The following is a 144,179-nucleotide window of genomic DNA, read 5'->3' on the forward strand; positions in this document are numbered from 1 at the left end:
ACTTCCATACACTCACTGAAAGACATATACAGCGGGTATTCGATATATGCGAATTCGCTCATATGCGACTAACCTGTATGTACCAAGTGTTCGTTTTATGCGAAAAAAATCGCTATTATGCGAGTAGCGGCGCTGGTGCGACTGGTTGGGGAGGTATGGTGGCCGACTCGCACTAGGGACAGTGGCGTAACACCCGTAGTACCGGGGTGGACGAACTCCAAGGGCCTTGGAGGTCGTGGGACGAGAGAGAGAGAGAGAGTGGCGGACTTACATGGAGGCTGCAGCCTCAGGCCCTGGGTATTCAGGGGGTCCCCGATGAGGCAATGATTAAAAAAATAAATAAATTAGTAAAAGAAACAAAACCAACAAAAATAATGTGAAAATATCTTTTTACTTTCCCAAAATTTACTGCTTTTCTCTTCGTACTATTTTCATTTTAGCTAAAATACTATAACTAATGTGTCAACACTGCAACAAACAACAGTGGCAACACTGTACTGCCACTGTGTGGGATCTATATCTTTCGCGGTTTTCAGAGTGAAATATCAGGGACAAAGTTGTGTTGTGTATATCAGCATGACCTGTAATAGCCACTGATCACTGTCAGACAGTGATAAAACCATAGCTGGGCACGATAACAGAAAACCTTATTCCCGATAACCGATAACTGATAATGGAAAACCTTATCGGCGATAACCGATATTCGTTAACTGGAAACACAAATATAGGCGATAACCGATATTCGATACCCGATATTAATCCACAATTCCGATAGCGATAAGTCCGATAGGCGAAAATGATACTATATTGATATTTCCAATAAAAAAAACATTGATGAATTCAAATTTTCATTATTTGTATTTTAGAAAACTTACAAAACCTGAAAACCAGAAGTTGACACGTACCTATGGACGGTAATACTAGAAACGCCTGAACCGTGTTGTGTTATTTGGCGTCCCCACCGTCAAATGTTGGCGCTTTTGTTTACAAACACTGGTCTCTCGTGAACTGTGCATGCTCAGACCAGCAAGCGTAGACCTGTACAGTCTCACAAAGCTTTTTAACCGTAATTAACAATTGCTTGAAGGCTGAATCAGACATACAGTACCACTTCCACCATCCCCGCTGTTTCTAGAACGACACTGTGCGAGTTGTATTTATATGTACATAGTGCCGTTTTAGATACAGCGAGATAATGGTACTATGTTTAATGTGTTAAAAGCTTTGTGAGACTCTACAGGCTACACTTACTGGTCTGAACATGCGTAGTTCTGAGACCAATATTTGTAAACAAAAGCGCCAACATTGACGATAACCAAATAACACAACACCTGCCTTCAATACCATGGCATGCTCACAAACGAATATGGAATATCAAATTTGAGGCAGTGAATAATAATTTTGGGGGCAAAGTTAAATGATTTTATATATATATATATATATATATATATATATATATATATATATATATATATATATATATATATATATATATATATATATATATATATATATATATATATATATATTGATTTTGAGTCTTGCATAAAAAAAATAACCTAGTGTTTTAATGGTGATGATCAAAGTATGAAATATCTTCACCGATGATACTGTCAGGTTCATAGCGAGGAACTTCAGTGTAAAACGCCAGACGTGATGCTATCCTTGTATAATTCCATGGTAAGACCGCACCTCGAGTATGCAGTACAGTTCTGGTCTCCTAATTACAGAAAGGACATTGATTTACTGGAAAGGATTCAACGACGCGCCACGAAAATGATACCAACCTTAAGGGCTCAACCGTACGAGGAACGACTCAAGCGATTCAATCTCTTTACATTGGAGAAAAAACGCCTACAAGGGGATATGATTCAAGTCTTCAAGTATCTGAAAAAATTCAATAACGTCGATTACTCAAATTTCTTTGAATTGCAAACCACCTCAAGAACTAGAAATAACGGTTTACCCATTCAGTCTAGTCGATGTAACACAGACATCGGAAGGAGTTTCTTTTCAAACCGAGTCATCCGTCACTGGAACAATCTTCCTTCAAGTAGTAAATGTGAATACTATCAACTCCTTCAAATATAGAATCGACCGTCACTTCGCTGCGTCGGGAGTAAACTGAATATTGAGTTGCTTTCATCTGCTTCTCAATATCGAGGTGCTTTCATCTGCTCCTCAATGTCGAGGTGCTTTCATCTGCTCCCCAGGCCCCAAGTGGCTGTCGAGCAAATTAAATCACCAAAGCGGGCAACCTCGTAATGAGCCAATAGTCTTTCTGTTGCCTGCATTTCCACGTTTCCACGTTTCCATGATATTTCATACCCGAAGTTTTTCATACAACACCGGGCGCCCGGGCCACGTGTAGGGAGGAGACAACGTTTTTTTTCTGAGTCGGAAAAAAAGTAGCGATTATCGCCAGTTTGGTTACAAAAGTAACGAAGATACCGATATATATTTAAATAAGTAGCGGATGGCCGATAACCCGATTTTGTTATCAGCGATAAAGTATCGCGATAACTTATCGCGATAACGCCCAGCTATGGATAAAACCCGGTCGTTGCCACAGACATGATTTGTGATGAGTCTTGCAGTGTTGACTTGATCTCTGAAATGAGAAACAAGGCTGGCTGATGGCCGCTCGGTGCATGGCATGGTTCATGGTGGGGTCTGTATTTTAATAACTTATGTGCTGATGGGTAAGAATCCGACTGACTGATATTATAGTGAATACGAGCAACAACATTGTGTTGTGTTTTATCAGCATTCGGCATGCTGTATAATGACGAGTGATCATTGTCGGCAGAAAGTGACAAAACCCCGGTCATTGCCACATACAAAGTGCGATGAGTTTTGCAGCGGTGTGTTGAGTGGCATGATGCGTGGCAGGATCCTGCTGTTCTAACAACTTTTGTGCTGAATAGTGATTATAAGGACTTGTTGGATCTTTGTTGTGGTATAAACCGTAGAATGCAAGGGATGCATGTTTAAAAGATAAGGAGATTGCACCTAATCCTCACCCTAATCCTAAGTCCTAACCCAAATCCTAATCCCTTCCCAACTTTTTGAGCCCCCCGCACAACCCCCGCATACTATACCACCCAAATGCGGCCTTTTGCGGATCCGTGACTTGAAAACTTGAATACGCACGATAAATATATTATGTGGCCGTGGTCCATGTGGGAGACTGATCAGCTGGCGTTGTGATGCACGACGCCAAAAGTACCACCACCAGGTGCCACCTACGAGGTGCTGTGCCTGTAAGTATGTTTCTCCGTTTACTGCGTCATGACTGACTGACGTAGTCGATTTTGATCACTTATTGCACGAATATTACATTGTTGACAACTAAAAATAGCGTAAGTGATAGTTACTATTGCCGGTTACCTTCATTACTTCATCCCGAATAGGTATGGCTGCCAGCTATATGAACTCAGTAATAATATTATAATAGGCTATAATAATAATGTTAATATGATAAGCTAAAATAATATTAGTATAATAGGCTATCTATGTAAAATATAACATTAGGATATATTAATGATATAATAGGATATAGTAATTATAATAATGTAATAGGCTACTTATATTAATTTTAATATAATAGGCTGAAATAATATAAATATAATTTGCTGTAACGATAATAATAGTAATAATACCTAATAATAATACACTAATTACTAAAGAATTATGCGCATACTACAGGTTTGACAAGTTTACCAGGAAAATGTCTTGCTATTGAAAATTGTGAGCTGTGATTACCAGCCCGCGGCCATGGCGCTGCTTCGCTTACCGGCCGCCTCCGGCAAAACTTCACGAACAAAAGTTTGTCCAGGGCCTCCAGTCAGTCTGTTACGCCATTGACTAGGGGGCGCTGCGTGCAAATGTTTTCCCACACTTTCCTCGCCTATAATTAACATTTTCCTCCCTCTGATCCTAAAGTTAATACTCAGGTAGCTAATTACCAGCCTAACTTTGGGTGTGTCTCCCCGGAAGCAATCAGCAGCCCTGGGTTGTCAGACTCGGTGAAGCTCTGCCTTGAATAAGGCACACACAGCTTCGAGTGTAATATACATGTCCTTCTTTCCCTTCAGTAAGAATCAAAATACATATGAATATACATTACGTGATATAGCAGAAAAAAAACATGCATATTTTAACTGTTGCTTTAGTGCTTTATTATTGTGAAACGATGCCGGAATAAATAGTTAGAGGGTTCGAAAACGGGTCGTGGAACATAACCCCCTATAATTAATGGGATGATAGGTTCGATATATGCGGATTCTCTTTATGCGAGCTTTTTGCAGAACGTAGCACTCGCATATAACGAACACCTGGTCTATACCCACTCTGACAGACATACAACACTCCCATTCACAAAAACATAGATATATTTACCCACATAGATAGACATAGAAATAAACACTAACATTGACACATACACCACTCCCATACACACACAAACACAGACATATACAATCACTTTGAGAAACAGACACCACTCCCCTACACCCACAGAAAGACATATACACCCACTCTGAGACCCATATAATACTCCTATAGATCCGCAGATATATGGATATACACCCGCACTGACAGACATACACAATTCCAATACACCCACAGACATATATAATCCCACATAGATAGACATACACCCAAAGACATAGACATGAACCCTCAGAGAAAGACAAACACCCACAGACATGGACATAAACCAACACAGATAGACATAAACCCACACAGGTAGACATACGCCCACAGACAGACAAAACCCATACTGATAGACATACACCCACATACATAGACATAAACCCACACAGATAGACATCAACCCACACAGGTAGACATACACCTACAGACATAGACATGAACCCTCAGAGAAAGACAAACATCCACAGACATGGACATTAACCAACACAGGTAAACATACTCCCACAGACATAGACATAAACCCACACAGAGAGACATCAACCCACACAGGTAGACATACACCTACAGACATAGACATGAACCCTCAGAGAAAGACAAACATCCACAGACATAGACATTAACCAACACAGGTAAACATACTCCCACAGACATAGACATAAACCCTAAGAGAAAACATACACCCAAAGACATAGACATAAACCCTCAGAGAAAGACATACATCCACAAACATAGACATAAACCCTCAGAGAAATGCATACACCCACAGACATAGACATAAACCCTCAGAGAAAGACAAACACCCACAGACATAGACATAAACCCTCAGAGAAAGACAAACACCCACAGACATAGACATGAACCCTCAGAGAAAGACAAACACCCACAGACATAGACATAAACCCTCAGAGAAAGACATACACCCACAGACATAGACATAAACCCTCAGAGAAAGACATACACCCACAGACATAGACATAAACCCTCAGAGAAAGACAAACACCCACAGACATAGACATAAACCCTCAGAGAAAGACATACACCCACAGACATAGACATAAACCCTCAGAGAAAGACAAACACCCACAGACATAGACATAAACCCTCAGAGAAAGACAAACACCCACAGACATAGACATAAACCCTCAGAGAAAGACAAACACCCACAGACATAGACATAAACCCTCAGAGAAAGACAAACACCCACAGACATAGACATAAACCCTCAGAGAAAGACAAACACCCACAGACATAGACATAAACCCTCAGAGAAAGACAAACACCCACAGACATAGACATAAACCCTCGGAGAAAGACAAACACCCACAGACATAGACATAAACCCTCAGAGAAAGACAAACACCCACAGACATAGACATAAACCCTCGGAGAAAGACAAACACCCACAGCCATAGATATAAACCAACAAGATAGACATAAACCCACACAGGTAAACATACACCCACAGACATAGACATTAACCCTCAGAGAAAGACAAACACCCTCAGACATAGATATAAACCAACAAAGATAGACATAAACTCACACCGGTTATCATACACCCACAGACATAGACATAAACCCACACAGTTAGACATACACCATAGCTGGGCGTTATCGCGATAAGTTATCGCTATACATTATCGCTGATAACAAAATCGGATTATCGACCATCCGCTACCTATTTAAATATATATCGGTATCTTCGTTACTTTTGTAACCAAACTAGCGATAATCGCTACTTTTTTTCCGCCTCTCAGAAAAAAACGTTGTCTCCTCCCTACTGCGCATGCGTGGCCCGGTGTTGTATGATAAAACTTCGGGGTATGAAATATCTTCGGTGATGAGATTTCATACTTAGATCATGAAAATTAAAACACTAGGTTATTTTTTTATGCTACTCAAAAATCAATATATCATAAAGAAAAATCATTTAACTTTGCCCCAAAAATGATTATTCACTGCCTCAAATTTGATATTCCATATTCGTTTGTGACCATGCCATGGTATTGAAGGCATCCGGTGTTGTGTTATTTGGTGTCCCATCGTCAAAAGCTGGCGCTTTTGTTTACAAACACTGGTCTCTCGTGAACTGCGCATGCTCAGACCAAAAAGTGTAGACCTCTACAGTCTCACAATGCTCTTTTAACCCATTAAGAGTTGCTGGAAAGCTGAATCAAACATACAGTACCACCATCGTCGCTGTTTCTAGAACGACGTACACTCTGTACATATAAATACAACTCGTACAGAGTGCCGTTCTAGTAACAGCGAGGACGGTGGTAGTGGTTCTTGTATTACCGTCCATATGTACGTGTCAACGTGTGGTTTTAAGGTTCTGTAAGTTTCCTAAAATACAGATAATGAAAATTTTAAATCATCAATGTTGTTCTATCTGAAATATCAATATAGTATCGTTTTCGCCTATCGGAATTGTGGATTTATATCGGGTATCGGTTATCGGTTATCGCCTATATTTTTGTTTCTAGTTAACGAATATCGGTTATCGCCGATAAGGTTTTTCATTATCAGTTATCGGTTATCGGGAATAAGGTTTTCTGTTATCGTGCCCAGCTATGACATACACCCACAGACAGACAGAACCCACACAGATAGACATAAACCCACACAGATAGACATACACCCACAGACAGCCAAACCCCACACAGATAGACATACACCCACAGACAGACAGAACCCACACAGATAGACATAAACCCACACAGATAGACATACACCCTGGTGATCTCCTAGCCTTCTTAACTAACTCTTGGTCATCCTCTCTTAGCCGTTTCGGTGAAACTTTTGCTATTGCGCTGGACATATCAAAAGCTTTTGATAGGGTCTGGCACAAATCTTTGCTTTCTAAACTACCCTCCTACGGTTTCTATCCTTCTCTCTGTACCTTTATCTCCAGTTTCCTTTCTGATCGTTCTATTTCTGCCGTGGTAGACGGTCACTGTTCTTCCCCTAAATCTATTAACAGTGGTGTCCCACAGGGTTCTGTCCTATCTCCCACTCTTTTTCTGTTGTTCATTGATGATCTTCTTTCCAAAACGAACTGTCCTATCCATTCCTACGCCGATGATTCCACTCTGCATTATTCAACTTCTTTTAACAGAAGACCCACCCTTCAGGAACTTAACGACTCAAGGCTGGAGGCTGCAGAACGCTTAGCCTCAGACCTTACTATTATTTCCGATTGGGGCAAGAAGAACCTGGTGTCCTTCAACGCCTCAAAAACACAGTTTCTCCACCTATCCACTCGACACAATCTTCCAAACAACTATCCCCTAGTCTTTGACAACACCCAGCTATCACCTTCCTCAACACTAAACATTCTCGGTCTATCCTTAGCTCAAAATCTCAACTGGAAACTTCATATCTCATCTCTTACTAAATCAGCTTCCTCGAGGCTGGGCGTTCTGTAAAGTCTCCGCCAATTCTTATCCCCTGCACAGTTGGTGTCCATATATAGGGGCCTTGTCCGCCCTCGTATGGAGTATGCATCTCATGTGTGGGGGGGCTCCACTCACACAGCTCTTCTGGACAGAGTGGAGGCTAAGGCTCTTCGTCTCATCAGCTCTCCTCCTCATACTGATAGTCTTCTACCTCTTAAATTCCGCCGCAATGGTGCCTCTCTTTCTATCTTCTATCGATATTTCCACGCTGACTGCTCTTCTGAGCTTGCTAACTGCATGCCTCCCCCCCTCCCGCGGCCCCGCTGCACTCGACTTTCTACTCATGCTCATCCCTATACTGTCCAAACCCCTTATGCAAGAGTTAACCAGCATCTTCACTCTTTCCTCCCTCACGCTGGTAAACTCTGGAACAATCTTCCTTCATCTGTATTTCCTCCTGCCTACGACTTGAACTCTTTCAAGAGGAGGGTATCAAGACACCTCTCCTCCCGTATTTGATCTTACTTTCCGCCCCTTCTATTATTTCATTTTTAGGAGCAGCGAGTAGCGGGCTTTTTTTTTATTATTGTTTTCTATTTTTGTGTGCCCTTGAGCTGCCTCCTTTGTTGTAAAAAAAAAAAAAAAAAAAAACCCAGACAGCCAAAACCCACACAGATAGACATAAACCCACACAGATAGACATACACCTACAGACAGACAAAACCCACACAGATAGACAAAACCCACACAGACAGACAAAACCCACACAGATAACAAAACCCACACAGACAGACAAAACCCACACAGATAACAAAACCCACACAGATAGACAAAACCCACACAGATAGACAAAACCCACACAGATAGACAAAACCCACACAGATAGACAAAACCCACACAGATAGACAAAACCCACACAGATAGACAAAACCCACACATACAGACAAAACCCACACAGATAGACAAAACCCACACAGACAGACAAAACCCACAGAGACAGACAAAACCCACACAGATAGACAAAACCCACACAGACAGACAAAACCCACACAGACAGACAAAACCCACACAGATAGACAAAACCCACACAGATAGACAAAACCCACACAGACAGACAAAACCCACACAGACAGACAAAACCCACACAGATAGACATAAACCCACACAGATAGACATACACCCACAGACAGACAAAACCCACACAGATAGACATAAACCCACACAGATAGACATACACCCACAGACAGACAAAACCCACACAGATAGACAAAACCCACACAGACAGACAAAACCCACACAGATAGACATAAACCCACACAGATAGACATACACCCACAGACAGACAAAACCCACACAGACAGACAAAACCCACACAGACAGACAAAACCCACACAGATAGACATAAACCCACACAGATAGACATACACCCACAGACAGACAAAACCCACACAGATAGACATAAACCCACACAGATAGACATACACCCACAGACAGACAAAACCCACACAGACAGACAAAATCCACCCAGATAGATATAAACCCACACAGATAGACATACACCCACACAGATAGACATACATCCACAGACAGACAAAACCCACACAGATAGACATAAACCCACACAGATAGACATACACCTACAGACAAAACCCACACATACAGACATACACCACTCCCATACATACACCCACAGTAACAGACATACACAAATCCCATGCATACGGCCACAGACAGACATATACACTAACATAAGACACATACACACACCATAGTACACACACACAGGCGAAGAAATTCACATATACATCCTTTTTAATATCTCAGACAGGTGTTGAGAGAGAGAGAGAGAGAGAGAGAGGGGCAAGGATTGAAACCGTACGAGGGGAATTAGACTGTTATTGACTGACTGGTTGGGTATGACCTGTGTGGAATAGAAAGTAAAGGAGAGGGATTAAGATAGTAGAGGATGGAGAGCGGAAAGGAGGAGGAGGGAGGTAGAAAAGGGCGTCTGACTGTCTCGCAAACTGGCTGGCTGGCTTGGATTGGTTATTATAGGACAATTTGAATGATGTAAATGGGTCATCCTTTTAGAGTTTTTGTTTACGTTTTCAAGGACTATGGATGGGAGGATGAAGGCCTTTTCCGATGATTTTCAAGGCAATAGGAGTAAGAGGACTGACTGATTCTGGGGGCTAGGTCATATTAGACGAGCTGATGGCTATAAATGGGCCTTCCCTGGAGAATGTTTTTGTTTACGCTCTCATAAAGACTGTGGATGGGAAGCTAAAGCCCTTCTCTAGTGATTTTTAAAGCAATAAGAGGGACGAGACTAGGTGTTTGGGGGTTTGGTTATAATGGACGAGGTGATAGTTTAAATGGGCCTTCCCTTGATTCAGTTGTTGTTTACAGTTTCGAAGTACTGTGGATGGGAAGGTGAAGGACTTTTTTGGTTATTTTGAAGGCAATGAGAAAGACAAGACTGACTGACTTTTAGCGTTGGTTATATTAGACAAGTTTAATGCTCTAAATGGACCTTCCTTTAATGCAGTTTTTGTTGACGCTTTTCAAGTAGGTACTGTGGATGGGAAAATGAAGGCTTGTTCTGGTTATATTGAAGGAAATGAGGAACAAGACTGATTTGCTGGCAAGCTAAATTTGTTTTTGTTGCATGAACCAGGATCTCAGGGCCATAAAAGGACCATGTTTTGAGAGCTGATATAACCAAACTGCTACGCTTCTAAGGACGGTGTAGAGGTGGACGGACGTCGTGGAGAAATTAGGAGAGAGGAGAGAGATAAAGAGCCCTGTGACTTCCTGACTAACCGGCTGCCGTGGTTTGGTTATTTGGACAGGGTGAAACCAATGATGGGACGGGTTTTGAGGGCGCCTACCCACGCTGTTACGCTTCCATAAGATATTGAAGAAGAAGGTGGAAGTCTCGTTTGATGATTCTGTGATTATTGGCGTGGATGGGAGATATGGCGGGGAGGGAGGGAGGGAGCGAGGGGGAGAGGGAGCGCGGGAGGGAGGGAGAAGGCGGCGGGTTGAGAGGACACAGTTCGATGAATCGGTCAGTGGCGGTGAACATGAGTAGACCAAGACCAAAATAAGACCACAGACCAACATCGAGACCAGACTTAAGGAGAAGAAAAAGGTAGAGTGAATGTGAGAGGGAAGTTTTCTCTTTACTTTGCCTCCGTTTAGAAATTTTAATCATATTCCACTCGCTCGTCCAATACATCTATGTAATGTTATCGCCTTAATTTCACGTCCGCTCAGACTATACAACTGTGTTCGTTATCGCACAGTTATATTATCAAGGAGACTCAGGATGTCACGTAGTTTTTTTTTCAACAAGGACTTGAAAAAATATTAAAACAGGGGGAGGAGGAGGAGGATATGAAGAGGATTAAGAGAAGGAGGAGGAGGAGGAGGAGGAGAATAAGTAAAGGTATAGGTAAAACGAAAGGGAAAAAGAAAGGGAAAGGGAAGCGTTAAGGCAACGAGAAAGGGAAAGTGAAAGGAAGAGGAGGAGGAGGAGGAGGAGAATAAGTAAAGGTATAGGTAAAACGAAAGGGAGAAAGAAAGGGAAGCGTTAAGGCAACGAGAAAGGGAAAGTGAAAGGAAGAGGAGGAGGAGGAGGAGGAGGAGGAGAATAGACCTCTTCCTTACCACAAACCCTTCTGCTTATTCTGTCAAACTGTTCTCTCCGTTGGGCTCCTCCGATCACAATCTTATTTCTGCATCCTGTCCTATCGCTCCTGTACACCCTCTGGACCCACCGAAGAGGCGATGCTTCTGGCATTTTGCTTCAGCTCGGTGGGACGACCTGAAGATGTACTTTTCCGATTTCCCGTGGAATGATTATTGCTTCCAGGATAGAGACCCCTCTGTGTGTGCCCAGCGCATTACAGAGGTGATTGTCTCTGGAATGGACGCATACATTCCACGTTCTCTACTCCTCACGCTAAAAAGCCTTGGTTTAATCACGCTTGTTTTAGTGCTGTCAATGATAGAGAGGTAGCTCACAAAAGGTACCAGAGCCTTCAAACTAATGCTAATTATGAACTTTACATTTCTGCCCGAAATCGTGCCAAATCTATTCTCCGACTAACCAAAAATTCTTTCATTAATAGAAAATGCCAAAACCTTCCTTTCTCTAACTCTTCCCGTGACTTCTGGCATCTAGCCAAAAGAATCTCCTCCAACTTCACTGCTACATCTTTCCCTCCACTCCTCAGTCCTGACGGCAACACTGCCGTCTCATCTATCTCTAAGGCTGAACTCTTCTCTCAAACTTTTTCTAAAAACTCCACTCTGGACGATTCTGGGCATATTCCTCCTTTATGCCTGTTATAAAGATTCTTCAAAATGATGTTTTCTATGCCCTCTCTGGCCTCAATCCTCAGAAGGCTGATGGACCTGATGGAGTGTCTCCTATTGTCCTTAAAAACTGTGCCTCCGTGCTGTCACCCTGCCTGGTCAAACTCTTTCGCCTCTGCCTGTCAACATCTACCTTCCTTTCTTGCTGGAAGTATGCCTTCATACAGCCTGTGCCTAAGAAGGGTGACCGCTCCAATCCCTCAAACTACCGTCCTATAGCTTTACTTTCTTGTCTATCTAAAGCTTTTGAATCAATCCTTAACCGGAAGATTCAAAAGCACCTTTCCACTTCTGACCTTCTATCTGATCGCCAGTATGGGTTCCGCAAGGGGCGTTCTACTGGTGATCTCCTAGCCTTCTTAACTGACTCTTGGTCACCCTCTCTTAGCCGTTTCGGTGAAACTTTTGCTATTGCGCTGGACATATCAAAAGCTTTTGATAGGGTCTGGCACAAATCTTTGCTTTCAAAACTACCCTCCTACGGTTTCTATCCTTCTCTCTGTACCTTTATCTCCAGTTTCCTTTCTGACCGTTCTATTTCTGCCGTGGTAGACGGTCACTGTTCTTCCCCTAAATCTATTAACAGTGGTGTCCCACAGGGTTCTGTCCTATCTCCCACTCTTTTTCTGTTGTTCATTGATGATATTCTTTCCAAAACGAACGGGCCTATCCATTCCTACGCCGATGATTCCACTCTGCATTACTCAACTTCTTTTAATAGAAGACCCACCCTACAGGAACTTAACGGCTCAAGGCTGGAGGCTGCAGAACGCTTAGCCTCCGACCTTACTATTATTTCCGATTGGGGCAAGAAGAACCTGGTGTCCTTCAACGCCTCAAAAATGCAGTTTCTCCACCTATCCACTCGACACAATCTTCCAAACAACTATCCCCTATTCTTTGACAACACCCAGCTATCACCTTCCTCAACACTAAACATCCTCGGTCTATCCTTAACTCAAAATCTCAACTGGCTGGAGTAGGTAGGAAGACACCTACCGAACGGGCGCAAGCCACTCCCGGTGAGGTATATATGGGAGGTGAGAAGGGAGCTGAAGCCCTCCAAAGACCCTTCCCATGTCCTCACTAACCGTTTCCCTATTGTCTCACCAACACCGGAGAGTAGTTCAGCATGCTCTCTAAAGACAGATCCTCTCTTTATCCACACCACACTACATTCACACAACATATACACCTTTTCCCAAAATCAAAATTTCAAAATGGCGCACATACACCAAGCCTCGGAGTCCCCGACTGGGGGGGGGGACCACAAATTCCCCCAGGGAGGACTCCCCTTCTGGCTGCCGACCCGAGAGGTGTCTTGATAACTCCTCGAACCTCTTTCTTCTCAATTTCTGCAACATTCGCGGTCTTCGCTCTAATTTTCATTCTGTGGAACATCATCTCTCCTCCTCTAAACCTCACCTTCTCTTCCTTACCGAAACACAGGTTCTGAGGCTACTGACAGCAATCTCTACTCTGTTCCCTCCTACTATCTCTATCCTAAATTTCAATCCAAAGCTGGATGTTGCGCCTACGTGCGCAACGACATCACTTGCTCTCGTGCCCACGACCTTGACTCTTCTGAATTTTCCACCATCTGGTTAAGACTTCACTGTCATTCTATTACTAAATACATCTGTGCTGTTTATCTCACCTAACTCTACCAACTATGTAAAATTCTTTGACTATTTGAATTCTAAAGTGGAGCACATCTTGACCCACTCTCCCTTCGCTGAAATCTCCATCCTAGGAGATTTCAATGTTCACCAGCTTTGGCTTTCATCCTCTTTCACTGACCATCCTGGTGAACAAGCCTACAACTTTGCTATCCTCAACGACCTAGAGCAGTTGGTCCAGCACCCTACACGTATTCCCGACCGTCTTGGAGATCGGCCCAACATTCTAGACCTCTTCCTTACCTCAAACCCTTCTGCTTATTCTGTCAAACTGTTCTCTCCGTTGGGCTCCTCCGATCACAATCTTATTTCTGCATCCTGTCCTATCGCTCCTGTACACCCTCTGGACCCACCGAAGAGGCGATGCTTCTGGCATTTTGCTTCAGCTCGGTGGGACGACCTGAGGATGTACTTTTCCAATTTCCCGTGGAATGATTATTGCTTCCTGGATAGAGACCCTCTGTGTGTGCTCAGCGCATCACAGAGGTGATTATCTCTGGAATCGCGGCATACATTCCTCGTTCTGTCTCTACTCCTCACGCAAAAAAGCCTTGGTTTAATCACGCTTGTTCTCGTGCTGTCAATGATAGAGAGGTAGCTCACAAAAGGTACCAGAGCCTTCAAACTAATGCTAATTATGAATTTTACATTTCTGCCCGAAATCGTGCCAAATCTATTCTCCGACTAACCAAAATTCTTTCATTAATAGAAAATGTCAAAACCTTGCTTTCTAACTCTTCCCGTGACTTCTGGCATCTAGCCAAAACATCTCCTCCAACTTCACTTCTTCATCTTTCCTCCACTCCTCAGTCCTGACAGCAACACTGCCGTCTCATCTATCTCTAAGGCTGAACTCTTCTCTCAAACTTTTTCTAAAAACTCCACTCTGGACGATTCTGGGCATATTCCTCCTACTCATCCCCCCTCTGACTCCTTTATGCCTGTTATACAGATTCTTCAAAATGATGTTTTCTAAGCCCTCTCTGGCCTCAATCCTCAGAAGGCTTATGGACCTGATGGAGTGCCTCCTATTGTCCTTAAAAACTGTGCCTCCGTGCTGTCACCCTGCCTGGTCAAACTCTTTCGCCTCTGCCTGTCAACATCTACCTTTCCTTCTTGCTGGAAGTATGCCTTCATACAGCCTGTACCTAAGAAGGGTGACCGCTCCAATCCCTCAGACTACCGTCCTATTGCTTTACTTTCTTGTCTATCTAAAGCTTTTGAATCAATCCTTAACCGGAAGATTTAAAAGCACCTTTCCACTTCTGACCTTCTATCTGATCGCCAGTATGGGTTCCGCAAGGGGCGTTCTAATGGTGATCTCCTAGCCTTCTTAACTGACTCTTGGTCATCCTCTCTTAGCCGTTTCGGTGAGACTTTTGCTATTGCGCTGGACATATCAAAAGCTTTTGATAGGGTCTGGCACAAATCTTTGCTTTCCAAACTACCCTCCTACGGTTTCTATCCTTCTCTCTGTACCTTTATCTCCAGTTTCCTTTCTGACCGTTCTATTTCTGCCGTGGTAGACGGTCACTGTTCTTCTCCTAAATCTATTAACAGTGGTGTCCCACAGGGTTCCGTCCTATCTCCCACTCTTTTTCTGTTGTTCATTGATGATCTTCTTTCCAAAACGAACTGTCCTATCCATTCCTACGCCGATGATTCCACTCTGCATTATTCAACTTCTTTTAATAGAAGACCCACCCTTCAGGAACTTAACGACTCAAGGCTGGAGACTGCAGAACGCTTAGCCTCAGACCTTACTATTATTTCCGATTGGGGCAAGAAGAACCTGGTGTCCTTCAACGCCTCAAAAACACAGTTTCTCCACCTATCCACTCGACACAATCTTCCAAACAACTATCCACTATTCTTTGACAACACCCAGCTATCACCTTCCTCAACACTAAACATTCTCGGTCTATCCTTAACTCAAAATCTCAACTGGAAACTTCATATCTCATCTCTTACTAAATCAGCTTCCTCGAGGCTGGGCGTTTTGTACCGTCTCCGCCAGTTCTTCTCCCCTGCACAGTTGCTGTCCATATACAGGGGCCTTGTCCGCCCTCGTATGGAGTATGCATCTCATGTGGGGGGCTCCCTCACACAGCTCTTCTGGACAGAGTGGAGGCTAAGGCTCTTCGTCTCATCAGCTCTCCTCCTCATACTGATAGTCTTCTACCTCTTAAATTCCGCCGCAATGTTGCCTCTCTTTCTATCTTCTATCGATATTTCCACGCTGACTGCTCTTCTGAACTTGCTAACTGCATGCCTCCCCCCCTCCCGCGGCCCCGCTGCACTCGACTTTCTACTCATGCTCATCCCTATACTGTCCAAACCCCTTATGCAAGAGTTAACCAGCATCTTCACTCTTTCATCCCTCACGCTGGTAAACTCTGGAACAATCTTCCTTCATCTGTATTTCCTCCTGCCTACGACTTAAACTCTTTCAAGAGGAGGGTATCAGGACACCTCTCCTCCCAGCAGACCTATCTTTCGGCCACCTCTTTGGATTCTTATTAGGAGCAGTGAGTAGCAGGCTTTTTTTTTATTAATGTTTGCTTTTTGTGTGCCCTTGAACTGTCTCCTTTGCTGTAAAAAAAAAAAAAAAAAAAAAAAACTGGAAACTCTGGAACAATCTTCCTTCATCTGTATTTCCTCCTGCCTACGACTTAAACTCTTTCAAGAGGAGGGTATCAGGACACCTCTCCTCCCGAAACTGACCTATCTTTCGGCCACCTCTTTGGATTCTTTTTAGGAGCAGTGAGTAGCGGGCTTTTTTTTTTTTTATTAATGTTTGCTTTTTGTGTGCCCTTGAACTGTCTCCTTTGCTGTAAAAAAAAAAAAAAAAAAAAAAAAACTGGAAACTTCATATCTCATCTCTTACTAAATCATCTTCCTCGAGGCTGGGCGTTCTGTACCGTCTCCGCCAGTTCTTCTCCCCTGCACAGTTGCTGTCCATATACAGGGGCCTTGTCCGCCCTCGTATGGAGTATGGATCTCATGTGTGGGGGGGCTCCACTCACACAGCTCTTCTGGACAGAGTGGAGGCTAAGGCTCTTCGTCTCATCAGCTCTCCTCCTCATACTGATAGTCTTCTACCTCTTAAATTCCGCCGCAATGTTGCCTCTCTTTCTATCTTCTATCGATATTTCCACGCTGACTGCTCTTCTGAACTTGCTAACTGCATGCCTCCCCCCCTCCCGCGGCCTCGCTGCACTCGACTTTCTACTCATGCTCATCCCTATACTGTCCAACCCCTTATGCAAGAGTTAACCAGCATCTTCACTCTTTCATCTCTCACGCTGGTAAACTCTGGAACAATCTTCCTTCATCTGTATTTCCTCCTGCCTACGACTTGGACTCTTTCAAGAGGAGGGTATCAGGACACCTCTCCTCCCGTATTTGATCTTGCTTTCGGCCACCTCTATTGTTTCTTTTTTAGGAGCAGCGAGTAGCGGGCTTTTTTTTTTTATTATTTTCTTTTTTTGTGTGCCCTTGAGCTGCCTCCTTTGTTGTAAAAAAAAAAAAAAAAAAAAAAAAAAAAAACTTGGTCCGAGTTCCACCGCAAGCCGCAGCCAATTTTCAACCATCGCCGTGTTGGGGGAAGATTTTACAAACGCTGTTCAGATCTTCAATCAACCGTAACTTTAACGACATCGATTAAGTAGAGCACCGGGGGGCAGAAAGGCCCAAGGAAGTCTTACAACACCGCAGCCATTAAAAATATCATTCGACTGCTCCACTAATGGGCTGGGTCGCCCAAGATACCCCTGCTTACCACCTCTACAGGCAGCACTAAAAATAATAATAATGAACAGAAGAAGAACAATGCTAATTATGACTATAATAATTATTATAAATATAATATTATAATAACAATAATACTAATATTAATAGGTATAGTTAGACAAATTGAAAATAAGACACTAATCGAATCGCTTTAAACTTACAACTTTGTAAAAACTATCGTTGAAGTTTTTAATGCTCTCCAATCCCTTTAAAACTAATAAAAGTCCAGGAGCAGACAATATACACCCTATACTATATTCTCCTTTCTCACATCTTTATTCAGTTATGTCCTTCAAACAAGGCATCATTACTTTGGGTAAGAAGATAGCTAAGTAACACCGATTATTAAGAATAGAGACAAAAAAGTAGCGGATTTTTACAGGCTTATCAGTATACATCAGTAGTGAGTAAGCTACACGAGAGCATACTTGTGAGTTACCTTGAATGCCACTCACTACTTTTAAGGATTCACAACATGGCTTCCGTAACAAAAGATCTTGCTTATCGAACCTACTGACCTTATATAACGACCTCTTTTCTTTCACTGGACGTAGTCTATTTTGATTTTTAAAAATTATTTTATAAAGTTCCACACCATACATTACTGTAGGAAATCCAGTTACGAGGTTGAAGGTAAAGTTAGCAATGGGTCGCTAATTGGCGGGCAACAGACAGCGAAAACTGGTGACTGATGGTGTTGACTCAAGAGTGGCACCTGTCACTAGCGGTGTCTCTTAGAGTTCAATCCTTGGCCCAGTGCTATTTATAGTTTACATCAACGACTCAAGAATCTCATCAGTAAATTTGCAGACGACACAAAGATTGGTAATTCGACCCCTCAAACAGACAGACAAAGCATCCAAGAAGATTTGCATTATATTTCAGCTTGGTTTGATAGGTGGAAGATGCTCCTCAATATTCTTCAAGTTCGAACACAAACTAAGAGGTCCGACTACGAAATGCGTGGCGTGAAACTCAAAATCGTTCAGTGTGTCAGGGACCTGGGTGCCAAAATCGCGTCAAACCTTCAAATTTACACAGCGATGCATTGATACAGCAAATAAAGCGAACAGAATCCTGGTCTTCTGGAGAAACATCGTCCCCGAGGAAAATTGATCGTATATTTCAAAATACTCAAGGGTTTTACGAATGTGGACAAATCCAAATTAGTTGTGATCGGTGACATGTTTCGAGCGAGAAAAAATGTCACAAAGCAACCGTAAGCAACTATATTCAGACTGCACCAAAGCTTTCTTCACCAACGTTATGGCGCAGGAATGGATTGAGCTCCACCTTAAGTGCTCCAGTGCAACACGATTGACTCATCAGGAAACAACCTCAATATTCACTAAAACTGAAATGCAAACTCTTGGTGACATTTGACATATGAGTTCACTTAGGCAGGACAGACCACCTAGTCTGGATCATAGGGTCTGTGTGGTCTAAATATCTATGTAAATCTATATGAAAGCAGTGAGGAATGACTAAACACCACGGTTCGAATACTGGCAGGGTAAATTTAGAAAAAAAAGTAATACTAATGATAATAATAATGTAAAGACTAACTATAATGAAGAGATAATAGGAGTGTGGTCGCAAGCACGGTGTATTCCTGTCCCAGCGAATACAAAGGTAGAGGAACGGGCTGTTGATCATTTTTTTTTAATATATCAATTGCATTGGACTGAATCAATGAAGATGGGAGCTTATTCCGTTATCCCACAACAATAATGGTGAAGAAAAAAAAACGGTGCAATCTAAAATTGTTTTGTGAGCTCGTCGCAATTTTTTCCTCTCATTCGCGACGACGTGCCATTAAGTATACAACGGGGATTCATTTAGATTAAAAAAAACCGTTAAGTATTTTGAAATAACCGATTGGGTTTCCTCGCAATCAACGTTTCTTTGGAGAGAACAAATGAAGCCCTTGATGCCTCTCCTTGTGTGGCTTGGTGCGTTGGGAAGGGGTCACCTTCTTTCCATGCGTCGAACATGCAGCGCCAGAGAAGTAATAAGAAGGGTCAATGGTTATTAAATGAATGCTACATGGTCTTCTTTTCTCTAATCATGCTGTCGCGAACCTTACCTACAAATTAAAGTTTCCCTTATAGCCTGTAATTACCTAGTAGTTTTTCTCTCCTTTCTCAAAACTCAGTGTAACTTTTGCCATCCTCCAACCAGGGGTAGGCGGTGGCTGAGTGGTAGCGTGTTGGGCCCACATTCACCGCGTGATGGACGACGCGGTTCGAATCTCCACGCTACCACCTGGGATTTTTCAGTCACCGCCGAGTGGCTTAAAACTACCCACATGCGGTCCTGAAGACCACCCATCAACCCGGTATCTAGCGGAAACCGTCCAAGTGAATCAAGAAAGAGTTCCCGGCGGGGGGGGGGGGTGAGGCGGTAGCTGAGTGGTTAGCGTGCCGGCCCCGTATTCCGCGCGGTGTGTTTGATAAGGGGTCGCATGCGCCGCTAACCACCAGGGATTTTCAGTCACCGCCGAGAGGCCTAAGACTACTAACATGCTGGCCTAAAGACCACCCATCAGCGGACTCTAGAAGAAGCTGTACAGCGCAAGTAAAATCAAGAATGAGCTCCGGGGGCAGCATGAGCCAATAATAATGGCGACACTATAAATAATTGCCTGCGCCATGACGGGCTCGGGCCGACCATCAGGCCCCGCTGTAATAGCCTACCGGCGCTATAGGCCACCTGTATACAATAGAAAAAAAAGCATTAGCCAAGAGAAGATGGCTCCACTATAAACTTTTCCCTGCGCCATGACGGGCTGGGGCCGACTACCATCCGGGCCCTCAAGAGAGCCTACCGTCACTATACGTAGGCGTACACGTAAAAAAAAAAAGTAGGCATAATGGTCCATATGTTCATACACTTTCGGCACTCACATCAACTATTTCCAAAGGCCACAAAGGAGGTTAATCGGGTTCTCATTAATGTTTCACGCTCATGGTGTCGTATTATCAACAGGCTCAAAAAACCTACTTATGGAAATACGTATAACCTCTACGAAGGCTTTATGAAATGTGGGAGTGTGAGCCCCGGGAAGTTTGGGAGTGTGGGCCTGAGCCATTTCAAAAGGACATTCAATTAAGATATGGGATGACAGTTTATTCTTTGCTTTTCTAAATAGCTCAGAATACATGTCCTGCACGCGTACATGTGATCCGAGAGAGAGAGAGAGAGAGAGAGAGAGAGAGAGAATCAGTGGGTATTAGGCTATGTCTGCTAGGCTATATAAAAACGTGAAAACAAACTAAAAGAACTATAAAATAACAACACATAATACTACTACTACTATTACTACTACTACTACTACTACTACTACTACTGCTACGAAGAAGAAGAAGAAGAAGAAGAAGAAAAGAAAACTACGAATAAGTAAAAGAAGATGATGAAGAAGAAGAAGAAAACTACGAAGTAAAAGATGAGAAGAAAAAGAAAAAGAAGTGGAAAAGGAGATGTAGAAGGAGACGAAAAGCAAAATGGAGAAACCAAGCAAGAAAACAAGAGAGATGAGGAGGAAGGGACGAAGCAGGCAACCACAGCACAACACAGCCCCGTGCTCACCTTCTTTATCACTCCCTCCCGTCAGCTCATCTTCCAGTGTGCTCTCCCTCCCACCGCACCTTCACTAGGGTTTTCACTCTCTGCTCCTTCCCCTGGGGCGACGTGAAGGCCCCAGGAACGCCACCACGAGGGAAAATATGACACGAGACTCGGACCCGACACTCACCACTCAGCCTTCCCGCGTGCACTAGCGAAGGTGACGTCACGCAGGGTTGCCCATTCATAGGTCCCCGGGGTTGCCAGACGCTTCCACCCCTCGTATCTATATTTCTTAAATTATATATATATGAATATTAATGTATATATATATATATATATATATATATATATATATATATATATATATATATATATATATATATATATATATATATATATATATATATATATATATATATAAAAATCGCACATCGCTTATATGCGATGGAAGCAGTAGAATAAAAAAGCAAGATTGTATCAAATAGTCTTGTCAGATCATGCGCGAACGAACTCTTTCAGGTTTCAAGAGACATGTGGTTCTGTAAGTGCAAATTAATGATAGTTTAATATTTCATTGCACAGCACACATGGGTAATATTCGAAAAAGCATAAAAAATACGCAATTTGAGTCTAGGTTATATCAAATACTACGGATGTGATTTACATTCAATAAGCAATAAAAATACCTTTTCTTTACACATACAGAGCAAGTTGCCTTGATAAGTAGTCGCGGACAAAAGTCCTGCGTCGCTTCCAACCCCTGCGTGAGTCCGAGACACCTGAGTTTCGAAAAAACGTGTGCCATCTCTTGGATTGGTGCTCCGTTTGTTCGAACCTCAGGTGTCTCAGACTCACGCTGGGGTTGGAAGCCACGCAGGACTTTGTCCTGACTTCTAATAGTAAATTATAAGTATCAAAAGCCTATTGTTTGTAGGCGTTCGATCTGACTGGAGCAGTGGTTCTTATCCTGGGGGGCGTCAGTAATTTCCAGCAGGGGTGGTGCGAGCCCTAGGAAATGTAGTGCAGCTGACTTGCCTGATGGGCGAGCCTCCCATAACTCACTCTGCGAGGGGGGTACCTCTTTGGCCGACTGGTTAAGGAGCTCTCCCGTCTCGCTGGTCGTGGGTTCGATCCCCAGCGCCGGCAAAATCTTTCTTTGTCAGGATTAATTTATCGTGTGTTTCGTTACACTCTGTGGTCGTGTGGGAGTGTAGTTAAGGAGGATTTCAATGTGAAAAAAAAAATAGATTTTTTTTTATTCGATAATCAAAGGCTAATATAATTGTACTTTAATTTTGCGTATAATTTATAGGCGCATCGAAGCATTTAAAGGTCCAAAATCAGCCTGGCATTTAATTAAAGCGCCGACCAGCTGTCACGTCGCTTTAACTTAGAGCAAAATCTTGAATTCAGGTAATTTTGCGTGAATACTTAGACACTTAAGTTTCCCCCCTCTTCATTTACGTTTTATCTAATACATGTCTCGTTGAGAGAACGTGAAATGACCCGAAGAAGAAGAAGAAAAAGAACTCAGATACTCCCAGAATACCAGCCGACAGCTTTGTTTATAAATCTTGTAAGCTGTTTTTACCTGTTTCCGTATTGTTTACTTGCTTTTTTGAGGATGGGAAGGAGAAAGAAGAGCCTTATTAGACTTCAGAAAGGAAAATTGCTTTTCCGAAAATCCCAGTGGTGAGGTACGATTAGTACCGGCAAAGGCTTACTAGTTAAGAAACTCTGTATGCCATTGATTTATTTACATATGATAAGGGATGCATAGAAGTACTTCCATACAAAAAATCATAATTGTAGGGTAAAAAGAAGTGGAGTTATTATAAAAATAGAAAACTTTTTCTTCTGCCGTCCTGAAAAAAAATAGTTTTTTCAAATCAAAAATGGTATTTTGTCTTTATTTATAAGCCGATTTTCATGAAACAAAGTTTATTTAAAAAATCACGAAGTTTGCAACAGCGTACAAGGGGCCTTTTTTATTTATTTATTTTTATTTTATTATTATTTTTATTTCATTTTTTTTGTCAGAAAAAAATCCATGACCTATATTAAAAATCTGTGCCTTGTACGTTATTAGAAATGCATTGAAATACAACATGTTAAAAAACAATGATAATAAATGAGATAATGGAAGAGAAATATAAATAATAAGACTAAGAGTAAAATGGGGGTGTAAAAATCCTCCTTAAGAGAAAATTCTGGCGTTTCACTGGGGCAAAGCGGTGGCATCCTCGCCTGGTATTCTGTTGTCACCCCGAGTGGGTAACAGGTAGAGTGATGGCCCATGCTCTCCGAAGTTCATAGAAAATGGAAAATCTCAACACACAAAAATTAATCTAAATAAGAATAGGGAGCCGTGTAGTGCAGCTGACTTGCCTGATGGGCGAGCCTCCCATAACTCACTCTGCAAAGTGTGTGTGTGTGTGTGGGGGGGGTTCTCTTTAGCCAACTGGTTAAGGAGTGGCTCTCACGTCTCGCTGGTCGTCGCGGGTTCGATCCCTGGCGCCGGCAAACCTTTCCTTGTCTGGATTAATTTTTCGTGGGTTTCGTTACACGCAGACGTCGTGTTGGAGTATAGAAATGAGAAAAAATTATGGCGTTTCAGGAAAACTAGGAATTTCTTTAATTATGTTTGTTATTCTCTTACTAACATGAACGTTGGCTAATATTGAGAGGTTTATGAAGCCCATTGGGGGGGGGGGGGGTGGCGAGGTCACGTCCTGGACCTGTATACTGCTCGTTGGTGACTGGTGAGTCCCGTTCTCTCTCATTCTTCTGCACACGTCCGTGGCAATAACTCCCCCTCTCTCATATTTATTCAGTTAAGGCTGTTGAAGTATGTTTTATCTTAGCTGTTATATTTACTTTTCAAATAGTAAGCAACCATAAGATTCATCAAATAATTCGCAATGAGTGCAAAGAAGCGGAAGTATCTTGACGAATATATTCGATTTGGATTCGAGTCCCTCCAAAAGGGTGACACAGGTCCCCCAGTGTGTGATATGTTACAGACTGAGCGATGATGGAATGAGGCCCTCACGCTTGGAACGTCACTTGAGGACAACACATCCTGCTCTAGCTGACAAGCCCAAGGCATAATTTGAAACACAGACACTCCATGAAGCAAGGACGGCAGTGGGGCATTTCGGCAACAAACATCAAAGGTTGTTGAGGCTTCCTATGAGATCGCCTTGTTGATTGCAAAGAGCAAGAAGAGCCATAACATCGGAGGCTCTTAATCTCACTAATGACTAGGTAATTCATACTCAATTAAAAGACTAAAGACACTTTTTTTTCATTTTTCTTTGAAATCTGGAAGGAAATTTTATTCATAGATGTAAGGGGGGCGTGGAGGGATGGACCAATTCCTAGGCGGCGTGGTACTAAAAAGGTGAAGAACCACTGGACTAGACTGTTTGGTACAAGCTTGTCTTTCGTGTGCTTGTATGGTATATGGTATATTACTCTTAGGGGAGGCGGTGGTCGAGTGGTCAGTCTGCGGGCGTGGTGAGCCCATGGACCAAGGTTCGAGTCAAGCCGAAACACGCTGATTTTTCAATCATCGCCGAGTGGCGGAAGATCACCAATCATGCTGCCCAGCAGATCTTCAAGCTACCCTAACTCAGCGACTTCGACCAAGAGGAGCACCGGGGGGCAGCATGGGCCAGGCAGAAGTCACAGATCACGGCAGCCACTTTATATAAAATTCGCGGGCGCCACTAACATGGTTGGGTTGCCCAAGAAGCCCCTCAAAAAAAGTCTACAGGCAGCGCCTAAATATACGTATATATTTACATATATTATCGATGCCAATTCGTATGTTTGGGATTTATATATAGAGTGAGAGCTATCTGAATACATAAGCATTCATATATATTACTGAAAAAACAGTTGGATATTTATCAAAAGTAGCCAACGATATCGGACACGTTGATTCATATCCTGCCACGAGCTGGCAATACGCGTGTGCCACATCCATAAAAAGTACGGGACCCTCTTCATCCCGAAAAAAAATGTTTTGCTTGTAAATTCAAACAAACATATATATATATATATATATATATATATATATATATATATATATATATATATATATATATATATATATATATATATATATATATATATATATATATATGAAGGTTAATTGCCAAATTTGACCCATATTTGCAGGTGTTATTAACGTAAAGCCTAAAATATCAAACTGAACTGAGTATGCCTCCTTTGTTGTAAAAAAAAAATGAGTATGGGCTACACTTTTAAGTAATATTAAATACATAATGGCTGTTACTGAAATATACCACTCAAGGGCAGGATTTGGCTGACGAGCCGCCAGTTCAATAGTCTTGTTAGGCTGCTGAAGATGCTGCTCTGCCAGAATAATCTTTGTCTGGTCAAATCGGGGGGAGCTGCTGCCCCCCAGCTCCCCCGGCACGTACGCCTATGGCCACATCTACCTTCGTGAGTGGACTGATGGAGCAAAGCCGGGTATAAAAATAAAATATTACAAATCTGTTGAGGGTGATAAAGTAATAAAAAGCATAAATTCCAAAATATAAAACTAGCATAAAAAAACGATGAAAGCGATGAAAGCAACAACAAAGAAGCATAAAGCTGAAATCTTTTAAATATAAGATTACTTGATGGAAGCGAGACACTAAAACCAGGAAGATGAATAATATAAAAAAAGCCGTAAAGTGATAAACAGGTAGAACAAATGATAACATATAAATGATAAATGCACAAAATTATCGATACCGTAACATAAAGCACTAATTGTTGTGTTCAGTTTATGAATGAAGGACATTATAGGGTTGACTATTTCATTTAGGCAAAAAACATAGTGCGTTATGCATGTACAGACTATTATTGCTTCTAACGTATATGGGAAACCGATTGTCAGCAAGTAAAAATAAATACCACTGATGATTATAATATGCCGAGTGTCAAGACAGCTTACGTATTGTTTTATACTTGGGTGATGATTATAATTGGTTCGCCGTGTCTTGGCGCCGCAACATCTGGGTCATACAGTATGGAGCCGGATCTATTTCAAAATGGCTTATGTTTTAAAACTATATAAAACAAGTAAAATAAATAAATAAATAAATAAAAACCTGATAAAAAAACACCAATAAAATACAAAACCGCTTAAAAATAAAAACTATAAAAATATAATACAAGATAAAAACAACGATAGAAAGTCAATTAAACCTACAGGAGGTTGAGGACGCCAGCTTCCTGTAGGAAGCCATAAACGTTATGTCCCGAGGAGAGTGCCTTCTCCCCAGCACCAGAGAGAAACTCCCATCTCCGCCCCGACACCGGGGAGGTACCGCTCGCAGGTCTACCAGACTGGGGCACTCGACCAGCAAGTGCCGAACAGTCAGGGGAACCAAACAGTCATCACAGTAGGGCTGAACTCCCCGGGACATGAAGAAGCCATGTGTGTATCGAGTGTGACCCACCCTAAGGCGGGCCAGGACAGTCTCCTTCTTACGGCTTCTTATATGGGAGTACGACCAGGGACGCACAGCCCTGGTTGTGACTTCTCCCAGCTTTCTCGTGGCAATGACCGCCGCCCACCTGCGCTGCCACACACGGATCGCACGGTGGAATACAGGTCCCTAATAGGAAGAGCGCACTGTGAGGGAGGGCGAGAAGCAGCGGCCCGCGCCACCTCATCGGCCGCCTCATTACCACCCACAGAGACGTGGTCAGGTACCCAACAGAAGGTCACCTGATGCCCACGCCTTTTTGCTAGAACTAGGCAGCTAAAAATATTTAACACAATAGGGTGGGTGCTCTTAAAATCTTCTATTGACGACAGGGCTTCCTGTGAGTCAGAGTAGACAGTAAATATATTGACAGGCAAAGTGAAGATGGTGCGAATTGCTAAAAGAATGGCAGATAGTTCTGCGGTAAAAATTGAGGCTAGGGCAGGTAATATTCCAGAACGGGAAAAGTCTGGGAAGACAGCTCCAAATCCAACGCCAGCATCGGATTTGGAGCCGTCGGTGTATACTGGTACATAAGTGGCGTGACTAGCTGTGTGGGACAGGAAAATCTGTCGAGCAGTTGCCGTAGAGATGTTTGCTTTGTTAAAGGTGAAGTAGCGGTAGAAATGTGTGTTTGGGAACTCCCACGGTGTGATGGGGGGTACCTGATAAACTGCTATTTGGAAGTATGGTAGTGAGCGGTCTCCAATGACATTCCGGACACGGAAACCAAAGGGGCGAGGTAGGAGAGGTTTGTTTCTATAAAGTCTCTACATTGGTGTCTATGGCAACGGTGTATGCAGGGTTATTTGGTTGGTGTTGTAATCTGTACCAGTACTTAATAAGGAGTCCGTCTCTATGTAAGTCCAAGGGTGGCACTCCCGCGTCAACTAAAAGACTCGATATGGGGAATGATCTAAAAGCGACTGTTGACAATCAGATTGCAGCGTGATGGACTGCGTCAAGTGTGCGGAGGCGGGCGGTTGTTGCCGATGTGTATACTTCGCAGCCGTAGGACAGTCTCGACCCGATGAGTGCCTGGTAAAGGCGTAGGAATATTGTGCGGTCAGAGCCCCATGAAATGCATGACAGGACACGAAAGAGATCGAGCGATCTCATGCACTTACTTTTTAAGTCTTTTAGGTGTGGAAGCCATGTGAGGCGCCTGTCGAAAGCGAGTCCCAATAGCCTGTGTTCTTCTGCAACAGGGAGACGTGAGCCGCACATGATGAGATCAGGGTCTGGATGGTGGCCTCTCAGGCGGCATAAGTGCATGGCATGATATTCTTGGCCTATTAATAATAATAATAAAGGACAGTCAGTGTGCAACTCACCAAGCCTCCTCCCTTTCGGGTTAGTCGATAAACGGGGTACCCGGGAACATCTGGGAAGGTAAACTTTGGGTTGGCGGTGGCTGAGTAGTTAGTGTGCGGGCCCCGTATTCAACGCGCAATGGACGACGTCGATTCGAATCCCTACGCTACCAACTGGGATTTTTCAGTCACCGCCGAGTGGCCTAAGACTACCCACATGCTGTCCAGAAGACCACCCATCAACCCGGCCTCTAGAGGAACCGTCCAAGTGAATCAACAAGGAGTTCCAGGTGGCAGCATGAGCCAAGCATAACTGGCGCCACTATAAAAAACGCCTGCGCCATGACGGGCTTGGGCCGACCACCAGGACCCTGAAGAAAGCCTACCGGCGCTACAGGCGAAGACGTAGGAAAAAAACCCTGTGGTAAACCGGATGTCACACCTGCCTTGTGTCCCGGGGTGATGGGATCTTATAAACCACAGACTTGAGGGCCAATATGTCGGAGATGAAAACCGTGGCAACGCGCAAATAGCGAAATCCTCCATTTTATTTTTATCCCTTTAAAAAATGTCTAGAGTAATAATAACGGTAATAGCAGCAGCAGAAAGAACAGTAGTAGTAGTAGTAGTAGTAGTAGTAGTACTGGTGGCAGTAGTAGTGGTGGTGGTAGTAGTAGTAGTAGTAATAGTAGTAGTAGTAGTAGTAGTAGCAATAGTAGTAGCAATAGTAGTAGTAGTAGTAGTAGTAGTAGTAGTAGTAGTAGTAGTAGTAGTAAAAGTTGTTGTAGTATTTGTAGGAGAAATTACCATTGTCTATTTTTTTAAATATTTGTTTACACACACCCCCAAAAAATGCACCGTTTTTGTTTTTCTCTCTATATGAAGAGGCAAAAGGTGGTCTGGTTAACTCACACACACACACACACACACACATACACACACACTGCAATGGTCGTGTCTTATTTTCACAACCTCTTGTCCAATTAACACTGAAAATTGCTCTCTCTCTCTCTCTCTCTCTCTCTCTCTCTCTCTCTCTCTCTCTCTCTCTCTCTCTCTCTCTCTCTCTCTCTCTCCTTCCCCCTTCTCTATCTTCTCTCTATCTACTTCCTCCCTTCGTCCTTCCCTCCCTCTCTCGTTGTCCCCCCCCCCTCTCTCTCTCTCTCTCTCTCCTTATCGGCCGAACCTGGATCACTATAAGATTTAATTTCCTTCAACGCGGAGGAAAATATTATACCCAGAGCTTATCCTTTCCTCCCCCTCCCTTGCCTCCCTGTCCTCTCCCTCCCCTCACAAGACGCCATATTGCCTCCTCCTCCTTTACTATAGCCACGCTAGATTAGGCTAAAGGTACGTTATAAGGTGTCAATAAAAAAATAATAATAATAAGTATTTGAGACTCAATTTACATATTTCGAGTTGATGTTTTTTAAGAGGTGAAAATTTGTCGGTACCTATCACGTTTATTATTATTATTTTTTTTTTTTTTATAATGTGTAGTTGGAGTTCGCATACTGTATATATTTTCTGATTTTTTATTTTTTTATTATTTTTTTTTTTTGGTAACACGTGAATGTGTTTTTGGAGTTGGCATCTGTATTTTCTTTTTTTTTTCATATTTTCTGGTTTGGTATTACGGTTTTTGTTAATCTGCTGCGTATGTTTTATATGGGACGTACACCCCCCCAAATAAGTATCGTTATACATCTAGTATGATACAAACTGACACCAAGGACGAATCCATTGATAACAGGCTACTCATGTTGGTATCCCTGCGTGTGGGTTCACTTGCCTGAATCATGTGAGCGGGACTCGAGCTGGCACAGTAACGCTTCACGAAACGCAGGTGGAGCCTTGCCAACCCTGCCGAGACTACCGGGTTGCTCAGTGTGAAAAAGTTGGAAAGTTTCGTTTAGTCGGCGCAACATCTGTGGTCATATGCCGGAGAGAGACAGAAGGGGATAAAGTTGGAAAGTTTCGTTTAGTCGGCGCAACATGTGTGGTCATATGCCGGAGAGACAGATGGGGAAGTAATTATAGCAGAAGAGAACAGATCCCAAGAGACGGGATACAACCCACGATTAATACCTGGTACCCGTTCACTGCTGGGTGGACAGGGGCGTAGGGTATCGAAAAAGCCACCCAATTTTTTCCACTCCGCCCGGGAACCGAACCCGAACTCTCTTGGTTGTGAGCCGAGTGTGCTAACCACTGCACCACGAAGCCCCTGCTCAGTGTGAAACTCGTCGAACCCCACAGTGACGATACTTTTTTGTTTGTGTATAGTGTGCCGGTAAAACTGGAGAATTAACGATACGTGACACCATGGGCCTTATTCTTAACCCGTCCGCTGCGATTGGCACGGATTTGGCCTTCTCTGGTAGCCTGGTAAAATATAGTCCCAGGTCTTTCTCTGCCTCTGTGGTGGTTAGTGGAGTGTTTCCCATGTGGTATTGGTGTGCTGGATATCCCTTCACTGGTAGCCTGGTAACATACACTCCCAGGTCTTTCTCTGCCTTTGTGGTGGTTAGTGGAGTGTTTCCCATGTGGTATTGGCGCGCTGGATATCCCTTCCCATGGTGCAGAACTTTACATTTCTCTTCATTGAATTGTAACAGCCACTTTTTGCTCCATTCCAGTAGCTTGGTGGTGTCTGACTGTAGGAAATCCGCATTCAAGGAGTTAAACTTATTGACGGCCAAGCGTGCCCAATCGATAAGGCTTAAGAGTTGTGAATATTTCTTTTGGTAGTTTCATGACCCTGGTGGTAGTTCAACAAAGCTTCTATCTGTGCCATGGACGTGAAAATGCACTAACGAAAACCCAACTAAGAATTTCGTAAGAGTTGTAAATATTTCCATTAGTAGTTCCATGACCCTGGTGGTAGTTAGACAAAACTTCTGTGCTATGAAGGTGAAATAGCACTCATGAGAACCCGAATAAGGCTCTCGTAAGAGTTGTGGGCATTTCTGTTTGTAATTTCATGACCCTGATGGTAGTGTGACAAAGTTTATGTACCATGAATCTGAAAAAAACAGCACTCGCGAGAACCCGACTGTTGACAGACTGGGCTAATCACATTGACGTGATCTTCTTGATGTAAATAAAACCCACACTGGCAGAAGATATTTTCATCACCAAAGCTGACAAGAGTAACACTGTAGTTATCCTCAACAAGAATGACTATATTACCAAAATGAACAACCTTCTGAGTGATACCAGCATCTACAAAAAACCTAGGTCATTACCCCTAAAGATGTTAACCTCAGCATTTAGTAGAAAGTGAGAGAACTGCTACACAATGTACCCAATATTGATGCCAATAGCTTTGTTCAAATTAACCAAAAATTGCCATACATCTGCAGCTTACCCAAAACTCACAAAGATAATATTCCCCTTCGCCCGATTATCTCACAATGTGGTTCGTTCGCATACAAACTTCCTAAATTTCTTGCCAACAAATTATCACCCCTCGTCGGCACAATATCTGGGGCTCATGTGAAGAATTACACAGATTTCATCAACAAAAATAATGAATTGAATCTTTTCTCCGGAAAACTGGTAAGCTTTGATGTAGATTCCCTTTTCACAAAAGTTCCTATCGACGATGTACTGGAGTTTTTGTCACGAAAATTGCCACATTGACCTGGGTATGCCTGTTGACGCATTCATTGAACTCGTAAAATTATGTGTAAGTTCTAACGCTTTCTCTTTTGTTGATGAATTTTACTTGCAGCGCATGGTCAGTGGAGCGGTCAGGCATCGCGGAGGATGCTACAATTGCGGTGAACATAACCATAACCAGTCTAGGTGCCGATATGACCACAGGATAAAGTGCACCTACTGTCACAATTACGGACATAAAGTAGACTGTGCCATCATCACAGTGCGTAGTCCCTAGGCGAGGAAGACACTGCCGCAGAGCATGCTAAGCAAAAGGACAGTCTTGTAATCGAACATATAAATGCAAGATCTCTCTTTGCCAATATTGCAGAGTTACGACTCGTAATAGTAAGTAGAAACATTGACATATTATGTGTTAGCGAATCTTGGCTCCTCCCTCACGCCCCGGACGACTACATTTACATCCCGGGCTACAATGTGTATAAGTGTGACAAGGACTATGGAGGAGGCGTGAGCGTGTACGTGAAGGACTGTCTCGCCACGAATGTGATCACTAGTAACGCGGACAGGCCCAGTGGAGTGGAGGACGTGTGGCTCAGTATCCAGTGCAGAAAACTACCTTGTTATTGTAGGATGTGTGTACCGACACCCTAAAGCACCCCAAGACACCTCCGACTACATAAACAACACCTTACGGGGCATGTATTTGAAAAATAAGTGTCTGTACATGCTAGGTGACCTCAATGATGACCTATTAGTGACAGGCAATAAGCTCAGTACAATAATTAGCATGAACAAACTCCACCAAATTGTTGACAAGCCTACTCGTATAACCTCACAGTCAGCAACCCTCCTGGATGTCATAGTGACCATGCATTAACGCAACACCGTGCTACATGCGGACGTAACGCCAATTATTATTGCCAACCACGACCTTATAACCGCAACGATCGACATTAATGAGCCAAAACGTGTGGCAACATTGAAGAGCTTCCGTCACATGGGTGCATACAGTAAAGACGTGCTCTGCAATGCCATGTTAGGTCACACATCAGAACTTAATAACATCTATCATACAGACGCCATTGACATTCAACTCAACATACTGATGACAGTCTTCACTCGCTGCCTCGATGAATGCGCCCCCATTATCAGTACTAAAATAAACAAGCCGTTCGCCCCGTGGATAAACACTGACATTCGGTCAGCCATGACTGCTCGCAACGCCCTTCAGGCGCGACTTAAATGTAACATACTCAAATACAGAGCTTCAGGAGTAATACAGGCAAGAACGCAATCGAGTAAAGGCTCTAATACAAAACGCTCAGCGAGACTACTATACAAAAGTTTGAAAACTGTAAAGGCAATATATCTGCAACTTGGCGTGTAATAAGAAACATCGTGCCCAGTAAAAAGAGCATCAATAATAGCTTTGGACATGACAATGACCTCGAAAAGGTTGAAAAACTAAATGAACATTTTGCTTCTGTTGGGAAGCAAACGTACGAGAGAACGCGGGGCCGTCTAAGACATGTCAATTCGGATCAAGAGGCATCACACCATAACGCAGTTCACGAACATCTTTTCCGACCTGAGCCGGTCGACACGAACACAGTAACTCTAACTATAAAACACCTCAAAAACACCAACTCCGTGAGCTCAGACGGTATATCACTCCGCCACATAAAAGACTCCCTTCACCATTTACTACCTAACAACAATAATAAACACCTCAGTTGCAACAGGAAAATTTCCCTCTGCATGGAAACACGCTACGATCACTCCCATCTTTAAAAGCGGTGACCGCAATGACATAAACAATTATCGTCCTATCTCGCTGTTGCCAATCCTATCAAAAGTCTTAGAAAAAATCGTCGCCCAACAGCTGACTGTCTTTCTCCACAGTGAACAAATTCTCTCTGTAAGTCAATACGGTTTCAGGCCCAAGCTCTCTACAGAAACAGCCCTAACCACCGTTACTAATGAGCTGTACTCTAACTGTCACTAGTCACGCTCCTAGACCTCTCCAAAGCCTTCTACAGCGAACATCATAATACACTTCTTGAAAAGCTCGCCAAAGCACAAGAAGACACCTTCTTGTTCAGCCATTATCTGAATGACAGAAGCCAAGTGGTAAAAATCAATAACACAATAGAAAAAACAGCAACTAATAATTTCGGAGTCCCTCAAGGATCAGCGTTGGGCCCAATCCCCTTTAATATTTACGTCAATGACCTCCGGGAAGCGATCACAGACTGTGAGGTTATACAGTACGCTGACGGCACACAACTGGTGCACACCGGCTCTGCAGACGCTCTTCCAGACCTTCCAGACCTCAAGGCTTACTTTAATGCTAACGGCTTAATGTTAAACTCAAATAAAACACAGTGTATATTCATTGGCACCTGACCTATCATCAGAAAAATACCTTCAGACACTAAAATTACCTTTGATAATATTTCCATTACTCCCAACACACAAGTAAAGAACCTTGGTGTCACGATAGACTGTCACATGAACTTTGATGTGCACATCCACGAAATGTATAAGAAAGTCATGGGCCATTTACTGTTCTTAAGCATAGTCAAGAACAAATTTGAAAGTGAGACCAGGAAAACAGTGGTAGAGTCCATCGCCCGCAGTGCTGTGAACTACTGCCTCCCGGTGTACGGCACCACCAACGGCACGCTGCTACGCCGAGTTCAGCAACTACAAAACTTCCCAGCTAAGATATGTGCCGGTGGAGCAAGGCGATCTGACCACGCTACTCCCTTCGTGGCTCAAAACGGACAATAAGTTTTTTTTTGTTTTTTTTTTATGTCGCCGTCCATGTGTATAAGATACAAAACAAAATGTTTCCCGAGTGGTACATGCACCTCCCCACACACAACGAAGTCACACGCCACAACTGCACAACGCGACACCAACACAGACTACACGTAACTCTCACCCGCACAGACACCGGCGGGCGCTCCCTCACCGTCTTGGGCCCCAGAGCGTGGAACGCCCAGCCCCCACACGTCACAGACTAGCACACTGTCCGGCTTCAAAAAAACGTTTGAAGGACTTCCTCTTTAACGATGGTGTAACACATTTATAAGCCAAGTCGGTCCTTAAGGCTACACTCAGATACAAGTTTCTTGATATTCTAGATTAGCTCTCTGTTAGTCTCCCAGTCTTTTTACCTCTCGTATTTTTCGTATATTATTAGTTTTCCATCGATACCTGTATATCTAGTTTGATACCTATATTTTTAGTTTTTTATACCAATGTTTCTAGTGAATGTATATCTTATGTTCTATATGTACAGAATAGCCATTTTTATGGAAATTAAAGGATTCTGATTCTAATGATTCTGATTTGGTATGGGTTCCCCTTTATCTCCAGTATTAAGTAACTTATATGTGGAATATTTTGAAACTGAGCTTTTGCCAAGCATTTCACCTCCACTATTAATTTGGTTTCGTTACGTCGATGACATTTTCTTGTTCTGGCCTTCAACCCAAAATAATTTTGACGAATCCTTTGCCCGATTAAACACCCTCGCCCTTTCCATAAAATCAAAGTTGAATGGAAAGTAAATGACAGGCTTCCATTCCTAGATATTTTCATTAAAAAAAAAAAAAAAACTAATAACACACTCAGCTTCACGGGATATTAAAAACCTACAAACTGCAACTTATTCATACATTATTTCTCCAGTCATCACCGCTCCATAAAATTGTCTGTCATTTCCTCAATGTTTCTCAGACCCTCAAGCATTTGTAGCTCACAGCACTTGCCGGAAGAAAATAATAATATATGGAGGATCTTCCGTAACCTAAAACATCCAGATTGTCTTATAAAACAAGCATACTTAAAAGCAAGAAAATCATATTTTGTGCCCAGAGCTCCCTCCCATAGGAAAAAACATTTTCTGTCCTTACCATATGTAGCTGAACTGCAAAACATTAAACCAGCGTGTCACAAACTTGGGCTTGATATAGCATGTAAATGTATACATTCAAAACCATGTTAGTCAAGAACAAAAGTATTGTGTCATCTGCAGCTGGTGTTTATAAAATCCCTTGTGAAGATAGTGAACTAGTTTATATTGGCGAAACAAGTAGAGATCTCAACACACGCATCAAAGAACACAAGTATGCTGTTAGAACAGGTAACGATAATAATGATATTCTTAAACATATGGAAAATAACAAATCATATGATTTCCTGGGAAAGTAGCAGCCATATGTTGTATAAATGTAACGATTACAAAAGACGTAAGGTTATTGAGGCAATGTGTATAAAGAAACATTACACTTTTAATTTGTGGGACGGTAATTTCAAGCTAGATCCGGTAATGAGGTCACTGGTGGAGAAGTTTCTTCCCACCCCCCTTAATCCCTCCATCTGTCAGTGGCAGCGTTGGGGCGGGGAGGTGACCTTACTTCCCTCTGTTTGACCTGACGGGTAAAGGTCTGCCCACCCCTCCCTGTCCTGCCCCTTCCATATTTACCCGTTCCTTTTTGTATACAAGAACTGTTAATCATTATACCTACTTCTGTCCTTCCTTCACACCACTGAAGATGGTTGCAGTGTCCACCGAAACTGTTTGGTAAAAATATACCTTTATCGTCTGCCAGTGTGCACGGGTTTTATTTGCGCAGACTGTTGACATTTCTATTGGTAGTTTCATGAGCCTGGTGGTAGTTTAACAAAGCTTCTGTGCCGTGAAGGTGAAAAAACACTCACGAGAACCCGACTAATCTCCTTTTCGGCCATGAGAAAGAGTTGATGTTTGAGGTGGAAGCGTCTACGAACACCGACCAATTATACAGAAGAAAAAAATAACACGTTTTATATTTTTCTCAAGATACGAAGATGCAACATGTAACCTGGTAAAGTCACACACACACACACACACACACACACACACACACACACACACACACACACACACACACACACACATACAGACTGCATTTCACTACCTCTGTACGACGTTGTGGCAAGGCAAGTGTAGTAAGTAAGAGCTGAGCGGACGTAGATTGGCTGCTGTTTGTGTCCTAGATGGTGTCATGTGAAATGTGTCCACATGTCTGGAATCCCGAAAATTAATTGGGTTTGCAACCCATGCCTTCATAAAGCATCTCTGGCTACCAAAATTGTGGAGAAATTGGATGAATTCAAGCAAGAATTATCTAAGGAAATATCAGGGTAAAGGAAGAAGTTGAGTCTCACGCTATGAGTGTGAAAGAAGAGCTTGGGGAGGTTGCTGAGGTGTTGCAGCGCGCTAATTTATGCAGAGTCAGCGGGTACAAGCTGGCCTGATGTTACCAAACGCAGGAGGAATGTTCAGGAAAATCTACTTGTTGTTAAGGCCTCTGAGCAAGATAAAAAGGCTACTGAGTTAAAAAGTGAAGTCTCCCAGGCATTACAAGGCATTCAGATTACTTATTCAAGATTCACTCATGGAGGTAATATTATAATGAACTTTGATGATGAGAACATGACGAATGAGGCAGCCCCAAAATTGGAGTCTATTGAGCAAATTAGTACCAAGAGTGTTGGTAATATGTAACCAAAGACCATGATATGCAATGTGCATAAAGAGGAGACCAAGGAAAAAAATAAAGGAGATCATCTTAGACCGCAATGAGTTCTTACACAGAATTAAGGGTGTTGAGAATTAGATTGAGCTGATTTTCAGTAAACCTGCAGCTGGCGGCACGATGCACTACATATTGAGGTGTGACCCAACTGTGAGAGAGCTGATTCACAGGAATCATGACAAGTTAAAATTAGAATGGAGAATATACACAGTGAGAGACGATGCCATGCAATTATATGTTATCACTGTCAGAGATATGGCCATCTTGAGGCCAACTGCACTGCTTAGAGAAATGGGGAAGCCCAAAAATGTTTCAAATGCTCTGGCGATCATAAATCGAAGGACTGCTCCATGGCTGAGAAGAAATGAATAAATTGTGAGGTACAAGAAGCCTGAAATCAACCACTCAGCGACTGATCAGTGTTGTGTAGTTCCAGACTGAAATTGAGAGAATTCGTAACATAACTGATCATGGCTATTAATCAGTGTTTGTACTCACAGATAAATTGTGTGTGATGAATGTTCAATGTGTTGGGAATAATCGTTGGATATCTGTGATACTATAACGATAATATCAGACATGAAAACGGAACAAATGTATAATTGTGATATTATTCGTGAAAGCAATTAAGACGTTCACTCACTCACTACGACGTTTGAGAATAAGTGCATCGAAGATTATTGTTGAGGCTAACATTGCAATTGTTGACGGCCCTCGAAAGCGCTGCATCAGCGGCGGAGCAGGGCCTGTAACCTCATCAACGGTAAACGGTTAACAAAGAGAGGTGCAGGGTGGCTTACGTCCTCACCACTCCCAGAGTCTTACTAAGGCCCCGTTCACACTGTGCCGTCTCTGTGCCACGACAACCCAGCGACTCTGGGTAGACGAGGTCTTGGGTGTGAAATGTTGATGTGAAAGGGTCGCACATGGTCAGAAAGAGGTCTAGAAACGGTCGCCGGATGTTGATTCAGTACAGTGTGAGGGGGACCTAAAAGTCGCTGGGTTGTCGTGGCCCAGAGTCGGCACAGTGTGAACGGGGCCTAAAGAAAACGTTGGGGCGCCACAGAAGACTTCGCAACCAGCTTCCTCTATTCCTCTTGGTTCTCAGACTCTCTCAAGGGGCTATTTACACTGGGCAAATTTTCCGTGGATCTTCAGTCAAACCACGATTTCCGCTAGCTTGGTTCTCCGCTAGCTTGGTTCTCCGCTAGCTTGGTTCTCCGCTAGCCTGGTTCTCCGCTAGCCTGGTTCTCATTTGTTTCTTGTTCTTGCTGATGATGATGATGGTGAGTAATACCGTCGTCCTTCAGTGAAATCTACCGTAGCTTTGGAAAATCGTGGACACGTCAGAAAACCACGGAAATATGAGAACCACGCCAGCGAAAATCGTAGTTTGACTGAAGATCCACGGAAAATTTGCCCACTGTAATAGCCCCTTTAGGCAGCTGCTGGGTGCAAGGCCGATCCATGCACTCATGTTGTCCTCCCATCACTTTCTCTGTCTTCCTCTCCTTCTGCCTCCTCGCACTGTTCCTTGTAGAATGGCTTTGGGTAAGTCCTGTTGATCTGGATACATGCCCATACCATCTCATTTTCATTCTCCGTCTGGTCCAGTGGCTTGCATCACCACACAAAAACGCTCCTCCCGGCTAGTACAGCGGATCATTGAAACCATTGTGCACTTCATAGTAAAAGCATGAAATTTGGTCTGTATATACTTTAGGATATGCTGATTAATATTAGATATGGAGGCATCGCAAAAAATGCGAATTTCCAAGATGGCCGCCAAATCAAATATGGCTGCCGGGGCGTTGGTAAAATGACCACAATGTTACATTTATCTTGATATAAACCAAGGTGAACTAGCAGCAAATGCACACAATTTGGTGCAGTGATATTATACAATGTGGCAATATATATATATATATATATATATATATATATATATATATATATATATATATATATATATATATATATATATATATATATATATATATATATATATATTCTCATTTTCAGGAGCGTGGTGCAGGTGGTTCTGGGTGTTTCTGTTCTGGTGTGATCTGTCTGAGTGTGTGTCTCTGGCTCGTTCCAACAATGAATGAACCAGAACAACTGTCAACTAGCAACGAGAGTAACAATCCAACTGATTGGAACTTGTGTATTCTCTGTCAAAACGATACATCTGAGCAATTACAATGTCCTGCCAACAGCAAAGGGAAAGGTGGGGCTGGTTGGACAACACTTGCCAACAACCTGAATCGCCTGCAGAAATGCAATTCCCTTCCATTTTCCCTTGACCTTACCAGAATTGACCAAGGGAAGGGCGTAGAGGCCAGCTTTAGAGACAACTGTGCAAAGTGGCACAAATCGTGTTCCCTTAAGTGCAATAACCAAGCCGTAGAAAGAGCTGAGAAGAAACGGAAGTCTGTTGGTGATAACACAAGCTCTCGTAAGTTCACTAGAAGAGACATATCTGCCACTATTTCACGGGTGTGTTTCCTGTGTGACACTGTGACAAAGGAAGAACTTCATAATGTCGAAACATACTCTGTTGATGAAAAGGTTAGAAAATGTGCGTTTGACGTTCAGGATGAGAAATTGATTGCAAAGCTTTCTGGTGGTGATTTGATAGCTCAGGAAGCAAAGTATCACTTGTCATGTTTGGCCCAATTGTATAGAAGGAGAGAGTCAGCTTTGAAGGAAAGTGAAGAACAAGATGGACAAACGTTTCACAGTCTTGCATTTGCTGAACTTGAACGTTTTGTTGTATTGTTGTATAACAGAACTTCAGCTAGCACAGAAGTCAATGATGTTCGGCGAGTTCTGTTTACTCAGAAAGGCCGCACGATCGAGAACATCCCACCGACACAAGCAGCCCTTACTCAGCACGTGCGAAGAGCAGTATACCAAGGTGGACATATTTGGGGCCAGGCGTTAATAGCTCGACCAGAATATCCTGATCCATCCTCATGGGGATGGGACAAGGAGCAGTCTGGCACAAGTACCGCATGGACACCATTGTGGTCGACATTGCCTCCAGCTTCTGCAACGTGTATTGAACTGTTGTGTTGCGGTTGCACAAAGGGTTGTCATGGTAGATGCAAATGCCGAAGCGCTTCCTTGAAATGCACTGATCTCTGCAAATGTGCAGGTGATTGTTCCAACTGAATGTACACCCCTGCATGAGGTGTCGGGTTGCCGTCCCGCAGGGGCAGAATGGGCTTGGGTTAACTTAAGAATATATTGATGTAAAAGTGTACCCAACCCCATTGCCATATGCCACCTCCAACTCCCAACAGTTTGGTTGAAGAGTCATTCTGGTGGGTGTTTATTCATTTGCTTTTTGTTGATTGCTTTCCCCTAACATGTTACTTCCCATTCATAAGGCATGTTAGGTTTTATATTCATTATTATTAGATTCATTTATATTCAACATTATTCAATGTCAAGCTTATGGAGCACATATTTTTGGTAAAGGAAATATTTTTTTCTTAATTATAAGTATAATTTCTCTGATATTTATCAGAAAGCATTCAAAATTCGTGTTCCATGAAAATAATCTCGATTTTCTCATGACCGCCATCTTTATTTGGCCGCCATCTTGAAAATATGCTTTTTTTCAAATGCCTCCATTTCTAAATTTCATTCCTGTTGGATGAAGAATCACCATGCAAAGTCTCTTGCTTTTACTCAAAAGTGCACAATTTGGCCATTTTGTGTGTCTCATCCGCTGTACTAGGCAGAAAGTATCATAAGGTTCCAGAAAGTATGTCCATGTGACGCTTCCTGGATTTATTATGCTCTCTGTTTCTATTTCTGCTCAAAGGGCCAATGGGACGGAGATGAGCACCGAGGTCACGCGCAGGTATAGTCTATGTCCTCAATTTTATCTTATAGCTTTGTGATGTGCTTTGGTTTTGGATTTTTTATTTATTTATTTATTTTTTTTAAGAAGGCGTGTTCCCCCTCCGTTTCCCAGATATGTTTCAGTTTGTTAAATTTTATTCGTTTTTTTTTTCAGTTTTGTCGTTTCATTTTTTTTTGATGTTTTTTTTTTTCTTATGATTTTTGTTTGTTAACTTTTATGATTTACAGTGTTATGGTGATCAGGTTTTGTAGTTTCTGATGCGGCTTCATGGTTCAGATTATCGTTTTGTCCAATTTTTGATCGGGGAATGATATGACTTGGAAGTCGATCCCTAAATCAAGAGTTAAGTCAATGGGAATTAGTCAGTAATAATGCACTTACTATCAGCTGGACCTCAACTTACTGTAGTTTTGATTTCGTTACTTCCCTCTAAAATTAAATAACTTAGGGAATCAACAGAGAGCCGAAGGGAACGAACGAAGGAGTCCTTAAGTGCCTTCCTCCAAGCTTGTGTTTCAGCAAAGCAAACTTATAACTCCGCTGAAAGTCAAAATAATGCATCAATCAAGGAAATTTTCGACTCCTTCCAGATGGTGGCCCTAGATCATGTCTGGTCTCTTTGGTGCATCGCCGTTGCCCCGCTGCTCTCTGCTGGCGGGCAACTTGTTACTGACGCTGGGAAGAAAGCTGAACTCCTCACGACACATTTAATGCAGAGCTCAGGCGTGACCGTTTGCTATTGGACCCGAACCGAGTCCCTCAGACCCAGGGAAGTGAATGCTCTCTTAACTGGAAAGATCTTGATCCTCATGTTGGCGTCGATCCTCTGGTTTGGCTCCCATTACTTGACAGATTCCAGCGTCTTCTCTGTTGCCCTAACTCTCTGTCCTTCCGCTTCTATAATCTTCCATATTATCTCGTCCTCTTTCTGCTTCTCTCATTGCTGTTTTGCTTTCACTTTCTTTTTCTCTTTCTCGACGCCTCAGGTGTTTGGGGGCAGCTGGACAGGCGGCTTATAGTGTCCGCACTCCTCCCTCTCCCTGCTTCTCCCTTTATAATAATAATAGTAATAACAAGTGCAGTTTTTAGTCTTCGAATCAGGGTCGATGTGGCTGCAAGGGAGGATGAACAGCTGGATGGGTTGGATCCCCGGGCTGGGATTCGAACCCGGGCATTTGTATTCGTAACCAGGCGTGGTAACCATTTGAAGATCGGGGATTACAGAAAATTTGGTGACCTGCACTGTACGCATGCGCAGGGAACCAAATACATCGCGGTGCATTCGACGTTACGATCTTGGATACCCGTTATCAGTGAGCAGCGGAGCTTTTTACTTGAGGAGCCTGTGGGCCTGGCGATCGGCGCGCTCTCCACCCATTTGTACGGCCTTCCTTTTGGACCGGTCGATAAATGTTTGCCTGGGGAAACTTAGGGAAGGTAGACTGTGGTAACCCGGATGTCACACTGACCTGTCTTTCATAGTAGTGGGTTTTCGCTCACCACAAGCGCTAAGGCTAATGCGACGGAGATGGGCACCGATGCAGATAGAGCGTGTGTTCTCAAATTTCCATAAGTGAGCGAGAGGACTGACTGGCTGGTTGGTTTATTCCGTGGCTGGCAAGCTAGACCGTTATTGAAGGGCTACCATCAGCAAAGTCAAGGTTCTCTTAAAATGTTCAGGTATTAATTTTTTTTTTTTTACGTCTATGCCTATTGCGCCGGTAGGCTTGCTTGAGGGGCCTGGATGGTATTCGGCACCAGCCCGTCATGGCGCAGGAAAATGTTTATAGGGGCGCCATCTTCTCTTGGCTCATGCTGCACCCCGGAACTCGTTCTTGATTCACTAGGACGGTTTCCTCTAGAGTCCGGGTTGATGGGTGGTCATCAGGACAGCATGTGGGTAATTTTAAGCCACTCGGCGGTGACTGAAAAATCCGAGGTAGTAGCGTGGGGATTCGAACTCGCGTCGTCCATCACGTGGTGAATGTGGGCCCAGCACGCTACCACTCAGCCACCGCCTACCCTAAAGATAAAGGTAAGGCTGGAAGTACAAGTTGTCGGCTGCTCTTGGCCGCGCTACACATCTCTGTATCACTGGCTCTTGACCATGTGGGGGGTGAGAACCCATTACCCCGGGACACAGAGCCAGTGCAACATCCGGGTTACCACAGTTTATCCCCAAAGGTTTCCCCAGGTACCCATTTATTGACCACCTGGAAAGGGAGGATGACAGCTAGGTGGGTTGGGTGCCCGGGCTGGGATTCGAACCCGGGCATGTGTATTCGAAGCTAGACGTGGTGACCATTTGAAGTAAGTAATTAAGAAGTATGGGAGTAAAAACAATGAGAGAGAGAGAGAGAGAGAGAGAGAGAGAGAGAGAGAGAGAGAGAGAGAGAGAGAGAGAGAGAGAGAGAGAGAGAGAGAGAGAGAGAGAGCAATATATAAGGACAATAAACACTAACTCGATCACGATGGAGTAAAGAGAGACACAGGAAAGGAGGAGTGGAGGAGTAATAAACCAGGGAGGGAGAGAGGGAGAGAAGGAGGGTCTTAACTTCCTCCGCCTTCCTCATCTCCATTATCTCGACGTTCTAATATGGAAAAAAAGATAACTTTTTTTTTTTCGTTCTTTAATTTCTGACGTTTCTTCTTATTATTTTCCTCCTCCTTCTTCATTCTTAATCATTGTTTTCTTTTTCTTAGTTTTCTTCTTCTCTTTTTCCTCTCCATCAAAATCATCTTTGCTTTCTTCTTATTATTTTTACTCACTAGCTACTACTATTACTGCTACTTTTTCTTTAAACACGACAACTACGGGCCTCTATCCATCAGAGTTGCGTTGTGAGCGGTATCTTTCCTCATAGTCTTTCACAAAGCAATTCATTGGCCCCAGCCCGCCAATGACTGTGGCCGACAACCATCTTTATTTAGTATTACAAACATTATTAAACATATTGTTCTTAAGTTAACAGAGCTTGTGGTTGATACGACTATCAACCATCGTCCCCTCAAAGTCCAGGTCGGCAATGTGGGTGGCTTTGGGTGCAGGTGACCTGGTTCCTCTCAGGCAGACCAAGGCTGATCTCAGGAGGGAGAAGGACAGCCTGCATCTCATCCAGGCGACCACACTGCTTCTCGGCTGCTGTTACTTACCCGCCAGTGTTTCGGCGAGTCTTGCGTTGAAGCTCCGCGCCCTTGGTCCCAACCCTCCCGACGTCGTGAATACTAACGGGGTGAAGGAGCCCTGCTGGTCCACATTCTGGATTCTTTCTTCATATGCTCTGTTCTTCTCTTGTTCATTTCTTCTGTGGGCTGCATCGAGGGTCATGTCTTTGTGGCAATGGGCCATGGGATCAAAGATCCTTATGTCAAAACACGCCCTTTGTCCAAGAGTCCAAAAACCTCTGGCGCTAACATCCACTCGTGCTTCGTTCGGAACATTAGCGGTGCGTCTGGCGAGGTGTTCGCCTTGCAGAGGAAGCAGCATGGGCTCGACGGTCACGTCGTGACAGACGTCCTTCAGCATCTGAGCTGTTACGTCTCTCACTTCATCATGTCTCATGCAAGCGAAGCCTCCTGTCTTGCATGTCATGGCATGGTTTTGGTTGAAGGGTGCGCCACAGTTACACATGTTTGGGAGCCTATCCACTGGCCAGCCATACCTCAGGGCAAGGGGATCTCTGAATTTTTTTGTGTTGCTACTACTACCACTACTACTACTTCTACTACTGCTACTATTAATACTACTACTATTACCACTACTACTGCGATGGTGGGTGTATTTCTGATTAGTTTCGCCGAGGGTTCTTCAGCGGAACGGAGGTGTTTTAAGTGTCATCCGGATATAGCGAGGTCACAAGAGACGCTCCGCTCACTGCTCAGCTCCGCCCACTACTCAAGAGGCCAGGTCACTATCCATTGTCCATCGTCTGCCGCCGGCGATGTTTAAGGCCTCGGTGACCTTCCTCCCTTCTTGACCCTTTACTTCTGCTGCGCCATCCTTCTACGGTGTGTTGATCATTGTTCACGTGGTCCACCAGGGCGCGGCTTTGGCGGTGAAGTCTTACGCCGATCTTATGGTCTTGTAGGGAATCGACTCATTTCAATATATCACTCTGTTTTCTTCTCATTTCCCATTATTGTTTGTATTATTAATTGTACCTTCTCTGCTTTATTTTTTTTTCAGGCTGTTGCTGCTTCTGCTTCTGCTGCAGCCACCTTGTCCCCGCTCTGGGTGTCTTAAGCCCCGTTCACACTGTGCCGACTCTGGGCCACGACTACCCACGACTCTAGGGTAAAATACCTGGCTGCTGAAAACTTCATCCCATCCTCCCACCCGATATCAAGGCACGACGGACGGTCCTTCTCTTCGGAGTTGACTCGCACATCCTGCAACACTCCCTGGCCGAAATCAAAGAGGAAGTGCAGCGCCTCAATGAATTCACCAGCAACAACATCGATTCCATCTACAAGTTCCCGAAGAACGCGCCCGTAATCAAGATCACGTTACTGGAGACTCCACCCGCCCAAAAGTGCCTGGAAGCTGGCCTCAAGATGTTCAACCTGAGAATACAGAGTCACAGCATAAAACAAGAAGAGTACATCCCGATACGGACATGCATGCGCTGTTATAAGGTGGAAGACCACAACACCAATGAATGCCCAAGACACATCAACTTCAAAATCTGTTCGGAGTGTGGCGCCGAGGGACATGTATGGCAGTCATGTAAGTCACAAGCAAAAAAGTGCTTCAACTGTGGTGGAGATCACAGGACCCTCGCAAACAAATGCCCCGTCCGGAAGGCTGCCTCAGAGAAGGTTAAAGAGGCCATGGTTGCCAAGAAAAACCAGACCTATGTCTCCGTCACCTCCAGCACTATTCAAAACCCACCGACGCCTGCACTGAACCTAGACTCGGACAAAGCAACCAAAATCATGGCATGCATTCTCCACTCACTAGTTGCTGATCTTGGCACTCCTGGCACCTACGCCAAAGAGCTGCATGACTTATTCACTGCCAACGACCTCCCGCCAATCATCATACCCAACCCCCCAGACTCGAGTAAGATCATCCGGCAGACAGTAGTCCCTCCTGCTATCCCAGCCCAAAGTGACATCTTGCCATCCTCTCATGACGACGAAGACTCTTCCTCCGCTGAGGAAGGCGCAGCCCAGGATTCAGGCAGTGAAACGGAACCGGAAACCGAATCTACCCAAAAGACTGACACTGCGACCAGCAGCAGCGGGGCCCGATCTAAATCATCTCACCCAGTCACTCGTTCGGCCTCCCACGACGCCGGCAACAAACCCCTGCCATGCCCCCCACACTCCCTCCCCCCTTGAGCGACCCCACGCGCCGCTCCCCCTCTCCCGACACGACCATAAGCAGAAGAAAGACACAAAGAAAAGGAGGCACTAAGTCACGATGACGGATCAGATAAAAGTATTACAACACAACGTTCTACACTGGAGAACAAGGAGATTCGACCTCACAAACACCTACACATCAATTGACCCTGATGTAATACTAATTAACAGCCATGGCATGAGAAATGGCGAGCCATTAAAGATACACGGCTACGTCATCCACAAGAAAAATGCACCCAACACCCCTACAGACGGCACAGCCATAGCAGTGAAGCACGGCCTCAAACACAGAATCATAGACGACTTCTTCTCCGACATTCTGGCAGCGGAAGTTCAGACCTCGACCGGAAAAATTATCATTGCAACCCTCTACCAACCGCCGGCGAGAGATTAGATCCCCGTCCCTGACTTCATATCACTCTTCCGACGACCCATACCAGTCTACATGTTGACTGACCTCAACGCCAATCATCCGATCTTGGGCTACAGGACCACCAACGTCAAGGGCCGTCAACTCCTCCACTTAACTAACAATAGGACACTCCAACATGTTGGCCCACAGTTTCCGACCTTTGTCTCACACAACATTACCCCCCCCCCCGACATTATCCTGACTAACTACAGAACCTACCACAATACCCACATTGCCCAAGGCCCAATAACTACCAGTGATCATTTCCCGATCATTTTAACTATTTCTGCACAACCCATCCTCACCCCGTGCCCCCCTGCACCAAACTTTCAGCGCGCAGACTGGGCCGGCTTCAAAGCCGACTTAGACACCAAATTCCACAACCCCGAAGCAGTTATTGACGCCACCACGGCGGCTGTTGACGAAAACATAACACACTGGTACACAACAATACACTTCTCCATGTCAACACACGTTCCCACAACACGCTTCAAAACAACACCTTGCACAAACTACAGCCATCACACCAAAACTCTCAAAATCCAATTCACAGCTATAAACAGAGAAGCTTCGGAACACGGATGGACCCCTGACCTATGCAGACTCTACAGACAAATCCAGACACGACTCCAAAACTCTCTCACGGCGGACAGCAAGAGAAGTTGGGCAGACCTCATCACAGAGACAGCCTCGCTGCACAACGAGCCCGCTGCCTTCTGGAGGAGAATAAAAAACCTAATGGGAAATGACACTATCCAAACGTCTTACCTAAAGAAACCAAACGGAGAAAAAGTACACACTCACGACGAGAAAGAGGCTGCCTTTCGAGAAATATGGGAGGACGTCTTCTCGGGCGGAGATGAAGGAGAAGGCGATCCCGAGAACAACGAGCGGATTGAAGAATACGTGCGAGACAACATCCTCAGGACGCGGCCCCAAGAACATCCTCACCAGTATCCATATAAGACTCAGGTCAACCTATAGATTTCGATTGTCTCGGGCTCATGCCGTTTTAGCTCGGAAGGCTACAATATACACGTCACGCGGAGTCACGGGCTGGGGGTTAGTGGCGAGAGATGGTGGCAGTGTACAATGGAGCAGCGCGGAGGGCACATGAGCGGAGCGCATTGGCCTCACTGAAACAATGGTGCATGTTTGCACTGTGAGAGGGTGCCGGTCAAGGAAGAAGAAGGAGCACTCTACTCTTTTACACAGGTTCCCTAAATGTGCGGTTAATCAGGAATTATGGATTAAGTTTTGCCAGCAAAGAAGAAGAATTAATCCCACCACAGCAAGAGTGTGCAGTTTGCACTTCTCAGGAGCCGATTATAAACGGAACCTAAAATATGAGCTATTGAACTTACCAGTGCCAAGACACTTACAGCAGCTACAAGAGGGCGCAGTGCCAACGTTACATCCTCCATCACATGAAGGTAAGGGACGTAATTATCAGTTCCTCTCCGACTTATGTAGCCTAACTCGATCGGGCCTTATTATAAGTGCTGATAACAACTGTGTTACTAAATGTTTTTTCCCTCCTCGACCTCTTCATCCTCCTCTTCTTCCTTCCCTCCATCCTCTTCCTCCTCCTCCTCCCCTTCCTCATCTTTCTCCTGCCCCCCATTTGAATTCTCCCTTGCAACGGTCACCTTGCATGTTGCTGTATTTTTTTTTCCTCTTTCATAAGACATCAGTTTTTCAGTGGCCGTGATTGTGTGTGCATGCAGGTACTTGTTGATTTATTATTAAAGTGCTGATAACAATTATGCTAACGAAAATGTTACTCCTCCTCCTCCTCCTCCTCCTTATCCTCTTCATCCTCCTTCCCTTCTTCTTCTTCTTCTTCTTCTTCTTCTTATTATTATTATTATTATTAATATTATAAGTGCTGATAACAACTGTGTTACTAAATGTTTTTTCCCTCCTCGACCTCTTCATCCTCCTCTTCTTCCTCCTTCTATTCTTGTTGATTTATTATATAACCTCTTGATACGGTGATGTTTTCTTGTTTAGTTCGTTCTCTTAAGTGTTAACTATGCTAATGAAAGTCTTCCTCCTCATCATCCACCTCCACCTTCAGTTCTTCCTCCCCCTCGATCCTCCTCCTTTTCTTCTTGTTGATTAATCTTTTAATTTTTAATGATACCAACTGTGCTTATGAAAATGTTCCTCCTACTCCTGATCGTCTTCATCCACCACCTCCTCCTCTTCGTCCTCCTTCTCTTCTTCTTTCTACTCCTCCTCCTCCTCCTCCTCCTTGTCTTCTTGTAGATTTATTATTTAAGCGCTGATAACAGCTATGTTAATGAAAATAAATTTCACTTGCAGCCCCTGCTTCAGCTGCTGAGTTGGATAACCCCCAGGAGGGGGTGCTCGTGGATGACTCTCACCCACAGCCCTCACAGCAGCAACATGGTCAGGAGAGTGCCGGTACGTATTCCTGTTATTTTTCATACCAATGTTAATTTCAAGGAAGATTTAAAAAAAATATTGAAGTTCAATGCATTTCGACGCCTGCTCCTAGGATCTCCCACCAGGGGATGAACACGGCAGAAGAGATTCAATCTCTCTCTATCCTGACACTCCCTCCTTGCCTGCTCTAGGTTTCTCAAGGATCCTTCACTCTCCCTGACATACTCCTGCACCCTATCCCTTCATTTCACAGGAGGTAATCTAACATTCCCTTCCTCTGTCTCACTCACATATACCCTCCTGGTCATCTTACCCTCGTCCATTCGCTCCATGTGGTCAAACCACTTTATAATGTCTTTCGTTTTCGAGGGTTGTTTCAAATGTTTCACTTCCACCACTCCACACTTCTTCCCTTCACCCACATGACACATTCCAAAACGCGTATACACACTCATAACTCATTCCATCCATTCTACTCACACCACATGCATTCCTCAAATAACTCATTTCCACTGCCTTCACTCTAGACCTCTGACTTTCATTTCAGGCCCATGTTTGCGCTTGGTTATGTGAGGTTTGGTACTATTACTGTATTTCTCAAATCCTTCTTTACCTCCATGCTCACACTTCTGCCCTTCATGATGCGTCCCAAAGACTCTACCACCTTTTTTCCTTGCAATACCCTTCCTCTTGTCCCTCCTTATGTACCACCATGTTTACATGTCACTGATCCCAGGTACTTTAAATCATTTACCTCCTCCACTTCTTCACCATTCAGTTATTTTACATTCTATTTCACATTCTGTTCACACTATATGGGCATACAAAATCCACAACCTCACTTCTACTCTGCTCATAGACCCACACCTTTCTTTTGTTGACATTTACTTTTAGCTTTCTCCTTTTTACACACTATAAAAGACACTGACCAAATTTTGTTAGTCACTTGCCTTTTCTGCAATGAGCACTGTGTCATCAGCAAATAAGATTTAATTCAGCACCCATCCTTCCTCAGCGTACATTCTTACTCCAACTTCCCCAACTTTGCCCTTCATTTCTCTCATAACACCATCTATAAGGATTTGAATTGGAATAATAACTCTGATACTATTGTTACGAATATATAGTACTTAATAAGATATAATAACAATGTAAATCTTCACTTGCAGCCCCTGGTGCTGAGTTAGATGACGACCTGGAGGGTGTACTCGTGAATGATCACCCACAGCCTTCACAGCAGCAACATGGCCAGAAGGGTGCAGGTACAAGTTCCTGTTTTTCTTCATATCAGTGATAATTTCAAGGAAGATTACAAAATTATAAGGATTTTATTTCGAATAATAACTGACGCTATTGTTATGAATAGTATCTAATAAGATAATTAGGTATTGGTAATATGGATGGTTGTATGAGGGAAATGAAAGCCAGAGTGGGTAATTTAGGAGCAAGACTGGGGGTAAATAGCGATGATTGGGCTGTGGTCGGATGTTTGTTGGAAGATGACACTATGGCTTACTGAGAGTGAAAGGGAACTTCAGAGAGTGGTGGGTGAATTCCATAGGGTGTATACTAGAAGGAAATTGACAGTAAATGTTGGGAAAATTAGTGTTGGTGTTTCAGAGAAGAGCGGTAGAGGTGGTGGAGTTCGTCGTTCCTTATAGGGTGAATCTGCCAGCCGCTGAGAGTTGTGAGATAAAGATGGGTGGAGAGACAGTGGAAGTTGTTAAAGAATTTAATTATCTGGTGTCAGTGTCAGGTAAGCCTGGAGAGATGGATGGTGAAAATAGGACAAGAGCTGTGAAGGGTAAGAGTGCTATAGGAGCATTTGGTAGGATTATGAACGGAAGGAGCGTGTCTATGGACGTTATGAGTGGCTTCAGGAATAGCATCCTTTTGCTGACATTGACATATAGATGATAAGTGTGGATATGGAATACAGAACAGCTGTCATCGATTTCCTTATTTTGTCACTCCACAGTCTATAATCCTTTAAAGTTCTCCGATTGCTCTTACAAATTCCATTACAATGCATTTTTTGACACTGAAGTGTGTGTGTGTGTGTGTGTGTGTGTGTGTGTGTGTGTGTGTGTGTGTGTGTGTGTGTGTGCATGAGAGACAAGTTACTATATTTTTTTTCAGTCGAGTATTCTTTTTTTTATAGACAGCCCTATTACTAATTTAGAATAATGTCTTCACAGGCACTCCAGGGAAGGACGCAGCTTGTGTTCCTGCAACAAGTGACTGTGGAGACATGGATTTCCATCTGTTAAAGGCCAGACAAGAAAAGACAGGTCTTCTTGCAGAATTAGCGGAGAGGGATAGCATCATTAAGTCTCAGAATGAAGAAATTGTGAAGTTAAGGGAGAAGTTGCAAAATGCTGAAAGTCAGCTAAGCGCGTACATGTCACCTTCTCAGATTGATTGTGTCTTTAGCAAGAAAGCTGTTCACCGGTGGCTGGATGAGGATATCAGCCATGCACTTTCCTTAAGAAATTTGAGCGCCAAGGCCTACAAGTTTGTGAGGAATGAATGGAAGATTCCTCTCCCATCAGTATCTACACTGAACCGCAGGACAGCCCAAGTAAATGTCGAGCCTGGCATTTTGGTGTCTGTTTTGTCACTTCTAAAAAGAGAGGCTGTGTCTATGACAGAGCGTGACCGTGTGTCAGTCCTGTCTTTTGATGAGTGTAGCGTAGCCAAAGAGTGGTCCTACGATAAAGCTACGGACACCCTGTATGGTCCCAAGAAAAATGTTCAGTGTTGTATGTTGAGAGGCCTTGTGGGATCTTGGAAACAGTTAGTCTATTATGATTTTGACCGTCCAATGACAAAGGACCTTCTATTCAGTATAATAAGTCACGTTGAAGCAGCTGGATTTCCAGTGGTGGCTACTGTAAATGATATGGGGTCCTCTAACATGGCTTTGTGGAATTCCTTGAAAGTAAGCACTGAAACCCCATATTTCACCAATCCAGCTGTCTCTAGCAGGAAGGTGCATGTGCTTGCTGATGTACCTCATTTAATGAAGTTGATGCGAAATCACTTTCTTGATGATGGATTTGTGATGCAGGATGGGAAATTGGTTGACAGCAGTTGTGTCAGGGAAGTGATTGAGCGAAGTAAGGCTGACTTGAAGACCACATACCATTTGTCTAATAAACATATAGAGGTCAGCGGTGCTCAAAGAATGAATGTGAAACTGGCAGTACAATTTCTTTCGGCCACAACATCTAAGGCCTTAGCTTACTTTGGTGAAAAGGCTTACTTTGTGGCAAAACTGGAGCGCCACAAGTGAGTTCATAGCACTTGCCAACAATTGGTTTGACTTAATGAATTCAAGAGTGTTATTTGATAAAAATAAGTACAGGTCAGCATATGGGGCAACAGAGATGCAAATAAATGTTCTAAAATTGATGATTCATGTAATCAGTAAGATGCATGTTGATGGCAAGAAACATCTCTTACCTTTCCAGAAAGGTATAATAATATCTTCCAAGTCATTGATGGAGCTACATTCCATGGTAAAAACAAATTATAACATAAATTTTGTCATGGCTTACAAACTAAACCAGGATGTCTTAGAGCACTTTTTTGCATACATGCGACAGCTGGGAGGGTGGTATGAGCATCCTTCTCCTGTCTCAGTGAAGTACCGTGTGCGGTCATACCTCATGGGGAAAAAGAGCAGCCTCATGGGGTCAAAGTATAACATTCTAGAGGAAAACAAGGAAAACAACTTGGCAAGTGCTCCCTCATGTTGTAAAGTAGAAGAGAGAGAGGAACACAATGAAACCGCCTTAGAGCAAGAACTTTGCCTATCATCAATGTCTTTCATTGCTTGTGCTAATGACATGGAGGAAGTCCCTGAGAACAACGTTGACGATGGTGAGGCTGATTTAGGTAGAACCCTGGAAAATGAGACAGAAACTCAAGGTATGGCATACGTTGGTGGGTTTATTGCCAGAAAGTTTCCACAGTACCACCTTGGTTCGAAATATCTGAAGAGTGAGAAATCAGCATGGATTGATACAGTGAGCAGGCAAAGTGACAAACTGGTAAAGCCAAATGACGAGTTCATGGGGAAATTGAAGACGCTTGGTCATCTTTTCAACTGTTATCATGGCGAAAAGACTCTTAAACCTGGGAAATCTGTGGTCAGCAAAGTAGCAAGTAGCTTAAAGGACTATGTTGAACTGCCAGAGGAAGTTATCTTATTTTATGTAAGGTGTCGAACTTTCTTTCGCATCCGTATCTTGAATAACAGCATAAGAAACAAAGTGATGCAAAGAAAAGTACGTTCAAAGATGTTCAACTTGGTAAGGTAATTAGTAAACTGTCAGAAACTGGACTGTGAACTTATTTTCATTTATGTCTTCAGATTACTTATAAGTAGGGGTAAGACATCCGGACCTTAAGCCTGGTTTTCCGAAGCGGGTGCATGAGTTATGCTCTCCAGGTAAAGGGGGGAGTTAACTCCCCCTCCCCCGTAGATCCGCCACTGTGACATAATTATGCTCTCAGATGTGGCACATTTATTTACTTACATAAAATCAATCAATCAATGTACTTAAAGTAACACTAATTAATATAATAAACAATGCCTTTTTTCACCTTTATCAATAACGATGAGAGAGAGATCACAGGGGAAAATAATGAAAAAAAGGTGGAGAATGATTGTGGGAAGGTAAAAGATGTGTCATTAAGAGAGAGAGAGAGAGAGAGAGAGAGAGAGAGAGAGAGAGAGAGAGAGAGAGAGAGAGAGAGAAATAATGTGCACATCTGATTAGTAACGAGGCATGGAAACCACACCAACCATCAGGAACAAGGAAATACTTTTGTGACATTCCAAGGCGTATACATAATTATTTCTTCGAGGGTTTCTCCCTAATGGCTAAGAACTAAAACAACTGATTCTGTTCCTTCTACCTATGTAAGGGAAGTATGATCAAGGGATTAAATCGTCCCCAAAGCAAGTAATATCGAGGGGAATCCCCTTCCAATGAAGTGATTTGTCCTGTTTCTAGGCGACAAAGACCATATAGAAACGATCGATGTTCGTGGTTGGGTAACTGGGGTTCGAACCTCCGCCACGGTGCACCATCAGGCGGAGCACACGCACCCTAACCCAAACGGCCACCACTAGCATAAAGGGAAGTATGAACCCATTTATATTGTGATAGATATAGAGACACTACTCTTAAGCCCGACACAGGAGAGGTTAGTCCCCCCTAAATATCATTAAGAGAACGCATTGGACGAAAGAAAACGAGAGGGAGTAGGGGTAGGGCGAGGAAGGGCCTCCTTGACGTCACGCGGCTCTGCTCGAAGGCTCCACCCACTGGTTGAGAAATATCTGTAGGTTGACCTGAGTCTTATATGGATATTGATCCTCACCACGCAGAATATGACACCTTTCTGGATCGCAACGCTACGGACGAAGACATTCAAAACATAATTAAGTCTTGTAAAAACACCAGCCCGGGAAGCAGTGGCATTAACAAAATGATTCTGAAACACCTCCCCAACAGTGCCATCACCAAACTCAGAACAACACTAAACACAACACTCAAAATAGGATACTTCCCCCCAAAATTCAAAGAAGCCACTCTTACTCTAATCCCTAAGTCAGGAAAATCTCCATATCAAGTGGCAAGTTACAGACCTATTTCATTATAAGAAGTCCCGGGAAAAATATTTGAAAAGTTATTGAACCACAGGCTTCGCTCATATCTGGAGGACAACCATCTACTCTACCCCTTGCAATTTGGATTCAGACAGAGCAGAGGAACAGAACACGCTCTCGCCCTTACAACAGAAACCATAGCCCAGCACAAAGGTGACAAAGGGCAGTGCCACGTTGTCAAGAGGGATATCACAAAAGCCTTCGACAAAGTCTGGCACCTAGGTTTAAAGTACAAAATCCTTCAACTCGACCTCCCTGTTGCTCTGGAAAGACTACTATGTAATTTTCTAGACGACAGAAAGGCGAGAATAAGAGTTGGAAATTACCTAGGCGACAGCTTTGCCTTGCGCTGTGGGGTCCCTCAGGGCAGTGTGCTATCCCCGACACTTTAATCAATATACACAAAAGACATTCCACCCCCTATCGTCGGCACGAACGTCATACGCCGACGACATTACACAGATATTTGGATATTAAGGCCCATCCGTTAATATGGCACAGAGAGTTGTAATACGAGGAGTCGAGGCAGTCAATACATACGAAAAACAATGAAAAATTCAGACGAATCAGTCAAAATTCACTATCCTCCGCCTCGGCTCCAGAAAAATTGAGGATCTCGTCAGCGGGCAGACACCGCACAGCTGACAGAGGCAAAATACTGGGCCTGACGATATCCAGAAGGGGGCTATGCGACCACGTCTCCCAGGGAAGACATATTGCTGCCAACACCCTTAAAAAACTTTACAGATTTGCAGACATGCCAACAAAGACCAAAACACACCTTGTGAAGACCCTAGTACTTCCCGCCCTTGACTACCCACCAGTACCAACACATGCACTCAGTAAAACACAGATCAGCAAACTCCAAGTTATACAAAACAAAGCACTAAGATTTGCCACGAATCAAAGATACCCATACACTCTAACTACAGAAGAAATACACCAATGCACGAAAACTCTACCACTCAACATCAGGCTTCACCTGAAGGCAGAAAAGATATGGGAGAGACTCTTAACACTAAACATCCCTGCACTAGATGCAATACTGCAAAATCAACAGGACAACAGAAATTACCATGCTGCGTCCCCCAGCAGTTTAAAACACCTCCAAACCTTGCCAACCCCATTATATCACTAAATAGCCTTGAGCAAAACTAGCTAGATTTCCCCCACTTAAAAGCGACGTTCAAAACCAGATACGTCACTACCACAAGCTCATGTATCATCAGGAAACACTTTAACACAATTTTCTAACAAAAGAACATACAAATAATTGAAACTACTACAAACATCTCAAGACTAAACATCCAACATCCTAGTAACTCCAAAACTCAAGCAACGGTGGTCGTCCACTAAGATCTACTTCTACTGACTTTCTCTCCCCCCTTTACCTTCCTCTAACTCCTTCCTTCCTTCACCCCCTCTCAAAAAAAAAAAAAAAAAAAAAAACTCATTCCTTCTCCAACATCTGCGAAGAGAACATCTCCTGAAGATGGCCGAAAGGCGTCTTGAGATATGGATCTACATTACCTTCAACCAGAAGAGCGCGCCACAGTGCGTGAAATAAAAAAATAAAAACTTACAAAGAGAATAATGCAAAATCTGCTGTTGACTTTAATAAAGCATATATATATATATATATATATATATATATATATATATATATATATATATATATATATATATATATATATATATATATATATATATATATATATATATATATATATATATATATATATATATATATATATGTATATATATATATATATATATATATATATATATATATATATATTTACGTCGTGGCCTATTGCGCCGGTAGGCTTCTTCCCGGTGGATCCTGATGGTCGGCCCAAGGCTTCTTCCCGGTGTGGCCTGATGGTCGGCCCAGCCCGTTCTGGCGCAGGCGAGTGTTTATAGTGGCGCCATCTTGCATTGACTCATGCTGCCCTTCCGGAGCTCATCTTTAATCCTAGAATCTAGAGTCCGGGTTGATAGGTGGTCTTCTGGACAGCATGTTTTATTAAATATATATATATATATATATATATATATATATATATATATATATATATATATATATATATATATATATATATATATATATATATATATATATATATATATATATAATCATCATTTTCTTTCAGATGTCTAATTAATAATGGCACAGGCTGCACAGCGATCAAAGCCTAAATCTGCAGTATTTAAATATTTCTCGGCTACTTCTGATGGGAAACATTTTGTTTGCCAGTGTGCAGCAAGGAATGGTAATGATGAGGAAGAAATTTGTGGTTCACGACTTAGCAGTTACTCAAGTGATGGAAAGCAAGGCCCAACCTGAGCATCAAATCTGAAACAGCATCTACAGCGATATCATCCAGAGGTGCTGAAGATTGTTACTGAAAAAGATTCTGCAAAACCGACGGTGACTAATATCAACCCTGGCCCAAGTTCAAGTAGTCAAGTCAAGGTTGCCAAATATTTCCTGGGCACAAAGGTTACTGTGTTCATGACAGCAGAAAAGTTCAAGGGCTGCACTGTTGAAATGGTGGTTAAGAATAGTGTCCCTCTTACTTTCTTCTCCACCCCAGCATTTGTTGGCTTAGACCGGGATATGCCTCATTAGTTAGGTGTTTCTCTGGCAAGGAGCAGCATTCGTAATCCAAGAACTGAGGAAGCACAAAAGCACAAAAATGAACTCAAGGAACTTTTACAGGGAAGGTTCATTTTTCTGAAGATGGATGCTTGCACACGGCATAGAGTTAATTACTTTGCAATTAACATTCAGTTCATTGATAATTAATAATCTGAATGTAGTCACACGTACACAGGCAGTCAAGGATACCAAGGCTCAACACACAAGTGACTACCTACACAAACTAGTGATGGATGTTCTGGAAGACTTCAACATCAACAAGTCTTATGAATCGCGACTGACAATGCCAGCAACATGATAAGCACCATAGAGAAGCTGAATAAAGATGAAGAGGAGAGAGAATTTGAAGAGAGTAAAGAAATTGATGAAGTAGACGAAGATGATGTTGGGATCTTAGATGAGTTTGTGGAAGCAGCTGCAAAACTTTCAACAATCCATCATATGCGCTGTGCTGTACACACACTTCAGCTGGCAATTCGTGATGGCCTAAGACAGCCATATGCAGCTAATCTTGTTGGGAGGGTGAGAAACATTGCAGTGGCTGCTAGAACACTAAAACTAGATGGTATACTGAAGCGACGTGCTGGGAAAGGGTCAATTTTGAATCAAGCTACTGCGTGGGGGAGTACTTATTTGATGATTCAGCGTGTTCTGGAACTCAATTAAGCCTTTTCTTACTGACATGGCCAACCCAAACGTGACAATGAACGTCACTGAATTAGGATGCTTGCTCGATTTTGAGTTCAATCAACCCTTCTCACTGTCTGAGGAAAACATACAACCTAGACGATAAGGCTCAGTTTTCCATCAGTCGCCACAATGCATAAAAGGCTCAGTTTCCCGTCAGACCACTGAGCTACTGGAGCGGTAAGTAAGTAAGTAAGTAAATATTTATTGCCTTTCAAATATAAGAATATTGTTATATATAAACATAACATAAAACATGGCAATGGCACAGCCTGTCAAGCCGAAGCTTCCCGACAGACATGGAATTATATTATTTTATTTAATGTTTACATTGGCACAAAACTGGTACCTAATATATTATTAACTAACGTATAGAACAATAAGAATAATTATAATAATATGTTGCTGAGAATAACAATAACATCAATTATAATAATAATAATAATAATAATAATAATAATAATAATAATAATAATAATAATGAACATTACACTTGTGAAACTAAGTTCAGACCACACACTACATTTGATTACTACTTTGACAATTATATAAATAAGTTTTCACAGATTTTTAAAAAATGGATAAATTTATATGACTGAGAAGAGTCTTAATATGTAGAGGCAATGAATTCCACATTTGGGGACCTGAGTATAATATACTGTGCTTAAAGAGAGAAGTTCTGAACTGTGGACATATGAGATTGATATCATTACCTCGAATGTTGTATGATGTGTGTACCAGTCTGAAAGGCTGACCTCCACAATACTGTGTAAGGCACTTGTAAATGCTTAACAATAAAAAAATATTTATGAATATTTGGAAAACTTATATATTATATTTCGTGTTGACTCAAACCTACTCATATAGAATATACACCTAAATTTTTTATTTTGAGCTACTGATATTTTCTTAATAAAGGACTGCCAAGTACAGGCCTAGACTGATACACAATAGGTGAGATGGGGATAACAAAGTGTGTAATAAATACTAGTGAGGGATTCAGGTGTGAGATTATTGCGGACTCTGTATAAAATACCGCACATCCTTGCTAATTCATTTGTGACAAATGAAATATGTTGTTTCCAATTCATATTCTCATCTATGTAAACACCCAAAAATTGTGTGAAATTTACTCTGTCTAATGTGTTTCCCTCTATGGTTATAGGAGGAATGTTATATTGTAATGAACGATTTTGAAAAAATATGAAATTAGTTTTTCCAATATTCAGACTCAATTCATTAATTTTAGTCCAATAATTATTTTTTTCTAGTTCTGTAACTAAATTTATATGAAGATCGTTAATGTTTACATTATCTAATAAAAGATTTGTATCGTCAGCATAAATCGTATATTTGAATTTAGAACTTACATTAACAATGTCGTTTATATAGATGAGAAAGAGTATCGGTCCTAATATTGACCCCTGCGGTACACCCTTGTTGATTGCCCTAAAAGAAGAATACGTGGCGTTGCAATATACAGCTTGTGACCTATTGGTTAAATAACTTTCAAATAGTTTTAAGGGACTACCTCTAACGCCATAGTGACTTAGCTTACTCAATAAAATTTTGTGATTCAGTGTATCGAATGCCTTAGATAAATCTAAAAATATTCCAATTAAATAATGTTTCTTTTCTAAATACTGATATACATTAGATATGAACTGTAGAATAGCTGTTTCTGTGGAACGACCTGCCCTAAACGCATGCTGGTAGTCTGTGAGTAGATTATTGTTTTCAAAAAAATTTACAAGACGGGAAGTAATAACCTTTTCAAAAACCTTGCTAAATGCTGGAAGTATTGAAATAGGTCTATAGTTTTTAATATCGGATCTACTGCCTGATTTAAGTAGTGGTACAACTTTGGCTTTTTTAAGTGCATCCGGAAATATTCCAGTTTTTAACATCAGATTCACTATGTGTGTTAATGGAATGGATATATTATTAGCTGTGCGTTTCAAAACAATTGGGGAAATATCATCAAATCCGGAGGAAGAAGTTTTAAATGCCGTAATATATTTTTCAATTTCTAAGTTTGTGGCAGGAAATAAATACATAGAAAAACTGGGAGAGTTGTGTAAATAATTTAAAAATTCATTACCTACAGTTTCTGCTGCTTGCTGACTTGCTTTCAAAAATGTTCATTAAATTTATCTGAATGTTATAACAAATTGATCGTAGCTCAATTTCACTGTTTTTACCATCTGTAGATCTACCTAATAAGTTATTTATTGACTTCCAGTGAGACTCAGGGTTGCCTTGGCTAGCTAATAGTTGGTCTTGGTGATACTTCTTCTTTGCTTCTTTTAAAAGTGATGTGTGTGTGTGTGTGTGTGTGTGTGTGTGTGTGTGTGTTTATACAGCAAAGGAGGCAGCTCAGTGGCAAAAACAAAAACATCAGTAAAAAAAAGCCCTCAAGAAGTTGCTCCAAAAAGAGAAAAATGAACAAGAGGCCAGAGGAGAGGAGAGGAGTGTAGAGGTGTCTTGATGCTCTCCTCTTGAAAGATTTCAAGTCGTAGGAAGAAGATATACATCCGAAGGCGGGCTGTTTCAGAGTTTACCAGCGGACGGACTAAAATACGAAGATGCTGATTAACTCTAGCAGGCGGGGTTTGGACAGAATAGGGATGATCTAGAGTCGATAGTCGTGTGCACCGGGTAAGGGAGGGAGGGGGTATGTAGCTGCCTGTTCAAAGGAGCAGTCAGCATGAAAATATCGATAAAAGAGACACAACATTGCGGAGGTGGATGACTGCTAGTAAAAGAAGTGAACTAAGGAGACGAAGAGAATTTGACTCCACTTTTTTTCCGAGAATGGGGTGTATGGAGCCCCCACACACATGAGATACATATTCCACACGCGTGTATCTGTGTGTGTGTGTGTGTGTGTGTGTGTGTGTGAGAGAGAGAGAGAGAGAGAGAGAGAGAGAGAGAGAGAGAGAGAGAGAAAGTGACGCAAGCGTGCAAAGCAGTGAGGGCAAGACTCGTGTTGGTTTAATAAACTAGAAGGGGGCGGGGGTATGTTTCACTTAATAATCAATGGGAGGTCAGGACTAGGGATGGATAGTTAACCAAAGAGCAGGCAGGGGAAAATTGAGGCTCGGAGCTACGGACAACGAGAGATGCCTCGGTCGAAACGGTGATTGGACATATGCCTGAAAGGGAAATAGCTCTGGAGATGGAGGGGAAAGGGAGAAATATGTATGACGTGGACGTATGAGAATTGGATTTGTTGGAGGCATGGGTGCTAGTTAAACAAATCATCTGGTACTGGGGAGTGATAATGAGGGGCAACTAACTACCGCTTAATAGTCGCTGGGAACCAAAAATGAACGGTACTTAGACTTCCCTACCTAACGACTAATTAAAAAGAAAAAAAAGGGAGCGAGAGCAAGAGCATCGACATAATCTTATACACTGTAACTGTCAAGAAAAAAAAAAAACCTTACAATTTTATATATTTACAAAAGTGTGTGTGTGTGTGTTCTGGAGATAGATAGCGAGTAAATGGTATAAAATGCATGTATAAGTGGGCGTATGGCAACTGAACTTACTAAAATAATAGATGCTAGTTAACAAATGGATAATATCTGACGCTAGGGACAGATTACGACATTCGAACTTGCCACATAATATCGGCTGTGGAGTATTTCTGGCCCTACAATGCTGCTTAACCCGCAAACTGCTGTACGCCTTCTGGGCGGCTGAGCGGTAAGCTGCTGTAAGCCTTCTGGAAGCGGGCTTTTCAAACAGGCGCCAAAAAGTTTCTGTGATTTGTATTACTTTGAAATTATTTTTATGTATTCAAATAACCTTTGATTTAATAATTTATATAACTCTAATATATATTTGGTAATTGTTTTCATATTTATAAAGAGAAACAATGGAGCCTCTATCATTTACTTTCATATTGTCGAGATTACACTCTTCTCATAAATTTTAGAATATGAGTCTTATCTATGGTAGGAGGAAGCTATAATTTAGTAGTAGAAAAGTTGTTTTCATATAAAAGAACATTATTAGAAGAGAATAAGCGAAGAAGATTATGTGAACAAGTGCTACTTTTCAAGACGTTGGTAACGCTGTCAGACGGAGTCAGGGGTGGAGCGGCGCGTGGCCAGACGCGCTCCCTCACTCGCATGCCGCCAGCCATGGATGCCGCACGCACCTCACCACGGCCTGCTAGTAAAAGGAAACTTCTTTTCCTTACGGAAGAAAATGGGGATGAGAAGAAAGAGAAGGTTGGGAATAGTACCTCAAGTACTTCTAAGTCCCCACCGATCATCACCAAGGCGCAAAAAAGCTCCAGCGCTCAGCCCAAGGCTAGCTGTTCCCGGCTTTGGCCAATCCGAGTACATCTGGTCAAGCCTGCAGAATCACTTCTAAGCCACACAAAAACACCAAAAAACTATCACCTAGCAAATTTCTTCCCATGTTATTTGATGAGGAGGAAGGCAGCAGTGAATGTGATGATGATGATGATGACTGGGAAAGAGACTCTGCCAGTGGTGGAGTGGGAAGCCCTGACGGAAGTGAGGATGAAATGGAGACCACAATTGCACCCGATAACAGTGAGGCGAATGATAATATCGAGCAGGGTGGAGATACATCTCAGCAAGACACGGCTCACTCATTCGTGTGGTCAGATGGCAGTGATTTTGTCCCTCACCGTCATCCTTTAGTAGCACTTTCTCTGGGGTGACTGATGAGTGGCCTTGTGACGACAATGCACGAGAATGTGATTATTTTCGTGCATTCTTCAATGATGCCACTATTGACCTCATTGTTACTGAGGCAAATAAGTACTATCAATATGTCACCAACATGTTTTCTTTCAAAGATCATTCCAGGGTGCACAAATGGATAGATACAACTCCACAAGAGTTATATGTTTTCCTTGCTCTGATGTTGCTAATGCCTCTCATAAGCAAACATAATATTGCAGACTACTGGAAGAATGATCCACTAATCCCAACACCTATATTTCCTAAGTTTATGTCTCGGGACAGATTTCACTTGCTAACTAGATTCCTGCATTTCGCTGACAACAACCACCCAGACAAAGAAGATATGATTTGGAAAATTAGAAACTTATTCAAAATGATTCTGGGATCTTTCAGTAAATTTTCTACCCCTTTCAAAAAGTAGTCATTGATGAGAGTCTCATATTATTCAAAGGTAGGCTGGCTTTCAAACAGTACATTCCCTCAAAACGTCATCGTTTTGGCATGAAAGTTTTGTACTATGCGACTGTGAAACGGGTATAATTCTTGATATGATAATGTACACAGGGACAAATGTTGTTGATATTCCTAATGTTAGTAGAAATGATCCTTTGGGCAAGTCAGGGGTAATAGTAAAGAAAATGATGGCACCCTACCTAGGAAAAGGACACATATTGTATACAGATAACTGGTATACGAGCCCAGCACTATTGCAGTTCCTACATGAACATGCTACTGGAGCATGTGGTACTGCAAAAGTAAATAGAAAGTTGATGCCAAAGTTTGATGGCCCAGTCTCACATTACGAAAATGCAAGTGAGAGTGATGATGAAGACGATGCAAACAAAGAAGGTAATCAGAAAAAGAAAACAAAGTCCAAACCAAAGTGTTATCAGAAAGAGAAGTCGGGAAAAATCGTAGCCATGAAGTGGACAGACAGGAAACCAGTCCATCTGCTTTCTACTGTACATAAAGGGGAAATTGTGGCCACAAACAAAGTCCACTACAAAACAAAGAAGACGATCTTGAAACCAGACATTGTGGTGGACTACACTGAGAATATGCGACTCATCGATAAGTGTGACAGTCAGCTCAGTGGAGTAGAGTGTTTGAGAAAATCATTCAAGGAGTAGAGTGTTTGAGAAAATCATTCAAGTGGTACCATAAGTTCTTTCTCCACATGGTAGATGTCACTATGCTCAATGCATATAACATTTGGCTGGTAAGAACCACAGACTCCACTGTCAGAAAACTAAAATTCAGAGAATTTGTCTGCAATGTTGCATATCAGTTACTTGAGGAGTTCGGCACTGTCACCAACAGTCGACAGGGTCACCGTGGGCACCGTGCTCCTGACAGGCCAGATCGTTTGCTTGCATCTGCTTACATCACTCGCCACCATCTCCGATACACAGATCTGAATGAAAGGACTAACAAGAAAAAACAACTCAACTGTCATGTCTGTGCCAACACATCAAGGGGTGATAAGAAACGCACAAGGGTCACGACATTGTGCAGATAATGTGATGTGCCACTGTGTCCAACAGAATGTTTTGCAGCATGGCACACAATGAAAAACTACTGAAAACATGTAGGAGATATGTAGATAATATATGTACTGATGTTGCCTATACGGAACTAGAATATTCATTATTTTATTTATTCTGAACCAAGCAAAAGAGAATATTTTTGTTTTACTTATTTATTTTCAACCGAGAGAGAGAGAGAGAGAGAGAGAGAGAGAGAGAGAGAGAGAGAGAGAGAGAGAGAGAGAGAGAGTAAAATTAAAACATATAAATAATAGGAGGCTATGTTTATAATATATATGTACGCAGTATGTATATTATTGTGGCTTATACGGATCTAGAATTTTCTTTACTTTTATTTATTTTGAACCATGCAAATGAAAATATTTTCGTTTTACTTATATATTTTTCAACAAGAGAGAGAGAGAGAGAGAGAGAGAGAGAGAGAGAGAGAGAGAGAGAGAGAGAGAGAGAGCTTGTAAATAATAGGAGGCTATATGTTTATAACCATGTCGGATCTAGAGCAAGGTTACGCATAACCATTACATCGCCATTATTAGTTGGCCTGTTTATCCAGTACTTAGTACTCACCTGATTTTTTTTTCTGTAGTTTATTCCATGTATTTCGATGGCATTTACTTTATTTGTAATAGGAAATATTCGTTTCTGAATAATGGAAAGAATTATTACTTATACGGAAACATTTTGTAAATATATATATATATATCTATATATATATATATATATATAGATATATATATATATATATATATATATATATATATATATATATATAATGAAAAATACTTGTTTCTGAATAATGGAAAGAGCTATTACTTTCACATATATATATATATATATATATATATATATATATATATATATATATATATATATATATATATATATATATATATATATATATATATATATATATATATATATATATATATATATATTCCTGCAGCACCAGGGGATGCATAGGGCTTCGCTGAATTCACGCCACCACCATCTATCTTGTGCTAGTTCTTCTAAATCACTCCAACATTCCACACCAACCTCTCGCTTCATTGTACGCACCCACGTTTCATTTGGCCTACATCTTCCTCTTCTTCCTCTCATTTCCCAGCCTGGTGTTCCCCTCACAATCTCTCCCTCTTTTTTGTAAACGTATCCTAGCCATCCTATGAGACATTATATCTCTTTGTATTAGTTCGATGTACTTACAGCGTTGACAACACTGTCCCGTGGTCGTCGCCATGGCAACGAGTCGGCTGTGTGTCTCCCCCCTGTCGCCGCACCCTACCTCACGCCCACCACCCCGCTCCCCGCCGCGGCTTCAGATACTGCCAGAAAAACATTTTTGTGATAGAAAACTCTAAGAAATATGCAGGATACAACACATTTCGAGCTACAGATATGTGTATTGTAATATTTATGACACGTTTATGTAACTTAGATATCATTTATTGAAGGTCAATCTCTCGCTGATATAGCCGCACTAGGCGACGCACTCAGAATCTCAGTCCCGCAGCTTACGGGTTAAAGTCTTCCCTGAAGCTTCGTTTTCTCTAAAGCAACTGAGAGAGAGCACTGATTACTCTTCCCTAACTGTACGATTCTTACTTCACAAAATAGTTCCTTGGGTAGCGATATAAGTGACTCGCTATGTTCACTGTGCCACTGAAGTAACATTTTAGAGTCAGTGTTTTCCGTTCCTTTCTTTCTTTTTTTTTTTTTTTTTTTTTTGGCTGCGTTCTTTTTCCTAAGTTTGTTTTTTGGTATATTTTATTTTCCCAGCTTCCTTTTTTCCCTTATCGGTTTATTTTTCTTATTTTGGTTGTCTTCATTTTTAGATTATTTTTCCTAGTTTTTCAGAATTTTCACCTTCACCTTAATTTCCTATTTTATCCATAGCCTCATCTTCATTTTCTTTTCCTAGTTTTCAGAATTTTCAATTTATTTTCCTTTTTTTTCCGAATTTTCATCTTTAGCTTACTTTCCTAGTTTTGGGTCTCTTCATTTTCAGTTTATTTTCCTAGGTTTGCCGAATTTTCACCTTCACCTTATTTTCCTATTTTATCCATAGTAACTTCATTTTCACTTTCTCTTCCTAGTTTTCAGAATTTTCATCTTCAGTTTATTTCTTCAGTTTATCCATAGTGGCATCATCTTCATTTCATTTTCCTAGTTTTTCATCCATAGCCTCATTTTCATTTTCCTAGTTTTCAGAATTTTCACTTTTAGTTTATTTTCCTATAATATTGGGTGTCATCATTTTCAGTTTATTTTCCCATTTTTTTCAGAATTTTCATCAGTTTTTTTCCTAGTTTATCCGTAGCTTCATTTTCAGTTTATTTTCCTAGCTTTCACGAATTTTCATCTTTAGTTTACTTTCCTATAGTTTTGGGTGTCTTCATTTTCAGTATATTCCTAGGTTTACCGAATTTTCACTTTCATCTAATTTTCCTAGTTTATCCATAGCCTCATCTTCATTTTCCTAGTTTATCTGTATCTTCATCTTCAGTTTATTTTCCTAGCTTTCTCCGAATTTTCACCTATTATATATTTTCCTAGTTTTTATATTGTTTTATTTTCAGTATATTTTCATAGTATTCTGAATTTTCATCCTTATTTTATTTTCCTATTTTTATCGTAGCTTTATCGTCATCATATTTTCCTATTTAGTGTGTGAGTGCGTGCGTGTGTGCTCGTTTATGGCATTATTTTTCTTTTTCAGATGCAACGCATACAAACTTTTCATCTCATAACCTTTACGGCTGAAATATTTGATGGCTATATGACGAAGAGCATTACAGACGTTGCTCTAGCATAGCGCATAGCACAATAAAACAAGGCATATTTTTTCGTCAGTGGCTTGCCTGAATGCGCGGTGAAAGAAGGCGAGAATGCACATCCATAGTGCACAAACGGCCGCAACTTTAGTCACCCGTGAACTGGCTTCAAGTGACGTCATCCCGCTGCTCCGCCCCAAACCGCCCCCTGCGCGTGCTGGTCGCAGTTTTGAAGACGAAGCGACTTGACTTAGTATATATATAGACTTTGGGGAGAAGGAGAGCAAAAAACGTACGTATGGGAACACTGCCTCAGAGCAGTGGTTCCCAACCTTTTTTCTGTTGTTTTCCCCTTCATCAACTTCAACCACCCAGATTTTCCCCCTTCATGTGGACGAGGAAATAAGTAGCCAAAACGCGAAATTTACTTGCTTAATAACACAAATTACATAATATATAATAAATAAATAGTAGCCAAACACTATTTAATAAACAACACGAATCAGTAAATCAATAGTTCTGACACCCCGTTTCCGTCGACTAATTGTTAGTAATTTATATTTCCTTCAGGTTAAATATCCTCCTGGAATCATAAAATTTCCCCCAGGGGGAAATTTCCCCCAGGGGGAAATTTCCCCCAGGTTGGGAAATGTTGCTCAAGAAGCTGTAGCTCCCCTAGACAACGGCCTGCACAATCGCGAGCCACTCTACTGCATCCCTGCAGAATACTGTCGATTTAGAGGCTGCATAGCTTCTGCGACTGTTATAAAGGGCAAAACGGCTCCTTATGCGAACACCAAGCTGCCTGTGCAGAAGTAAACATGGCTTTTCCACGATGGCCTCCCGGATCCCGATCTGACCGCTGGATTACCCCTGTGGCGGTTGTACAACGGTGTACAAAGATAGTACGCCGGAACGAGAACTACGTTCCCGGACCGTTCCCGATCCCACCCCGGAGCCCTCTCGACCCACATACGGCGGCCACGGAAAATGAGTGTATCACCACGGTTACAGCCGGTAACCCGCGACCCACCCACGACGATCACGATGAAGTTACGGAGTTGCCTATAGGTGCCTTCCCGGTATTTCACGGACATCGGCGCCAAACCGTTGTAGCATCTTGGTATTTCTGCCGATGTATAAAAAGGGGGCGTTGCCTGGAACTGGCACCAGTCCACAAGTGTTCTTCGTGAACGCAACAACATGGAAGAGAGCGACCTAGCCAAACTGAGGATATTGATGCTGCACAAGCACAACATGGAGTGTCTCGCCATAGAGAAAACTATACTGGAAATGATTCAGCTGACGAAATGAAGTCGAAAAAATAAGGATTTGGGTGAAGCCCTACCTGACGAGACACTCTCATGAAAGAACTGGCAGAGGAAGATCCAGAGCTGTACAAAAACTTTATCAGTATTGATGAAGACCTGTTCAGTGAGATTGTTGCACGTGTTGGCCCACACATTGAGAAGTAGACAACATTCTGGAGATCGCCCATTGAGCCAGGACTACGGATTGCGATCACACTTCGTTTCTTAGCAACAGGTGATTCCTACAAAAGCCTTTCGTATGCCTCCCGCGTTGCTGTGAACACTATTCACCATATTGTGCCAGAAACCTGTGAAGCTATTGTGGCAGTGTATGGAGAGGAGGTGATGCAGTTCCCGACGTGCACTGCCCAATGGAAAGAGGTCGCAGATGCCTTTTCTTCTCGCTGGGACTTTGAACACACACTCGGGGCTCTGGACGGCAAACACATACGGATCAGGTGTCCCGAATTATCCGGGTCGCACTACTTCAACTACAAAAAATATTACCCTGTTGTCCTCTTGGCACTTGTGGATGCAGACTACAAGTTCCTGTGTGTTGATGTTGGTGCCATTGGATCAGCTTCAGATGCGGGTGTTCTCCAACTCCCATTTCAGGACTAAGCTAGAAACCAACAGTCAACTTGCCAGATGCTGAACCTTTGCCTGGTGCTGACGGTGCCCCAGTCCCCTACTTTGTTGTTGGGGATGATGCCTTCCCCATACGAGAATGGATGCAGAAGCCGTACCAACAACGAGGACTGACTAATGAACAGAGGATCTACAACTACAGGCTGAGTAGAGCACGTCGTGTGGTGCGTTTGGAATACTGGCTAACAGGTTCCGTGTGTTCTTCAATCCAATTGTCTTGCAACCCAAGAACATTGAACCGGTGATTCTTGCAGCCTGTGTGTTGAATAACCTGTTACGAGTGAGACGACCTAATCAAGTGCGCAAAGAACCAGATACGCCCATGCCGGATCTGCCGTCGCTTCCACCTGGCAACCATAGCACACAAACAGGCAAGAATGTCAGGAACTACCTCACGGCAGGACGTGTGGCCTGGCAGCAAAATATGATCTAGGTAAGCTATGTTTCTGTCAGTATTCATATTCCGTCATTATGTATGTTATCCTTTCATGATTACCTTCACTTTATTATAACAGTTTATTCATTTACTCTCGCTTGGTTTCATAATTAACATTGTACTTATTAAAATCTTTCCTCAACGCATTTTATGTGTAGTGTGCTATCAATTACTTAAGTACATATTATATATTTAAGTCTGCTTTTATCTACTTTAGTTGCAAATTCTTTTATATTTACTTCCGCTCCTCTCCCCAGCTACTATTCTACCTTGTAGCGGGCGAGTCCCCGCTGAAATAGTTACCAGTGACTAAGAAAATTGAGTGCGCAGCACAGACTCCGATTTCCGTTGCTCTTCGCCGTGTGTCTTGCGGGCCATCGCGCTCCTTGTCTGTCTTGTGCGTCTTCAATGTTTGTCTGTCTTGTTACTCGTTTATCTTCTACTGTCTGTCCTCGTCCTGCAATACATTCCTTCTACACATTGTTGACTACACACTCCAACATTTTGATGTCACTTAAACTAAACAACATTCATACACACGCATATACACTCAACCACCTCTTTTATGTATCTTGTCCATGACAATGACCCGTGTATGTTTTTTGTAAATAAAGTAACCCTGACGGATATTGCCTTTCTATATCCGTGAACCAATTAGCCTTTGAACAATCGTTACCGCTAACAATTGTTGACCCTGCAGTGTTGCTATAGTTCAAGGTGGCTTTTAACCGGTACCGTTTTTAGGGCACTCTCTCCCAGAGTGGAAGACCTGGGCAGGGTAACTTGTCCATTCGTCCGCCCTCTCCTGGGGTAATAAACCTCACTCCCGCTCGGGGTTCGTGAGGTTGAGCCCCAGGTCAGGAGAAACATTACGCCCTTATGGCCTAGTTGCCACCTTCAGGGTTTGTCCCCCGCCCTCCCCCAGGCACCCTCTGTGTCCTCCTCCAGGCGCCTTCTGCGCCTCCTCCAGGCACCCTCTGTGCCCCGTCACTGTGGTTCGCTCCCTGATCCACTGAAGTCCCTAGCACGCGCCGGCGCCGATAGTACGCAGTTCGACGCTCACTGACTTTCGTGGCCCCTGGCACATCCAAGCGCCTCTCACTTCTCACGACCTGCTGTGGCCCCTGGCTTACGCCAGCGCCTAAAATACACAGTCGTTCGACGCTCCCTCGGGGTGCCGTGGCCTTCCCCCCAACCTGCTCCACACCGTTCAACTTCACCATGCCTGACGACGCCAACTCTTCCGCTGCGGAGGTGGTGTCCTTCAAAGCGCCGCCCTTCTGCTCACAGGACCCGTCCATGTGGTTCGCGATTTTGGAGTGCGGATTCAAGACTTCCAAAATTACTAAAGCCTTACTCATTCACTCACGCTGTTAGCCTCCTGCCCTCCGACGTCCTCCCACAAGTCTCCGACGTCATCGCCTCAGCCTCCAACTTCGACCATGCCTATGAAGACCTGAAGACTGCCCTACTCCAACGCCTTCAGTCTTCTGTCGCCACCCGACTCCGTGAACTTCTCTCCAAGGAAGAGCTGGATAACGAGAAACCGACAGACCTCCTACGCCGCATGAAGCAGCTGCTCGGCGACAAGTACCAGTCTTTCGACCCCGACTTGTTCAAACAGCTGTTTTACCAACGTCTGCCCCCTGCTGTCCAGCGCAGCCTCTTCAGCGTAAAGGACGACCTGAAGCCTGACGCCATCGCCAAGTTAGCAGACGAATTCATGGCGACTCTACCTGACCGCTAGCTTCTTCAGTGTCTTCCGTCGCTTCCCTGGTGACCACTCAACTTGACGAACTCATCAAACAAGTCTCCCTGCTCGCGACGACCACATCTCTTGAGGACCGGCTAGACCGCCACCGCTCGCTCCCCTACTCCTCACCGACGGCAGCGCCGGTCCCGTTCGAGGAGCCCAGGACTCTGTTGGTACCACCACAACTTCGGCGAGAAGGCCACGAGGTGTACCACCCCGTGCACTTACAAGGCGTCAAACTCCAAGGGCGAGCATTAGTGCAGCATAGTGCTCGTCACCAGCCCTCATCGCTGCTCCACCTCCACGACTGCTGTTCCAACATCAAGTCCTGATTGGCGCCGGCGCTGACGTCAGTATTATCCCAGCAACCGCCAGTCAGCGAACTCTACCTCCACTCTTGCACCTGTACGCCGCCAACGGTACCAAAATACCTGTCTACACGCGACGCACCATGCAAGTGGACCTTTACCTACGACGTTGCTTCGAATGGACCTTCTACGTCGGGAACGTCTCGCAGGCAATCCTCGGAGCAGACTTCCTAAGGCACTTCAACCTCTTAGTCGACGTCAAAGGACGGAGGTTGGTTGACCCGCTCACCTCCACCTTCTCCAATGCACAACCAGCACCAGGCGACAGCTCGCAACTCGCCATTGTTCACAAGGACCACCAGTTCGCTGCCCTGCTCAAGTCCTTCCCCACGCTGACACAGCGTGCCAGTCAAACACCACATTACGCATCATATCGAGACTACAGGACCTCCAGTACACGCCAAGACCCGTCGCTTAGCTCCTGAACGCTACCGTCAAGCCAAGGCCGAGTTCGAGTCTCTGTTGCGTCAAGGTATTGTACGGCCCAGCAGCAGCAACTGGCCATCAGCCCTCCACGTCGTCCCCAAGAAGAACGGCGACATACGTCCCTGTGGAGACTACCGTGCCCTTAACTCGCGCACTGAGATGGACAGACATCCAGGAATTCTCGTCCCAATTTGCTGGTTCCACCATCTTCTCACGTGTGGACCTCGTCAAGGCCTTTCACCAGATTCCAGTCCATCCTGATGACATACCGAAGACTGCCGTCATCACGCCCTTCGGTCTCTTTGAGTACGTCAGGATGCCGTTTGGACTCATGACCGCGGCCCAGACCTTTCAACGGTTCATCGACGAAGTTCTCCGCGACTTACCCTTCTGCTTCGCCTACATAGACGATCTACTCATCGCTAGCCCGGATGAAGCCTCTCACAAACAACACCTTCACCAAGTCCTCACCCGCTTGCAAGACTACGGAGTACATATCAACGTGGACACGTCTGAGCTCGGTGTTACTTCCCTCATCTTCCTTGGCCACACTGTTACTCCAGAGGGTATCGCCCACTCACCTCGAGGACTAAAGCCATCCAGCAGTTCCCGAAGCCGTCCACCCAGCGCCAACTAAAGGAATTCCTGGGTATGGTTAACTTCTACAACCGCTTCGTCCCACACTGCTCTCTCATGCTCCAGCCCCTCTACGCCATGGTGAAGCCCTGCAAGCGTGGCCAGGCTGTCACTCTCGCCTGACTCCGGACACTTTCGCTGCTAAGAAGGCCCTCAGCGACACAGTCATGCTGTCCTTCCCTGCCCATGACGCGTAGATCTCCATAGCAACAGACGCCTCCGACACTGGGACTGGTGCTGTCCTAGAACAGTTCGTCGACAACGCCTGGAAGCCGATTGCCTTCTTCTCCCGTAAGCTCACCAAGTCTGAAGCTAAGTACAGCGCTTACGACCGGGAACTTCGCCATCTTCAAGGCTGTCAAGAGTTTCCTCTATTTCATTGAAGGCCGTCGTTTCCACGTGTTCACCGACCACAAGCCCCTCACTACAACCTTCCTGAGGAACAAAGACTCTTATACACCACGTCAACTTCGCCACATCGCAGTTCACCACCGACATCCACTACATCAAAGGTGCAGACACCGCTCCAGCTGACGCCCTCTCCTGCTGTGACGTCCTCTTCACTCGATTACGCCGCCATAGCCGCCGATCAGTCCTGCGACGCAGAGCTGGAAAAGCTTCTGGACAACCCGGTGCTTCAAATGAAGAAAATCACACTCCCAGGCACCAAGGTCACTCTCTACGCTGACGTCTCCACGGCCACCGTCCGTCCCTATCTGCCACAGCGACACAGCTACCAGGCCTTCCGTCAGCTTTACGACCTCTCTCACCCTGGCATTCGAGCCTCGCAGCTCCTGATGACGTCCCGCTTTATCTGGGATGGGATCAACAAAGACCTCAGATTGTGGACCAAAACCTGCACCGACTGCCAAGCCTCCAAGGTGACGCGACACTCACTTCCACCCGGCACTTTCACGCCCGTCAAGGAGAGGTTCGACCACGTCCACATAGACCTTGTCGGTCCCCTGCCACCCTCCGCAGGCCATCGCTACATCCTCACCTGCGTGGATCGTTTCACACGCTGGCCCGAGGCCGACACCATCGCTGACATCAATACGGACGCCGTCGCCCACGCCTTCATCGCTACTTGGGTCTCCAGGTTCGGCTTCCTCTCAGCCTCACCTCAAAGGCCCGCTTTTTTAAACGTTCGTGTTAGCAAATAGCAACCGCAAAGCCCACGTCGCATCTTGTCTTACTAACATCGCGAACGCGTTTTTTAAACACCGAAAAGGAGACCCTACGTGGTGCTAGGCCAAGCAGACACCAACCCCACTTTCCGCACAGGTTGGCAGCTCTGAAGCGTCTCGTGTGACCAGCCAACCAATCAGCTGATCAGTGTTTACATTCCTCCTACGGTCCTACCAGAGCAGCAGATCAGTCTGGAGTTGCAGCCCACAAGAGAAACACCGACATGGCGACACCAGGCAAAGGAGCACCACTCAGCCAAGGGCAAAAGAAATTCCTGCTGGAGCTGGTGTCGGAGAAGCCTGTCCTGCAGGATAAGTCTCACGGGATGGCGGTCACCCTTGAGAAGGTCAAGGCGTGGCAAGAGATTGCTGCAGCCTTCAGCCTGAATTACCCGGCCGATCCCAAGTCGGAGAAACAACTTAAGCGAGAATGGGAATACACGAAGATGAGGTAAGAATATATTGCATGGAGAGAGGTTGTGTAGGGTGAGGCTGTGGACTGATGGTGGTGAGGGCGTGGAGACTGATGGTGGTGAGGGCGTGGAGACTGATGGTGGTGAGGGCGTGGAGAGTGACTGTGGTGAGGGCGTGGAGAGTGACTGTGGTGAGGGTTGTGATTTGTAACCGTTTTTGTAATATGTATTATCTTATTCCTTTCATAGGGCAAAGAAGAACCACAGCCACCGTGTGCGGCACATGTTTGCAACTGGTGGAGGGAAAGCCATGCCTTCACCACCTAAAGAAGACCAGCTGATCATGTCAACCCTCTCGCGGGAGCTGGAACCTGCGACCCAGCAGTGTGACACCCTGGATCCAAACATTGTGGTCGTGGATGCCTCTGAAGTTGGTAAGTTCCAGTATTTATATATATAGTACTACCACGTTGCTTTGAAGTAATTTCCTTAATACATGGTGGATTTTAATATAAATGTAACTTGTAAGGTTCTGGAAATTCAGCACATTAATATAATTAGATAGATTTACGTCTGATTATAAATTTTATCTTTTGGTCTCGTCTCCATCGGCACTTCATGGAAGAGCAGAGTAATGGCAGCCAGAGGTTCCTTCGTTTGTGAAAACCATTCTACGTATTGTGGAATATGCTCATCAACAAGACGCCTCGGAATATGACATCTTTATCTGAATCGTGGTTTAGTTTATTCCTAAGGAATATGACTTAAGCACTTATAGTCCAGCCAAATTGTCGAGTCCGTTTGGGCTCTGCCACACAGTCCCAACACATATCTCTGCCTCTCATATGTACGGTAAAGGTAGCATATGATAGGAAAAAATTGGTGTTGGGACTGTGTGGCAGAGCAGAGGGGAGAAATGGACCCGCGGGAGCCTATGTCCAAACGGACTCGACAATTTGGTTGGACTAGAATTATAATTAATTAATATCCCTTGCCACTTTTCATATGATTCAATGTGACTCGTGCATTTTATCAATAGAGTAATATCATGATAGTTACCACAGTCCAGTCTCAAGTGTAACCTTCTTTTACTGCTTTTCTGAATCATAGTTAATATTATTACTGTACATTAGTGATCTTTATCTGACTTCCGCATGCACATCAAATATGGTCAAATAACTGTTTTGTTTGTATTGCCTGAGTTGGATTGTTGCTTATCACAGCTTTGACCTAAACTCTGCACCCTTTCATGTTAAGTTCACATCAATAGCGGTGTGGCTGATCCACTATACATTGAGGACCTTCTCTTTCCCGTCAGGAGCTGTGGGGGTTAAGAGAGTGGTGTACTTAGTCTTGTGGGGGGGTTGCCAAGTTATGTAGGTATTGATATCAATCTCCATTCCAGAATTCATTGGGGAAAGTGACGAGCCTGTAACTCAGGAGCCCGATAACGCTTCCGTGCCCGAGAGCTTGCAGACACCTGGAGCTGCAGCAGCTGTCCGCTACGCCCGTCGCAAGCATCCTCCAAAAAGGCGTCAGGCAGCCTATGCAAAAATTTGTGAAACCTGTGACGGCTTAAAAGAGGAGTCACTAAAAGCTATTCGGATAGTTTGCCAGGCTGCGGAAAGTGTTATAATGGCAGCAAACAGCATCAAGGATGCCGCAGACAGCGTCAAACATGCCGCCTGCTATTTACAAGAAAAATATTAAGAATAGGCGACAGATTTTTGTATTATGGTATTAGGTTTGCAATTAAAGAGGAACATATACAAAAATAATATTTATTTGTCAGATTCCTCCAGTAAGCAAGTATTTACACATAATAACACACACACACACACACACACAATATATATATATATATATATATATATATATATATATATATATATATATATATATATATATATATATATATATATATATATATATATATATATATATATATATATATATGGTTAATCTGGAAACTACAGCAATGGGGAGAAATGTGCTGAAAGATTATCGAGTGGATGAAGGATTACTTAACAGGAAGAGAAATGAGGACGGTAAATATATAAGATAAATCAAATTGGAGGCGAGGGACCAGCGAGACGGGAGAGCCACTGCTTGACCAGTTGGCCAAAGAGGTGCCCCCCTCGCAGAGTGAGTTATGGAAGGCTCACCTATCAGGCAAGTCAGCTGCACTACACACACACACACACACACCTCAGTATTATATACAAGTTAGAACCACTGCTCAATAATCCTCCTACGCATTACCCGGCCGGTTGCTTCTTCTGGAAGAACATAGTCCTGTACTACTTCTACAGGTTCTGGCACATTTTCCAGAGCAGGCATTCCGCTGTTCACAGCAATATTATGCAGCACCGCTGCAGCAATAATTATTTTTTTTACTTGTCTCTAACGTTGTACTCAAGTGCCTTAGTACTGCAAATCGTCGTTTTCACACCCCAAAGCATCTTTCAGTTGTGGTGCGTGTGCGTACATGTGATGCATTATATATGTTTTCTTGTTCAGTTTGGGGATCCAGTGCCGGAGTCAACAAGTAAGACTTGCATGCGTACCCTGAATCTCCCAAAAGATAACCTGAGTAACCTTCATCTTCTAATTTCTGACAAAGCCTAGAATTATAAAAAATGCGGCTGTCATGGACACTTCCTGGCCAACTACTAATGACATTAGTGAAACGCATTTTTGCATCGCAAACTGCCATGACATTTAGGGCGAGGTAACCCAGGTGTGTGTGTGTGTGTGTGTGTTTATTAGGCTTACCTGGCAGCCCAGGGCCCGGGTCTTTTGCCGCACGATGTGCGTATCCAGGAAGCGCAGGAGGTTCAATATCCACTTGTCACGATCCGTATATTCCTTTACATTTGGTGTCCCTGCCCACTCTTCCCCCTGGTCAGCTTGCCGCACCTGGTCCTCATTGAACAGAACCAGGTCCGAAGTTCTTGACCTGCCGGAAAAAAGTGGAAAAACTAATTAGTTATCATATGATGATGGTATATAATAATATAATTCATTCATGTAATAATATAAATTAATTCCAACATTCCCTCTTCAGGCTAGCGAGCAATAGCGCGCTGAATTTTCTATAGAAAAAATAATACCAGCAAAGCCGGAAACATTTCCTTGCCAAACATCAGACACCAAACACATGAAACATTTCGTACACATGAGGCACACCAAACACATGAAACATTTCGTACACATGAGGCACACCAAACACATGAAACATTTCGTACACATGAGGCACACCAAACACATGAAACATTTCGTACACATGAGGCACACCAAACACATGAAACATTTCTGTACACATGAGACACTCCAAACACATGAAACATTTCGTACACATGAGGCACACCAAACACATGAAACATTTCGTACACATGAGACACTCCAATGCCCTATTTGACATAATGAATTCTCGGAGTTTGTCTACATATGGCTGGAAACGCCCTCTTCAAATTGAAAATAACAAAGATGTCATGGACTTCCTGAAAAGCATTGAACAATATTTCTTGTCCTTAACATTGCCGCCTGATAAAGTGCCCATCCTCGAATGCAAAAGGAAAGCAGGATTCATTGGATTTCTTATGTGCTGTCAAAGTCTTAAGTGCTAAATGATTCTTCCCCCGAAACCAGTTTTGAAGTTCTTGTTAACATACAAAGCGAGTCAGGATCATATGGAGCTGCTATTCAGCATGTAAGGAATGCTGCAGAGCTTTATGTAGAAGATTTCCATGCACTGATTGCTGTAAAAAACAAAGGAAACTTATCCTTTCCCTCAAAAGATGTATATACCATATGTGTTTTAGTGAAAAGATATTTAGGGAAAAGGTTTTGCAAAGTGGTAAGTCAAACCAATACATAAAACTGGCCAACTAAGCTCGTCTAGCTATAGTTATACGCGCAGTATCGGAGCTGCAAAAAATACTGTATTTTTAACTTTGAAGAGCCATATGACTGCATGTGACCCACTTCATAATCATTTAGTATTGTTGACAAAAGCAGTGGCTGAAACCTATTTACAGACAAGGTATTCCTATGCAGGAAGACAGTTTACAAAACTGTCAAAAGTAGGAACACTATGAACAAGTTAGTGCTGTTCAATGGCATATAAACATGTATGTAGTATGTATGTATGTATGTGTGGGTTTGTATGTATCTATGTAATTTTTATGTATAAATATTTCTATAGAATTGGTGATGTAATAAGTTTGTAAAATTTCGAAGTTGTTATATTTATCCTTTAAGTTTTAGAAAAATATCTTAGTATAATGAAAGGTATTTATGAAATATATACCGCATCAATAAATGAACGGTAATCAAAAACACAACCATCATAATGGATGAGACGGGGTCTGGAGGTAGTGGCCGTCAGGGACCCTGGTGGCCGTGAGCCATGGCCGTAAGTCCTCACCTGGGCCGGGTATCCCCCATCTTCTGGACGTAAATTTGACAGTTCGTCGGGCTTCACCTCAATGAATGGGATTAGTGGGCCGTGTCGACTCCACCAATTTTACCTCCATGCCGGGAATACATCTCGAAAATATAGTGTGAAAATATAGTGCGAACGGGGCTTTAAGCCCCGTTCACACTGTGCCGACTCTGGCCACGACTACCCACGACTCTAGGGTACACGAGGTCTTGGGTGATGATGTAAAAGTGTCGGGCATGTCTTGAAAGAGGTCTTGAGAAAGTTGCGCTGACGTCGTGACGGGAGTCTGGAGTCGTGAGGGTTAGCACGACATGCTGGCAACTAGTTGGCCGAATGTCCCAGACAGTCGGCAAGACACCAAGACCCCAATAAAACCTCCCCCACCTTCTTGGAGCGTGGGAAACAACTTGTCAAATGGAAAAGTTGCTGGGTTGTCGTGGCCCAGAGTCGGCACAGTGTGAACGGGGCTTTAGAATTGTGTATAAAGCTTGCTTATCAACCTTTCTAACTTACTTACCAAAATATGTAGATATTATCTTCTTTAGGAAAATTTTCTGTCAGGTGGCATTGTTTCTTTTTACAGTAGCTTATTAATTCTATGAAAAATCGGCATGGAAGAAAATATTGGTGAAATGGTGAGGTAGGGGTGGGGGGGGTCCGAAACGGCATAACTTCCTTGCCCAACCTGGAGGCTACACTATTATTATGTCCGAGTGTACATGGCAACTTTACATCCTTCATCACCATTTTAACAGAGATGTCTTTGGCTTCAAGCTTAAGAAAATGCATTAAAGAGTAGTTTTCAACTACTCTTTTATGGACTATTGCTACTCACACACTGTTGTTAATAATAAGGCAACAATATATTGATTTCATATATTTCTTACATAGAAACTGTTTATGACGTCATTGTCCAAGCCCTTAATTCCTGCGTCATGACTGGCTCGGTCTGGCTGACACATCAGCCCCTGCCCCTGTCTGCACCCCAGGAGGTGTGACCTAAAACTCTAAGGAGGGACATGGATGGTGCTTCCAAGTAAGGCGGCTGTCAAATATGAGGCCCAGATATCGCGTTGTCTCCACACAAGAAATCCGTCGGGCGCCAAGATATAGTAGATCTGGGTCAGGATGGACACCACGAAGGCGACAAAAATGCATAACGACGGTCTTTGAGGCGGAGAAACGCAAGCCGTGTGTAGTGGCCCAGTTCGAAATCCTATTAATGGCCAACTGAAGTTTACGTTCAGTCAGCGACATCCTTGCCCCTGAAAAGGAGTTACACAAGTTATCAACATAAGGGGAACTATGGACACCATCAGGAAGGACACCGGTAATACCATTTATCGCTACTGTGAAAAGTGTAACACTTAGGATACTTCAATGAGGCACGCCATCTTCCTTTGGTTGAGACTCCGAGAGTACATTCCCTATACGAACCCATAAAAGTCATCGAGATAGAAACTGTTGAATAAAAATGGGCAGGCGGCCGCGAAGACCAAACTCAAACAAACGAAGTAAGATGCCATGACACCAAACAGTGTCGTATGCCTTCTCTAAATCGAAGAATACTGTCACTTGGTGATGTCTATTTGCGAACGCTTGGCATACGGAGGACTCCAAAGACAAAAGGGCATCCGATGTTGATCGTGCAGATGCAAGACGTCAGAGATATGGAACGATAGTTAATGGGCTGGGGGCTGTCCTTTCAAGGTTTAGCGATGGGAAGGACGATGACAACACCCCAAGATGAGGGGAAATCACCGGAGATCCAAATCAAATTAAAAAGTTCGAGTAAAAATGTAAAAGCCTCATCAGTCATGTGGCGCAAGAAGGAATATGGGATATCATCCAGGCGTGGGGACGAATCATGGCATTGGGATAAGGCCATCGCAACTCAGAAGGGGAAAAAGGGGATTTTATAAGACTAAGGAAGCAAAGTTTACCCTCACAGATTCAATATGACGCCGATGTTGTGCTCTAGGTGCAGTAGGATCCTTTCTAGAAACACTAGCGAAGTGTTGTGCAAACACGTCGGCCACTATTTGAGGATCCGCAACCTTCTTCTCCCCAGCATGGGATAGGACTGGAGGAGGGGGTGCTGAAAACTTCCCTGATCTTACGAACTCAGACTAAAAACTTCAGGGAGGGAAGTGCGAATAGTGATGGAGGAGACATAAGTCTTCCAAGAATCTCGCTGAGCCTGCTTGAAAGTGCGGCGAGCACGCGCTTGTCTAAAGGGCTCCAAGCAGTGATTGTCTCGACGATGTCGTTGGAGACGAGAAAATGCAGCACGCTTTTGCCAGATAGCAGCAATACAATCCGCATTCCACCAGGGAACGGGACGCTTAGGAAAACAGCCAGAGGTCCTAGGAACAGATTGAAGGGCAGCAGAGTGCAGTATGTCAGTGAAGTAGTTTGCAGCAGCTTCTGAGTTCCCAATCTCAGCCACTGAAAGCGCGGGGGTGCCGATTTCTTTGAAGAGCTTCCAGTCCGCCTTATCTAAACGCCACCAGGAGGACGGGACTGAGGTTCAGAGTCGGTAGGCTCAATTAAAATTCGGAAGTGGTCACTACCATGTAGGTCCGGTGGAACTTTTCAATTAAAATCGAGGAGAGAGAGAGAGAGAGAGAGAGAGAGAGAGAGAGAGAGAGAGAGAGAGAGAGAGAGAGAGAGAGAGATAAATGGCAGAAAAGTGACAGTTGGGCTATGGAAGTGTCACGTATCCTGAGTTTAAAATTCCCAGCCCCGCATCGTAAATAAAAGAGGCTATTAAATCACCACGGTGGTTAAAAAAGTCATCCCACAAATAATGCCTACCATTAAAATCACCTAACACAAGGAAATGACTAGATAAGTGAGTTAAAAGGTTGTCGAGATGATTTATATTGATAGGATCATTGGGTGGCAGATAGAGGCTGCACAGTGAATAATATCTATTAATAAAAGTCTGTATAGCCACAGCCTGCAGCGGAGTGTTAAGCTGCAGGTGAATATAGGGAATGTCTGACCGTATAAAAATAGCAGTGCTACCACGGTGGCCTTGGTTGGGAATCGGGGTCGAATAAAATGCGCGATATCCAAAAGGGCTAAAATGATTAAGGTCTCCGAGCAATGTCTCTTGGAGACAAATGCCAACCGGAGAAAACCTAGAGATTAAGACACGGAGTTCCTCCCAGCAGGAGCGTAAACCTCTACAGTTCCATTCTTGAGGGAATCCCAGAGAGGGACTTCCTTCTGAGAGTCTGACCAGGTAATTTTATAAGACGATTTTTACTGGGCTCTGGAGACGTTACCAAAGAAGCTGTTCTCCGAACCGAAAAACAGGGTCGAGGTACCTCAGCCTTCGGACGGGAATGAACTTGGGCCTTTGTTATGACTGTTTTTGTGATAGTCTGGCTACCAGAATCAGGTTTCAAGTCAGTGTTAAGTTTATCACACGAACGTTCATGGTCGACTGAAACTTCAGACTCTTGAGACATCTGAGTAGTAACAAATGTACGGGAGTGGGGGTAGCCTCAGCGGGGGACTGGAAGTGGGGTTGGGGGGTCAGCGGGGAGGTCACGGAAGAGGGGGTATCTGGACCCCCCCCAACCCCCCCCTCCCATCTCTTTTACCTTTTCACCAACCCACCACCCCACCCCCCACCCCTCTCGGACTAGCGTACGGAAGCGGGAGGGTGACGGGAGTAGGGGTGCCCAGCCGGGGGGGGGGGGGGGGTGACGGGCGTAGGGGTGCCCAGCAGGGAGGGGGGGTGACGGAGAGGGGTTACTTGAAGAGTTAAGATAAGATCTTGGGCTCGAATGACCACGAGATTATAATCACGGAAAAGGTTAAAGACATTAGGTTAATGACCAGGCTCGAATATGAATTTACTCTCTAATGCAAGTCCGAAAATAAAATAAAAAATCGCCATTGAACGTAAGACTCGATAAATTATTTAAGTTTTTGCTAGGCGTATTGTATCATTATCTTCTTATTTCTCATTTCTCAACTTGTTTCTTCTTATTTCTTTCCTCAACTTATATATTTTTTTACTCCGGTTATTTGGTGCCATCTAACCCTAAACACTGCAGCACCAAGTCTTTTTTTTTCTGATTTTGCATTAATTAATGTCTTATATCTCATTTCTTAACTTCTTTCTTCTTATTTCTTTTCTCAACTTGCATTTCTTTATATTTTCTGCCTTCTCTTCAGTGTCATATGACCTTAGACGTTACCGCATCGAGTTTACCTTTTTCCGTAAAAAAGGGATCATGTGTGTGTGTGTGTGTGTGTTCCATTCCCCTCTGATTCTTGAGAAATCTGCGGCTAGCTCGAAATTTTGTGGGCCAACTTTTTTAGCCGAATATATGCTCCGAAGCGGAATTTAGTGAGGATTCTTATGGTATCTTCAAATTCCTCATACGTCTATTAGTTCACGAGTTACACCGATAAAACTGAAACTTTTTTTTTTCTCGTCAGAGTAGCCAAACAAAATAAAATCACTCAAAGTTCCTCATCTACGTTCCTTAGAAAGATTGCCATATGTTTCTATTAAGAAACTTATCCCAACAACTGCAAATTTGACGCACTTTCATCGAAAACTTTATTTTTAATCATTTTTTATTTACTTTTATGGCGCTTTTCGCGTCATCGTCCGCCAGAACCTTTTACCCTTGATGACATGAAATGCGTCATCGTGCGCGAGAGGGTTAAATAAGTCAGATTTATCTCAAATTCACTGTCTGGGCAGACAAATATTCGGAAAAGAGAAGGCAAACCAGTTTGTAGATATATATAAATATGCTGTATATTCACGTCTTTATGGATATCTTCTTGTTGATTTGGGTATAGATACTCCTGAATCCCTACAGTTTCGCTCAACTCTCCCTTCCATCATACCTTTCTCCCTCCCTCTTCTCTCTCCTCCCCCCTCCCTCCCCTTCCCTTTCCTTCCCTCGTGTTATTAAATGCGTCAGATTTATCTCAAATTCACTGTCTGGGCAGACAAATATTCGGAAAAGAGAAGGCAAACCAGTTTCTCTCTCTCTCTCTCTCTCTCTCTCTCTCTCTCTCTCTCTCTCTCTCTCTCTCTATATATATATATATATATATATATATATATATATATATATATATATATATATATATATATATATATATATATATATATATATATATATTTATATATATATATATATTTATATATATATATATATATATATATATATATATATATATATGCTGTATATTCACGTCCTTATGGATATCTTCTTGTTGATTTGGGTATAAATACTCCTGAATCCCTACAGTTTCGCTCAAACATTGTTGGAGAGCCTCCCAGGTGAACGCGTATTCCAATGGTGAACACCAGGAAAAAGGAACTCTTACACGTTCTATACTCCCAACATAACGAACCCTATGATTTAAGCTCTCAGCTACTTCTGATCTTACTCTCTAACGCCTTTGCAGCTGCTTTCTTAAACCCTCGAGGCCCGCCTTCCTGAAGTCAGGTATTAAGTGTTGTTTCTGCTGACTCTATCGTCCCATTTAATATTAAATTTAATTTCTTTATGATCACTGTTGCCTAATGAACCCCAAACCTCAATGTTGCTTATTATGTCCTCTTTATTAGTTAACAACAAATCCAAAATATACTCAGCCACCGCCTCACCATAGAAGCTTTAGGCTTACAGGATATATATGTTGTGTCAGCTTTGCCTTGAGCTTGTTAGTGAATAAGTTCATAAAATAACCAGGCTAGAATTCCGAGCGTGAATTTGTGATCTTAGCTTCAAGTAATAAATTAAGCTAATGTTTACGTAAGACTGATAAACTTAGCATGTATTATTGACAACTAAAGTATTACGTTTCCAAAATGAATACTGACTCCAGTCATACTTATTGATCATAAAGTCATTATGGTATGACAACTTCAGCACTGCTATGGAGTTATCTTGAGTTTTTTTTGTTAAGAAAAGTAATCATTAACGCATTCACAATTACTTTGATGAAGAGGCGATGGCTGCATGGTCAGCAAGAGGGAGTGGTAAGCCTGAAGATCTAGGTTCGAGTCCCACCGAAGGACGTTGACAATATTGAACAATCGCCGATTTGCGGAAGATTGCCCACATGCGCTCCAGATCTTTAGTCAACCCTAATTATAGCGACTTCGTTCGTTCAAGTGGAGCACCGGGGGGCAGCATGACCAAGCAAGAATCATATAACATGACAGCCACTATAAATAAAATTCGCCTGCGCCACTAGCGAGCTGGGGTCGCCAAGAGGACCTTCAACAGAGCCTATCGGCGCAATACACGACACCTGAATTTCCATTCGAATTCATAGGTTTTCATTGTATTGGTATTCGGATTCGGAGATATCTGAGGTACTCGTATTCGAATACTTGACTTTTGTATTCACTCCATTCCAGAAATTTCTGTGATAATAACTGTTTGGTCTCTCCTGCTGTTCGGCACTTGCTGGTCGAGTGCTGCAGACTGGGGTACCTGTGGGGTGGTTCTGTGCCTCCCGGTGCCGGTGTGGCGTTGGGAGGTTCTCTCCCTCCCTGATGCCGGGGAGAAGTTGGCCTCCCCGGGAGATGATGTCATCGGCAACTTGCAGGAGGTTGGTGTCTTGCATCTCTTGAGGGCCCGTTGCTCACGGGTGTTACTTTTATATTATTTTATAATTTTTATTATGCACCATAACTTAAAACAAAATCACATATGTGGTGCCAAATGCCCACTGTGTTGCGGGGACATATGTTGATACAGTAATCAATAAATCAATGAACTTCATTGAAAATTAGTGATTCCTTAGGTAAGCAAATAATGCACGGACATTTAAATCGGTACTGCAACTAAAAAAAAAAATTCATAAGAACATAAGAACATAAGAACGCAGGAGTCTGCAAGAGGCCGGTAGGCCTGTGCGAGGCAGCTCCTTTGACCCTAAGCTCCCGTGTATCTAACCCCACCTAGTATCGCTGTCCATGAATTTATCTAGTCTATTTTTGAATGTGACAATTGTATTGGCACTCACCACATGTCTCACTTGAATGCTACCAGTTCTTCACCAATTGCTTTCCCTTCCAGATTGTAGTCATATAGTAGGGCCTTGTTCGCACCTGTGTTGAGTATGCATGTCATTACCCTGGGGAGGGGATCCACACATTTTACGGAGAGTCTAAATCCCATTGCCCCATCAGCATATTGACTCATACTTATTATTATATTCTACCGTATTGCTGTACCTTCAATCTTTTAGCGATATCTTAAGGCTTACTATTCTGAACTTACCAACTGCATGATCCATCTATTCCGCGACCGTGCTGCACAAAACTTTCTACGCAAACCACTATTCTGTCCAAATTATTAAAGCAAGAGTTAACCAGTGTATGCATCCTTTTCACTGGTAAACTATGAAGCAGCCTACCTTTCTCGTGATATCCTCCGCCCTAGGACTTAAGCTCGTCCGTGGTGCAATGGTTAGCGTGTCTAGATACACATTAGCGGACCGGAGTTATAATCCCGGGTAATCGGCGTGCACCTCACTCATCTGTTCATCCTTCTTTCGAGGTGGTCGATAAGTGAGTACATGGGAAACCTGGGGACGGTAAACTGTGGTAACCCGGATGTCACACTGGCCCTGTGTCCCGAGGTGATGGGTTCTTGCCACCTGTTCAATGGCCAGTGCGACGGAGATGAGCACCGATGCCACGTGCAGCTATAGTGTATGGTCCAAGCTTTACCTACCTACGCCTATATGTTTTCAAGACGGGAGTATCAAGGCACCTCTGCAATCGAATGTACCCCTCTCTTTTGGCCATCCTGCTGTTTTCTGTTTTCTGAGAGTGCACTGTAATCAGCTTTTTTATGTTTATGATGTCTGATCTCTGTTAAGAGCAGGCAGGCCTAAGAGAGACCGCTGGCCATAATTACAACCCACCTATGTTGCAACGGCAGTGTCAGTCGTCAGTCACTTGGTACGCTAGCACTTGAGATGTCTAGCACGGCGCCCAACAGCTCCGCTAAGCGGCGGTATGACAACTGACTTACTGACCATGCCAGTGTCAATCGTCCGTGGAATTACATCACAGCAATCGGTTCCTAAATTGGGACCCGATTCTGAGGTGGTAGTTTTCTCAGAATGACAGGAATCGATTCTGGCAAAATATTCTGACCAGCCGTAAAGCCCCCTTTCCTCTTCGAGCAAGGTGGAAAAGTTTCTGAAGTGTGTGAGATCCAGACTTAGACCATTAATCGACGAAAGAGGTCAAAAGCCCTTTCCAGGAGGGTACTGGCTGGCGATCACTAGTTCGGCAAGTGATCAGGCCGCGAGGAAAATACACATATAAAAAGCATACATAATATCTAAGAAGAGAAGAAAAAAATGTACAAATTGAACCACCTGACCCTTAAAATCGTATTTGAGTGCACACTGGATTCACCACATACACACACACACACACACACACACTGTAAACATTAGCTGCGTGGGGCGTTGGGGACATGTTTACCACTCATTAGAATCCATTCACCATTTGCCTGGCCTCGCATAATGGAGACACACCGATGTAAACAACTCAGGAGGAGTAAACCAACACGTCCAAACAGCCCAGCAACGCAGTTTGCATAAAGTAATATAAGGTCAAAAAAGGAGTTTCGTTTAGTCGGCGCAACATCTGTGGTCATAGGCCGGAGAGAGACAAAAGGGGAAGGAATTATAGAAGAAGGGAACAGATCCCAGGCGATGGGACACAACCCCCGAATAATACCTGTTGCCCATTCACTGCTGGGTGGACAGGGGCGTATAAACAGGTCAATATATATTAAGTTAACAATAGTCAGTGTCGCCTCTGTGGTGGATAGTGAAGTGTTTCCCATGTGGTATTGGTGTGCTGGATATCCCTTCACTGGTATCCCTTCACTGGTAGCCTGATAACACACACTCCCAGGTCTTTCTCTGCCTCTGTGGTGGATAGTGGAGTGTTTCCCATGTGGTATTGGTGTGCTGGATATCCCCTCCCAAGGTGCATGACTATATTTTTCTTCATTGAATTGTAGCAGCAACTTTTTGTTCCATTCCTGTAGCTTGGTGATGTCCGCAGTAAAGGGGTTAAACTTACTATGAATATGAATGTAAGTAATAATGTTAACTTTACCATGTATGCTAATAACACAAAGTTCAGTCACTGACAAAAATCGTGAAACCTTTCATACCAAACTCTCTCAGGAAATAACCTATGTTCGGAAATAATTGACATCTATTTTGGCAACTTCTCAACTTTTTTTTATGGGATCAGTGACTTGCGGGCTTTTTTTCATTACTTTTTTTTGCCCTAGAACTGTTTCCCTTTGCTGTAAAAAATAAATGAAAAAAAAAATAATTGGATAAAGGCAAATATGTTAAAATTCAATGTAGAGAGAACGCATATTTTTTTTTTCCAGAATAATTTTTCAGCACACCGCGGCACATGTGGAAATAGGCAATGAAATTATTCACACTGCCCAGTCGACAAAATGCAGAATTTGACGAGCACGTGGACTGGAAGGAACACTCCTGCCATGAATGTCTTAGTTCATCTAATATAAGTAGAGTCTTTCATCGCAGTTGTCAAACTCGACATCGATTCAATCTTATTTTTTTTTTTATTACAGCAGAGGAGTCAGTTCAAGGGCATAACAAAGGTAACATGTTAAAAAAAGAAGCCCGCTACTTACTGCTCCTAAAAAGAGTTTAGAGGAGTGGCCGAAAGATAGGTCAATTTTGGGAGGAGAGATGTCCAGATACCCTCCTCTTGATAAGAGTTCAAGTCGTAGGCAGGAGGAAATACAGATGAAGGAAGATTGTTCCAGAGTTTACCAGCGTGAGGGATGAAAGAGTGAAGATACTGGTTAACTCTTGCGTAAGGGATTTGGACAGTATAGGGATGAGCTTGAGTAGAAAGTCGTGTGGCGAGGCCGCAGGAGGGGGGGAGGCATGCAGTTAGCAAGTTCAGAAGAGCAGTCAGCATGAAAATATCGATAGAAGTTTGAGAGGCCACAAATTTATGTATTGTATCAATAAGTTTTATCTACAGAAAGGGTGGCAGCTCAAGGGAAAAAAATTCGGCTATGTGCTGCTCTAACAAAATAATAAAAGAATGAGAGGACAGAAAAGAGGTCAATTTCGGGAGAGATAACGTAATACTCTTCTCTTGAAAGAGTTCAAGTCCTAGGCAGGAAGAAAAACAGATGGAGGTCCTCAGCTCTTGAGAAAACTGAAGCCAGAGAGAGCACGGATTCTAAATAGTAAACTTTATAAAGCAATTTTGAAGTATTAACATATAAAAAGAAACAACAAGCGACTGAGATATTTTCATCCCTACACTGAGTAGCTTGTTCATGGGTAGCTGAGAGTGCAAGGTATCTGGGCATGGGGGTGAATGGGTATCAGGGCATGGGGTGCATAGGTATCAGGGCATGTGGTTGGATAAGGACGGGTATGAGGAAGTTACCCATGAAGGAATACGCAGATCAAAGCAGTGGGTAGGAGGAAATGGGTGTGCGTGTGACCCCCTCGACCTCCGTATGCAATTATAACATTTCTTCATCAAATTTTTTCTTTTTTTTTTACCTTATTTCTGGTTTTCTTTTTTTCTTTTAATTCTTCTCCATCCTTTTCTTCTCCTTCCGTTTCTTTCTCCTCATTTTTTTATATTTTTTTACCTTATTTCTGTTTTTTTCTTTTTTATCCCTTTTCATTCTTCTTCATCCTTTTCTTGTTCCTCCCTTTCTTTCTCTTCTCCATTTTTTTTTTTACTTATTTCTGGTTTTCTTTCTTTTTTCATCCTTTTGTTGTACCTCCGTTTTTTTCTCTTCTTCCTCTGTACATGTGTTCAGGTATACATTATAACATGGACTATTTTTCTAGGGGTCCGATATGTCCTTTTCCCGACAAGTTTTCCGTCTTTTTTCCGGTTGAATCCTGTGGCAGCCTCGCCATGAGTTTGGAATATGATCCAACGTTCGTCTTCAAGCGCCCCCAAAACATGCTGCTGTTTACCACCCATGCCGGGGAACCGATCAAATTTGTAGTAGATGGAGTTGAGCTGTTCATGGAGCTCCAGGAATTGATTAAGGTTAGTATCCAGTCCCCCTTAGGTTTACTCACCTATTTTATGATTATTATTATTATTATTATATATATATATATATATATATATATATATATATATATATATATATATATATATATATATATATATATATATATATATTTTTTACATCTTCACCTGTAGCGCTGATAGGCTATCTTCAGGGGGCTGGTGGTCGGCCTAAGCCTGTCTTGGCCGCAGTCTGGCCCGGCCGAGGTGGCAGGGGTGGCAGGAGCCTCACCCATTATATGCCGCAACAGGCTCGCATGGACCCTCCCAACCAGGTCTTCCCCGTTGCCGCTCCGGGTACTCCGAACCACGACTTGAACTCATCAGTCAGCTCTACACTCCTGGAGAACGTTTTGACCAGCTCTCCAGCGCCTGAACAGGGGAATTTCTTGCCCCACATGAACCCATGAAAATATAGAGATGAAAAATAAAGATTGTTGCCTGAAGCTTGTTTATTTTTGGTGCATGTTCCTTTTCAGTAGGTTATAAGTAGAGGTATACTACATGACTAGTAGGTTAGGTAGAGTAGTTGCTGGGGAGAGGAACTGAAGTAAATATATAAGAATTTACAACTAGTTGATAAAAGCAGACAAATATACAATATGTACGTAAGTAATTGATAGCACATAAAAAGCGGTTGAAGTTCAGTTCAGACCACACACTACATTTGATTACTACTTTGACAATTATATAAATAAGTTTTCACAGATTTTTAAAAAATGGATAAATTTATATGACTGAGAAGAGTCTTAATATGTAGAGGCAATGAATTCCACATTTGGGGACCTGAGTATAATATACTGTGCTTAAAGAGAGAAGTTCTGAACTGTGGACATATGAGATTGATATAATTACCTCGAATGTTGTATGATGTGTGTACCAGTCTGAAAGGCTGACCTCCACAATACTGTGTAAGGCACTTGTAAATGCTTAACAATAAAAAAATATTTATGAATATTTGGAAAACTAAGAAAATTGTGTATTAATTATATTTCGTGTTGACTCAAACCTACTCATATAGAATATACACCTAAATTTTTTATTTTGAGCTACTGATATTTTCTTAATAAAGGACTGCCAAGTACAGGCCTAGACTGATACACAATAGGTGAGATGGGGATAACAAAGTGTGTAATAAATACTAGTGAGGGATTCAGGTGTGAGATTATTGCGGACTCTGTATAAAATACCGCACATCCTTGCTAATTCATTTGTGACAAATGAAATATGTTGTTTCCAATTCATATTCTCATCTATGTAAACACCCAAAAATTGTGTGAAATTTACTCTGTCTAATGTGTTTCCCTCTATGGTTATAGGAGGAATGTTATATTGTAATGAACGATTTTGAAAAAATATGAAATTAGTTTTTCCAATATTCAGACTCAATTCATTAATTTTAGTCCAATAATTATTTTTTTCTAGTTCTGTAACTAAATTTATATGAAGATCGTTAATGTTTACATTATCTAATAAAAGATTTGTATCGTCAGCATAAATCGTATATTTGAATTTAGAACTTACATTAACAATGTCGTTTATATAGATGAGAAAGAGTATCGGTCCTAATATTGACCCCTGCGGTACACCCTTGTTGATTGCCCTAAAAGAAGAATACGTGGCGTTGCAATATACAGCTTGTGACCTATTGGTTAAATAACTTTCAAATAGTTTTAAGGGACTACCTCTAACGCCATAGTGACTTAGCTTACTCAATAAAATTTTGTGATTCAGTGTATCGAATGCCTTAGATAAATCTAAAAATATTCCAATTAAATAATGTTTCTTTTCTAAATACTGATATACATTAGATATGAACTGTAGAATAGCTGTTTCTGTGGAACGACCTGCCCTAAACGCATGCTGGTAGTCTGTGAGTAGATTATTGTTTTCAAAAAAATTTACAAGACGGGAAGTAATAACCTTTTCAAAAACCTTGCTAAATGCTGGAAGTATTGAAATAGGTCTATAGTTTTTAATATCGGATCTACTGCCTGATTTAAGTAGTGGTACAACTTTGGCTTTTTTAAGTGCATCCGGAAATATTCCAGTTTTTAACATCAGATTCACTATGTGTGTTAATGGAATGGATATATTATTAGCTGTGCGTTTCAAAACAATTGGGGAAATATCATCAAATCCGGAGGAAGAAGTTTTAAATGCCGTAATATATTTTTCAATTTCTAAGTTTGTGGCAGGAAATAAATACATAGAAAAACTGGGAGAGTTGTGTAAATAATTTAAAAATTCATTACCTACAGTTTCTGCTGCTTGCTGACTTGCTTTCAAAAAATGTTCATTAAATTTATCTGGAATGTTATAACAAATTGATCGTAGCTCAATTTCACTGTTTTTACCATCTGTAGATCTACCTAATAAGTTATTTATTGACTTCCAGTGAGACTCAGGGTTGCCTTGGCTAGCTAATAGTTGGTCTTGGTGATACTTCTTCTTTGCTTCTTTTAAAAGTGATGTGTGTGTGTGTGTGTGTGTGTGTGTGTGTGTGTGTGTGTGTGTGTTTATACAGCAAAGGAGGCAGCTCAGTGGCAAAAACAAAAACATCAGTAAAAAAAAGCCCTCAAGAAGTTGCTCCAAAAAGAGAAAAATGAACAAGAGGCCAGAGGAGAGGAGAGGAGTGTAGAGGTGTCTTGATGCTCTCCTCTTGAAAGATTTCAAGTCGTAGGAAGAAGATATACATCCGAAGGCGGGCTGTTTCAGAGTTTACCAGCGGACGGACTAAAATACGAAGATGCTGATTAACTCTAGCAGGCGGGGTTTGGACAGAATAGGGATGATCTAGAGTCGATAGTCGTGTGCACCGGGTAAGGGAGGGAGGGGGTATGTAGCTGCCTGTTCAAAGGAGCAGTCAGCATGAAAATATCGATAAAAGAGACACAACATTGCGGAGGTGGATGACTGCTAGTAAAGAAGTGAACTAAGGAGACGAAGAGAATTTGACTCCACTTTTTTCCGAGAATGGGGTGTATGGAGCCCCCACACACATGAGATACATATTCCACACGCGTGTATCTGTGTGTGTGTGTGTGTGTGTGTGTGTGTGTGAGAGAGAGAGAGAGAGAGAGAGAGAGAGAGAGAGAGAGAGAGAGAAAGTGACGCAAGCGTGCAAAGCAGTGAGGGCAAGACTCGTGTTGGTTTAATAAACTAGAAGGGGGCGGGGGTATGTTTCACTTAATAATCAATGGGAGGTCAGGACTAGGGATGGATAGTTAACCAAAGAGCAGGCAGGGGAAAATTGAGGCTCGGAGCTACGGACAACGAGAGATGCCTCGGTCGAAACGGTGATTGGACATATGCCTGAAAGGAAATAGCTCTGGAGATGGATGGGTAAGGGAGATATATGTATGACGTGGACGTATGAGAATTGGATTTGTTGGAGGCATGGGTGCTAGTTAAACAAATCATCTGGTACTGGGGAGTGATAATGAGGGGCAACTAACTACCGCTTAATAGTCGCTGGGAACCAAAAATGAACGGTACTTAGACTTCCCTACCTAACGACTAATTAAAAAGAAAAAAAAGGGAGCGAGAGCAAGAGCATCGACATAATCTTATACACTGTAACTGTCAAGAAAAAAAAAAAAACTTACAATTTTATATATTTACAAAAGTGTGTGTGTGTGTGTTCTGGAGATAGATAGCGAGTAAATGGTATAAAATGCATGTATAAGTGGGCGTATGGCAACTGAACTTACTAAAATAATAGATGCTAGTTAACAAATGGATAATATCTGACGCTAGGGACAGATTACGACATTCGAACTTGCCACATAATATCGGCTGTGGAGTATTTCTGGCCCTACAATGCTGCTTAACCCGCAAACTGCTGTACGCCTTCTGGGCGGCTGAGCGGTAAGCTGCTGTAAGCCTTCTGGAAGCGGGCTTTTCAAACAGGCGCCAAAAAGTTTCTGTGATTTGTATTACTTTGAAATTATTTTTATGTATTCAAATAACCTTTGATTTAATAATTTATATAACTCTAATATATATTTGGTAATTGTTTTCATATTTATAAAGAGAAACAATGGAGCCTCTATCATTTACTTTCATATTGTCGAGATTACACTCTTCTCATAAATTTTAGAATATGAGTCTTATCTATGGTAGGAGGAAGCTATAATTTAGTAGTTGAAAAGTTGTTTTCATATAAAAGAACATTATTAGAAGAGAATAAGCGAAGAAGATTATGTGAACAAGTGCTACTTTTCAAGACGTTGGTAACGCTGTCAGACGGAGTCAGGGGTGGGAGCGGCGCGTGGCCAGACGCGCTCCCTCACTCGCATGCCGCCAGCCATGGATGCCGCACGCACCTCACCACGGCCTGCTAGTAAAAGGAAACTTCTTTTCCTTACGGAAGAAAATGGGGATGAGAAGAAAGAGAAGGTTGGGAATAGTACCTCAAGTACTTCTAAGTCCCCACCGATCATCACCAAGGCGCAAAAAAGCTCCAGCGCTCAGCCCAAGGCTAGCTGTTCCCGGGCTTTGGCCAATCCGAGTACATCTGGTCAAGCCTGCAGCATCACTGCTAAGCCACACAAAAACACACAAAAACTATCACCTAGCAAATTTCTTCCCATGTTATTTGATGAGGAGGAAGGCAGCAGTGAATGTGATGATGATGATGATGACTGGGAAAGAGACTCTGCCAGTGGTGGAGTGGGAAGCCCTGACGGAAGTGAGGATGAAATGGAGACCACAATTGCACCCGATAACAGTGAGGCGAATGATAATATCGAGCAGGGTGGAGATACATCTCAGCAAGACACGGCTCACTCATTCGTGTGGTCAGATGGCAGTGATTTTGTCCCTCACCGTCATCCTTTTAGTAGCACTTTCTCTGGGGTGACTGATGAGTGGCCTTGTGACGACAATGCACGAGAATGTGATTATTTTCGTGCATTCTTCAATGATGCCACTATTGACCTCATTGTTACTGAGGCAAATAAGTACTATCAATATGTCACCAACATGTTTTCTTTCAAAGATCATTCCAGGGTGCACAAATGGATAGATACAACTCCACAAGAGTTATATGTTTTCCTTGCTCTGATGTTGCTAATGCCTCTCATAAGCAAACATAATATTGCAGACTACTGGAAGAATGATCCACTAATCCCAACACCTATATTTCCTAAGTTTATGTCTCGGGACAGATTTCACTTGCTAACTAGATTCCTGCATTTCGCTGACAACAACCACCCAGACAAAGAAGATATGATTTGGAAAATTAGAAACTTATTCAAAATGATTCTGGGATCTTTCAGTAAATTTTTCTACCCCTTTCAAAAAGTAGTCATTGATGAGAGTCTCATATTATTCAAAGGTAGGCTGGCTTTCAAACAGTACATTCCCTCAAAACGTCATCGTTTTGGCATGAAAGTTTTTGTACTATGCGACTGTGAAACGGGTATAATTCTTGATATGATAATGTACACAGGGACAAATGTTGTTGATATTCCTAATGTTAGTAGAAATGATCCTTTGGGCAAGTCAGGGGTAATAGTAAAGAAAATGATGGCACCCTACCTAGGAAAAGGACACATATTGTATACAGATAACTGGTATACGAGCCCAGCACTATTGCAGTTCCTACATGAACATGCTACTGGAGCATGTGGTACTGCAAAAGTAAATAGAAAGTTGATGCCAAAGTTTGATGGCCCAGTCTCACATTACGAAAATGCAAGTGAGAGTGATGATGAAGACGATGCAAACAAAGAAGGTAATCAGAAAAAAGAAAACAAAGTCCAAACCAAAGTGTTATCAGAAAGAGAAGTCGGGAAAAATCGTAGCCATGAAGTGGACAGACAGGAAACCAGTCCATCTGCTTTCTACTGTACATAAAGGGGAAATTGTGGCCACAAACAAAGTCCACTACAAAACAAAGAAGACGATCTTGAAACCAGACATTGTGGTGGACTACACTGAGAATATGCGACTCATCGATAAGTGTGACAGTCAGCTCAGTGGAGTAGAGTGTTTGAGAAAATCATTCAAGGAGTAGAGTGTTTGAGAAAATCATTCAAGTGGTACCATAAGTTCTTTCTCCACATGGTAGATGTCACTATGCTCAATGCATATAACATTTGGCTGGTAAGAACCACAGACTCCACTGTCAGAAAACTAAAATTCAGAGAATTTGTCTGCAATGTTGCATATCAGTTACTTGAGGAGTTCGGCACTGTCACCAACAGTCGACAGGGTCACCGTGGGCACCGTGCTCCTGACAGGCCAGATCGTTTGCTTGCATCTGCTTACATCACTCGCCACCATCTCCGATACACAGATCTGAATGAAAGGACTAACAAGAAAAAACAACTCAACTGTCATGTCTGTGCCAACACATCAAGGGGTGACAAGAAACGCACAAGGGTCACGACATTGTGCAGATAATGTGATGTGCCACTGTGTCCAACAGAATGTTTTGCAGCATGGCACACAATGAAAAACTACTGAAAACATGTAGGAGATATGTAGATAATATATGTACTGATGTTGCCTATACGGAACTAGAATATTCATTATTTTATTTATTCTGAACCAAGCAAAGAGAATATTTTTGTTTTACTTATTTATTTTCAACCGAGAGAGAGAGAGAGAGAGGAGAGAGAGAGGAAAATAACACACATAAATAATAGGAGGCTATGTTTATAATATATATGTACGCAGTATGTATATTATTGTGGCTTATACGGATCTAGAATTTTCTTTACTTTTATTTATTTTGAACCATGCAAATGAAAATATTTTCGTTTTACTTATATATTTTTCAACAAGAGAAGAGAGAGAGAGAGAGCTTGTAAATAATAGGAGGCTATATGTTTATAACCATGTCGGATCTAGAGCAAGGTTACGCATAACCATTACATCGCCATTATTAGTTGGCCTGTTTATCCAGTACTTAGTACTCACCTGATTTTTTTTTTCTGTAGTTTATTCCATGTATTTCGATGGCATTTACTTTATTTGTAATAGGAAATATTCGTTTCTGAATAATGGAAAGAATTATTACTTATACGGAAACATTTTGTAAATATATATATATATATATATATATATATATATATATATATATATATATATATATATATATATATATATATATATATATATAATGAAAATACTAGTTTCTGAATAATGGAAAGAGCTATTACTTTCACAGAAACATTATATATATATATATATATATATATATATATATATATATATATATATATATATATATATATATATATATATATATATATATATATATATATATATATATTCCTGCAGCACCCAGGGGGATGCATAGGGCTTCGCTGAATTCACGCCACCACCATCTATCTTGTGCTAGTTCTTCTAAATCACTCCAACATTCCACACCAACCTCTCGCTTCATTGTACGCACCCACGTTTCATTTGGCCTACATCTTCCTCTTCTTCCTCTCATTTCCCAGCCTGGTGTTCCCCTCACAATCTCTCTCTTTTTTGTAAACGTATCCTAGCCATCCTATGAGACATTATATCTCTTTGTATTAGTTCGATGTACTTACAGCGTTGACAACACTGTCCCGTGGTCGTCGCCATGGCAACGAGTCGGCTGTGTGTATCCCCCCTGTCGCCTCCCCCTACCTCCCGCCCACCACCCCGCTCCCCGCCGCGGCTTCAGATACTGCCAGAAAAACATTTTTGTGATAGAAAACTCTAAGAAATATGCAGGATACAACACATTTCGAGCTACAGATATGTGTATTGTAATATTTATGACACGTTTATGTAACTTAGATATCATTTATTGAAGGTCAATCTCTCGCTGATATAGCCGCACTAGGCGACGCACTCAGAATCTCAGTCCCGCAGCTTACGGGTTAAAGTCTTCCCTGAAGCTTCGTTTTCTCTAAAGCAACTGAGAGAGAGCACTGATTACTCTTCCCTAACTGTACGATTCTTACTTCACAAAATAGTTCCTTGGGTAGCGATATAAGTGACTCGCTATGTTCACTGTGCCACTGAAGTAACATTTTAGAGTCAGTGTTTTCCGTTCCTTTCTTTCTTTTTTTTTTTTTTTTTTTGGCTGCGTTCTTTTTCCTAAGTTTGTTTTTTGGTATATTTTATTTTCCCAGCTTCCTTTTTTCCCTTATCGGTTTATTTTTCTTATTTTGGTTGTCTTCATTTTTAGATTATTTTTCCTAGTTTTTCAGAATTTTCACCTTCACCTTAATTTCCTATTTTATCCATAGCCTCATCTTCATTTTCTTTTCCTAGTTTTCAGAATTTTCAATTTATTTTCCTTTTTTTTCCGAATTTTCATCTTTAGCTTACTTTCCTAGTTTTGGGTCTCTTCATTTTCAGTTTATTTTCCTAGGTTTGCCGAATTTTCACCTTCACCTTATTTTCCTATTTTATCCATAGTAACTTCATTTTCACTTTCTCTTCCTAGTTTTCAGAATTTTCATCTTCAGTTTATTTCTTCAGTTTATCCATAGTGGCATCATCTTCATTTCATTTTCCTAGTTTTTCATCCATAGCCTCATTTTCATTTTCCTAGTTTTCAGAATTTTCACTTTTAGTTTATTTTCCTATAATATTGGGTGTCATCATTTTCAGTTTATTTTCCCATTTTTTTCAGAATTTTCATCAGTTTTTTTCCTAGTTTATCCGTAGCTTCATTTTCAGTTTATTTTCCTAGCTTTCACGAATTTTCATCTTTAGTTTACTTTCCTATAGTTTTGGGTGTCTTCATTTTCAGTATATTCCTAGGTTTACCGAATTTTCACTTTCATCTAATTTTCCTAGTTTATCCATAGCCTCATCTTCATTTTCCTAGTTTATCTGTATCTTCATCTTCAGTTTATTTTCCTAGCTTTCTCCGAATTTTCACCTATTATATATTTTCCTAGTTTTTATATTGTTTTATTTTCAGTATATTTTCATAGTATTCCCGAATTTTCATCCTTATTTTATTTTCCTATTTTTATCGTAGCTTTATCGTCATCATATTTTCCTATTTAGTGTGTGAGTGCGTGCGTGTGTGCTCGTTTATGGCATTATTTTTCTTTTTCAGATGCAACGCATACAAACTTTTCATCTCATAACCTTTACGGCTGAAATATTTGATGGCTATATGACGAAGAGCATTACAGACGTTGCTCTAGCATAGCGCATAGCACAATAAAACAAGGCATATTTTTTCGTCAGTGGCTTGCCTGAATGCGCGGTGAAAGAAGGCGAGAATGCACATCCATAGTGCACAAACGGCCGCAACTTTAGTCACCCGTGAACTGGCTTCAAGTGACGTCATCCCGCTGCTCCGCCCCAAACCGCCCCCTGCGCGTGCTGGTCGCAGTTTTGAAGACGAAGCGACTTGACTTAGTATATATATAGACTTTGGGGAGAAGGAGAGCAAAAAACGTACGTATGGGAACACTGCCTCAGAGCAGTGGTTCCCAACCTTTTTTCTGTTGTTTTCCCCTTCATCAACTTCAACCACCCAGATTTTCCCCCTTCATGTGGACGAGGAAATAAGTAGCCAAAACGCGAAATTTACTTGCTTAATAACACAAATTACATAATATATAATAAATAAATAGTAGCCAAACACTATTTAATAAACAACACGAATCAGTAAATCAATAGTTCTGACACCCCGTTTCCGTCGACTAATTGTTAGTAATTTATATTTCCTTCAGGTTAAATATCCTCCTGGAATCATAAAATTTCCCCCAGGGGGAAATTTCCCCCAGGTTGGGAAATGTTGCTCAAGAAGCTGTAGCTCCCCTAGACAACGGCCTGCACAATCGCGAGCCACTCTACTGCATCCCTGCAGAATACTGTCGATTTAGAGGCTGCATAGCTTCTGCGACTGTTATAAAGGGCAAAACGGCTCCTTATGCGAACACCAAGCTGCCTGTGCAGAAGTAAACATGGCTTTTCCACGATGGCCTCCCGGATCCCGATCTGACCGCTGGATTACCCCTGTGGCGGTTGTACAACGGTGTACAAAGATAGTACGCCGGAACGAGAACTACGTTCCCGGACCGTTCCCGATCCCACCCCGGAGCCCTCTCGACCCACATACGGCGGCCACGGAAAATGAGTGTATCACCACGGTTACAGCCGGTAACCCGCGACCCACCCACGACGATCACGATGAAGTTACGGAGTTGCCTATAGGTGCCTTCCCGGTATTTCACGGACATCGGCGCCAAACCGTTGTAGCATCTTGGTATTTCTGCCGATGTATAAAAAGGGGGCGTTGCCTGGAACTGGCACCAGTCCACAAGTGTTCTTCGTGAACGCAACAACATGGAAGAGAGCGACCTAGCCAAACTGAGGATATTGATGCTGCACAAGCACAACATGGAGTGTCTCGCCATAGAGAAAACTATACTGGAAATGATTCAGCTGACGAAATGAAGTCGAAAAAATAAGGATTTGGGTGAAGCCCTACCTGACGAGACACTCTCATGAAAGAACTGGCAGAGGAAGATCCAGAGCTGTACAAAAACTTTATCAGTATTGATGAAGACCTGTTCAGTGAGATTGTTGCACGTGTTGGCCCACACATTGAGAAGTAGACAACATTCTGGAGATCGCCCATTGAGCCAGGACTACGGATTGCGATCACACTTCGTTTCTTAGCAACAGGTGATTCCTACAAAAGCCTTTCGTATGCCTCCCGCGTTGCTGTGAACACTATTCACCATATTGTGCCAGAAACCTGTGAAGCTATTGTGGCAGTGTATGGAGAGGAGGTGATGCAGTTCCCGACGTGCACTGCCCAATGGAAAGAGGTCGCAGATGCCTTTTCTTCTCGCTGGGACTTTGAACACACACTCGGGGCTCTGGACGGCAAACACATACGGATCAGGTGTCCCGAATTATCCGGGTCGCACTACTTCAACTACAAAAAATATTACCCTGTTGTCCTCTTGGCACTTGTGGATGCAGACTACAAGTTCCTGTGTGTTGATGTTGGTGCCATTGGATCAGCTTCAGATGCGGGTGTGTTCTCCAACTCCCATTTCAGGACTAAGCTAGAAACCAACAGTCAACTTGCCAGATGCTGAACCTTTGCCTGGTGCTGACGGTGCCCCAGTCCCCTACTTTGTTGTTGGGGATGATGCCTTCCCCATACGAGAATGGATGCAGAAGCCGTACCAACAACGAGGACTGACTAATGAACAGAGGATCTACAACTACAGGCTGAGTAGAGCACGTCGTGTGGTGCGTTTGGAATACTGGCTAACAGGTTCCGTGTGTTCTTCAATCCAATTGTCTTGCAACCCAAGAACATTGAACCGGTGATTCTTGCAGCCTGTGTGTTGAATAACCTGTTACGAGTGAGACGACCTAATCAAGTGCGCAAAGAACCAGATACAGAGAACCCAGTAACCCATGAAGTGACATCTGGGGAATGAGATACGCCCATGCCGGATCTGCCGTCGCTTCCACCTGGCAACCATAGCACACAAACAGGCAAGAATGTCAGGAACTACCTCACGGCAGGACGTGTGGCCTGGCAGCAAAATATGATCTAGGTAAGCTATGTTTCTGTCAGTATTCATATTCCGTCATTATGTATGTTATCCTTTCATGATTACCTTCACTTTATTATAACAGTTTATTCATTTACTCTCGCTTGGTTTCATAATTAACATTGTACTTATTAAAATCTTTCCTCAACGCATTTTATGTGTAGTGTGCTATCAATTACTTAAGTACATATTATATATTTAAGTCTGCTTTTATCTACTTTAGTTGCAAATTCTTTTATATTTACTTCCGCTCCTCTCCCCAGCTACTATTCTACCTTGTAGCGGGCGAGTCCCCGCTGAAATAGTTACCAGTGACTAAGAAAATTGAGTGCGCAGCACAGACTCCGATTTCCGTTGCTCTTCGCCGTGTGTCTTGCGGGCCATCGCGCTCCTTGTCTGTCTTGTGCGTCTTCAATGTCTGTCTGTCTTGTTACTCGTTTATCTTCTACTGTCTGTCCTCGTCCTGCAATACATTCCTTCTACACATTGTTGACTACACACTCCAACATTTTGATGTCACTTAAACTAAACAACATTCATACACACGCATATACACTCAACCACCTCTTTTATGTATCTTGTCCATGACAATGACCCGTGTATGTTTTTTGTAAATAAAGTAACCCTGACGGATATTGCCTTTCTATATCCGTGAACCAATTAGCCTTTGAACAATCGTTACCGCTAACAATTGTTGACCCTGCAGTGTTGCTATAGTTCAAGGTGGCTTTTAACCGGTACCGTTTTTAGGGCACTCTCTCCCAGAGTGGAAGACCTGGGCAGGGTAACTTGTCCATTCGTCCGCCCTCTCCTGGGGTAATAAACCTCACTCCCGCTCGGGGTTCGTGAGGTTGAGCCCCAGGTCAGGAGAAACATTACGCCCTTATGGCCTAGTTGCCACCTTCAGGGTTTGTCCCCCGCCCTCCCCCAGGCACCCTCTGTGTCCTCCTCCAGGCGCCTTCTGCGCCTCCTCCAGGCACCCTCTGTGCCCCGTCACTGTGGTTCGCTCCCTGATCCACTGAAGTCCCTAGCACGCGCCGGCGCCGATAGTACGCAGTTCGACGCTCACTGACTTTCGTGGCCCCTGGCACATCCAAGCGCCTCTCACTTCTCACGACCTGCTGTGGCCCCTGGCTTACGCCAGCGCCTAAAATACACAGTCGTTCGACGCTCCCTCGGGGTGCCGTGGCCTTCCCCCCAACCTGCTCCACACCGTTCAACTTCACCATGCCTGACGACGCCAACTCTTCCGCTGCGGAGGTGGTGTCCTTCAAAGCGCCGCCCTTCTGCTCACAGGACCCGTCCATGTGGTTCGCGATTTTGGAGTGCGGATTCAAGACTTCCAAAATTACTAAAGCCTTACTCATTCACTCACGCTGTTAGCCTCCTGCCCTCCGACGTCCTCCCACAAGTCTCCGACGTCATCGCCTCAGCCTCCAACTTCGACCATGCCTATGAAGACCTGAAGACTGCCCTACTCCAACGCCTTCAGTCTTCTGTCGCCACCCGACTCCGTGAACTTCTCTCCAAGGAAGAGCTGGATAACGAGAAACCGACAGACCTCCTACGCCGCATGAAGCAGCTGCTCGGCGACAAGTACCAGTCTTTCGACCCCGACTTGTTCAAACAGCTGTTTTACCAACGTCTGCCCCCTGCTGTCCAGCGCAGCCTCTTCAGCGTAAAGGACGACCTGAAGCCTGACGCCATCGCCAAGTTAGCAGACGAATTCATGGCGACTCTACCTGGACCGCTAGCTTCTTCAGTGTCTTCCGTCGCTTCCCTGGTGACCACTCAACTTGACGAACTCATCAAACAAGTCTCCCTGCTCGCGACGACCACATCTCTTGAGGACCGGCTAGACCGCCACCGCTCTCGCTCCCCCACTCCTCACCGACGGCAGCGCCGGTCCCGTTCGAGGAGCCCAGGACTCTGTTGGTACCACCACAACTTCGGCGAGAAGGCCACGAGGTGTACCACCCCGTGCACTTACAAGGCGTCAAACTCCAAGGGCGAGCATTAGTGCAGCATAGTGCTCGTCACCAGCCCTCATCGCTGCTCCACCTCCACGACTGCTGTTCCAACATCAAGTCCTGATTGGCGCCGGCGCTGACGTCAGTATTATCCCAGCAACCGCCAGTCAGCGAACTCTACCTCCACTCTTGCACCTGTACGCCGCCAACGGTACCAAAATACCTGTCTACACGCGACGCACCATGCAAGTGGACCTTTACCTACGACGTTGCTTCGAATGGACCTTCTACGTCGGGAACGTCTCGCAGGCAATCCTCGGAGCAGACTTCCTAAGGCACTTCAACCTCTTAGTCGACGTCAAGGACGGAGGTTGGTTGACCCGCTCACCTCCACCTTCTCCAATGCACAACCAGCACCAGGCGACAGCTCGCAACTCGCCATTGTTCACAAGGACCACCAGTTCGCTGCCCTGCTCAAGTCCTTCCCCACGCTGACACAGCGTGCCAGTCAAACACCACATTACGCATCATATCGAGACTACAGGACCTCCAGTACACGCCAAGACCCGTCGCTTAGCTCCTGAACGCTACCGTCAAGCCAAGGCCGAGTTCGAGTCTCTGTTGCGTCAAGGTATTGTACGGCCCAGCAGCAGCAACTGGCCATCAGCCCTCCACGTCGTCCCCAAGAAGAACGGCGACATACGTCCCTGTGGAGACTACCGTGCCCTTAACTCGCGCACTGAGATGGACAGACATCCAGGAATTCTCGTCCCAATTTGCTGGTTCCACCATCTTCTCACGTGTGGACCTCGTCAAGGCCTTTCACCAGATTCCAGTCCATCCTGATGACATACCGAAGACTGCCGTCATCACGCCCTTCGGTCTCTTTGAGTACGTCAGGATGCCGTTTGGACTCATGACCGCGGCCCAGACCTTTCAACGGTTCATCGACGAAGTTCTCCGCGACTTACCCTTCTGCTTCGCCTACATAGACGATCTACTCATCGCTAGCCCGGATGAAGCCTCTCACAAACAACACCTTCACCAAGTCCTCACCCGCTTGCAAGACTACGGAGTACATATCAACGTGGACACGTCTGAGCTCGGTGTTACTTCCCTCATCTTCCTTGGCCACACTGTTACTCCAGAGGGTATCGCTCCACTCACCTCGAGGACTGAAGCCATCCAGCAGTTCCCGAAGCCGTCCACCCAGCGCCAACTAAAGGAATTCCTGGGTATGGTTAACTTCTACAACCGCTTCGTCCCACACTGCTCTCTCATGCTCCAGCCCCTCTACGCCATGGTGAAGCCCTGCAAGCGTGGCCAGGCTGTCACTCTCGCCTGGACTCCGGACACTTTCTCGCTGCTAAGAAGGCCCGCAGTGACACAGTCATGCTGTCCTTCCCTGCCCATGACGCGGAGATCTCCATAGTAACAGACGCCTCCGACACTGGGACTGGTGCTGTCCTACAACAGTTCGTCGACAACGCCTGGAAGCCGATTGCCTTCTTCTCCCGTAAGCTCACCAAGTCTGAAGCCAAGTACAGCGCTTACGACCGGGAACTTCTCGCCATCTTCAAGGCTGTCAAGAGTTTCCTCTATTTCATTGAAGGCCGTCGTTTCCACGTGTTCACCGACCACAAGCCCCTCACTACAACCTTCCTGAGGAACAAAGACTCTTATACACCACGTCAACTTCGCCACATCGCAGTTCACCACCGACATCCACTACATCAAAGGTGCAGACACCGCTCCAGCTGACGCCCTCTCCCTGCTGTGACGTCCTTTTCACTCGATTACGCCGCCATAGCCGCCGATCAGTCCGGCGACGCAGAGCTGGAGAAACTTCTGGACAACTCGGCGCTTCAAATGAAGAGAATCACACTCCCAGGCACCAAGGTCACTCTCTACGCTGACGTCTCCACGGCCACCGTCCGTCCCTACCTGCCACAGCGACACAGCTACCAGGCCTTCCGTCAGCTTTACGACCTCTCTCACCCTGGCATTCGAGCCTCGCAGCTCCTGATGACGTCCCGCTTTATCTGGGATGGGATCAACAAAGACCTCAGATTGTGGACCAAAACCTGCACCGACTGCCAAGCCTCCAAGGTGACGCGACACTCACTCTCCACCCGGCACTTTCACGCCCGTCAAGGAGAGGTTCGACCACGTCCACATAGACCTTGTCGGTCCCCTGCCACCCTCCGCAGGCCATCGCTACATCCTCACCTGCGTGGATCGTTTCACACGCTGGCCCGAGGCCGCCCCCATCGCTGACATCAATACGGACGCCGTCGCCCACGCCTTCATCGCTACTTGGGTCTCCAGGTTCGGCTTCCCTCTCAGCCTCACCTCAAAGGCCCGCTTTTTTAAACGTTCGTGTTAGCAAATAGCAACCGCAAAGCCCACGTCGCATCTTGTCTTACTAACATCGCGAACGCGTTTTTTAAACACCGAAAAGGAGACCCTACGTGGTGCTAGGCCAAGCAGACACCAACCCCACTTTCCGCACAGGTTGGCAGCTCTGAAGCGTCTCGTGTGACCAGCCAACCAATCAGCTGATCAGTGTTTACATTCCTCCTACGGTCCTACCAGAGCAGCAGATCAGTCTGGAGTTGCAGCCCACAAGAGAAACACCGACATGGCGACACCAGGCAAGGAGCACCACTCAGCCAAGGGCAAAGAAATTCCTGCTGGAGCTGGTTTCAGAGAGTCCTGTCCTGCAGCAAAAGCCTCACGGGATGGCGGTCACCCTAGATAAGGCCGAGGCGTGGAAGGAGATAGCTGCAGCCTTCAATCAGAATTATCCAGCTGATCCCAAGTCGGAGGAACAACTCAAATGAGCACTGGAATACTCGAATATGAGGTAAATACATATTGCATAGAGAGAGGGTGTGGAGGGTGAGGCTGTGGACTGATGGTGGTGAGGGCGTGGAGACTGATGGTGGTGAGGGCGTGGAGACTGATGGTGGTGAGGGCGTGGAGAGTGACTGTGGTGAGGGCGTGGAGAGTGACTGTGGTGAGGTTGTGATTTGTAACCGTTTTTGTAATATATATCATCTTATTCTTTTCATAGGGCAAAGAAGAACCACAGCCACCGTGTGCGGCACATGTTTGCAACTGGTGGAGGGAAAGCCATGCCTTCACCACCTAAAGAAGACCAGCTGATCATGTCAACCCTCTCGCGGGAGCTGGAACCTGCGACCCAGCAGTGTGACACCCTGGATCCAAACATTGTGGTCGTGGATGCCTCTGAAGTTGGTAAGTTCCAGTATTTATATATATAGTACTACCACGTTGCTTTGAAGTAATTTCCTTAATACATGGTGGATTTTAATATAAATGTAACTTGTAAGGTTCTGGAAATTCAGCACATTAATATAATTAGATAGATTTACGTCTGATTATAAATTTTATCTTTTGGTCTCGTCTCCATCGGCACTTCATGGAAGAGCAGAGTAATGGCAGCCAGAGGTTCCTTCGTTTGTGAAAACCATTCTACGTATTGTGGAATATGCTCATCAACAAGACGCCTCGGAATATGACATCTTTATCTGAATCGTGGTTTAGTTTATTCCTAAGGAATATGACTTAAGCACTTATAGTCCAGCCAAATTGTCGAGTCCGTTTGGGCTCTGCCACACAGTCCCAACACCTATCTCTTCCTCTCATATGTAAGGTAAAGGTAGCATATGATAGGAAAAAATTGGTGTTGGGACTGTGTGGCAGAGCAGAGGGGAGAAATGGACCCGCGGGAGCCTATGTCCAAACGGACTCGACAATTTGGTTGGACTAGAATTATAATTAATTAATATCCCTTGCCACTTTTCATATGATTCAATGTGACTCGTGCATTTTATCAATAGAGTAATATCATGATAGTTACCACAGTCCAGTCTCAAGTGTAACCTTCTTTTACTGCTTTTCTGAATCATAGTTAATATTATTACTGTACATTAGTGATCTTTATCTGACTTCCGCATGCACATCAAATATGGTCAAATAACTGTTTTGTTTGTATTGCCTGAGTTGGATTGTTGCTTATCACAGCTTTGACCTAAACTCTGCACCCTTTCATGTTAAGTTCACATCAATAGCGGTGTGGCTGATCCACTATACATTGAGGACCTTCTCTTCCCGTCAGGAGCTGTGGGGTTAAGAGAGTGGTGTACTTAGTCTTGTGGGGGGGTTGCCAAGTTATGTAGGTATTGATATCAATCTCCATTCCAGAATTCATTGGGGAAAGTGACGAGCCTGTAACTCAGGAGCCCGATAACGCTTCCGTGCCCGAGAGCTTGCAGACACCTGGAGCTGCAGCAGCTGTCCGCTACGCCCGTCGCAAGCATCCTCCAAAAAGGCGTCAGGCAGCCTATGCAAAAATTTGTGAAACCTGTGACGGCTTAAAAGAGGAGTCACTAAAAGCTATTCGGATAGTTTGCCAGGCTGCGGAAAGTGTTATAATGGCAAACAGCATCAAGGATGCAGCAGACAGCGTCAAACATGCCGCCTGCTATTTACAAGAAAAATATTAAGAATAGGCGACAGATTTTTGTATTATGGTATTAGGTTTGCAATTAAAGAGGAACATATACAAAAATAATATTTATTTGTCAGATTCCTCCAGTAAGCAAGTATTTACACATAATAACACACACAAACACACACACACAATCTATATATATATATATATATATATATATATATATATATATATATATATATATATATATATATATATATATATATATATATATATATATATATATATATATATATATATATATGGTTAATCTGGAAACTACAGCAATGGGGAGAAATGTGCTGAAAGATTATCGAGTGGATGAAGGATTACTTAACAGGAAGAGAAATGAGGACGGTAAATATATAAGATAAATCAAATTGGAGGCGAGGGACCAGCGAGACGGGAGAGCCACTGCTTGACCAGTTGGCCAAAGAGGTGCCCCCCTCGCAGAGTGAGTTATGGAAGGCTCACCTATCAGGCAAGTCAGCTGCACTACACACACACACACACACCTCAGTATTATATACAAGTTAGAACCACTGCTCAATAATCCTCCTACGCATTACCCGGCCGGTTGCTTCTTCTGGAAGAACATAGTCCTGTACTACTTCTACAGGTTCTGGCACATTTTCCAGAGCAGGCATTCCGCTGTTCACAGCAATATTATGCAGCACCGCTGCAGCAATAATTATTTTTTTTACTTGTCTCTAACGTTGTACTCAAGTGCCTTAGTACTGCAAATCGTCGTTTCCACACCCCAAAGCATCTTTCAGTTGTGGTGCGTGTGCGTACATGTGATGCATTATATATGTTTTCTTGTTCAGTTTGGGGATCCAGTGCCGGAGTCAACAAGTAAGACTTGCATGCGTACCCTGAATCTCCCAAAAGATAACCTGAGTAACCTTCATCTTCTAATTTCTGACAAAGCCTAGAATTATAAAAAATGCGGCTGTCATGGACACTTCCTGGCCAACTACTAATGACATTAGTGAAACGCATTTTTGCATCGCAAACTGCCATGACATTTAGGGCGAGGTAACCCAGGTGTGTGTGTGTGTGTGTGTGTGTTTATTAGGCTTACCTGGCAGCCCAGGGCCCGGGTCTTTTGCCGCACGATGTGCGTATCCAGGAAGCGCAGGAGGTTCAATATCCACTTGTCACGATCCGTATATTCCTTTACATTTGGTGTCCCTGCCCACTCTTCCCCCTGGTCAGCTTGCCGCACCTGGTCCTCATTGAACAGAACCAGGTCCGAAGTTCTTGACCTGCCGGAAAAAAGTGGAAAAACTAATTAGTTATCATATGATGATGGTATATAATAATATAATTCATTCATGTAATAATATAAATTAATTCCAACATTCCCTCTTCAGGCTAGCGAGCAATAGCGCGCTGAATTTTCTATAGAAAAAATAATACCAGCAAAGCCGGAAACATTTCCTTGCCAAACATCAGACACCAAACACATGAAACATTTCGTACACATGAGGCACACCAAACACATGAAACATTTCGTACACATGAGGCACACCAAACACATGAAACATTTCGTACACATGAGGCACACCAAACACATGAAACATTTCGTACACATGAGGCACACCAAACACATGAAACATTTCGTACACATGAGACACTCCAAACACATGAAACATTTCGTACACATGAGGCACACCAAACACATGAAACATTTCGTACACATGAGACACTCCAATGCCCTATTTGACATAATGAATTCTCGGAGTTTGTCTACATATGGCTGGAAACGCCCTCTTCAAATTGAAAATAACAAAGATGTCATGGACTTCCTGAAAAGCATTGAACAATATTTCTTGTCCTTAACATTGCCGCCTGATAAAGTGCCCATCCTCGAATGCAAAAGGAAAGCAGGATTCATTGGATTTCTTATGTGCTGTCAAAGTCTTAAGTGCTAAATGATTCTTCCCCCGAAACCAGTTTTGAAGTTCTTGTTAACATACAAAGCGAGTCAGGATCATATGGAGCTGCTATTCAGCATGTAAGGAATGCTGCAGAGCTTTATGTAGAAGATTTCCATGCACTGATTGCTGTAAAAAACAAAGGAAACTTATCCTTTCCCTCAAAAGATGTATATACCATATGTGTTTTAAGTGAAAAGATATTTAGGGAAAAGGTTTTGCAAAGTGGTAAGTCAAACCAATACATAAAACTGGCCAACTAAGCTCGTCTAGCTATAGTTATACGCGCAGTATCGGAGCTGCAAAAAATACTGTATTTTTAACTTTGAAGAGCCATATGACTGCATGTGACCCACTTCATAATCATTTAGTATTGTTGACAAAAGCAGTGGCTGAAACCTATTTACAGACAAGGTATTCCTATGCAGGAAGACAGTTTACAGCAAGAGAAAATGCTTCAAAAACTGTCAAAAGTAGGAACACTATGAACAAGTTAGTGCTGTTCAATGGCATATAAACATGTATGTAGTATGTATGTATGTATGTGTGGGTTTGTATGTATCTATGTAATTTTTATGTATAAATATTTCTATAGAATTGGTGATGTAATAAGTTTGTAAAATTTCGAAGTTGTTATATTTATCCTTTAAGTTTTAGAAAAATATCTTAGTATAATGAAAGGTATTTATGAAATATATACCGCATCAATAAATGAACGGTAATCAAAAACACAACCATCATAATGGATGAGACGGGGTCTGGAGGTAGTGGCCGTCAGGGACCCTGGTGGCCGTGAGCCATGGCCGTAAGTCCTCACCTGGGCCGGGTATCCCCCATCTTCTGGACGTAAATTTGACAGTTCGTCGGGCTTCACCTCAATGAATGGGATTAGTGGGCCGTGTCGACTCCACCAATTTTACCTCCATGCCGGGAATACATCTCGAAAATATAGTGTGAAAATATAGTGCGAACGGGGCTTTAAGCCCCGTTCACACTGTGCCGACTCTGGGCCACGACTACCCACGACTCTAGGGTACACGAGGTCTTGGGTGATGATGTAAAAGTGTCGGGCATGTCTTGAAAGAGGTCTTGAGAAAGTTGCGCTGACGTCGTGACGGGAGTCTGGAGTCGTGAGGGTTAGCACGACATGCTGGCAACTAGTTGGCCGAATGTCCCAGACAGTCGGCAAGACACCAAGACCCCAATAAAACCTCCCCCACCTTCTTGGAGCGTGGGAAACAACTTGTCAACGGGAAAAGTTGCTGGGTTGTCGTGGCCCAGAGTCGGCACAGTGTGAACGGGGCTTTAGAATTGTGTATAAAGCTTGCTTATCAACCTTTCTAACTTAATTACCAAAAATATGTAGATATTATCTTCTTTAGGAAAATTTTCTGTCAGGTGGCATTGTTTCTTTTTACAGTAGCTTATTAATTCTATGAAACATCGGCATGGAAGAAAATATTGGTGAAATGGTGAGGTAGGGTGGGGGGTCCGAAACGGCATAACTTCCTTGCCCAACCTGGAGGCTACACTATTATTATGTCCGAGTGTACATGGCAACTTTACATCCTTCATCACCATTTTAACAGAGATGTCTTTGGCTTCAAGCTTAAGAAAATGCATTAAAGAGTAGTTTTCAACTACTCTTTTATGGACTATTGCTACTCACACACTGTTGTTAATAATAAGGCAACAATATATTGATTTCATATATTTCTTACATAGAAACTGTTTATGACGTCATTGTCCAAGCCCTTAATTCCTGCGTCATGACTGGCTCGGTCTGGCTGACACATCAGCCCCTGCCCCTGTCTGCACCCCAGGAGGTGTGACCTAAAACTCTAAGGAGGGACATGGATGGTGCTTCCAAGTAAGGCGGCTGTCAAATATGAGGCCCAGATATCGCGTTGTCTCCACACAAGAAATCCGTCGGGCGCCAAGATATAGTAGATCTGGGTCAGGATGGACACCACGAAGGCGACAAAAATGCATAACGACGGTCTTTGAGGCGGAGAAACGCAAGCCGTGTGTAGTGGCCCAGTTCGAAATCCTATTAATGGCCAACTGAAGTTTACGTTCAGTCAGCGACATCCTTGCCCTGAAAAGGAGTTACACAAGTTATCAACATAAGGGGAACTATGGACACCATCAGGAAGGACACCGGTAATACCATTTATCGCTACTGTGAAAAGTGTAACACTTAGGATACTTCCCTGAGGCACGCCATCTTCCTGTGGTTGAGACTCCGAGAGTACATTCCCTATACGAACCCGTAAAAGTCGTCGAGATAAAAACTGTTGAATAAAAGTGGGCAGGCGGCCGCGAAAACCAAACTCAAACAAACGAAGTAAGATGCCATGACACCAAGCAGCGTCGTATGCCTTCTCTAAATCGAAGAATACTGTCACTTGGTGGTGTCTATTTGCGAACGCTTGGCATACGGAGGACTCCAAAGACAAAAGGGCATCCGATGTTGATCGTGCAGATGCAAGACGTCAGATATATGGGACGATAGTTAGTGGGCTGGAGGCTGTCCTTCGCAGGTTTGGGGATGGGAAGGACGATGGCAACACCCCAAGATGAGGGGAAATCACCGGAGATCCAAATCAAATTAAAAAGTTCGAGTAAAAATGTAAAAGCCTCATCAGTCATGTGGCGCAAGAAGGAATATGGGATATCATCCAGGCGTGGGGACGAATCATGGCATTGGGATAAGGCCATCGCAACTCAGAAGGGGAAAAAGGGGATTTTATAAGACTAAGGAAGCAAAGTTTACCCTCACAGATTCAATATGACGCCGATGTTGTGCTCTAGGTGCAGTAGGATCCTTTCTAGAAACACTAGCGAAGTGTTGTGCAAACACGTCGGCCACTATTTGAGGATCCGCAACCTTCTTCTCCCCAGCATGGGATAGGACTGGAGGAGGGGGTGCTGAAAACTTCCCTGATCTTACGAACTCAGACTAAAAACTTCAGGGAGGGAAGTGCGAATAGTGATGGAGGAGACATAAGTCTTCCAAGAATCTCGCTGAGCCTGCTTGAAAGTGCGGCGCGCGCGAGCACGCGCTTGTCTAAAGGGCTCCAAGCAGTGATTGTCTCGACGATGTCGTTGGAGACGAGAAAATGCAGCACGCTTTTGCCAGATAGCAGCAATACAATCCGCATTCCACCAGGGAACGGGACGCTTAGGAAAACAGCCAGAGGTCCTAGGAACAGATTGAAGGGCAGCAGAGTGCAGTATGTCAGTGAAGTAGTTTGCAGCAGCTTCTGAGTTCCCAATCTCAGCCACTGAAAGCGCGGGGGTGCCGATTTCTTTGAAGAGCTTCCAGTCCGCCTTATCTAAACGCCACCAGGGAGGACGGGACTGAGGTTCAGAGTCGGTAGGCTCAATTAAAATTCGGAAGTGGTCACTACCATGTAGGTCCGGTGGAACTTTTCAATTAAAATCGAGGAGAGAGAGAGAGAGAGAGAGAGAGAGAGAGAGAGAGAGATCAATGGCCGTAAAGTGCCAGTTGGGCTATGGAAGTGTGTCACGTCTCCTGAGTTTAAAATTCCCAGCCCCGCATCGTCAATAAAAGAGGCTATTAAATCACCACGGTGGTTAAAAAAGTCATCCCACAAATAATGCCTACCATTAAAATCACCTAACACAAGGAAATGACTAGATAAGTGAGTTAAAAGGTTGTCGAGATGATTTATATTGATAGGATCATTGGGTGGCAGATAGAGGCTGCACAGTGAATAATATCTATTAATAAAAGTCTGTATAGCCACAGCCTGCAGCGGAGTGTTAAGCTGCAGGTGAATATAGGGAATGTCTGACCGTATAAAAATAGCAGTGCTACCACGGTGGCCTTGGTTGGGAATCGGGGTCGAATAAAATGCGCGATATCCAAAAGGGCTAAAATGATTAAGGTCTCCGAGCAATGTCTCTTGGAGACAAATGCCAACCGGAGAAAACCTAGAGATTAAGACACGGAGTTCCTCCCAGCAGGAGCGTAAACCTCTACAGTTCCATTCTTGAGGGAATCCCAGAGAGGGACTTCCTTCTGAGAGTCTGACCAGGTAATTTTATAAGACGATTTTTACTGGGCTCTGGAGACGTTACCAAAGAAGCTGTTCTCCGAACCGAAAAACAGGGTCGAGGTACCTCAGCCTTCGGACGGGAATGAACTTGGGCCTTTGGTATGACTGTTTTTGTGATAGTCTGGCTACCAGAGTCAGGTTTCGAGTCAGTGTTAAGTTCATCACACGAACGTTCATGGTCGACTGAAACATCAGACTCTTGAGACATCTGAGTAGTAACAAATGTACGGGAGTGGGGGTAGCCTCAGCGGGGGGGACTGGAAGTGGGGGTTGGGGGGGTCAGCGGGGGGGTTACGGAAGAGGGGGTATCTGGACCCCCCCAACCCCCCCCCTCCCATCTCTTTTACCTTTTCACCAACCCACCACCCCACCCCCCACCCCTCTCGGACTAGCGTATGGAAGCGGGAGGGTGACGGGAGTAGGGGTGCCCAGCAGGGAGGGGGGGGGGGTGACGGGAGTAGGGGTGCCCAGCAGGGCGGGGGGGGTGACGGGAGAGGGGGTACTTGAAGAGTTAAGATAAGATCTTGGGCTCGAATGACCACGAGATTATAATCACGGAAAAGGTTAAAGACATTAGGTTAATGACCAGGCTCGAATATGAATTTACTCTCTAATGCAAGTCCGAAAATAAAATAAAAAATCGCCATTGAACGTAAGACTCGATAAATTATTTAAGTTTTTGCTAGGCGTATTGTATCATTATCTTCTTATTTCTCATTTCTCAACTTGTTTCTTCTTATTTCTTTCCTCAACTTATATATTTTTTTACTCCGGTTATTTGGTGCCATCTAACCCTAAACACTGCAGCACCAAGTCTTTTTTTTTCTGATTTTGCATTAATTAATGTCTTATATCTCATTTCTTAACTTCTTTCTTCTTATTTCTTTTCTCAACTTGCATTTCTTTATATTTTCTGCCTTCTCTTCAGTGTCATATGACCTTAGACGTTACCGCATCGAGTTTACCTTTTTCCGTGAAAAAGGGATCATGTGTGTGTGTGTGTGTGTGTGTGTTCCATTCCCCTCTGATTCTTGAGAAATCTGCGGCTAGCTCGAAATTTTGTGGGCCAACTTTTTTAGCCGAATATATGCTCCGAAGCGGAATTTAGTGAGGATTCTTATGGTATCTTCAAATTCCTCATACGTCTATTAGTTCACGAGTTACACCGATAAAACTGATTTTTTTTTCTCTCGTCAGAGTAGCCAAACAAATAAAAATCACTCAAAGCTCCTCATCTACGTTCCTTAGAAAGATTGCCATATGTTTCTATTAAGAAACTTATCCCAACAACTGCAAATTTGACGCACTTTCATCGAAAACTTTATTTTTAATCATTTTTTATTTACTTTTATGGCGCTTTTCGCGTCATCGTCCGCCAGAACCTTTTACCCTTGATGACATGAAATGCGTCATCGTGCGCGAGAGGGTTAAATAAGTCAGATTTATCTCAAATTCACTGTCTGGGCAGACAAATATTCGGAAAAGAGAAGGCAAACCAGTTTGTAGATATATATAAATATGCTGTATATTCACGTCTTTATGGATATCTTCTTGTTGATTTGGGTATAGATACTCCTGAATCCCTACAGTTTCGCTCAACTCTCCCTTCCATCATACCTTTCTCCCTCCCTCTTCTCTCTCCTCCCCCCTCCCTCCCCTTCCCTTTCCTTCCCTCGTGTTATTAAATGCGTCAGATTTATCTCAAATTCACTGTCTGGGCAGACAAATATTCGGAAAAGAGAAGGCAAACCAGTTTCTCTCTCTCTCTCTCTCTCTCTCTCTCTCTCTCTCTCTCTCTCTCTCTCTCTCTCTCTCTCTCTCTCTCTATATATATATATATATATATATATATATATATATATAAATAAATATATATATATATAAATAAATATATATATATATATATATATATATATATATATATATATATATATATATATATATATATATATATATATATATATATATATATATATATATATATATATATATATATATTCTTGTTGATTTGGGTATAAATACTCCTGAATCCCTACAGTTTCGCTCAAACATTGTTGGAGAGCCTCCCAGGTGAACGCGTATTCCAATGGTGAACACCAGGAAAAAGGAACTCTTACACGTTCTATACTCCCAACATAACGAACCCTATGATTTAAGCTCTCAGCTACTTCTGATCTTACTCTCTAACGCCTTTGCAGCTGCTTTCTTAAACCCTCGAGGCCCGCCTTCCTGAAGTCAGGTATTAAGTGTTGTTTCTGCTGACTCTATCGTCCCATTTAATATTAAATTTAATTTCTTTATGATCACTGTTGCCTAATGAACCCCAAACCTCAATGTTGCTTATTATGTCCTCTTTATTAGTTAACAACAAATCCAAAATATACTCAGCCACCGCCTCACCATAGAAGCTTTAGGCTTACAGGATATATATGTTGTGTCAGCTTTGCCTTGAGCTTGTTAGTGAATAAGTTCATAAAATAACCAGGCTAGAATTCCGAGCGTGAATTTGTGATCTTAGCTTCAAGTAATAAATTAAGCTAATGTTTACGTAAGACTGATAAACTTAGCATGTATTATTGACAACTAAAGTATTACGTTTCCAAAATGAATACTGACTCCAGTCATACTTATTGATCATAAAGTCATTATGGTATGACAACTTCAGCACTGCTATGGAGTTATCTTGAGTTTTTTGTTAAGAAAAGTAATCATTAACGCATTCACAATTACTTTGATGAAGAGGCGATGGCTGCATGGTCAGCAAGAGAGTGGTAAGCCTGAAGATCTAGGTTCGAGTCCCACCGAAGGACGTTGACAATATTGAACAATCGCCGATTTGCGGAAGATTGCCCACATGCGCTCCAGATCTTTAGTCAACCCTAATTATAGCGACTTCGTTCGTTCAAGTGGAGCACCGGGGGGCAGCATGACCAAGCAAGAATCATATAACATGACAGCCACTATAAATAAAATTCGCCTGCGCCACTAGCGAGCTGGGGTCGCCAAGAGGACCTTCAACAGAGCCTATCGGCGCAATACACGACACCTGAATTTCCATTCGAATTCATAGGTTTTCATTGTATTGGTATTCGGATTCGGAGATATCTGAGGTACTCGTATTCGAATACTTGACTTTTGTATTCACTCCATTCCAGAAATTTCTGTGATAATAACTGTTTGGTCTCTCCTGCTGTTCGGCACTTGCTGGTCGAGTGCTGCAGACTGGGGTACCTGTGGGGGTGGTTCTGTGCCTCTCCCGGTGCCGGTGTGGCGTTGGGAGGTTCTCTCCCTCCCTGATGCCGGGGAGAAGTTGGCCTCCCCGGGAGATGATGTCATCGGCAACTTGCAGGAGGTTGGTGTCTTGCATCTCTTGAGGGCCCGTTGCTCACGGGTGTTACTTTTATATTATTTTATAATTTTTATTATGCACCATAACTTAAAACAAAATCACATATGTGGTGCCAAATGCCCACTGTGTTGCGGGGACATATGTTGATACAGTAATCAATAAATCAATGAACTTCATTGAAAATTAGTGATTCCTTAGGTAAGCAAATAATGCACGGACATTTAAATCGGTACTGCAACTAAAAAAAAAATTTCATAAGAACATAAGAACATAAGAACGCAGGAGTCTGCAAGAGGCCGGTAGGCCTGTGCGAGGCAGCTCCTTTGACCCTAAGCTCCCGTGTATCTAACCCCACCTAATATCGCTGTCCATGAATTTATCTAGTCTATTTTTGAATGTGACAATTGTATTGGCACTCACCACATGTCTCACTTGAATGCTACCAGTTCTTCACCAATTGCTTTCCCTTCCAGATTGTAGTCATATAGTAGGGCCTTGTTCGCACCTGTGTTGAGTATGCATGTCATTACCCTGGGGAGGGGATCCACACATTTTACGGAGAGTCTAAATCCCATTGCCCCATCAGCATATTGACTCATACTTATTATTATATTCTACCGTATTGCTGTACCTTCAATCTTTTAGCGATATCTTAAGGCTTACTATTCTGAACTTACCAACTGCATGATCCATCTATTCCGCGACCGTGCTGCACAAAACTTTCTACGCAAACCACTATTCTGTCCAAATTATTAAAGCAAGAGTTAACCAGTGTATGCATCCTTTTCACTGGTAAACTATGAAGCAGCCTACCTTTCTCGTGATATCCTCCGCCCTAGGACTTAAGCTCGTCCGTGGTGCAATGGTTAGCGTGTCTAGATACACATTAGCGGACCGGAGTTATAATCCCGGCCCGGGTAATCGGCGTGCACCTCACTCATCTGTTCATCCTTCTTTCGAGGTGGTCGATAAGTGAGTACATGGGAAACCTGGGGACGGTAAACTGTGGTAACCCGGATGTCACACTGGCCCTGTGTCCCGAGGTGATGGGTTCTTGCCACCTGTTCAATGGCCAGTGCGACGGAGATGAGCACCGATGCCACGTGCAGCTATAGTGTATGGTCCAAGCTTTACCTACCTACGCCTATATGTTTTCAAGACGGGAGTATCAAGGCACCTCTGCAATCGAATGTACCCCTCTCTTTTGGCCATCCTGCTGTTTTCTGTTTTCTGAGAGTGCACTGTAATCAGCTTTTTTATGTTTATGATGTCTGATCTCTGTTAAGAGCAGGCAGGCCTAAGAGAGACCGCTGGCCATAATTACAACCCACCTATGTTGCAACGGCAGTGTCAGTCGTCAGTCACTTGGTACGCTAGCACTTGAGATGTCTAGCACGGCGCCCAACAGCTCCGCTAAGCGGCGGTATGACAACTGACTTACTGACCATGCCAGTGTCAATCGTCCGTGGAATTACATCACAGCAATCGGTTCCTAAATTGGGACCCGATTCTGAGGTGGTAGTTTTCTCAGAATGACAGGAATCGATTCTGGCAAAATATTCTGACCAGCCGTAAAGCCTCTTCGAGCAAGGTGGAAGAGTTTCTGAAGTGTGTGAGATCCAGACTTAGACCATTAATCGACGAAAGAGGTCAAAAGCCCTTTCCAGGAGGGTACTGGCTGGCGATCACTAGTTCGGCAAGTGATCAGGCCGCGAGGAAAATACACATATAAAAAGCATACATAATATCTAAGAAGAAGAAAAAATGTACAAATTGAACCACCTGACCCTTAAAATCGTATTTGAGTGCACACTGGATTCACCACATACACACACACACACACACACACACACACACTGTAAACATTAGCTGCGTGGGGCGTTGGGGACATGTTTACCACTCATTAGAATCCATTCACCATTTGCCTGGCCTCGCATAATGGAGACACACCGATGTAAACAACTCAGGAGGAGTAAACCAACACGTCCAAACAGCCCAGCAACGCAGTTTGCATAAAGTAATATAAGGTCAAAAAAGGAGTTTCGTTTAGTCGGCGCAACATCTGTGGTCATAGGCCGGAGAGAGACAAAAGGGGAAGGAATTATAGAAGAAGGGAACAGATCCCAGGCGATGGGACACAACCCCCGAATAATACCTGTTGCCCATTCACTGCTGGGTGGACAGGGGCGTATAAACAGGTCAATATATATTAAGTTAACAATAGTCAGTGTCGCCTCTGTGGTGGATAGTGAAGTGTTTCCCATGTGGTATTGGTGTGCTGGATATCCCTTCACTGGTATCCCTTCACTGGTAGCCTGATAACACACACTCCCAGGTCTTTCTCTGCCTCTGTGGTGGATAGTGGAGTGTTTCCCATGTGGTATTGGTGTGCTGGATATCCCCTCCCAAGGTGCATGACTATATTTTTCTTCATTGAATTGTAGCAGCAACTTTTTGTTCCATTCCTGTAGCTTGGTGATGTCCGCAGTAAAGGGGTTAAACTTACTATGAATATGAATGTAAGTAATAATGTTAACTTTACCATGTATGCTAATAACACAAAGTTCAGTCACTGACAAAAATCGTGAAACCTTTCATACCAAACTCTCTCAGGAAATAACCTATGTTCGGAAATAAGTGACCTCTCTTTTGGCAACTTCTCAACTTTTTTTTATGGGATCAGTGACTTGCGGGCTTTTTTTCATTACTTTTTTTTGCCCTAGAACTGTTTCCCTTTGCTGTAAAAAATAAATGAAAAAAAAAATAATTGGATAAAGGCAAATATGTTAAAATTCAATGTAGAGAGAACGCATATTTTTTTTTTCCAGAATAATTTTTCAGCACACCGCGTCACATGGTTAAATAGGCAATGAAATTATTCACACTGCCCAGTCGACAAAATGCAGAATTTGACGAGCACGTGGACTGGAAGGAACACTCCTGCCATGAATGTCTTAGTTCATCTAATATAAGTAGAGTCTTTCATCGCAGTTGTCAAACTCGACATCGATTCAATCTTATTTTTTTTTTTATTACAGCAGAGGAGTCAGTTCAAGGGCATAACAAAGGTAACATGTTAAAAAAAGAAGCCCGCTACTTACTGCTCCTAAAAAAGTTTAGAGGAGTGGCCGAAAGATAGGTCAATTTTGGGAGGAGAGATGTCCAGATACCCTCCTCTTGATAAGAGTTCAAGTCGTAGGCAGGAGGAAATACAGATGAAGGAAGATTGTTCCAGAGTTTACCAGCGTGAGGGATGAAAGAGTGAAGATACTGGTTAACTCTTGCGTAAGGGATTTGGACAGTATAGGGATGAGCTTGAGTAGAAAGTCGTGTGTGGCGAGGCCGCAGGAGGGGGGGAGGCATGCAGTTAGCAAGTTCAGAAGAGCAGTCAGCATGAAAATATCGATAGAAGTTTGAGAGGCCACAAATTTATGTATTGTATCAATAAGTTTTATCTACAGAAAGGGTGGCAGCTCAAGGGAAAAAAATTCGGCTATGTGCTGCTCTAACAAAATAATAAAAGAATGAGAGGACAGAAAAGAGGTCAATTTCGGGAGAGATAACGTAATACTCTTCTCTTGAAAGAGTTCAAGTCCTAGGCAGGAAGAAAAACAGATGGAGGTCCTCAGCTCTTGAGAAAACTGAAGCCAGAGAGAGCACGGATTCTAAATAGTAAACTTTATAAAGCAATTTTGAAGTATTAACATATAAAAAGAAACAACAAGCGACTGAGATATTTTCATCCCTACACTGAGTAGCTTGTTCATGGGTAGCTGAGAGTGCAAGGTATCTGGGCATGGGGGTGAATGGGTATCAGGGCATGGGGTGCATAGGTATCAGGGCATGTGGTTGGATAAGGACGGGTATGAGGAAGTTACCCATGAAGGAATACGCAGATCAAAGCAGTGGGTAGGAGGAAATGGGTGTGCGTGTGACCCCCTCGACCTCCGTATGCAATTATAACATTTCTTCATCAAATTTTTTCTTTTTTTTTTACCTTATTTCTGGTTTTCTTTTTTTCTTTTAATTCTTCTCCATCCTTTTCTTCTCCTTCCGTTTCTTTCTCCTCATTTTTTTATATTTTTTTTACCTTATATCTGTTTTTTTTCTTTTTTATCCCTTTTCATTCTTCTTCATCCTTTTCTTGTTCCTCCTTTTCTTTCTCTTCTCCATCTTTTTTTTTACTTATTTCTGGTTTTCTTTCTTTTTTCATCCTTTTGTTGTACCTCCGTTTTTTCTCTTCTTCCTCTGTACATGTGTTCAGGTATACATTATAACATGGACTATTTTTCTAGGGGTCTGATATGTCCTTTTCCCGACAAGTTTTCCGTCTTTTTTCCGGTTGAATCCTGTGGCAGCCTCGCCATGAGTTTGGAATATGATCCAACGTTCGTCTTCAAGCGCCCCCAAAACATGCTGCTGTTTACCACCCATGCCGGGGAACCGATCAAATTTGTAGATGGAGTTGAGCTGTTCATGGAGCTCCAGGAATTGATTAAGGTTATTATCCAGTCCCCCTTAGGTTTACTCACCTATTTTATGATGATGATTATTATTATTATATATATATATATATATATATATATATATATATATATATATATATATATATATATATATATATATATATATATATATATATATATATATTTTTTTACATCTTCACCTGTAGCGCTGATAGGCTATCTTCAGGGGCTGGTGGTCGGCCTAAGCCTGTCTTGGCCGCAGTCTGGCCAACCGAGGTGGCAGGGGTGGCAGGAGCCTCACCATTATATGCCGCAACAGGCTCGCATGGACCCTCCCAACCAGGTCTTCCCCGTTGCCGCTCCGGGTACTCCGAACCACGACTTGAACTCATCAGTCAGCTCTACACTCCTGGAGAACGTTTTGACCAGCTCTCCAGCGCCTGAACAGGGGAATTTCTTGCCCCACATGAACCCATGAAAATATAGAGAAAAATAAAGATTGTTGCCTGAAGCTTGTTTATTTTTGGTGCATGTTCCTTTTCAGTAGGTTATAAGTAGAGGTATACTACATGACTAGTAGGTTAGGTAGAGTAGTTGCTGGGGAGAGGAACTGAAGTAAATATATAAGAATTTACAACTAGTTGATAAAAGCAGACAAATATACAATATGTACGTAAGTAATTGATAGCACATAAAAAGCGGTTGAAGGCCCGGCGTCGGCAAGCTGCCTGCTTGCATTCGTCAGACCACCATGGCACAGGCCGACGTGATGCATTTCCAGTTGTCTGTGAGATTGTGAGTTCTCTCGCCCGATGAATGTGCGCCGTAAAAAAAAAAAAAAAAAAACCCTGCTTCCTCCGTTGTCTCGAAGTCATCTATTTATGTCTCCGTGTGAGTCATGGTCCGAAAAAGCTCCCAGTCTGCTCGATCTAGTATCCAACGTGGTAGTCGAGGTGACGGTTGGAAAGTGGAATGGGAGATGAAGATGGGGTAGTGGTCGCTGCCATGTAGATCCTCTGATATTTCCCACGTGAAGTCAAGGTACGCATCGGGGGAACTGAGTGTGAGGTCAATAATAGACCGTGTATCAGTTTGCATATGGTAGTATTTTGGGTCACAGGTGTTCAGAATGCAGAGGTCTAGCTAGGTCTTCAATTACAGATGCAACAGTGACTCCTCTTGGGTTGCTGGTGGTATCCTCCCATAGTGTATGGCGACTGTTGAAGTCACCAACTAGTAAGAAGAGTGAGGGTAGTTGGCGTACCAGTGTCAGGAGGTATTGTTGATTGAGTGGTGTACTGGGTGGAAGATACAGGGGGCATATAGCGTAGGTACGTGTTATGTGGATTTGAGAGGCAGTAGCCTGCAATGGAGTGTTAAGTGAGTGGAGTGCTTTCACTTTACTATCCACAGCCATACCACTCCACGTAACTTCTACCTCCATCCCTTCTCACATCTCACATTCATTTCCTTTTATAGTCCGTCACTCCCTTTTATGTGGGTGTCTTGAATCTCCATAACATCAAGTCTAGCTCTTTAGGAATCATCTACAATCTCCTTTCTCTTTTCCTTACCATTCATTCCATTTACATTATTAAGATAACCTTGTTAAATAAACTTAAATATAAGTCTTGTTATATTGAGGTGTCACTGTATCACCATTGTCATTAGTAAATGTATATGCACACTGATGAATTCATAAAGTAATGTTCACTCGAGTTTTTCAGAGACAAATCTACGTCGGATGCAGTACATCCAGAAGACCAAGGATGCAGACACCCCCACACAACTGAGAGAAGTGATCTCCACTAATGAGGAGAAACGGCGTGTGTTTGATGTTCATGCATCAAGCAGGGGGGCCATTTGGGTATCAATAACACAATAAAAAAAGTATCACAACGTTTTTACTGGCTAGGTATAAAAGAGGACATTATGAAATGGATATCAGAATGTGACCGCTGCCAGAGGTCAGAGAAATAAAAAACAGTTGCACCAGTCCTAAAGCCAATTAAAACACATGTTCCTTGGCAGATGTTAGGGATGGACTTAATATGACCTCTAGATGAAACACAGGAAGGCAACAAATATATTCTTACAATAACTGATTTATGGTCAAAATATTTTCATGCATTCCCTTTGCAAGTCATGTTTGAAAACACCTTCAGGATTTGTTTTTTCAGTTTTGGTCCTCCAGAAAAGATTTCACCTGACCAGGGAAGGGAGTTTTGCAATGAACAAAATACTAAACTGTTCTCTCTTTTTCATGTAAAGTACTTGGTAACCTTAGCCCACCACCCGCAGACCAACGGTCAGGATGAACGGACCAACCAGACATTGAAAGGAATATTGAGTAAACTGATCAATGATAAAAGAGATGATTGGGACCAGCATTTATATACTGCATTGTTTAGTATTACAACAGCTGTACAGAGTTCCACAAAGTACACCCCTTTCTTCTTAATGGTTGGCAGGGAAGCTCGACTGTTTTCTGAGCTTCGTCACAGTGATGGTGATGAGGAAGCTTGTGGAGTTCACGAATTTCCAAATGTAAATTTATCAGATGAAGATATTGACACCAGACTTAAGGCTATTTATAACGTAAAGAAAACAATTGACGATAACATTGCAAAAGCACAAGCAAAACAGAAGAAGTACTATGACCTCAAAAACAGTAAAGGCTACAAATCATTCAGTTTTGAAGTTGGAATGAAAGTATTAATGAAAAACTGTCGGAAACGAGGAAGGAAAGGTTCACGACTAGAGGAGGATTGGCTTGGACCTTATGAGATTCACAGTTTTTCAAGCAATTTTGTTGAACTTTTACATAATGGCAAGGTCCTTAAGAATAAAATTTCAGTAACTCATTAAAATATATAAAGAACATTGTATTGTAAGTGTACCTGTGCAGCTTCCTAGTCCAGCATGTGCACCCCCATCATCTCAGAGGCATGGACCAGTGACTGATAATGTATCCCAATGTGTTGGAGTCCTTTATCAGACACTGACAGTTGTATGGAGCAGCCTCACACTTATATCAAGCCTACCTGTGAGATTGGTGAGGTACATTTGAAATTGATATTTTAGAGTTCTGTAAACCTGTTACACATTATTATATTATACATACACTATTTTGCCTATATATACCTATATCCAAGCTGAGGTGTTCAGTGATACATAATTTTCAGACATCACCGAGTCTGCTGGTCTGCTGGCTGGTGAAGAGGCTAGAACGAGTTCCTTATCTGGTTCTCCAGAACTCCACAAGAAGTGTCGCCTTGCAGAAGGCAAAGGCACTTCACTGAGAGTCTGTCACTTTGCCTGGTAAGGGACATTTTTTGTTTGTTGGTAGTCTTGTAATTGTAGCATCTATTGTGAATACTCTTTGGTGATATATCTCTCTAGTTGCTGCAGTGAACTCAAGGCATACTTGATGACATTACGGAAACCGTCCACCAATCTTGTCATTTCCCGCTGAACACAGGCAACGCTGGACACTCCAAAACATTGCATTGCAACTTTCAATCGATATTGTTTTGTCTATGGTGGGTGGGGCTGCTTCTGCCTGGGTTCACCGCAGTAACTATAGTAGTGTCACATTTATTTTACGGTTGAGTGTGTGCTACACTTTGCTAATATGCCTTCATTTATCATATACAGATATCACTGAGTCTGTTGGTCTGCTGGCTGGTGAAGGAACTCCATCTTTGATATTGTAATATTTACATGTCCTGTTGCTTTTCAGTCAACTCAGCATCTTTCAAAATTAGTTAAAGTTGGAAGGTTTCGTTCAGTCGGCGCAACATCTGTGGTCGTATGCCGGAGACACAGGAGGTTCAAAATTTGGAAAAATAATCCCTTGAGCCATCCTGTGAAGACCCTTGAAGAACACCATATCAACACTTCAGAAACAAATTAAATTTCAAGAATACTCTCCATCTCCTCTGCCTGGATAAGTGATACAGTTATGGATGCTGCTCAGGCAATATTAGCCCGGCAGTTCCCATCCATAACTGGATTTCAGAGTTGTTGTATTTTGCAGGGGTCCTCCAGTGGCGGCTATGCCTCTAAAGCATGTCATTTGTCCAGCTTTTGAATATTAATAATAGCCACTGGATTTATATGAGTAATTTAATTGTTAATCACGTGACCCCAGGTACAGTGCAGTATTATGACAGTATGACTAAAGGCGGCGTCACACTGGGCAAATATCTCCCAACATGTTGCTCGTTTTCGTTGGTGATATCGCCAACCAACAATGTTGTGCATCACACTGTATTGACCCGGAACTGTTGTGTTGACGCCGCGCTCCAACAACAACAAACACCACGCCAGCATCTCTCCAGCCACTTTACCATGAATCGGAAGGATATTGAGGTTTTAGAAGATTGTGCTGCTGCATTGCACATAATGAAGCATGTGCTACGACTGCAGAAGCGCCAGAAGAGGCAGTGTTCTCCATCTCAACAGTTTGTTTACCTCGTGCCAGGCACAGACTCCGCCCAGCACACCATCACAGTCAGTTGAGTGTTATAAATAACTTTACACAGTGGACAAATAATCACAGACACATACTTGCACATGTACGTCTAACTAAGTTGTGTAGGCCCTGGAGCTGTCTTGTGTGTAGGCCATTTGGCCTCTTGTTATCTCCCATTATGTTCGTGTATCCTGTCATAAGTGTAATGACTTGTTCGTATCTTTCCACGTGTCTGGATAGTTTGGAGCTGCATTGTGTAGCCATTCGGCATCTTGCAGTCTACCTATATTCTTAGTTAATGAAATGTTGAAGGATAACGAAAAGGTGGATACAGACAAATATAAAAAACTGGTAAAGGAGCAACCAGGAAGGTGCACGATGAGGAAATACATGCCCATAGAGGAGAAATTCTACCTGGGTGGGTTGGTGAAAGATGCAGAAAGGAAAAACAAAGACACCCACAATGATAACAATCATTAAAATATTAATACACAGTGAAAAGAGGAACATGGATCTTAGGATCTGTGAGCTTTCGTTGAAGGCGAACGTACGGTCAACACCTGACCCTTGGCGAGTCAGGTCGGGCGGCAACAAGGGTGTGGCCCTATTACCCACCACCCATATAGCATCGCCGCGCCCTTCAGGAGGAAGCACGTTCTAGTTCAAGTTCAGAGAAACACGTGTGGGTAACCCATCGTACGCATCATCGCCGCACCCACTTGTGGAGGACCTCATCCCCGCAACATATATGGGGGGGCGGAACAGCTGGAATGGAAAAATGGGGTCAAGAATACTTTTTTTTTTTTTTACATATTTTCATAGGAAAACTATCTAAAAAAACATATATGACTATGAGAACAATGGGAGCGCCTGGGAAAACGTTTTAAAGGGACGCGGTGCGCAGACATTTACACGCCCGGGTGGACTTTAAATCTTATGTACAAGGAGTTTCTGCTGTATTTTCTTCACTTAGGCTTGGTGGGATACGCCGATATGGTATAAGAAAAATACAAGAAGAAGAAGAAAAGAGAGCAGAGGAAGGGGAAACATATGGCGCTGGCATAGCGCCTGTGTAGAGATACAGTTATGTATCTGTTTGGTGAGCAGTGTCTTTGAGTTGAGGGAAGGCGCTCATTGCTGGTAAAACAAAACCCCTCAACAATGATTTGACACTGTGAAGACACCCCAGCAGTGAGGACCCTAATACGGTCCGCTAAAAGCGCGAAGAATCATCAACTCATGGGACCCACTGTCAGTCACTGGAGAAATACGCGGTTGAGAAAAGAATGCATTTCCTTATTGTAAATACATTATATTGATAACTTTTGACTATTACATATTATATTAGTGTGTAGTATATGTTTGTAGTGCATATATGTAAAAATGAATGTAATCGTGCAATAAATAAATGCAATAACTAACAAAATATGTAATGTGAAAACTTTAAACGCGTTTTTCTCAAAACCACAAAAAATAACTTCAAAAATCAGTTCTGCAAAGAATACTCCATGGAGCTTGATGAAAATCACTACACTTATACATTTTGGGTGTATCTACATTTACAAGTAGCGGTTTTTTGAAATATTGAAAAGAAAATGTTTTTTGAGTCTTTCTTTGGTAAAAAATTGTGACGTAACGATTTACATGAAATTGCGACAGCGATTACTCGCGAACTATACAAAATTTAGCAAAACCGCTACTTGTAAATATTTCTACAACATTCAACTACTACCATGCAAAACTTCGTAACTCTAAAACGAAAACTGTATTTTACGCTGATTTTTAAAGTCTTGACCTCATGAGGTCATGACCTGACCAATTAGCAGGTTCTACCTTTGGGATAGTATCTGAAACATGATTTTAAACATAATAGAGAAGTTTGAGGCAAAAATATTCAAAACCTTTTTTTTTATGAATATTTTTTACCTACCCGTTCCGCCTCCCCAGTCACCGCAACGTCGCCCCGTCCTTAAGGAGATAAGTTTTCGTGTGTGCATGGCCCCTCTCAACGCCCTTAATTGTTGTCACATTAAAAATAAAATGGCACCTGGTGGCACAGATATACAGAGACCAGGCTTGTGGAATCTGCCATAGTAAAGAGCAATTGCACCATTCTATAATGTGTGATACCTGCAGAAAGTGGATACACTACTATTGCACAAAACTGCCCGTTTATACACTAAAATGCTTTGCAAATTCACACAAAATTGGACTGCGAAGTGTGAAGTTTGCTCAAATAAAAAAAAATATGATGATAGAGAGTGGGAAGCTGAGGCAAATTCTAGCTTTTTTTTTTTTTTTTTTTTTTTTTTACGTCGCGGCCTATAGCGCCGGTAGGCTTCTTCCCGGTGGGGCCTGATGGTCGGCCCAAGGCTTCTTCCCGGTGGGTCCTGATGGTCGGCCCAACCCGTTCTGGCGCAGGCGAGTGTTTATAGTGGCGCCATCTTGCACTGGCTCATGCTGCCCTCCCGGAGCTCATCTTTAATCCTAGAATCTAGAGTCCGGGTGTATAGGTGGTCTTCTGGACAGTATGTGGGTAGTTTTAAGCCACTCGGCGGCGGCTGAAAAATCCCAGCTTGGTGGCACCGGGCGGGGATGGAACTCGCGTCCTCCTGAACGCGGTGCTGTTACTCTGTCGATTCAGCCACCGCCTCCTCCGGAAAATTATTTGCAAAACAAACTAAAAATCCAGGCAGATGAATCTCAGCAAATTAGTGATGAAATAAGCTCAAACAGAAAAAAACTCTGGAATCAGACATCGATTTAAGAATGATAAAGCTAGGCCTAGGTCTATTGTTTTTCTGGGTAGCACACCTGAAGGCTAAGGGTACTCGAAGGTATCACCCAGACATATGGCGCTGTGAGGGAGTGGGAGAAGAGATGAGAAGGGGAGGTTGGGTCAGTTTTGCATTCAGGCGGGAGGAAACTATCGAAAGTGCTGGGTCACACACTACACATACCATTCACACTATAAAAGAGGCAACAAAACATGCTGCCAGCTTTTAAAACTTGCATACAGTCAACCGGAATAGGCCTCTGACACTAGTTATTGACACTGGCCTTTGTTGGGTTAATATTTCATTATTATTTCTCAATGTAATCCTATGATTTGTTCTGTGGAGTCAATGTTAGGTTATGGTTGTTAGGTACTCTAATGTTAGGAATAAGGGTGGTATATTATTGTATTAGTTCATAATAACTCATCCACTGTGATTTTCATGTGTTTTAGCTGTCATTTCCTTCACAATTATATTAGTACTACCAGTTTCTTGAAAGCATTGATAAGTAAATATTTCTTCACGCCAAACCTTTTAATTTTCCAAGCTCTGCTTCAAAAATACATCTAAAATTGGCCTCCTCTCTCTCTCTCTCTCTCTCTCTCTCTCTCTCTCTCTCTCTCTCTCTCTCTCTCTCTAGGTGACAGTGGATATCCCTTGGAATCCTTCTTATGACGCTTAGAAAATCCTGCCAACCCTGCGGAGCAATTTAACTTATAAGCCATATGAGGACACGTGTTGTTGTAGAACAGACATTTGGAACTCTCAAAACACGCTGCCGATGTCTTCATAGATCTGGAGGGGCACTCCAGTATGATCCTACCCGCTGTGGAAAAATTGCAGTAGCTTGTATGCTCCTGCATAACTTTGGTGTGAGGAGAGGAATACTCATGCAAGATGCTGCTGAAGTTGATGAGGAAGCTCATCCAGCATTTGTACAGTAGTGCTGACTTTCAATAGCCATATAATACAGTAATGTTCAAATACTACACAGTCTCAAGCTACTGTGCTAGACTGAGGTAGCTGTTCTGTTTTCAGGTTGTCAAATATTTTTTTTTATATTTTGTCAGTAAAAATACATCTGCTTACTCTTTTACTTATACTGCACCATCAAGACTAGAAAAGATATATTTTTTGTAATATATTTCATATAAAAAATTCTTGATTTTTTTTGTTCTCCATTAACCAGGGTAATAAGTTATTAATATAATTAATAACACACTGACTCCATTGATAAGAATATTAATTTTTTTTACATAAACACTGACTACAATAATGGCAACATAAGTTTTTAACATCAACACAGTGACTCCATCAATAAGAACTAAATAACCTATTTTAAACATGAACACACAGGAACTCCATAAATAAGTAACATTATTATTATTATTTTTTTTTTACATAAAGAGGCACTTGACTATTGTAACCTTATTTAATATTGAACTGAAACTGGGTTCATAGCTCCTAGATGAGTCAGTAACGACGTTGCTGATTGGCTGTCTGATATCTCCGTTGCCCAACAACTCTCGGAGCTGCATACTTAAGAGAAAAGAAAAGAAAAAAAACGGTTGGGGGTGCAAGATTTTACACTTAAATGGTGGCTACATGACATAGCTGCATTGGTTACCTGTCAGCAGCAGCCTCATAGCCGGGCACCAGTCGCCTCTGTTTTATAATAGTAATCGGTGATCTGGCACGGTTGTGGAGCAAGACGTGGCACATCACCAATAATTATTATAACACGTAACTGACTGGTGCCCAGCCATGAGGCTGCTGCTGACACATAACGAATGCAGTTATGGTATGTAGCCATCACATAAGTCTGTCTAAAATCTTTCTCCCTCAAGATCAGTCTTTTTTGACGCAAGTAAGTGGCGTCTTGTGCAAGGAGTCGCATACCTTTGAAGAGTGGCAAATACTCATCATAATTACTTTATTTTTACCCTGACAAGTTTTGCAAATCACTGTATAAAAGGCGCACCTGACAATAACCAAATGGGGGGGTACAAACTTGGCGGAGGGACTTTTTTGGCAGCCATAGCCGGTAACGGGCTAAAGAGAAGCCTGTCCAGCTACTTTGTTTTTATTTATTAATGATCCACGAGACATCCTAGAGTTAAATCAAAGTATGTGCTTATCTTTGTATTCATTCATACACACACTGGTAACATTTCTGTGGTGTCTGATTCCCTTATTTAATTGAAATTCTATTGTGAAAAAGTCACATTCGTGTCACTGGTAAAAATCAAACACTAATGAAAGTTTTGCCACCATTAAATATGCACAAATAGACAAATGCGAAAGCTCACTTAGTCGCAATAAGTGACATCACCTGCTTTGCGCTGTAAAAATATGCTATTTATGGTATCTGACACCCACAAAATGGCGTATAGGCTGGCTCGGGCTACGGAGCTACAGCCTCAACGTTTAGACTGTCGTACTCAAGCCGATTATATTTACCGAATTCCTTCCCCGAAACTGTCTTCTGGGCTCCAATAACGAAACAAATTTATAGTTATCGTTAAAAGAGATCCTGAGTTTCTTGGCAATAGTTAGGCGTCAGAAACCGGTAAATACTGTGCTCTGAGTACGATGACCTGGCAACGGTGGCTATACGTATTTTCATATTATTGTTCTGTTGTTTATTCAATGTTGTATTCAAGAAAAAGAATACCCATAATTTTTGGTAGTTTTTGGTTATAAGGATTCTTTACGAAATACAATTATAACATTACCTTCTACTAGTTAGGAAACGTACTGAATCCTGGGTCGGCTACAGTGATGTTAGGTGCGCCTATTGTAAAAACACAGATTCATCCAATGATGAAAAAAAATTACCTATCTTGTGTAAGAGTCAAGCCAAGTAAATGATTATGAATATTTTTTGAATCTATGAAATTGTGTTGTGTTGGGTGACGAAGGCAGCAGACACCACGTCTGCCAAGAGCAAATCAGCAGCGTTCTTACTGAGCTAGGAGCGATGGATTAAGGCACTACTAAAGGGAATACAACATAATTGAATTGTTCTCCTTAAAAGCAAAACAAAGACCGTTACCATAAAAAAAAATAAAAAAAATTCACATGGAATTGCGTGCCCTGTAGCACTCTACTAAGTCATTGAAACTTTGAGCTATGGAATTCTTTGAAATTGATATTTCTTCAAGTGAATCGGCACACTTTTCAACACCAACCTTGATTTCTCCTTCATAGTTGATGGGTTAAGCCCCAAAATAAGGCTCTTGACTTCAAGTCATGATGCAAAGGTTTCCTTGTGCATGGAAGTTCCTTAGGGTAATAGAAAAAAAATTATCCAAAGACACAAGTGAGATCTCATTTTGTATATGAAATATAAGCCTTTTAAAAATGGCCGCCGAAAAGACACTAGATCCCATATCTTTGCTTCTTGTATAGCTATAATGACAAAAATGGTGTCAAAGTGTACATTTTTGGGGTCAAGGAATCCATTAAAAAAGTTTTTAAGGTAAAAAAAGCAAACTTTTTCTCTGTGCAATAACTATGAAGGTAAAACATGGAAAAATATGGCTAAAATTTATATTTATAATTTGGACGTTTTTTCCGTCAGGTTGATTTGACATTTTCCTTCAAATGCATTGTGAATAAGCTCTCATATCCTATTCACCTGGATCTTAAGGTTTTGAAACTTTGATGCAGCTGCCTACGGTTATATTATGGTTACCTTTGGATACACTACAAACACAGGCAATTGATAGACAAATTGTTACAAAATGTTTATTGTTTTATGGGTGCAAGTGAAGTGATCTTGAAAAACCTAGGGGAGATATTTTCCCTCAATGTTTTGTGTCTAAACATCACACTGCAGATTTGTATTCAGATATCTGCACCACTGCGAGAACACGAAGCTTTACATCCGCAGAGAGACATGCAAGGCTGCCTCTGCATGCAGCATTTGCACGGTGCCCTACAGTCTGTTTTGCACTGACAAATGACCATCTCTGGCAAATTCTGTGAAATAGTTGGAGTTGTTGTGTAAACAGGGGTTGGTGCTGCATCTGCGGAGTCCTGCTGCCATCCCCACTGCAGTGGTGATACTGGAACTGGATCTTTGACCAGTGTGTTTCCCCACACATGTCCACTCTGGAATCAAAGACATTGTTAAAGATAAATGTATATATACAAAGATACAAATATGTGCAGGCATTTTTCTGAGAAATTTGCATGTTATACATTTAAACAAAACTCTTTTACCTGATAAGCTACTCGAAGGAGGTGCTGATGGAGTGCATCACTGCTTGGGGGCATGTTGTTGAAATCTCTTCCTTTGTGAAGGAAAAGGAAGAGCCTAGCAGCATCCACAGTTGTAATGTTCTCACTGGATACACCATACATCTTTATCACAAATCTCTGAAGTACTGTTGTGTGCCTTTGAATCATATCATATGTAGGACCGGGACCTGACAGCTGTTGCAGAGGCAAGGTAAGTTCAGGCAAGGACTGCCACACAGACCAGGCTGTCCTCTTACCTTTACCAAAAAAAGCTGATGTGGTATCACACCCTGTCATTGCGTGAAATGCTGATAATGCCATTGCTTTAGATGGTCCAAGACTTTGAGAAATGACATGTGCTGGAATGTACCTGTAGGGAAAAAGAAATGAGTTATTCACTGGCCAAATGAAATACATGCTATATCATAAGTATATCTAATACATTTGAACTGACTGTACCTGAAGTGGCGACCTGTTCCAAAGGCAATCCATAGTTCTTCAATCTTGTTCCCAAGGGTCACGAAGGTGGTAATGCCAAGCACCACAACATCACTGTCATTGCTGCGAACAATCACTTTATGATGTCCAGCAAGGGTAGCTGCAGCCACATGCAGAAATACCCGAGTATCTGCTTCCTCATGTGTGCAAGGAGCTAGTGCATTAAGGTCTATGCCAGCTGGTGAACTTACACAATCCCCAAGCATAGTGGTGAAAAGTTCCTTTTCCTGAAACAAAAAATTGTAAATGTGGGTGTGCCAATGAAGTTGTATTTATTGACTACAGCATTTAGTAAAATGACTCTAGAGATACATCAATTTCTTTATCAATACCTGTGGAAGTTGCATGAGCTTCAAACTTTTGGCCAGCTCCACAAACAACTCCTGCTTGTTCAGGTCAACACGTAGGAAGGCAGCCCAATTTCCCGGAGTTTTTGTTGAGAGAGTAACCCTCCTTCTTGCACCTGTGCCTCTTTGCTCTCGAGTTCCTGACTTCAGACTTGTCTTGGAGTACACATCCCAGACAATATCCACACGATCATTGGTTTTAAACCAGGAAAGTATGTATGGTGCAAAGACATCTGAGAAATAGCATCCAATGGTCTCTGCACTTCCAGGGCGAAGCATCTGAACAAGGACAGCACCATCCAGCACAGCTGCAGTTGTCACTGATCTGTGGTTATCAAGATCTCTTGGAACAATACAGTCTAGAATCTCACTCTTGGTACCATGATGCATTTGTCCCTTCCGAGTGAGAGAAGGTGGATGTGGAGAATTTTCATGTGAGAACACTTCCTCATTAATGTTGCGACCAGAATGAACAGCCAACAGTAGTTGGGTCACTTTTGCTTGCTGGTCCTTGACAACAGCCACCTCTGATTTTTTGTGTGATTGGTCACTGGAAGCCTTGAACAATTTTAGCCTGGTGTGGGTTACTGGAGCGGTGAATGCCTCTTCCTGTGATCTCATTCGCTTGTCAACAAATTCTTGGTATCTCTTGCTTCCAATGTCCTTCACCTTCCTCACATTGTCAACAACGTCTTGGGGCATGATGACTGATTTATCTAAGTCCAGCAGGTCCCCACTGTCCTCCATGAAGGGATTTCCAAGGTCCTCAAAGGCATCCACTAGTGCAAGAACAGCAGTCTGAAAAAAAGGCAAGTACCAATTTACAAATCATGCATATCACTGAAGATCACAAAGGTTTTCTCAAGTTGCAATACACCAGAAAATTACCTTGTAATCAGCTTGAAACTTTCGGAATTGTTCATGGTGCCTCTGTTCTTCTGACTTCTTTGTGCCCTCAAATTCTCGCACTAGGCGTGCCATCTCAGGGCGAACAACCTGCTCCCTGCAAACTGTGGTTGGATCATCCAGGTTCTCAATGACCCCAGCATGATTCTTGAGCCAGTCAATGAGTTGCTCATGCATCTGGTCATGTGGGATCTTGGAGAATGCTCGTCTTGACTTCTGTCCCATAAAGTGACCTTTCTGGAACTCCACAAACAGAGCAGGATGTTTTTCTTCCAGTGTTGCCATATCACGGATATGGATGGGCAAGTTCCGAGCATAGTGAGTATGATCCAGTGCAAATACCCATGGCATCAGAGAATCGAGTGTCTCCATGTAGAGAGAGAAGTCTGCTGAGCGACAAGACTTGACAAACTGAAAAGAAAACAGACAAAAATGTGTTTTACATCACAGGATTATGTGGAGGATCCACTCTTAAATAAAGAATATGAATTGGAATAAGGCAAGAAAGAGACATATGACTTGAATAACATTTCTTACTTGAAGAATGAGAAGATCCAGCTCCATGGATTTGAACCAGAATTCTGCTTGGGGCTGTGATGCACAGAGCTCCTTAAGCCATTCATCAAAGGGCTTAGAGATGAGGTAATTTAGCTCACTATCATCGTTTGTTACCTTCTCAATAAACTGATCGTAAGCCTTCTTCATAAGGATATAGAGAGCAGCCACAGACACCTGATGGATGTACCTGGTTCTGCAGATGTGATGAACACCAATAAAAGACTGAGCTTTGCCGCTAGTTGAGATGCCACTTTTGGTAAGAGCTGTGGTCCACCCACTGCCATTTAGCCAGTCACCAGACACACTCCACAGCATCTTTTCTGTATGCATTGGACCCAAGGTTACCAGGAAGGAATCCTCACCGAGTTCGGTCTGGGGAAACTTCCACTGAAGTTTTTTGGCCAGCGTAAAGAGTGGTTGATCAGCTACTATGACTGGTGTCTGACCTGGATTTAGGTAGTTGATTGCTTCACAGAGGACTTTCATTGCATGCCAAGCCATAGTGGGGCTTGTTGGGGACTCCGTGAACAATGGCAACATGTAAGACTCGGCAGGGGGGGATGAAACAGGCTCTGTGTTGCTAGCATGATATGCAGCCCATGAGATCCATTCTCCAGCTTCAAGGTTCTCTTTCCCTAGAAGGTTTCTGACTCTCTCCAGCCACTTATATCCTTCTTCAATTATGTTGGTGAGTGGACGGGAGGCTGGATAGGGATGACTGTTGGTATTCAGGGAAGGAACATACAATGTCTCATTATTAGGCAGTGAAACATCCAGATCCATGGTTGTGTAGTGAGATGGCAGAGATTTCACATGCTTCTTCCCCATTTGAACTTGATCCAGAATGTCAATGAGATTTTTAGATTGTTGATAGTCTGAAGAGAAATGCTGCTGAATGCTGATGCAGGTTCCATGGAGGGCTGATGTTGCAGTTGTCGATGACGGGTTATGGTCAACGTTATCAAAACCACCAGTGGTAAACACCCCCTTGACTGCCTGAGGTGGGACCACGACACCAAGTGATTGATCACTGAATTTGCTATATCTGTGCTAAATGTTTTCAGCCGGTCATATGACACACAGTCCTCGTTGATGCATAGTTTGCACAAGAGATGCACTGCCAGTTTGCAGGTGGAGTTTCATCGCCAGATATAGTGAAGCTGGTGTTTCCCTATCTTTTATGTGGCGTGGCACACTGCCAGGCTTCTTGGATCTGCATCTCACAGAGTTGAATATTATCTGCTGCCTAATGGATGCTGCAACCTGGGATTTCTCAGGTCCAGGGGGTGGCTGATCAATACCTGATCCATCAAGAAGCATGTGTAGGAACGATCTCAGCATAGGAGGGATTGAATCAGCTTCACTGGAGGTTGAAAATGAGCCTGTAAAAGCCTGCTTCATAGGGAGAAACTCTTGCCGGAGGATTTTGGCTGCTCTGAGGATGATGGAGACATCAGTAGATCTGTTGCCTTTTATGTCAATGACAGCTTTGCTAAGGTCATCATCAAACACAAAGGACCAACCACGATTCACTCGCACTGATTTGATGTCTGGAATCAGACGTTCAATATCCTCCCGAAGACGTGTTGTATTGCACTTGATGGATGGAAATCCAAGACCAACAGTGCGCTTGTCATATAGGGCTGTCAAGTCAGCCATTGCCAGTGTTTCTCCTGAGCCACGATAGTTTTCGATGAAGTCAAGTAACTCATTAAGAACATATGCTCTGATGACCTGAGTTTCATTATTTTCATTTGTGTCACATCCAACAGTTTCTGCTTTTCTATAGAGCCTTGTAAGGCATGCACGATGATAAACAGCATCAATGGCAACCATGTCACCAGCAGCTAGTTTAGCCAAGAGACTCCTGTCACCAACCACTTGAGCACATTCTTTTACTTTTCTATCTAACCCAAGGGTGGCAGCTCTCCTTAGTTCCTTTTTGTTGCCCACTTCACCACAGAAGATACATGATGTGTTGACTGGTGCACAGAATGATGTTGAAGGCATGGATGAAGCTTGTGTGGTTGACTTGGCACCACTGCTGAGGCGTCGTGTTTTTACTGGGCTAATGGACTCTTCGTGCTTTTTTCTTGCTCTCTCAACTTTTTGATTGTCAGTGGCATTCCTGCAACTTTTGTGCCATACTACAGAATTAGACATCATCAACTGTACTACATTCTGAGCACCACCACCACCATCACCCATGCTACTACCACTAACACCGCCACCACTATAGTCATGCACTACAATGAAATCAGGCAATTCACCTAATTCCTTCAGCTCCTGAATGTTATCTGTAACTTCTTTATAACATGCATATAGTTTTTCAGGATTATTTCTCAGCTTTATAGATGATGAGGGGTTTAAAGTCTTTTCATTGCTTTTCTCTAACTGACATATAAAGCATAAACTCCAGTCACGAGTGCCCGTGATGCCAGTTGTGCTTTTGGACTTGCTCATGGTGAAAGGAAAGTCTTAAGTACTAATCTGAAACAAAAGATACCGAACATGAGATGGACAAAATGATACATAACACACTTTTATGAAAATGAGAAGAAACATAAAGGCTCACGAGAATATATATGAATAATTGGACCGATAATACTTAAAATTTTACTGATGTTTCATACAGCATTATGCCTATGACTGTCATGGTAGGGACTCGGGAGACAACTATTATTTTTTATGCTCTGAAACTCTTTTTAATGGATTCCTTGACCCCAAAAATGTACACTTTGACACCATTTTTGTCATTATAGCTATAATAGAAGCAAAGATATGGGATCTAGTGTCTTTTCGGCGGCCATTTTTAAAAGGCTTATATTTCATATACAAAATAAGATCTCACTTGTGTCTTTGGATATTTTTTTTTCTATTACCCTAAGGAACTTCCATGCACAAGGAAACCTTTGCATCATGACTTGAAGTCAAAAGTGTCTTAACCCACCCACTACAACTCTCAGCATTTCTGGTGACAAATGGTCTGTCTTACCTTTGGGATGATGATTATTGGGGCGTTGTGTCATGGCGCCGGAACTAGTGCAAAATGACTTGTATTTTAAAGCTATATAAAACCGGAACAAAAAATCAAAACAGAGGACTGAATTCAACCACATCGCCTACAAGAAAGCACGAGCACAAGCACGCCGGACACTAAAAGCAGCACGGCGGTCCTCGTTTGCCAGCTATGGTTGTAATGGGTAGGCGGTGGCTGAATGGATAGCAAGACGGCCCCGCGTTCAGGAGGACGCGAGTTCAATCCCCGACCGGTGCCACCAAGCTGGGATTTTTCAGCCGCCGCCGAGTGGCTTAAAACTACCCACATGACCACCTATCAACCCGGACCCGGGTTCTAGGATTAAAGATGATTGATTGATTTAGAATTTCCTTCATGGCGCCGCAACATCTTGGTCATATGGCACCGGAGTAATAAAATGGAAGGCAAATAATTAAAATAATCTAAGGGTGATAAAAGCTATTAGGAAGATAGTTTTGAAATAGTCCATTCAGATATAGCACTAGTTGAAAATATAATAAAATGTTTATTAAAATGCATTAGTGAAATACAAAGAACTTTCTATGAAGAGACCCTACAAGAGATGGAGGATGCCCATCTCCTGCAGATACTCCATGACGTCATGTCCAGGGGTGAGCGCCTTTTCTCCCAGCATTAGAGAGGGAAAATTCCATGTACGTCATACATTTTAATATTATTATTATTATTATATTACTGTTTTATATATATATATATATATATATATATATATATATATATATATATATATATATATATATATATATATATATATATATATATATATATATATATATATATATATAATATCATGATATTAGAGAAGATTATAAACAGAGGTGATATATTATTATTACTGTTATTATTATCATCATTATCATTATTATTTCATTACTATTATTTTCATCATTGTCTTTTACTAGTAGTACTAGTACTGTTAGATTATTATATTGAATAATTCGTCTAATGTTACCTGGGTCAGAAATTTAGTACACCATACATGTCCAGAAAAAAAAATACATACCAATTGTTGCCCCCAAAGCTCTGGCTTCCTATGGGCTACTTGCACATCTAATCTATGTTTTATCTAACAATGTATGTTTTATCTAACAATGTATGTTTTATCTAACAATGTATATACAAATTGCAAGTATAATAAACTGTTTCAACTGTTTCGTCTAAGTGTCTTCTCTCGGTTGGGGATCCTTCGACTGGCCTCCATTACTCGCATATTATGGGGGGACAAAAGGGGCCTCGGGCAACTCAAGCGGCTGGTGCTCGTAGAATGATTCTGGTTAAAACAATGAAGCACGGTTCGAGACGCCAACGAGCATTACAGTCCTGGTTGTCTTCTTGTCTTGAAGATTTACCCCTTAACAGACACGGGTAACATTTGTCGAGCAGCGACGGAAGCAGTTAGCAGTATCAATCATGCCGTACGTCACACACACAAACCGTGGTAAATTTAAGCTCGTCGATGATTATGGTTATATTTACTATCGTCAAAAGGAAGACCGGGAGGGAACAAAGGATACTGGCGTTGTGTTGATGTCAATAGATGCTCGGCTCGTGTCCACACAGAAAAAGGGGATGAAACCTACACTATCATTAAAAGTGTGAACGTCCATAACCATCCCACGAACGCGGAGGCTGGGAGGAAGGACACTCAAGGTATAAGAGTCAGAGCAACATGCCGCATACAATCCTATCAAGCCTTGGCAGGGAAAAGCTTGTTAGTGATCTTAACTTCATTTACGCTGCACAGAAGAAAAACGCCGATGGAACCAAGCAATACTGGCGATGTGAGGTCAATGCATGCAAGGCTCGTGTTCACACAACTGTAGGGGATGAAACCTTCACTATCATGAAAAGTGTAAACAACCATAACCATTCCCGCGGCCCCGCTGCACTCGACTTTCTACTCTAATATCGCTGTCCATGAATTTATCTAGTCTATTTTTGAATGTGACAATTGTATTGGCACTCACCACTTGACTGCTAAGCCCATTCCACTCATCCACCACTCTGTTAGTAAACCACTTTTTGCCTATGTCCCTGTTGAATCTGAATTTATCCAGTTTAAACCCATTACTTCGTGTCCTACCCGGTTCTCTTACCAACAAAACCTTATGAATGTCTCCCTTATTAAAGCCCTTCATCCATTTATAAACCTCGATCATGTCTCCACGCACCCTTCGCATTTCTAGAGAATGCAAGTTTAACTGTTTGAGTCTTTCCTCGTATGGCAAGTTTCTCAACCCCTGAATCATCTTAGTCATCCTCCTCTGCACCGATTCTAACATTTTGATATCCATTCTCTAGTAAGATGACCAGAACTGAACCGCATAGTCAAGATGAGGTCCCTTACGCTGATAAACTCTGGAACAATCTTCCTTCATCTGTATTTCCTCCTGCCTACGACTTGAACTCTTTCAAGGGGAGGGTATCAGGACATCTCTCCTCCCGTATTTGATCTTGCTTTCGGCCACCTCTTTTGTTTCTTTTTTAGGAGCAGCGAGTAGCGGTTTTTTTTATATTATTGTTTTCTTTTTTGTGTGCCCCTGAGCTGCCTCCTTTGTTGTAAAAAAAAAAAAAAATGCGGCTGTGAAGGCGAGGGAGGCCATGGACGATTTGAAAGCTGTTGCTACTTCCACTCAAGAATCCTCTCGTGCTTTGGTGGCTAAGTTTTGTCAAAATTGGATGAACATTCTCTGGCTCATGTGCCGTCCACGTCTACTCTGAGCCGCTACGTGCGGCAGTGGCGATAGGACGCTCAACAAGCTCCTCCAATTCCCCAGACTCGCACTGGCTGTTATTCCTGAAGAGTACACCAAGTTAGAGCCGGGTGAGATGTTTTTGCAGCATGATTCTGGCATTGAGGATGAGAATCGTATTCTTGTCTTTGCCTCTGCTCAGGGGTTGAGGGATCTTCTCCGCTATAAGAGTTGGAGTTTTGATGGAACCTTCAAATGTTGTCCCAAAATCTTTCCGCAGCTCTTTACCATTCATGGTCAAGACGGAACATTTAGAGTTCCTCGAGTCTTTGCACTGCTTCCTAGCAAGACTGAAGAAACATACACTCGGGTTTTCTCCATTCTTAAGGATTTGCAACGAACTGAATCCTCAAGATGGATTTTGAGATGGCTTCTTACAACGCCTTTGTTGCCTCTTTTGGTTATGCTTCTGTAACTCTTGTCTTTTCCACTTCAGCCAAAACATATACAGAAAAGTAGTGGACTGCAATGAGAGGCAAAGGTACCATCGTGAGGATGAGTATGCTTTGAAAACGTTGTTTCCCTGCTTTAGCTTTCTTGCCAATACAAGATGTAGTGGCTGGTTTTGAAGAGCTTGTTGATGATGATGATTTGCCTCAAGAACTTATTGATTACTTTGATGTAAATTACATTGATTCAGAGAGAGGTCGTGGTCAGAACGGCAGAATGGTTCCCAGGGTTAAAACTGCTGATTGGAATGTGCGTGACAGTCCACAATGCCGTTCAAAGTTCTGTAACGCAAACCCAACCTAACCTTTGGTCTCTTATCAAAACACTGACAAATGAAGAAGTTCTTGCAAATGGGAAAAGGATTAAGTTTGAACAGTCTGGATCAGTATGTAAACCAACAACTGTTAGTAAGAACATCAAAATTCTCATTGAAAAATATGATCCGAATGAAAAGATTCGCTTCCTTCGTGCCATGGCTCATAATTTAAAGTTATTTTATATAATTTAGTAGTCCTCTTCTGAGTAGTAATGGAGTTTCATAAGAATATAAGAACATAACGCAGGAGTCTACAAGAGGCCGGTAGGCCTGTACGAGGCAGCTCCTTTGACCCTAAGCTCCCGTGTATCTAACCCCACCTAACTAACGTAACTAACGCGACGAAAATACAGCCAAGGGAACGAATCACCCTAGGGAACCAATTCTCCAGGAATGAATAACCTGGGGTGATTCAACCGATATTTCACCCGGGGACGAATCACCCTCGCACCGACCCCAACACATCCTCCCCTTCCCAGCCCCAACACACCCTGCCCTTTCCAGCTCCAACACCTGCCCTTCCCAGCCTCAACACCCTACCCTTCCCAGCCCGCCGAGGTTATAAATATACCTCCAACTGCTAACCCCAGCAATCTCATCCGAGGTAGCTCACTCTTCCGAGGACGCAAGGGCTCTTCACTTGTCCGGGCAACCAGGATTCACCAAGGGGTCTGACACACACTTACATACACACATCTATACATCTATTCACATACTCATTCTCACGTGTATATATATTTGTGTTCCTTATGTGTAATTCTAACTCTCAACTAAACACCTCAGTGAACCAATATTTCGTTCCACAATTGTAATGAATTTTTGGTTCCTCAAAGGTAATTCTCATACTTGATTCCTCATTTATAATTGTAACTAACTAAACACCTCAGTGAACCAAACCACTTACTCTTGTCATTATAGCATTGCCTATTTTGTCATATGTTCTCTTCTGATGCCAAGTAATTAATTGTCTTATTAGGTTACCTAATAAGTTTTAATAAGTAAAATTACAATTTACTTTCACTTCACCTTACAATTATGTTATGTCACAGTTAGCTATATGTTCAAAACAAATCAACCCCTAGACATCAGTTAACTGTATTCATAACTTAAAGGGCTATTGTGTTATCTCGTCAATTTCAATCAAGTGGAGAAAACGGGCAACGGTACACCGGACCTGACGAGAGATTGCAGTTCGTGCCCTTCCCACAAAACATAACACTTACTGGCAGTTACTATAAAAACTGATAATATAAAAGGTTAACACCCTGCCCTTCCCAGCCCCAACACTGCCACACCCTGCCCTTCCCAGCCTGCCTCGCCGTCCTTCCCAACCTGCCCTTCCCAGCTCCAAAACTCTCTGCCCTTCCCAGCCTCTGCCGCCCTGCCCTTCTCGGTAAATTTCTAGATTGTCACCCGTGGGACGCTGTTGGACAAAACTATTTTATTCTGGTAGTTTTTGGTGTGCTATGAAATAATCTGGTAAATGCTTCTGGCGCAAATCATTCTATCACTAATAACATTATTAATCAAAGCCTGTTGAACGCCCGTCACCGCAGCCTCAAAATATCTCGCCGAGGTTCAACTTGCTTACTGTTTTCATATTTCACGCACCGCAACGCTCTCAAAGATCACAAGTGGACAAACTAGAACAAAACTAGGCAAATTATTTACCTGCTGTGTATTCCCCCAATGCGCATGTGTGGTGGACAGCAGAGCGGCTTATTTCACCGAGGAGGT

Source organism: Eriocheir sinensis, unplaced genomic scaffold (genome assembly GCF_024679095.1).
Source record: "Eriocheir sinensis breed Jianghai 21 unplaced genomic scaffold, ASM2467909v1 Scaffold537, whole genome shotgun sequence".
In the NCBI taxonomy this organism is placed as follows: domain Eukaryota; kingdom Metazoa; phylum Arthropoda; class Malacostraca; order Decapoda; family Varunidae; genus Eriocheir; species Eriocheir sinensis.